This window comes from Adiantum capillus-veneris, chromosome 3, assembly GCF_014529385.1.
Source record: "Adiantum capillus-veneris isolate H3 chromosome 3, ASM1452938v2, whole genome shotgun sequence".
NCBI lineage: Eukaryota > Viridiplantae > Streptophyta > Polypodiopsida > Polypodiales > Pteridaceae > Adiantum > Adiantum capillus-veneris.
Window position 1 is genome coordinate 156,235,146 of NC_140933.1, and position 144,179 is coordinate 156,379,324.

The following is a 144,179-nucleotide window of genomic DNA, read 5'->3' on the forward strand; positions in this document are numbered from 1 at the left end:
TACAAAGGAGGGGGTGAGCCCAAGAAGTAGGAAATGAGAGAGAAACTCACACACACGCGCACACACAAGCTTCCTTTGTACACAAGGGGAAAGAGGGACACATGTCAGGTCCCTAGCCCAGATGCCCACAAGGTGTACTCAAATCCTATTGGATGGCCTTGGAGGTGGACCAATGAGAATTAGGCTAGAGTAAGTCTAGTTTAATTATTTTAAAAGCACTTAAATAAAAGAACCAATAGGAATTAAGCTCTCTAGAAGACTATTGGACAGTCTTCCAAGGGGTCCAATGAGCATTCAGCAGCCCAATGGCTTGCCTGATTCCTATTGGCCAGGGCACAAAGGGGTCCAATGAGAGTTTAGTTGCATTAATTATTGCAAAAGCTCTCACAAAAGGGAAAGGGGTACACATGTCAAAAGGCTATCACTTATGCTACTTAATTTCCATTGGCTAGGCCTGGGGAGGTCCAATAGGGCTGTAGCATGAGCAATTAGGAAGGGGGTCGTCCAAGGGAGAGAGGGGGCTGATTTTCTCAAGGCATTATTCACTTACACACTCACAAAGTCTATGTGTGAAGCAAGAAGACTCTTTCTCTCCTTCTCAAGCTTTAATGGAAAGCTTACCACCTACTCCAAGCTTGTGAGAAGGGAGGCCTACACCATTGTGATGCAAATCCAACCAAGAGCCAAGCTTCAATGCATGCTCATCTCCTCTACCATGCTAATTACTAAGCTAAGCTATGCTAATATGAGTGATTATGTGAGGAGATGTATATCTTTCTCGTATGACTACTCCTTCTTCCTCTCAATATACTCTCATACCCCGCTAGCTCTCACCATCTTCGAAGGTGTGTGAGGTCTTGGGTCTGAGATCGTGAGGGAATTGATGTTGTGTTTGATAAGTGTTTTGCTTAGTGCATGAAGTTTCCATCTTCATTGCACTAGCTAGTATTGAAGGAACACAAAGAATTGTATTGTAAAAAGAATTGTATTGTAAAATGTCTCTCTTGATAGGAAAAACCTAATACAAAGCCTTTTGAAGGGGGGACCGGCTCCATGCAAATCCGGTCCTCAAATGTTGTAATTGCTTAATTTCTCTCTCTTTTGAAGTATTGTTCATGCTATCTAACTAGGTGTTATACTTTTTGTTGCTCTCTCCAACCAAGCATTGTTTCTTATTCTCATTAGAAATCTATTCTAATGAAATGCCCACTATGTTCATGCTATTTTCCGCTACACACAAGTTACTAGACCATTAAATGTTACAGATAATGTGCAAAATATAAACTCATGTCTTATGTTCTATCAAATATTTTGAAATGTTTTGGGTTATTTACATGTTCTGTTGGATCTGGATGATTTTCTTAAAAGCTACTTATTTTTAATGCATTTAACACGATTAAACATAGCATTTCAATGTAAAAATGATTATCAACCTGAATGAATATGATCTTGCACAATTTTTTGAATTCTTTAAGTCAGGGTATGGTTTGTTTGCACTAGTGTGAGAGTTCAACATGCAAAATATACTCATGTCTTATGGTTTCCAAACAATATGTTGAAACGTTTAAAGTTTTTAACCTGTATTGTTTGATCTATATGGTTTTCTTAAGAAGTACTTGTTTTTCTTTGCATCTTACATGAGTAAAAAACATAGCTTGTTAAAGTGAAAATGGTTTTCAATCTATTTCAATATAATCGTGCACATTCTTCAAGTCACGGTTATGGTCTGTCACTACTAGTGTGAGAGTGCCAGTGCACCCATGAAACTGTATTTGATATGTTTTTCTTTTGTCTAGTGCAAAAATGATGCCAGATCAAAAGAAAATTATTATGCGTGCCATTCAAAAAGAATGTATTTTGGCAATATCATCATGTGCAAATGGTTGTACACAGCATATAAGCAAAAGTGCCGTCTTCATTAAAGACCTCACTATCGCTATATGGGAAAACACAGAGCGCAGTCTGCAAGGTGAAGGCCAATATGAGTTACTGATTCTTACAGGGATCCGATAATTTGACCCCCACCACAAGGTCAGGACAGTGTTAATAGGCAATATGAAAGTCTACTACAGAGACTTAAAAGAAGATATCCCTCCCACTTGCGATATGGCAAAAATAGAGATGTGGGACAAATTATGGGAGGAGCAAAAAGTCAAGATGAAGCGGGTGAAAGCTCAAGATCAAGCTTCCTTACCCAAGAGATTGAAGATGGCACAAAATGTGCAAGCGGCTGTGGGTGGTCGACCATATGCCAGCGGCACCGGCACAATCATGCGCACGGCATTGAATGCCAAGTGCACTCATCTAATCGGCATTCCCCACGAGGTCCTGGTGTAAGGTGTAAGGGTTGGAGTAGGATCTTTTGTTGTATGCACATTATATGCCATCAAAGGAATATCTTTCTTTCTAGGGCACATTACATGTGTAGGAAAATGCTAAAAGGGAGGGAGTGAGGCAAAATTTGATAGCTTTCAGACAAAGAAAGGCATGCAAACACTTCACCCCTCCATTGTAAGATGCATTGGCTTTACCACTGAGGCTCCGTGGATCCCAATCTTTCCATACTACAATAAGAGCCTTGGGGGACGTGATGTGTCGCTTGTTATTCACGCACGGAGTGTTCACACGCTACATGCACAGGCTACGACATGGCTGGATGTCTCTGCCACCAAAAAATCAGCACTTAGGAGAGATAGAGACTACATAGATCAAAGTAGTGATTGAGCATATGCCAGCAATCTTACATGCTCTAATTGATGGCATTGCAGCTGCTCACTCAGCTGGTATAGTGCACAGAGACTTGCACCCTTTCAACATAATGTTAGACTTTACTCATGCGAAAACACCCCACATCAACATCATTGATTGGGACATGATGCTTAGAACGCCAGCCAAATGCGTAGCAAATAATTGTTTGCATTCGACCGCTCAAGCGAACTTTGCAGTTTTGGAGGCACAATTAGAAGGGGAAGGAGAGATTGCAAATCAACCGTGGATTGCTCCAAAAATATATGATCCACGGTGCGCAGATGAATACACAAAAGCAAGCGACATTTATGCATTAGGTTTTCTATTTGACATGTTGATAGACTTTTGGAGTGTGGCTAGGAAGGTCTATTTGCTAGAAGAAGTATTTTACCACCCTGATCAAGATGCCATGAGGGCTATTCAGATAAAAGAGGATTGTTGGATGAAGTTAAGAGAGCGGGAAGCTAGAAGAAACGCATCAGATGTTTTGATCTTTTTCAAAGAGCATCTAAAAGCAGATCCTAATCCTATCGCTTGTTGAACTTGCACCGTCTTTTTACCCGGTTTGAACATTTTGTACTTCATACTTTGTCTTGCTGTCTAGGAATTTTATTTGCATTGAAGTCTATTATCTTTGGGGTGGTTCACCTCATTGACTCATTTGAAGTATATTAAAATCTATATGTCTTTAGTCGATTGTCTTGTGGTTCAATTGGATCAATTGTGATTTTGTTTTCTGCATCAATTACAGAATATTTGATTGAACTAAGATATGACATGTTGTGGTATCTTTGAGACTGCTGAATCATGAGAATAATTTTTTGTCAAAGATATTGAATATTTGTATATTTATCCATTGCAGTTCTAAGATACTATGGCTAATGAAGAACAAGCTTGTGGTACCCAAGTGATGCCAGATGTTCAACAACAAGTGGTTGTTAATGCGTTTTAGCGCATGAAATCTCTAGTGCACGGTATGTTGGCACAACAAGCGACGTGCACTGCTCAACAACTATCAAAATGGGCAAATCCAAACCATTTGCATGAAAAGATATCAATAAAAAAGTGACCAAGGTTATAATTAAAACAATATGGCCATGTGAAGACGTGGAGATAAAGAAAGGACGGTGAAAAGTATCGAAGTGCCTTCAAGAAGTGATCAAAGATAAGGTTAAGATGATCTACTTGAAAGTTTCTGGCCATCCATTGCACAATGCAGATTGTGCGTTATATTTTGTAAAAATGTTGTATGTACATTGGAAAGTCTATCAAGGGGTCCAATGAGAATTGATCAAACCATGTGGAAGCTTAATCCCTATTGGCCAATTGACCTAGAGAGCCAATAAGAATTAAGCTTCAATTAATTAATAAATCAAGCTCTCTCTCAAAGGGGGAAAGAAGGACGCTTGTCTAAATGCTACACCCCTTGCTTGTTATGAACTAGGACTTTCATTGGCTAGCCCCAAGCTTGTGCCAATGGGCTTGAGCTAGAGTAAGGAATCTAGGTCGATCTCTCTCTCTCTCTCTCTCTCTCTCTCTCTCTCCAAGAGCCCTCACAACACACACTCAATATGTGTTAAGCAAAAAATCATCTCCTTCTCCAATGTTGAGAAGTAGAGATCCTACACCAACATCTATTGGCTATGTAATGCAAATCCAAGCAAGAGTCAATCTTCAAAACATGCTCATCATCTTTTCAATCTCCATTACTATGCTAAGATATGCATTAAGAGTGATGATATGTGAGGAGAGTACTTCTTTCCTGTATGCTACATCTTCTTCCTCTTCACTTCCCTCACTCCTTGCCAGCTCTCTCCACCTTTGAAGGTGTTTGAGATGTTGGGATTGAGGCCGGGGACAAGTTCTTATCTATTGCAAGTAAGTTAATTGTTGTTTTGGGCATAATATTTGTGCATGAAGCTTTCTATCCTCATGGCATCTATTTCTCTCCCTTTTACAAGTATTGTTCATGCCAAGCTAACTAGGTGTAATGTTTGTATTTCTATCTTCGATCAAACACTCCCTCTCTATCTTCATTAGGAATTCTCTTAATGAAATGCTCACTACATTCACTTTAATTCCACTACAATCAATGTTATTAGCTTAATTCTGTTAGGGTAAAATATTTGCAATATCAATCAGGAGACTTTGTTAAATCACGAGATTTCTTAGTAGCACCATTCCAAAACACAGATTTAATTTTGGGTATGCCTTGGAGACATCATTCTAATCCAAATATGACTATGATAAGCATACACTCATTGTCACACATGTTGGTAAGCCTTAGCTTGCACTCATAGTGAGAACACTCCCAAAAAGCCAAGCATGCACCATTTAAGTGCATAGTCAGACTTTTACTATGAAACCTATAAAGCCTCATTGGTCTATCCAACATAGCTTTACATGCGGTATCACATGACCCTGCAATCTTTTTTGCCTCCCAATGCTCTCATTTACCCAACTACACTAAGGTGCCTTGTCATGACCGCATGCTTACCTGCACTCCTTTGTCGTGTTTAAGGACACCACGTGGCCACCCTCGCCTATCTGCTGTCAAACGCTCCATGCCCTACTCCAAGAATACATGAGGGGCCTCTTTCCCAATGCCCCAATGCTTTGTGCCACATTGAAGGGCGTGGGAGTGAAGCTAAATTGTTGCTATGGTGCTGATTACAAATAAGGGGTTAGGCTCAAGCATGTATTGCTGTATACGGTCTCCTTTCTCAGGGAAGAACGCACTTTTGTAATTGGGGTCAATGTGAGTGGTACAATGCTTAGAGTGTGAGCTTGCGAGTTTTTCCCATGCTATGATACATTGTTGTCATCAAAAAAGCATGATTCACTCTAGGGTTGAGTGATGCATTGTGTAACAAGTGGTATTTTGTCCATTTCAGGCTCAATATTTTACTTCTACGAGTCTTTTGTACTTTGTTACTTTTCTCCCATGCAATTTATAGGAAGCCAATGTGGCGAGCTTTGCGCATCTTTATCATGTACTCCACAACTATCTCCAAGTCAAGAACCTTGATGGGAAGTGATATCTAATGACACAAGTGGTTGGTAGCATGGTTTTAACTTTTTGTTTGACTACCTTCTATTTGGTTTGTTCAGTCTACCCACCATTCAAGAAGAAGGCAAGCCCTCCATGTCAGAGCTGGAGATGGTTACTCTAATTGCCTTGAATGGTAGAATCTATACGTGAGGTGCCAATGTGCCCTCCCTCCTCATTGTACCCTATAACTGATGTTGTAGACGCCATAAGAGAGGCTATCAAGGGACATGGTATGTCGTCATAGGAATGAGTAGGTGTTGTGTGATGCACGAGGCTTGGAGAATGAGATGCAGATGGTAGCTCTATTCTCTAATAATAAAGAGAATCTAGGCAATGAAAGATCAATGCGATAGGTTGACTCATGACATTGTTGAGCCCCTTAGAGATATTGTATATCTTGAATGTGAGTCACGGCCATGTTATAGCTCAAAGGGAATGCCCGTTGCCACCATATGAGTCGCTACCTTGCCGGGGGGGGGGGCACACCTACCTACTAGTGAGAGGAGACAATAGACACTCACATTGAGGACACGAAGCCTTGATGAATACGAGAGAGAGAGAGAGAGAGAGAGAGAGAGAGAGAGAGAGAGAGAGACAGAGAGAGGCTATTGTAGGCAGATGGGATTCTTGATGCCTGCTTGATCAATCCACCAACCATTGAGTTAGCAATGCTAATAGGGTGAAGGGCTCTGTTGATGCTCCCCGCTCCCAACTCTCATCTACCCTTGTATGGACTCTATCTCGTCTTAATGTTGTAAGACATCTTGTTTCACCCTTGCTACTATTTCATCGGGCTTGTTGTTGTCTTATGTCTCCTCCCATTTAACTTGTACATTCTGATAAAGGTGATGAGCAATAGACTTTATGGTGCTAGCAACTTTATTGGCACTAAACAACTCACTTGATGGTTCCCTTCACGCACTGCATGGTCCATCTACCTCCTCTCAATATGCATTATGAAACATGCTCTCAACCAACTATCGCCTCTTCATCAGTCTGGCGTTGCACATGCAAGACTGATGTACATGTACACAACTCTTCCTCAGTTTTGTGTGTGCCATACATGCACATGGACGTTTATCACATGTCAATTGAAACCCCGTCATGCACTCACACAGCCTAAGGCCTTGCCTTGGAGAGAGATGGGAATCACTCTTTATCCCCCCCCCACCCCCCACAATGAGCTCTTGGCACTAGCCATTGCTTATGATGATTACTGCTGCTTCAGAGGTTGTGCCTTCTACACTAGGTTCCCACAACAATCCCAACCAGCTATGCCAACTTCTCATCATCATAGCTCTCTTTTGCTTGTAGTCTAGTTAGCAATGTTGTCATTGTGTTTGTCTTATTCAATCTAAATAGTCCATTCCCTCTACACACTACCAAGTGCCAATGCTAATTCTCTCGGCCACCAAGAATCCTCATGATGCCACCTCAATTAGTTTAATCACCGCTGTCAAAAAGTAGGCGGTCTTGCCAGGAAGGCATCGGGCCTCTTGCTGTGAGAGTTTGTGAGGAAGCTCAAGCGTTATGAGAAAGAGCTAAGATGTAGATAACATAGCTTCTAGAGCTAAAGAAGAAATGTAACCAAAGAAGCCGCTCACTTTTCCTTACAAACACACACGTGATGGAGAGAACTCATGAAAGATAGTCAGAACAAAACAAAAATGAAAACATCGAGATTACGATCATATCGTATCATGGGTAGGATAAAAGGGTTAATGGCTGAGTTAATGATATTTAATCTTTGTTGTCCAAATAAGCTGCGGATTGCTGTTTGGAACTGTAGCTTTGTGCTTACAATAATGTATATGTTTTGTCTAGCGATTGGAATTAGTTGTGAGTACAAATCATCTTGATTCATAATAAAATAACCACATTCACATCAAAAGAGAAGTCATAGTCAATAATAGGTAGTATGATGGGATCTCGTGAGAGAAGTATTTCGTTGAGCCTTTCAGGACCAAATAGAAACACTATGCGTTGCTGAAAGTGAATCTTTCAACTAATCCAAATGTTGACCCTAATAGATTGCACTGAATGGAATTGAAAGAAATTACCTCTATGTGGATTATGGTTATTCATCAATGATATAGCTAGTATGTTCAAAGATAATGGTGTGAAATAAGTGAAAGGAGAAGAAGAAGAGAGTTTCTCTCCCAAGCCCTATTGTTGCCCTTAGGCAATAAGGATACTGCGGGGAGAGAAGTACCTGTAGCAAGGAGATTCTAGAGTTTTTGGAAGAGAATGAGAACCTTAAGAGAGAGAGATTCTTGTGGAATATGAAGATATGGTTACTAACCTTGTGCTCATAATTGTTTCCCGCAAGAAGGTTGTAGTCATTACATTGACAAGGTTGCTGCTTGAATACCTTCCAATGAAACAATTAGGACACAACAAGAGAGATCAAAGGGGAAGTAAGATAGAATTAGAGATAGATCTAAGTGTGGTGGTGGTATTAAAGATAAATAATGAGAGATAGAGAAGGAGTTAAAGACAAGTATTGGACTAGATATGCAAATGAAAGAAAAACTAACAACATATATCTTACATGAGAGCAATCGCCACCACCTTAATGGAGAGATAAGATGAGGCAAGACTTCAGCCTTTCTTCAAGAGAAAGTGTGGCACTAAGATGAGTGTGACACTATGGAATTGAGCTATTCTCACTCACTCATAACTTGCCCCAATGAAGAGAAGGTTGCCCTTTTTATAGGTGAGGGAGCCATGTTTTACATAATCACTTGATTAGGCTAAAGAGTTAGCCCAAATCAAATTTTCTTTGTATTTTTTTAAAATGGGCAATATTAGGACTCAAAATATCATGAAATTCAGCATTTTTGGTCGTTGAGGCTCCATGTGGGTGCATGATGTATGTGGGCCCCACCTAGGCATCTTCTGTGTGGCTCCAGCAGGGGGTCCCAACTTGTGTGTCTTGTCCTTCAAGGCATCTTTGAGGTGTCACATTCACATGCTTGTGTCTTTTATCCTCCAAATATCTTATTTTATGGAAAAAGACCAAGATTACCTCTTTTCACTTTATTCACCTGTTTACCATCTCTTCTTGCAGTGTAGTTGAGAGAGGGTTTTTCACGGGTTTCCCTGTAACTTTTGACCTGTAACTCGGATTGACATGCTTCAAAAGGAAAAATTGGCCTACTAAAAGAGCTTGACTTGGTTTTGACCTTTTCTCCACGCCCTTAGGTGGGGATTTTCAAATTGGGATGGTCCAAGAAGCTTTGGATCTTCCTTTTCATAAAGTCTTCTAGTAGGCCCTTCCCTCTTGTATGTATCCAAGAAGGTATGCATTATTGAAGGGTTATATTATTAAATAAATGTGAAAAGAAGAAAATAATTTATATATGGTAGGGTATAGCTGAGATATTAGAAGAAATATACAAATGCTTTTCCCCCAGACAAAAAGAGGCACAATCATTGATACTTCTCTTGCAGTACTTTCTAATAGTAATGTACATTTATATTACTTCAAAGGTAATACTAAGGTATGGTCGAAAGCTTTTATTTATGCATATGAGTATTATATGAAGTATACTTATGCATCAAAAAGTCACAAGATAAATCGTTTAATGCCCATTCCCACTATATACGTGCCACAGCACGACATCCACCCCCTCTAAACCTGCACATCCTCCGGTATGTGCCACGTTGTCTCTTTGTAAGATCAGACCTCTTGTACATCTTCCTTGCTTTCTTCTTCACTGGATGATTCCAGAGCTTCATGTTCACTTTGATCTTCACCTGTGTTTTGCTCTTCTTCCTCATCAACATCTTCTAGATCATTGTCTCCTCTTCTCTTAAACATTTTGATCCTTTTTCCTGCAATGGGAATCTTTACTTCTGTACCATCTTGTTCAGACAAGCTGTAAGTAGCATTTTCATGCACATGCTTTACAACATACGGTCCAAACCATCTTTTTGAGAACTTACGCATGACTGTGTGCTAGTTATCAAGGCTACTATCATACACTAAAACCCAGTCACCTTTGTCAATTGCTTTGCTCCTGAGTCAATGTCGCTTATCAAAGTAGTCCTTGTTTTTCAACTTTGCATTTTTGAGTCGTTCTTTTGCAGCTTCAAGTCTCTAGGTCTTCTCTATAGTTGCCTTATACGCAGTGCAAGGAGATCTTCCCTGCTAAGCCCCTCTTGCCAAGGTAGTACATTCCATGTGGGAATTGTATCTTCAATCGGCATCAGTGGCTTTTGACCATACATTAGCTCCGCAGTCATGTAGCCAGTTACTGAGCTATGTGTTGTACGATCAGCCCATAAAGCATATGGTAACAGTTTTGGCCACTCACCAACTCTTCCTTCACAAGCCTTGGCCAAAGCTTTGATGATAGGAGGATGCCCTCTTTCACTCTTTCCATTGCCTTCAGGGTTGTAAGCTGTGGTAAGAGAAAGCTTGATTCCTAATCTGGTAAAGAACTCCCTTGCTTCCTCAACATCCAGCTCACCTCTATCTGCAGTGATCTTTCCCACACAACCATAACGGCAAATCACCTCATCAAGAAGGAATTTGCACACAGCTTCTGTGGTTTTATATCTTAATGCTCTTCCTTCAACCTGATTAGTTAGGTCCTCTCGTGCAAGAACCAAGTATCTCATCTGCCAGAGTCCTAAAGGCATTGTGACTAGATCCACAACCCATTTATAGTGCATGGCTAGTGGATATGTAGGGTGCAATCCATCACGATGTCGGACATTTGAATACATTTGACAAGTTACACATGACTCTACAAATTGAGATACATCTTTATACATACCCTTCCACCAGTATTTTTCTTTCAACTTGGAGAAGGTTGCCCACACACCCCTGTGTCCAGCCCATAGACTCTCATGAAACTCTTACATGAGCTTTACTTGAGTCTCTTTTTTACATATAACCCGTTGTGGTGTAGCACCCTTTTGTTTAGGATGCTTCCACAAGTAACCATCCCTCAAAAAGTACCCATATGCTTTCCTGCGTATCCTCCTGAATTCTTGTTCAGACCAATCATCCTGTTTTGCTAGAGTACTCAAATAGCTTCCAATAAGAAGCCAATCACCTTCATAAAGATCTTTCAAGAACAATTCAAGCGTATTAGTCATGCAGACATAGTTACCTTTGACATGAGAGATAGAATAGAAATTTGTGCTTACATCGTCTCCCTCGTCAATCATTTGTGACTCATCTTCATACCTTACCCTTGATAGCATATCTGCCACTGTATTGTGTTTACCTGCAATGTGCTTAAACTCGGGATTTAAGGACTTAATGTAGGCAATCCACCGCAACATAGCAATGTCTGGTGTTGAGCAGCTTGTAATCATCCCAAGAAGTGGTAGACAATCTGTTTCTACAACCACACATGCACCAAAAAGGTACTCTTTTCCATTTTTCAAGGCTGTAACCATACCCCATAGCTCTCTCTTTATTTGTGGATAGTTTCTTTGGAGAGCATTTAGTACCTTTGCTCCAAATCTTACCACATACCTGCGTCCTTCTTCGTCATCTTGCCCTATTGCCCATCCAATCCCTGTGGGACTGGTGTCTACTGTCACAATTACTGGCCTTTGACACTCATAGTCTACCTTTCTCAAAGTCGTTGCTGACTGGAGCAACTCCTTTAGCTTTTTCATGGATTTTACATGTGCTTCTGTCCATTTAAACTTTTGATTCTTTCTAAGCAGCTGATAAAGAGGATCAGCTACATGTGCATAATGTGGAATCCAAATAACATAGAAGACCCAGAAACCTTCTAACCTCAATGATGCTAGTGCATGTTTCTTTCAATCTTTGGATGGCATCTACCTTTGTTGGACAAGGTTTCCTACCATATGGCCCGCACATGTGCCCCACAATGAGCACATCATTGACACCAAACATAGAGCTTTTCCATGACAATGTAAGATTCACTTCTTCCAACCTAGACAAAATTTTATCACAATCATTTATGTGATTTACCACAAATCTGCGACATCCCTTGAGATCCAAGGCTTCATCTTTGTCACTTTGTTCACATCCTTTGATAGGCAAATCATCAATGAAAGGCATTGTGATTTGAGGAATAAAGTCGCATAAGACCTTATTCATCCCATTCATCATATGTGCAACCGAGTTGGTTGCTCCCTGTGGCAAGGTACACATCCTTACCAAACCCAAAGGTGTCCTCATGGTTGTCACGTCTGTGCTTTCGATTGCAAGCTAAAATTGATCATACCCTGAGTAAAGATCCCCCATTGAGTAGATTGCCCTCCCTGCAAACGCCTCTGCAAACTCATCCACAATTGGACCTGTACCTACATTTTTAATTGTCACCTTGTTCACTGGTTGCATATCTTGAATGAAGCGTAGAGAACCATTCTTCTTTGGAACTGTGAACCACCTGTTCGAGTATGGAGCACAAGAAGGCTCTAAGATTCCCATTTTGATTTTCTCATTCAGTAGCTCTACTAACTTTGGTAAATGAGCCTTTGGAACCGGAATAGGCCGCAGATTCCAAGGCACATGAGGTATTGTGAAAATTACCATTGGAGCTACAATAGAAGGATCAACACATCCTATCTCATGTGGCTCAAATGAAAAAGCCTTACCATGCTTTGAAAGCATTTCTTTGAAGCACTTTGTCTCCTCCTATGTTAGAAACTCCTCGCAACCAATCTGCAACTCTTGAAAAGACTCCTTTGTGAAGGTATGCCCAATCTTTTTAGGATTCCTCAAACTTGGTTGTAAAGAAGCCTGCTCAATCTTTTCCCTGTTGTTGGGTGGTAAGGGTGAAGCTACTGGTTTCACCTTCTTTGCTACACTCTTGTATTTAGTTTCAACATGGACTTCTGGGCCAACTCTTTGGCTTTCTTTAAAGGCTTCTATTACTTGATACATTTCCATAGAGCAAACTTCCACAACTTCATTTTCAAGATGCAAATTAGACCCCATTATAGCATCAAGCTCACCCATAGTATCTACAAAAGAAACTTGTTCACACAAACCCAAAACATTTTCAGTAGGCTCTAGCAACCCACTCTTTTTCATGCCTATTTGTACATTATACACATATTGCCTCTCACATCTCTTCAAATCTTAGAGTTTTGTAAAACATACTGATCCATTCCTTGTTACCAAGGAGCCCGTTGAAAAAGTTTCATCTATTTTTGGATCTGGCGAGACCCTTTTTCTTTCTGTACCACTACAATCTCGCTTTACAATGGTACTTGGCCAAAACCCATCATTTCTCTATGATCATGAAACTCTTTGCTCACCTTTGGTAGAGGATGTTCTCTGAGGTTGTCACAATTTCTTTCATGGTTTACACAAACTGTGAGAAATTGGACAGCTCGTTTACCATCTTTGCTACGTATCCTAGCATATGCTGAACCATCATCCATTACCTTTGTTCCCATTTGAACTCCCACAATGCAGGGTTGTCCAAGGATGAGATGATATGAAGATGTATCCTGTACAAAGAAGTTTTGGTCAATCTTTACATCACCTATTGTTACCTTCACACCTGGACATGCTGCATACAATTCACCGGATGAATTGTTTGCCACTTTTACCATCCAGCCATGATCTGTGTCCATCGGCCATTTGCACTTATTGTAGAGACTCTTTGACATTATGTTTATTTCTGAACCATGGTCAATCAATGCAACAAATGGCTCTTCAAGATCACCTACCTTGACCAAAGTTTCTGTAGTAGCCCTTGCCCAATGACTTCGTGAATAGTAACTCCTAGGAATATCTTCAACTTCTTCATCATCATTTGAGAAATGCACTTGCTTCACTCTCCCACTAGATTGGTAGCATCCTACCACAGCTCCATCATCCTCCTTATTTTGCAGCTGCATCCCTTGTGTCTTCGAGGTTTCCCCTTCAACCTGTGGACGAGAAACTTCAGCAAGGGTTTGCCTCTTCCTCTTGATGATGTCAATGATCTCCTCATGGAATTCACGCTTTGCAATGCCAAGAACTTCTCCCAGAGTAAACTCAATCTTGCTATTCAAGATCCTTTCCTCCAAGACTTTCTTTAAATCTGTAGCAACCTCAATATCAGATTGTAGTTTATAAGTTGGGCCTTTTGTCTTACCTTTTGTTGGCTCTTTCTTCTTTCCTGTTGTAGACTCCTCCATGAGTACTTCAGGTGGAGACGCTCCTTGTGTTGAGGGTGTTTGGGAAGGCATTGAGTCGCTTCTTCCCCCACTTCTGGAAGCTCTTTTTGATGGTCCTTCATCAGCATTCTCACGTCTACGCTTCTCTTCTACAATCGCCTCATTTTGTTGGCATTTTGTAATGTAGGCATGCACTGACAATGAGTCCACTGGATTATTCCATCCTGTTTCTAGATGTATGCAATCACCTGCTTCATGTAGAATCTCTTTTGTAAGCTTTCCCTTTTTAGCTAATTGCATGACATTTGGCCAAATTTGATCATGATGGTCACTCGCCTCTTCATCATTAAGGTGCTCAATTTTTACTCCATAAGTAGCTGCCTCAACTGAAGAGCTGGCACGGTTAGTTGCCATATCTTCAACTAAGGTTTGCATTCCCCCCTTTCCAAAGTTAGTTCTCAAGGGTAGACCTGTCTCTCTTAAGTGGATTTTACCATCCTTAAAAAAGACAACATCTTTTGACAAAGCATCACTAAAATCATCACAATCCCTTCTTACATGGTCTGTACTATCACACCAAATACATCTATTAACAAACCCTTCTTACATGGTCTGTACTATCACACCAAATACATCTATTAACAAACCCTTCTTTGGACTGTTGTCTTTGCCTAGGAAGTGGCCCTGATGGTTGGCCTTTTTCTTCAAGCTTTGCAAGCTTCACCTTCAAGTCACGCATTCCCTTCACAAGCTCATCTAGCATGGACTCATCAAACTTAGGAGCGATAAAAGTAGGCTTTACCATTTTGTCAGAAGTTGATGTGGCTTGTAGTGTTTACTACCATCTTGTCCCTTCTTCTTTGTCGTTTGGCAAGCAGTGAGACAGCACCTTCAACCTCATTCCAGTCGGTCTTTAGTCCTTGCTCAGCATCTTTATCTTTAAGAAGAAGCTCCAAATTTTCTTGAAACTCTTTACCTGCAGCTTGTAAGAAAAGATATGTCTTCTCTACATCTAGTGTATCCCTTTCTGTCCTTGTGAGTTGTGCATAGCGCCGCTCAAATTCCCTAAGTAGTTCTGTTATTGATAGTCCTTGCTTTGGCTTGACTACCCATTCTAAGAATGTCCTTTTGGTCACTCTCTCCGAGTCCTCCATGAAATATTCCTCCTTTAAAGCTACTTTGAGTTCTTCGCAATTTCTCCCATGCCCGTCTTTAATTGCCCTAACATGCTCCCTAATTTCTGGAGCAACAACTAGCTCAAAGATTTGAATCATCTCACCTTCTGACACGCGATGCAGCTCCATCTCCTTCACATACTCGCGTAAGTACTTGGTTACATCTTTGCCATTGAATTGATCCATTCTGTTGACGACCGCTTGTATAGCCTTCGTTGCTCAAATCTCCCTTCTTTCAGTGGCATGTTATTGTTGCATGAACATTGCAAATGCTTGAAACATTTGCATTGATGATGGGTCAAAATGCATACCCTGTTGCTCAACATGATCACCCATGGTTACCCACAAATTCTCACCCTGGCAGTTTCGCGTCGGGTTCACCAAAAATATGTCAAAAAGTAGGCGGTCTTGCCAGGAAGGCATCGGGCCTCTTGCTGTGAGAGTTTGTGAGGAAGCTCAAGGGTTATGAGAAAGAGCTAAGATGTAGATAACATAGCTTCTAGAGCTAAAGAAGAAATGTAACCAAAGAAGCCGCTCACTTTTCCTTACAAACACACACGTGATGGAGAGAACTCATGAAAGATAGTCAGAACAAAACAAAAATGAAAACATCGAGATTACGATCATATCGTATCATGGGTAGGATAAAAGGGTTAATGGATGAGTTAATGATATTTAATCTTTGTTGTCCAAATAAGCTGCGGATTGCTGTTTGGAACTGTAGCTTTGTGCTTACAATAATGTATATGTTTTGTCTAGCGATTGGAATTAGTTGTGAGTACAAATCCTCTTAATTCATAATAAAATAACCACATTCACATCAAAAGAGAAGTCATAGTCAATAATAGGTAGTATGATGGGATCTCGTGAGAGAAGTATTTCGTTGAGCCTTTCAAGACCAAATAGAAACACTATGCGTTGCTGAAAGTGAATCTTTCAACTAATCCAAATGTTGACCCTAATAGATTGCACTGAATGGAATTGAAAGAAATTACCTCTATGTGGATTATGGTTATTCATCAATGATATAGCTAGTATGTTCAAAGATAATGGTGTGAAAGAAGTGAAAGGAGAAGAAGAAGAGAGTTTCTCTCCCAAGCCCTATTGTTGCCCTTAGGCAATAAGGATACTGCGGGGAGAGAAGTACCTGTAGCAAGGAGATTCTAGAGTTTTTGGAAGAGAATGAGAACCTTAAGAGAGAGAGATTCTTGTGGAATATGAAGATATGGTTACTAACCTTGTGCTCATAATTGTTTCCCGCAAGAAGGTTGTAGTCATTACATTGACAAGGTTGCTGCTTGAATACCTTCCAATGAAACAATTAGGACACAACAAGAGAGATCAAAGGGGAAGTAAGATAGAATTAGAGATAGATCTAAGTGTGGTGGTGGTATTAAAGATAAATAATGAGAGATAGAGAAGGAGTTAAAGACAAGTATTGGACTAGATATGCAAATGAAAGAAAAACTAACAACATATATCTTACATGAGAGCAATCGCCACCACCTTAATGGAGAGATAAGATGAGGCAAGACTTCAGCCTTTCTTCAAGAGAAAGTGTGGCACTAAGATGAGTGTGACACTATGGAATTGAGCTATTCTCACTCATTCATAACTTGCCCCAATGAAGAGAAGGTTGCCCTTTTTATAGGTGAGGGAGCCATGTTTTACATAATCACTTGATTATGCTAAAGAGTTAGCCCAAATCAAATTTTCTTTGGATTTTCTTAAAATGGGCAATATTAGGACTCAAAATATCATGAAATTCAGCATTTTTTGTCGTTGAGGCTCCATGTGGGTGCATGATGTATGTGGGCCCCACCTAGGCATCTTCTATGTGGCTCCAGCAGGGGGTCCCAACTTGTGTGTCTTGTCCTTCAAGGCATCTTTGAGGTGTCACATTCACATGCTTGTGTCTTTTATCCTCCAAATATCTTATTTTATGGAAAAAGACCAAGATTACCTCTTTTCACTTTATTCACCTGTTTACCATCTCTTCTTGCAGTGTAGTTGAGAGAGGGTTTTTCACGGGTTTCCCTGTAACTTTTGACCTGTAACTCGGATTGACATGCTTCAAAAGGAAAAATTGGCCTACTAAAAGAGCTTGACTTGGTTTTGACCTTTTCTCCACGCCCTTAGGTGGGGATTTTCAAATTGGGATGGTCCAAGAAGCTTTGGATCTTCCTTTACATAAAGTCTTCTAGTAGGACCTTCCCTCTTGTATGTATCCAAGAAGGTATGCATTATTGAAGGGTTATATTATTAAATAAATGTAAAAAGAAGAAAATAATTTATATATGGTAGGGTATAGCTGAGATATTAGAAGAAATATACAAATGCTTTTCCCCCAGACAAAAAGAGGCACAATCATTGATACTTCTCTTGCAGTACTTTCTAATAGTAATGTACATTTATATTACTTCAAAGGTAATACTAAGGTATGGTAGAAAGCTTTTATTTATGCATATGAGTATTATATGAAGTATACTTATGCATCAAAAAGTCACAAGATAAATCGTTTAATGCCCGTTCCCACTATATAGGTGCCACAGCATGACACCGCGCTTCCAACTTAGTTGTAGCATTGGGGCCTGCGCACACTACACTAATTAGTTTTTGCAATGATTCGTGCATGTTGCCTCCAAGACCATGCAAGGAAACTCTTTTCTTGATCTGGTTGATGAAAAATTTGCATGCAAGAGAAGATATAGCAAAGGGTAACAACAAAGAACAACTCTGATATAGGCAAATCAAACATCCAATCTACTACAATGAACTGGGTTGGAGAGGACAACCGTGTGAACCACAAAGAGTGGTGATGGCGGGTGTTGTCAAGGGAATATGGTGTCAGAGGCAAAAATTGGCAATGGTCAGTAGGAGACAACTCTCTCTCTCTCTCTCTCTCTCTCTCTCTCTCTCTCTCTCTCTCTCTCTCTCTCTCTCTCTCTCTCTCTCTCTCTCTCTCTCTCTCTCTCTCCAACTTGAGTCTCGTCTTTCCATTAGACTGTGTGATGCCGTTCACCTCCCTGCAAGGGTGTCCATAAAAAAGATCCCCATTTTTCCTACCTGCAACCACATGGCTCTGCCTCAAAGAGCCTTGCAATGATAGAGTAGAAAGATAGATAAATAGATTGTGACTATAGACAATGGGCATTGTACATTGCAATAGAGACAAAGGTAAAAATGAAGCAAGATACTGCTGAATTGGAGCTCGTTTTTCTATCCATCACATTGAAGCTTGTAAGTTGTAAGTGTTGCCTATGTCTTGAGCATTGTGTTGCCACCGCTCCAAGATGCAACTTTGCGCAACTTGAGAATATGATGAAGGGCTCCTATATTTCCCTGGTGAATTCTTGCTCCCAATCAATGAATTCAATGCATCAAAGTCATTGTATTTTTGCTATTTTGTTGGTGGTTCGAGCATCAATTGATGCACAAATCGATCGACAAATGGCACTCTCCTCTGTCAACTCCCCATTTCCCATTGGTGGCAAAGGCATCCTGCTCCTCCAACTAAGCTTGAATCAACCTTCAAATGCAAACAGAGAGAGGGAGAGAGAGGGAGAGAGAGAGAGAGAGCCCACTTTTGCTATAGAATGTATTGGCTATCATGCAATCAAAACACTAACATCCAAAAGCATTACTTCTCAGGTTTTATCATGAGAGAGAGAGATAGTTCCCTTTGGACTCTGCTTCTCTTCCTTGTCTGACTGAGAGCAAGAGTTCCTAGCTCTTAACAGCTTGAAAATCAGCTTAAAGGCTTCTCCTTGTTCGTTGGAATAGGAGAAAGGTCGGTACTGCAATTTGTATGCAGACCAAGCGTGTGTCGAGAGGTCCGAAGGAGGACATTGCACACACACAAACATTTCCTCCCTCAATTAATAGCATGGCTAACATGCTGCGTACACATTTGCTATCCTACGCGACTCGAGAGCACGACACACACACACACACACACACACACAGAGATTGCTAGGAGGATGGTGTACAACAAGATTATGGCATGTACAAATGGTGAGAGGAGGATGGCATACAACAGGATTGCGACACTCTTACTTGGATAGGCAGAGTCAAGGGTGGGGAAGGTTTGTAAACTCATGTGCAATTTGAGGGATCTGTGAGAGAGAGAGAGAGAGAGAGAGAGAGAGCAATTTCTAGGTGGCTGAAGCATCGCAGGTCTTAGAAATTGAATTTGAAATTGGCAAACTCGAGAGCGTGACTACTCATGAGACATTGTGAAAGTGGGGCATGGAAGCGTCGAGGAAGGGTTTTGGCAACGAAGAAGCGTCGAGGAAGAAAGCATCCAGTAGGAGGTGGACACGATTATCATAAGAGGGAGATTTTCCCACGTGGCATGCCCACTCCCCAGAATCCTTTCTTATTATATAAATTTTTAATCTCTTGGAGTTTCTTACTTTTCAAGGTGCCCTTTTTGGCCAAGAAAGCCACACGGGAGTGGTAGAGAAAACATGTGATTCCTCTTTGCACCTCTCACCATCCAATGGTCACCGTCACTTTAACTTTGATTGTTGACATTTCAAGTCATCTATACTAAAATATAATGGGGGAGGGGATTCCGGCTCCCCCCCCTGACACATGGCGTTCTTAGATGCCTCCGGCGGGCGGACGGGCCGGGCGAGAGAGAGAGAGAGAGAGAGAGAGAGAGAGAGAGAGAGAGAGAGAGAGAGAGAGCATTTATGCAGTCCGACAAGGGAGACTGGGAGAAGAAGAGAGAGAGGGACCCGACTCAGAACACAAAAATAAGAGAGAGAGGGAGGAGTTCTTCGGATTTGACCTTCATACGTGTCCTTGGGAGAGGACGGTTAGAAAGAGACGGGCTGCGGGGATTTAATATCTTTGAAGAGGAGCGATTAACTACAGGGCAGCCATCACCTGCAAGTCTCGCTCTCGTTCTCTCTCTCTCCCGCTCTTCCGAGTCCCCTTTTCCTTTTCCTAGGTCTTCCTTCTCCGCTTCACTTGCTTTGTGCGCACCTGCTGAAGTTGCATCGGATCTTCCATGGCCGCAGGGTGAGAGGCTGGATGACATCAAGCGCTACATTGTGAGGCAGGCCAGCTCCTACAGTGCGCAGCAACGGCAAGTGACTCATGCTGATGCTCCTTATCCTATTGTTGCAGGTCAATATCGTCCCCGTTGCCTACACAGCCTTCAAGCCACAGCCATGACGAAGATCCTTTTCAAGGCTGGCAATAGCCGCTGCTTTACTCAGGTGCTTGGAGCTTGCCATTGCCACAGCCCACACAGACGTACCTATGAGTAGCAACATCTCTCTATCTCTCTCTCTCTCTCTCTCTCTCTCTCTCTCTCTCTCTCTCTCTCTCTCTCTCTCTCTCTCTCTCTCTCTCTCTCTCTCTCAAAAAACGCAGCCGTTTTTTGACCTAGTAGACAGCAGTCCACTCTTTTGATCATAACTTCTTCATCCGAACTCCGATTTGGGTGATCTATAGCCTCAATCGAAGAGCACAAAGTCCTCTACGCATTGATGTAAAGACAGAAATTTTCAGAGTTATGGAAGGCGTTTCTGTAGCAGCATTTCCAAAGTGAACAGGTTCAACAAAATTGATTCTCATCTCCTATTTTACATACAATGTCTTCCGGCACTCGCAAGGGTTCTTCTTCTTCAACAAGGTCCACAACCATTGTGGAAAATGATCCAAAATCTCCTAAGTGTGGAGATAGCAACACAACCACCCAACCAACGACATCGGAAACCATGATCATGACGTACTTGGTATCATTGCAAGAGACCGTAAACAAACAAGCCGAAGACTTACGAGCACTTGCAATGGAAAATGGCACACTAAGGGTACTTGTGGTTGAGAATGATAATCTCAAGAGGACACTTGAGATGCAAACAACACGTTTGATGCAACTTGAAGAGGAAGTCAAGGAATGTAAACGCTCTCTTGTGGACTTGAATGCTTTGAAGGAGCGGATGAGCAAAGTAGAGCATGACCATGTATTGAAAGAGGAGAAATTTGACACTATGAGCCGGGATGTATGCGACATGAAAAATGTATGCACAAACAAGTATTGGGCTGATGTATGTGGTAGCAATGTGGTTTCTAATTCCTCACTCATGCAAGCTATGGTTCAAACAAAGAATGTTGAGAATGTGGATGTGGAGGAGTTGAAGGAACGGGAGCGACGTTCCAAGAACATTGTTATTCATGGAATTCCCGAAGAGAAGTTAGAGACACCTCCTTCTCTTGCCATTGTTATTGAAGATTTCTTCAAAACCCACTTTGGCATGTCCGGAGTTATGGTCTATGGAGCACATAGAGTGGGGAAGCAAGGAGCTCCTCGCTCGGGAGAACGGCCAATTGTATGCACCATGCCGGATGAGACCAAGCGAAAGATTATCCTTGATAATAGTTGGATCTATTTGAGGGATACAAAATGTTTTGTATGTGAAGATCGCACTATTAAGCAACAAAATATGCGTCGCAAGGCATATGAGGAAAAGAATAATAAAAACAAGGAGATCTCTCATGAAGAAAATGTACCCAAGGAGGAGGCAAGTCTCTCAAGAAAATAGGGATGCGTGACCTATGAGACCGAGTTACAATTGAAAATATGCTTTTGGAATTGTAGTGGATACCCATGGAATGCGGGGGTTGACATTGATGAACTAATAAGCAAAGCCGATGTTGTACTTCTTGTTGAAACTTGGGAGCATGATACACAAAGGATTAACGGCTTGGAGGATTACAATATACATTCATTGATGTGGTCAAAGAATCTCAAGCAACGAAGAGGACAAGGAGGGTTAGCATGTATGGTTAAGAAAGGATTGGAAGATTTTGTATCAATTGTGAAAGATGACAAGTACAAACGTTATGTATGGCTGAAAATTATGACACCAAAAAGAGCACCCATTTTTGTAGCCGGTTGCTACATTCCTCATCATGATTCTCCCTTTTATGCTTGCATGGATAGAGATCAACCATTTTCTGATTTGGAAGAGGACATTGCTTATTTCAAAGGTGAAGGTGATGTTATTGTATTTGGGGATATGAATGATCGCACAAAAACATTGCAACATGATACTCAACAATTTGATATGCCATACATTTCAAGGGAGTTGGAGGAAGTTCACTTGTATGATCGTACTTCAATGGATGAGAAAGAGCCGGATCACTATGGAAAGTTACTTTTACACATGTGTAATAGCACGGGTATGCTCATTGCCAATGGTGTATCTTTGTGGAGTGGAACCAATGGATTTACATGTAGGAGACATAATGGGGATAGTGTGATTGACTATATGCTACTCTCTGAAGCCATCATGTATCGCATAAAGAGTTTTATGTTTGGTCAATGGACCCCGGAATCCGACCATCGCACCTTATGTATTGACCTTTCATGTGGAGAAGCAACTAAGCATGATAATCTCAGCCAAAGGAAAGAGAAGTTATCACTATGTATGGATTTCAAACGGGCACCAATGTACATTGAAATGGTTGAGCAAAAATTATGGATGACAAAGCTTCAATGTGATGCACCATTGGAAACTAAATGGTAAGCTTTCAAGAAATCTATTTGTTCTTGTGCGGAAGAATGCTTTGCCATAAAGCATCTCCATGGTATCAACAAAGATAGATCACGCAAAAGGTGGTTTGATAAAGAATGTCAAGATGCTCGAAAGTCCTTGATAAAGCTTGATGCAACTATGGACAAAGACAACTATCAAAGTCATTTGCATACATACAAGGCATTGATTCAAAAGAAGAGAAGAAGATGGGAAGTAAAGCAACAAGAATTTCAAGTCCAAGAAAAAGCACATGCATGTGGAAGATTTTGGAGAAACTTGAGAGGCAAGCGGGTTGAGAATTTTGGTAACTTGAGTCTAGTGGATATGTACACACATTGTAGGCAATTATATGAGCAAGCAAATACTGAAAAAATGCCATTTTATGGTTCACTCCCATGTATGCCGTCTTTTTTTACTATTGAGGATGTATGCGGTGGGCTTGAAAAGTTGGCCACTCGCAAAGCCGGAGATCTTCAAGGTATCAAGTCGGAGATGATCAAATGGACGGGAGATTTTACCCATGAGTGGATGTGTGATATGTTCAACCTTGCACTTCAACATGGTATGCCTTATGATTGGAGTACTAATTGGGTTAAGCCTTTGCATAAAGGAGGGGATGTAAAGAATGTAAGCAACTACCGGACTATAATGATTGGGTCTCTTATGGCAAAGTTGTTTGGGTGCATAATGGAGATGAAATTGAGTGATTGGGCTGAAGAGAATGACAAGCGTGCAAAGGGACAAGCGGGTTTTCGTCGATGCCATAGCACCATTGATCATCTTGTCACTCTTCGTGTTCTCATGGAGGAAAGTCGGTTGAAAGGCAAGCGATTGTATTGTTGTTTTGTGGACTTTAAGAAAGCCTTTGATATGATTCCACGTAACAATTTGTGGAGAAGGATGGAAGAACTCCAAGTGCCAAGTGAGTTTATGCTTGCGGTTTCTCGAATCTATGAGCATCGATCAATTGGAACAAATGGTACTTGAATTTATGCAAGAAGAAGGCATTGAAGAGGTCACTATTTGCAATGCGGTAATCATGCTTTTGTTGTATGCGGATGATGTAGTGCTTCTAGCACACACTTTAGAAGATGCACAAAAGCTTATGGTTGTCCTTGAGAACTTTTGCTTGCATAGTGGGCTGATTGTAAATGAATCCAAAACAAAGGTTATGCTTGTGAAAACCAACCATAAGGAGAAGCCATGCATTGTGTACAACAACGAGACACTTGAAGTTGTTGAGAGCTTTAAGTACCTTGGCCTTGAGGTTCCATCCAATCACAAGTGGCATGAATGTGCTATGCGTCGTTTGGAAGCGGGAAAGAGAGCATATTATGCATTTGAGAACATGTGTAATGTGGGAAACATCAAGTGTTGGGTTCTCAAGAAGTATCTTTTTGATGCATTGGTGACACCGGTTCTTCTTTATGGAGTTGAAGTGTGGGGCGGGATCATCTCAAAGTCTACTTGGAAAGAGTTTGAGAATGTCCAAAAGCGTTTTCTTACAAACTTTCTCCAAGTTAAGTCACAAACACCATATATGCTCCTACTTCTTGAGTCGGGATCTCTTCCAATTGAGGTTATGGGCATGGAAAGGGTTGTGGAGTAGATGACAAAGATGCGTCAAAACCCCTCACATCGACTTCCTACAATTGCATGGGAAGCAAGCAAAAAAGTTCAAAAGACGCATAAAAGCAAGATCTTGAGCACGAGATGGATGCAAGACATAAAGAAGTGGTTTGGGAGATGGGATGTATTACACTTGCTACATGATGCTTCAATTGACTCTCAAGTGAATGAAGCTTTTCTACAACGCCAATGTATTACGGCTTGGGAGAAATCCGGTGGGTCACGCTTCATACATTACACCACCTATATTGCCCCCAACTACAAAACCATGTTCTTCGCTGAGAGAGGAAACCGTGCTCACACTTACATGCTTGAGCCTATTCCCTTGTCCGCGATACGCACTATCGCAGCAATTCGGCTTAGCTCCCATTTCCTTCGATGCGAGATAGGGCGTTGGGGCAATGGAGAAGAGTCAAATCGATTGTGCACATTATGCTCACTGCAAGTTCGAGAGTCTGAGTACCACACACTACTAGAGTGCTCAGCTTTTGATCACATCCGAACTTGCTTCTCTCACATTTTCAGCCATAACTTAGACCTACACACTTTCCTCTCCCAGCCAAAGTGTGGGCTCTCCATTGCGACTCTCATCACTACAATTTTGGAGCATCGAGAGTCACTCATCAGCCATACACATACTACATCACATGTAACTTTGGTCCCATAGGTCATATTTGACCTCCGAGGACGATAATAAAATCTATCTATCTATCTATCTATCTCTCTCTCTCTCTCTCTCTCTCTCACACACACACACACACACACACACAACAGCTGTAGCACTTGCTGAAGAAGCCTGCCTCCGACATGGCGACTTTGAGTACCAAGAGTGTTGTTGCGTGGGCATGAGTGCACATTGACTCATGCCCACGCAACAACACTCTTGGTGCTCAAAGTCGCCATGTCGGAGGCAGGCTTCTTCAGCAAGTGCTACAGCTGCTGTTGTGTGTGTTTGCGCACTGAGAGAGAGAGAGAGAGAGAGAGAGAGAGAGAGAGAGAGAGAGAGAGAGAGAGCGCAGAGTACTCTCCTGTTGTGGCGAAGAGGCGACAAACCACGCTGATGGGAGCAACAACAGGTAGTGCATATTATGGTGTGTTGAGAGAGAGAGAGAGAGAGAGAGAGAGAAGAGAGAGAGAGGCATGCGATAGGCACCTCAGGTGCTTTGCCAAATGCGTCAGTCACGTGCATCTTCCACTTGAGAGAGAGAGAGAGCTGCCTACGACTTCTCCTACATCACCTCACTTAAGAGAGAGGCGAGCAGAGACAACCATCAGCTATACTAGCATCGTTGAAAATCCATCGAGCATGCTCGCCAGACATGAGGTCATCACATGCATTCTCTCTCTCTCTCTCTCTCTCTCTCTCTCTCTCTCTCTCTCTCTCTCTCTCTCTCTCTCTCTCTCTCTCTCTCTCTCTCTCTCTCTCTCTCTCTCTCTCTCTCTCTCTCTCTCTCTCTCTCTCTCACTCACACACACACACACACATACACACATCGTGACCCAGACACGGGTCGTAACCTCTTTGCTCTTGCAGGTGTGGACTGCAGCTCGGCAATTCATGTGACTAGCGGAGAGAGAGAGAGAGAGATGTGGCATTTTCCTGACGTACGTGACGTTTTCCTTGCGACAGTCCCATCAATTTTTTGTCTTCATCGTTGGCGACCGCAATAGCTAAGCAGTGCCACTGTCACGCAGGACTCAGGAGTCCATCAAAGGTTGTCTCGGTAAAGAGGATCAGTCGCATCCTTTGGAAATTGGACATCTTCTTTATAACGATGTTACCATAGGAAATACCAACTTATTATGAGACTGAGGAATCGAGGATGACCAGCTGCATGAACAGCCTTTGACCTACAAGACTGAGAGGAGTTGTCTTGAGCGAGTTGTAACTTGCTAAGTTGCTACGACTCACGAGTACGTCATGATGTTACCCATCAATACCATGATGTAGAGCATGAGCAGTGCAACCAGGATGGTCACTGGTGGTGAATGTCTACTACAACTCGCATTTGGCAAGGCATGCGTGAGTCGAGGAGATGAGATTCCGTGAATGGCTGTTGAAATAGGATTCGGTGGCGACGCCAGGGTTAGAAAAAAATAGTCTCTCAAAGAATTAAGGGCAAACATGAAATTTCTCGGTCAAAGCTTTTGCCAGTAATTCCACTAATACTTTAGTAAATTTCCCAGTTCTCTTTAGAGTGGGGATTTTACAATTTCAGTTGCAAAAATACATTCAATTTGGACCCCTTTTTTTTCAACACTAATCTACACCAAACACAATTGTTGAGTGGGTAGGGGTGGGGTGATCATAAGCGGGTAGCAGCGTTCCAAAAAAATGATTTTTCTAAAGATACAAAATTTCTTTTCTTGAATTTACCAAGAGGAAATTTCAAAAAATTAGGTTTGTTTTTTGGGTTTTTACATATTCTCTTTATTTTGGGGTGGAATTTTCCCTTGCCCTCAACCGTCATTTTTGGAATTAAAAATGGCACAATATTAAGTTGAGACACATTTTTCCGTAACATTGAAGGGCATTGATGGTTTGATGAGCTCCATCAAAAGTGGACGTCGCAAGAAGACATAGAGATACACTTTACCAAGATTTTCTCACTTTAAAATCACATATCACATATGAGACTGAATTCACACCTATATTCAGGCTTTCCACATGGCAAAAGAAGACCCGTTGCAAAGGACTTGGCTGGTAAATGAGGAAGCGAATGCTCTCCACGTGGCAAACGAAGACTCACTCCAAAACGACTTAGCCGGTAATGAGCGAGAACAAGCGTCACTGACATGGTGACTACTGAGCACACCTAGCAGAGGAACGAAAATGAATCGTGTAGAGTAGTTGTGCCGTGCGGGGAGAGGGGGATGGAGAGATATGAGAAGCCGGCTACCTTCACAAGATGGCAGAGTCAATCCCAAGCAGGCGGGCTCAAACATGCAGGATCCAAGTGCCAACTTCTCGCAAGCATTGAAGGAATGTTGAAACAATAGAGAGAGAGAGAGGGGGGGGGGGGGGGGGGGGGGGGGGGGGGGGTCCTTCATTGGAAAATGAGGGTTGAAAATGAAATTTGTGGATGCACCACTGTCTAGCTTGGACAACAGATAGCAGTTGGCAGAAGTAATACAACAAACAGTCGTGCAGTACAGTGGAAGTTCTGCAACTGCTCCATTGCGCAACCTATTATTGGCCACATCTTCACCCACCTATGGCCCCACCTACTAGCATCCACATCCACGCCGCCCCGAATATGCACAACGATGCCAGCCAATCCATGAGCCACATTTTCCCCAGCTACTCCTTGACCTCCTTCCATTGTAGAGATCACTCTCTCTTTCTCTCCCTAACACTGCATCGAGATTTAGCCTGCATTGTACACACACGGGCTTGCTCTTTGTACCTTCCCTACTATCATATTCAGTGGGGCAGGAGCACAGTGTACCTTCGATCAAAAGTGTGCATAAGTGATAGAGTGGGTTGTAGTATAAAGAGATTAGTATAATTCAAGCAATTGCCCAGCTGTGCAGAAAGCCTGAATGTGCACGAAAGCAAGCAACAGGGAAAAAGACAGCTAGAGACGAGATGTGTGTGTGTGTGTGTGTGTGAGATAGAGAGAGAGAGAGAGAGAGAGAGAGAGAGATGTGGCATGTGAGCTAGCACTTCTCTCTTAGAGATTGCAAATTGCCTTTAGAGAAGACAACAGATATCCGTGAAAAGGGACTGAGACAAGGAATCGCTCATTTTTCACGGTGCTCACTTGGGGTTTGGGTAGTCATTATATGCAGCGTGAAGTTCGTTTGCGCCTTGCCGGGCGGGGGTGTAGATAGAGAGAGAGAGAGAGAGAGAGAGAGAGAGAGAGAGAGAGAGAGAGAGAGAGAGAGAGAGAGAGAGAGAGAGAGAGAGAGAGGTGGGGTCGGGGGGGTGGGGGGAGCGTGTGTGTAGACAAACAATAGAAGTTGGACAGAGTCCACAAACCTGAAAGGCATACAAGAGAGGGATAGAGAGAGAAATGAAGGGAAGGAGGGATACATAGACAACTAGGGGAATGGAGATTGATAGGGATAGAGAGAGAGAGAGAGAGAGAGAGAGAGAGAGAGAGAGAGAGAGAGAGAGAGAGAGATGAAATGATATATTTAACGTCTTCAAAAGGCCAAAATGACATATGAGACCAAACCATACAAACTATTGAATCCGATACCATGTCTGGGTACATAAAATGAAGTAAAATAAAATGAAAGTAGAACAAATACTAGGGTAGTTGTTAAAATGACCTATGGGATCAAACCATTACAAAGTGATGAAATGGAGATATAGATAGAGAGAGGGGGTGAGAAATTGACAAATGAGAGAAAAAAGGTAATCCAAGGGAAATACAAATAAGAGAGAGAGAGAGAGAGAGAGAGAGAGAGAGAGGTAGCGATACAAAGAGAAGTAGAGAGAGAAGACACAAAAATGGAGAGATAGAGGGATAGATATGGTGAGATAGGGAGAGATGAAGAGATACAAGGATAGAGAGAAATAGAGAGGTAGGGAATAGAGAGAGAGAGAGAGAGAGAGAGAGAGAGAGAGAGAGAGAGAGATGAAATGAAATGATATGATATATTAATGTCTACAGGGTATGAGCGAAGGGTTTGAGCGTAAGAGGGGCTATGCTGCCGCCAAAGGCAGCACCGTTTTACTAGTTTAAAATAAAATTCACACTATATAATTTTAAAAGTTGATTGGTTGTTGGCATTTCAAGTCATTTAAACAAGGTGAAAATTCACTTAAGGCTACTAAGAAGAATTTCATAATAGAAGGCTTTTTTGTGGTAACAATCACAATCAACGTGAGGGTTCTTGTTATCATATACATGTGGTAGTGACGTGTGTGAACACACTAGGACCGTCCGGGCATTTTTTCCCTCTTTAGGAGGTTTTTTCCCCCGAGCATTGTATATACGCCCATCACTCTAGAACTATCTATCTTTCCATTGCACACTAAGTAACACACTCTCTATTGTCTGCCTTGAGCTTCCTTCGTCTTCTCCGAGCTGTGTGTGTTTCTCTGCAACCCTAATTCCAACAATTGGTATCAGAGCAAGTTACGTCCTCCCGGGCTTAGTCACCAGCTGCTCCAGCACACATCTGCTCACTTTCTCCCATTACAATGAGGTTTGGCGAGCGTTCGCAGGTCGACAAATATTTTGGGAGTGCTCGTAGAGCTTAGTCTACTCAGATTTTTTATTTGGGCTCATTTCGGCCACTGTTTTTACTACAGGCAAGTCTGCACAGGCAATTTCGTCATTTTGTGCAGAATTTCTGTCAGTGTCGTTTTCTGCATAACAAGTGCCTTACAGTCTTCTACGGTTTGTGCTATATAGCACGTGTTGTTCCCGCTCCGTTTCTTCTATTTTTGGACAGTTTACACATCAGGTGTAGCATTTACCATGGCTGACAACAACAACACAGATGTGTTACAAAGGCATTGTCTCGTGAGAAGCTTGAAGCTTTCCGCAAAGCTTTGGGCTTACTCCCCTCTTTGGATAGATCATGTCCTCAGGGCATGGCACTTCCCTTTACTCATGTGCCAGCTCTCGTTCACCGCATCACTCCAGGGGGGGATTTGTTACCATATACATGTGGTAGTGATGTGTGTGAACACACTAGGACCGCCGGGACATTTTTTCTTTCTTTAGGAGGTTTTTTCCCCCGAGCATTGTATATACGCCCATCACTCTAGGGCTATCTATCTTTCCATTGCACACTAAGTAACACACTCTCTATTGTGTGCCTTGAGCTTCCTTCGTCTTCTCCAAGGTGTGTGTGTTTCTCTGCAACCCTAATTCTAACAGTTCTCTGTAAGGGATGAGAGTGAAACAGGGTCCCTAGGGGAGCTTTGGGTGGACAGCTCTTGCGCCACTCTAATGAAGCTTCAGACCCTCCTTTTGTGGACTAAAGGTGCCTCGAGGGACTTCTTCCTTGTGCAGTGAATCATTTTCTCTCGCCGACGGGTGGGAGATGAAGGTCACATTAGAAGGGGATGGGGGGGGAGTAGGGAAAGCTAAAAAAGTTCGAGGGCTTCCGTCTCCTTTGTTGCACGTTCGTTTCCATTGGTATGCAATGTTAAATGCTATCTGAGACACACACGCACACACGTATATATATGAGAAAGACCCTACAAATGTGTTAGCAATCATGTGCATCTCTCTCTCTCTCTCTCTCTCTCTCTCTCTCTCTCTCTCTCTCTCTCTCCATTAACATGTCAGATGTGTTTGCCCAATTTATTACAGCGAAAATTGTTGCCTTCTTGAGGCCATCGTTGAAGCCTTCACCTTGTTTTCTACACTACCTTGAGGGCCACTTGTTCTTTAATCACTTGGAGTCTCTTGCTTTTCAAGATACCCTCTTTTTCTACCCTAGGATTATCTTGAGTTTTGCATGGGCTTCACTGTCAATCCCATTGCGGCACCCTTTTTGCCTGCCTCAAAGGGGGAAGGCCTTAGTGATGGTTTCCCTTTTTCTTAGTGAAAAAGAAAAGTTATTTTAAAATTAAATTTTGCATTTTTTTTAAATCATTTAATTTTTTATTGGTGCATGAAAGTAGTGGTCATGTACATCATTTTTTGGAATGGATAGGAATCCTTGAGAAAAGTGAGAATCAAGATCTTGAAGGTATACCTACATCAAAAGATGCACCTTCCACGACCATTAACGGTTCCCTACTTAGCAAGGCAACAGGTCTTGTGTTCACCTCACCACTCGTAGGATCGTCCCCTTGTGTTCCCTGGTGCCAAAACCAACAACACCTGCAACTTCGGCACCATCCAAGCCACCCAACCTTGCTTGTGTTTCTTGGTTTGCTGAGCCCGGGCTAGGATGAAAATGATGGGAACGATGGAGCTGAAATGCATGACAATGTACATGGAAAACTGGGGTGTGATGATGCATGATTGGAACCAGGCCCTGATGAAGGACAGTAGCTGGTGGGTGTGCCATATGGGAGAGAGCGGAGAAGGGGATGGTGAGGCTTCATGCTTGATGCAACTCTAATGGCTGGGCAGGAGCACCTAAAGGGCCAGACTCAATATAGCCCATAATATTGTGGGCAAGGAAGATTGACGTCGTGGCTATGACAGAGATGGTGGCGGCCAATGGGGTGCATGGCAATGTGAACTACCTTCTACATGTGGCCAACAAGGTGGAACGGATTCGGGTGGAGGAAAATATTGAGGGGCTACGGCATGTGCGAGGTTGGCCTAGTCCAATATAGCACAGTACGGGGTTAAGGTGCCTTAAGGGCATTTGTGGAGCTCAAATGATCGTGCAGAACAGGTGTTCAAAATATGGAGTAGACGGGTCGATATTGGAATGAAGAGCATTGGCAAGTTGTGATCTGCATGGGCTACATAAAAAATAGCGAGGCATTCACAACAACCGGTCGACATGGCAGGCTTGTGGTCTAAGGGTGCTACGCAGGAGATGGGAGTCGTTAGTTCCTGTGGCTAAATGCGCAAACATTTGGTAGGCCAAATGTGGGGCATGGTCGAATTGCAATAGGGAGGGCAAGCTCTAATATGGCCATGGGTGGTGTAAGATAGTAGCTGGAGGCAGCACCGGAGGCAGGATCATGGCATGCCATACAAAAGGTTGGACAACAGATCTAGCGGTTGGCTGCATGTATCATTTCATGCTCGATTGTCAGCACCCTTCAACAGGCTGCTCCGTCCGACGTTCTACTCGAAGCCAAGCCAACTCCCGAGCTCCACAGCCCCATCTCTATGTGTCTGTAGTTCATCTTTGTTATCCCTGCGCCTTCCCTATCCCATAGCTCATGTGAACACCTACAGCTGGAGAGCCCTCTTCGTCCTTGTCCCACTGCTACTCCGCTTGGATCGCCCCTAGCTCCTGTTCCATCATCTGCGTCATATTCCCTACCAATTGTCCCAGCCAAATCTACCCACCGCCATCACCATCCACCTTGTGTTGTCCATCACCATGCACGATGCCACGCGAGCTGTGGGGGGGAGCGCGCGCGCGCGCGAGAGAGAGAGAGAGAGAGAGAGAGAGAGAGAGAGAGAGAGAGAGAGAGAGAGAGAGAGAGAGAGAGAGAGAGAAGTAAAAGAAATTTTGCGCGCTTTTGTGTGTGAGAGAGGGATTCAAACAAAGAGAAATAAGAAAAGGAAAGGAGGAGAGAGAGGGACACAAAGACTTAAGGAAGAGAGAGAAGAGACAACAAGTAGAATGTGGGAATGGTAGCGAGAGGGGGGGAGTAGGAATAAAGGAATATTCAATGGTAAAAGGGTCAGGTTTGCAAAATTTGGAAACGATTCCAAAGAGTCCAAATATTTAATATAAGAAAATTTATCAAAATACCTCTCTAATTTTTGGAAATTTCTAAAATACCCCTCAATTTTTTTAAATTCCTGAAATATCCCCAATATTTTGTCATAAATTCCCTCCAATTTCAAAAATTCCCAAAATATCTCCAATATTTTGTCAAATTTTCCAAAATTCCCAAAATACCTCTAGTTGTGAGAATAAATTTATCCAAAGATAATTTTTTCTGTTGCTTTTCACAAGAAGATTGATTATCTGTCAATACAAGACGCTAAAACTAGAATTTGAGTTGGTAATGTAGGCTTTGGAGATGAATTGCTTCATTACTTTTAGACATAATTGCCTTTTTTTGCGAGGTAATTTGTGACAAATTACATGCTAAGCACTCAAAAACGGATCTCAATTGTCAAAAAGAGTAAAGATTAGAAATTCTTGAACAATCCAAACCAAAAATAGATATAAGGGTATTTTGAGAATTTCAACAAATTAGAGGGGTATTTTGGTAATTTTCCGTTTACTTTATTCCAACTTTTGGCACAACGGTGGTCTTTCCATGCTCTCTTGTCAAGAGGGCAGGCCTCGTGATTTTACCACTTGTTTTTCTTCCCTAGGATTGTCATGTGTTCTTCGTGCCACGGCTACTGAATACCTCGTGGTGTTAGTGTACAAGGTGGTCTTATCGAATAGCACAAAGAATTACCCTTAGAATATGCTATAAAGAATAAACGATTATGTTCCATGTCCACAACGGCTTTTCCTAAAGAAGGCATATACTTTAGGATCAATCACGATTATGTTCCATGTCCACAACGGCTTTTCCTAAAGAAGGCATATACTTTAGGATATTTCATAACTCTACACCTCACTTTAACTCTCTTTGAGGTGTCCTTTTTCGAAATTATTTTCGTTTGTCACAAACTCTTCATGTGCGTCGTCATCCGGACTTTGAATTTGATCGGTGAAGTGTTTGCTAGATATTTCAACAACATTAAATTGTAAGATTTTGAATTGACATTCTTTAAGCTTGGTGGCACCCCAGGAAACTAGCACGAAACTGCAAGAAAGCGGCTTCAACTTTGGAAATGGTAGGAGAAGTTCACGTACTTCAAGAAGTCTTCTCTCTAGTGGTCCCCCTTGCTATCCAAACTTGGAAGGGGTTCCCTGAACCCATTTTGGAGGGAAGTTGCTCGTCAGGTTAGCAACAAAGGAATCTCTAAATTACTTCACCTTTGGGATGACAAAAACCTTTGTTGGAAGGATGTGGAGCTCTTAGCGCTGCAACATAAGTTGGGTTTGTACGAAAGAACTGTGATCTGGAAGTGCTGTCAGCATGACCCTCACCCGTCTTTGAGTCTGGGATAGATTGGAAAGCTTGACATTGGCCGAAGGATAAAGTGTTCACGCTCCCCAAGACCCAAGATATCTATAGTGAGTTGGTATACAAAGCAGACTTGTTTGCCCCACTTATCAAAATATGGAAGAAAAATTGGTCGAAAGAACGCTGGCAAAGAAGCGCTTAGGCCATATGGGAGACCAAATGGCCTAATTACATGATGTGTTTTGTCTAGAAGGTGATGTGGGAGCCATGCCTACTGGGATTAAGGTTCGTGCTAGACGGATTGGCACTCACACTTGCTCTACATGTAGAGTGCCTTTAAAGGACCCGCTGCATTGGTCTAGCAAGTGCCTAGTCTCGCGCGGGGACTAGCCACTGAAGTGTGCAAATGGGTAAGGAAGACATGGAAGATTGTCTTACTCAAATCACCATATATTGCTACCTTAACCAAGTCTCGAAGTCTAGTGGCTCGTTTTGATGATGTTGTGCGTCTCAACGCCGAGCTCATCCATGTTGTAGGAGCTAAAAGAGGGATAGCAGATAGAGATAAAAAGTGGCACCATGCACTAAGCTGCCTTGGCTTCTCGTAGTGGGGACGGTTACGGAGCGAGTTCAACGAAGCGAGCTTTGGAGCGATTTTTTTTTTCATCCCACCACCACTACCTCCCATTGCCGCCCCCTAGCACCCATCACCACCCACCACCTTAGCCCACCACTAGTGGTTAGTGGTGCTAACTTACTACCACCATGTGCCGCCCCTACTCCTACCACCATCGCCCATTGCCGCCCCTCCCTCCAGTGGAGTAGCCAAGGACTCTCTCTCTCTCTCTCTCTCTCTCTCTCTCTCTCTCTCTCTCTCTCTCTTTTCTATGACAAAAAATTCTCCTCTCTTTCTCTCTGTCTCTCTAAAAAAACCCAAAAAATTAGCGATTTTGCTAGTGCCTTCGGCTTTTTTTTAAAAATCAGACCCTCTCACCGCTCCCCTCTCTCTTCCTCTCATGATCCCTCCAACCCATTCCCTCTCTTTGCCCCCTGTTATCTCGTTCTCTCTCTCTCTCTCTCTCTCTCTCTCTCTCTCTCTCCAGCCCGCCTCTTTCCTCTCTATGGTCCCCCACCTCTTGCTATGCATCCGCCCCTCCCTCTTCCCTAGCTCCGATCCTCCCCCCCCCCCCCCCCCTCTCTCTCTCTCTCTCTCTCTCTCTCTCTCTCTCTCTCTCTCTCTCCAGCCCACCTCTTTCCTCTCTCTGGCCCCCACCTCTTGCTCTGCGTCCACCCCTCCCTCTTCCCTAGCTCCGATCCTCCCCCTTTCTCTCTCTCTCTCTCTCTCTCTCTCTCTCTCTCTCTCCTCTCTCTCTCTCTCTCTCTCTCTCGCACACACACACAGAGACACTAGGACGAGACGGAAGGGCATGGTGGCAAGGGCAGAGAGAGAGAGAGAGAGAGAGAGAGAGAGGGAAGATAGGGGGGAGAGAGGGGTGGAGCTCACTCCAGGAAGGGAGGGAAGGCAAGCACGAAATGGAGAGAGAGAGAGAGAGAGAGAGAGAGAGAGAGAGAGAGAGAGAGAGAGAGAGGTGGGGGGAGACAACGAGAGAGAGGGGTGGAGGGCAAGAGAGTGACAAGAAAAGAGAGAGGAAGAAGGGAGTAGGAGAGAGGAGGACTTTAGGGAAGGGATGGTGGTTTCTAGAGGAGGAGCCGGAGGAAGGGAAGATGGTTAGAGGAGTAGATGGAGAGAGGAGGAAGCGCATGGGTTGCGAGAGGAGGAAGGGAGGGCGGCCCTCAAAAGAAAAAAAAGCTCGCTCCAAAGCTCGCCCGAAGACCTTACTCTCTCGTAGCACCCATGTCTTGGTTCCAAGTATGGGTGGGTTCGTGGGTATTATGGAATTGTGGACACCTCAAGGCACATGTTGTGCTTGAGGGCAATTGTATTCTTTTCGAGTTAATATAATTTTCTCTCCACTCACAATTGTGAGTATGGCAGCAAAAAAAAGATCTTGTATTGACACAGGACGCAAAAAAACAAAACGATTTTGTAGTGACAAGAACACAGAAGAGAGGAATCAAGCAATTAAAGCCATTTGTTCTGCTATCAACCACTCCACAAAATGTAACTACTTAAGAAACTTCCGCTTGCAAGGGGCTCTGTAGCTCTAAACCATATGTCATGAGCCCTTAAGGCACACCACATGCACGAGCATAATTGTACATTTCTTTATGGGTTTGTACAACACCTCCACTCACAATTGTGAGTATGACCAAAAATAAATAAAATCTACTGTTGTGAGCATAGTTTTTTTTTTAAAAACGAAGATGTTGTATTGAATATAAATGGTTTAGTAGTGGTTCAAGACCAGCTTGTCAACCGGTTCATCGACCCCCATCATCGTCGAAGATCGGCCGATCCGTTGGCCCCCATCGCTGCCTTCAACGGTGGATTGTGGATATAAGAAAATACAACCCCCCCCCCCCCCCAAATGAGCGCACAAAGGCACACCCACCCACATAGAGGCGAAAAGGCCAACAAATAGTGAGGTTAAAGTTTGTGCAAATGTAAAAAGGGAGAGTTTTTATATGGGCTTTGAAAGGAAAAAGTGGAGTCACCCTTAAGATGATGCGTCGATGCTAGCTTTGCTAGTTGACCATTCAAACTCTGTGGCCTGGGTCAAGGGTTTGATTGCAGTTGGGTGACGCCCAAAGATGCCCTCTTGTATTTTCTCGAGCAAGAATGTTCGGTCCACTACCAAAAAAAAAGATGACATGTGGATGCCTTGCGGTCTCATCATTTTCCCAAGCTCCATAAAGTAGTGAAGATAGGGAAATGCACCTCCCCCCCTCTCCCAACACACATAAACTCACACACATCCACATAGAGGCAAAAAAGTCAACAAATAGTTGTTGAGCTTAAAGCAGAAGCCTATAGCTTCTCGCAGAAGACTATAGCTTCTCGCACAGACATGGTGCACAGAAGAGAGCAAACGAGAGAGACAAGAAGATAAGCGCACTTCTCTCACATACATGGTGAAGAGAAGAGAGTAGACGAGAGAGATAGAGAGATAAGAAGATAAGCGCACATATGGAGCAAAATGAAAGAGAGCTTATATCACTTTTTCTTAGCCTGTAAATAGGCTTACCTTCTGTTCACACACAATGATGGCCGCCCAAGTTGGGCTGACACAACAATCGCCCCCTTCAGCCAAATTTGGCATAATCTTGTGCCCCCTTGAACAAATGTCTTCACTCTCATGACACATTGATTTTTTGGTATACTCTAAATCGTGAGTCTTAGGTTTTCTCACAATTTGGTGCTACTATCGAGCTACCATTATGCGGGGTTTTTGGTTTACACCCAAACCTCGGGTTTAGGTCTACCCATTAACCTCATGAGAGTTGATCACAAAACAAGGTCGGGCTTTTATAATTCATGAGGAAGGTCTTATCGCCAGCACCATCACCGTGGCAGTGTCTAATCCCTTTACAAAAAAAAATTCATAATCAATGGAGGTTTTGTCATTAAAAAAACCATTTAGCATTTCATTGTACACATCATCATTGCGAGAAGCGCGTTGTGTGAACATCTTCCAAAGACGAAATAAGGCAATTTGAAATTTCTTTAATAAAGAGAAAAATTTCACTAAAATAAACAAAGAAAAAATTTGATGTGCAGGTCATGAATCGTCAGTGATGACGCCATTATGTGTGCGTGCGCACGCGGTGTTGTCTGCCACTCCTTGCTCTAGTATGGCTTAATTTGCCAGTCCCTAGACAATTGCACCACCTCTTCTTGGCCGCAGGCCTCAGCTCCCCCTTCGTCAATGTGGGTAGATCGAGTTCTTTAGTGCTCCCTCTACGTTTCATCTGCAATGTCAGCAACATCCCACCGCCCTTCAAGCTACCAGGTTACTCAACAATGAAGACCAAGTGCTTGCACCTCCTCTAGCAGGTCCATGACATGACTTGCAGTCTATTTGATTGCTGATTCCATGGCACCAATGGCCCCCCCCCCCCCCCCCCCCCCCCCCCCCCCCCCCCCCCCTCTCTCTCTCTCTCTCTCTCTCTCCTTCCCCCCCCCCCCCCCCCCCCCACCCAGTGCATGAAGGCCGAATTCAACGCAAAACTGAACTTTGTCTTTGTCAACAGGTACAACCATACTTCTGGCATAGCTTTCTCACTCCAAGCATGGCGTGGGCCTCGAGGGGTTCACCTCTCAGACATGTAAGTTACCACGTGAGCTCAAATGAATGGGTTCTTTAGTTGCCAAAATTTTAAAATTTTAACAGGATTACATTAAGAGAAGGGATTTTTAAATTGATTTTGGAGAAAAAACGGTAAGTTTTCAAGGAAAAAGGGGTCATTTTACTACCTTAAGCATATCTATAAAGGGGTTTTTAAAATACCCTTTGAACGCACATTATATGAATAGTTTCTTAAAGGTGCACCCTCCGAGGAGTGGGCTAAGGATTCCACGAAGGGGACAGAAGCAGAGGAAAGAGGAGCGTACATGGCTTGTAGAAGACGAGGTGAGAGGGGAGAGAGAAAGAGAGAGACGAGCTTTGGGCATGCATGTACTTTGATTGAAGGTAGCTCTACAGGCTTGCACCCTTGGCTCTCTATCCTCCAGATTCCTACAATTGAGCTCGAAGCGAAAGCCTATAGCTTCTTTCACAGACATAGTGCAGAGAAGAGAGCAGACGAGAGAGATAAGAAGATAAGCGCGTGGATGGAGCAAAATGAAAGAGAGCGTATATTACTTTTTCTTAGACTTTAAATAGGCTTACCTCTTGTTCACACACAACGATGGCTGCCCAAGTTGGGCTGACCCAACAATAGTGAGGGTAAAATTCGCGTAGATGTAGAATTTTTTTAATGGCTTTCAAAACAAGGATTTCACTGACGTGATCACAATTGTGTGATTACGTTAATAACACCAATAATTACACAAGAAAAAGACGTGATCACGTTAATTGTTAACGTTATCTCGATGATGACCTGCAAAAAGCAATAGAGCCGGTTAGCCCGCCGGGTTTTAAATTTTTTCCTCCGGGCATGCCGATCTTTTCTATTTTCTCAATGGGCCTGCCTAGATAATAAAAAATCCCCTTCTAACCATGGCACTTTGACTAGGAAAATCCATGGGAAGTGTATCCGACCGTCGAGTACAGTCATCTCCTTGTGAATTGACCTAAGGTTACAGAGTCACGTGTCCTTTTTTTGGGCCGAACGTGATTCTTAATTCGGTAACCACTTCTAAAAATATTTAAATCCTTCATCGAACATAAAGGTACAAAACCAAAACAATTGAGAATTTGGAGAGTCATGCTCATTGCGATGAAGCCATTGGTTTATAAAAGGGCTGAAGTTGGTTTTAGAAGATGAACATATGTAAATGACGAGTCGATAGTCAAGGGCCGGATGCCCTGTACTAGTGTACTCAGAATATAACGATCCTTAAAGTCTTGCATTTTTCACCATGATAAATTTGAGTTGATATACATTGTCACTGCACAATATAAGAGCTATAATCCTTAATTGGTTGAAAATAGATTTTATATATTGAATTGGATAGTGTATAAGAGGGTTACAATCCTTGATTGGGTACAAGTGGTCCTCAATTGTGTGATTGTATTAAAGATTTTATTGCATTGTTTTATGCATCGGTTTATATAGGGAGTACATTATGTATTATGAAAGATTGTTAGTGCATGGCATGACCAATCATAGATATTATTGCTTTCGTGTGTCTTTTGTAAATAATTATCATCGTTTCAGTGTAGAAGTTAATTATTCTATGTAGCATTTGAAAATAGATGTGTCTTATTGTTTGCAAATCAAAGTGGATGTATAAATAATCATCATATTTATAATTGCATCGACAAATTCATAGCATTTTTGTACATGAAGGGCTTACCCCCTTCTTTGTAGGAGTTGTGTTGACTTTTGACTCAAGCACCTCAAGAATCTAAAGTTGGTCAAAGTCTTACCTAATGGTGCTAGGCCTAAGGACTTTTAACACTACGACCTCTCTCCACTTGGACCCTTATTGAGATAAGCTTACCTCTCCTCTTGGTCCTTTGATAAGCCACTTGTTTTTATTGTCATCTTCGTGATTGCGCTTATAGGAACTCTGCTTTTGTAACTTCTCAAGATTTTGCTGAAGGCGATTACGTGCAATGCGCTCCTTTTCAAGCTCTTCAAAAAGAACATCAATCTTTTGATCCATAACAAGAGAATCTTGGGTGGTCATAGTTGGTTGACTCAAACAAAACAAAAGTAAAAACATATATGTAAATATAAAATATATATGCGAGTTAAATTGCAAAAAGAAAAAAGAACATAAAAATGCAAATAATTTGACATCTTGTATGTTGAACGAACCAAAAAAATTTCAAGAAGATCTCCAATGAATATGCAAAGCCTTTGAACAATCCAAAACGGTGGATGGAAGCAGTTGGGAGCGTCTTCTTGTTTTGTTGATGGTTGACACTTCAATTGATTTTGAAGCTGATTTTCAACACTTTGTGGTTGTCCCTTGATAGTGTAAGAGATGCATGAATTGCCTTTGTTGTTTTTCTTCAAATTCTTGCATTGTTTTCTTCGAAGTAGAATGATCGTAGTTGTCATTGAAACCATTGAGATGACAAAGCTTGTTATTCTTGCATCTTTAGCAAAGACAGAGCCTTCCAAAAGAGATCTTCTTGAGAGTCTTCATATCAAAATTTATTTGTTTTTGCCATAATAAGCACTCTTCTTTGCTTCTACACATTGTTTGGTGTATTTTCAAAGCTCGGATACCATTGTTGTCTTTCTAATATCTTCCCAACACTTTCAACACAACTTCGATTCATCAAATCAAAGTAAATGGAGCAAAACAATCGATTGAATAATCACAACACACGAAGAGAACAACAGAAACAAAAATCAAAACATAAGACACCATACTGAGTACCACCCATTCCCTCAATCAATATGATTGATTATTTTCCTTCCTCCTCTTTATTCATCTCATGAAGCATGAATTACAATAGTATAAAGATAAGGAAGATAAGAGAGCATGATGCAATCAAGGGAGTACATGCCATGATTAACATAGCAAATTAGTATAAAAGAGGACAAAAGTGTATCTTATGTAGCTTTGCTCAGATGGAGATGCTGATGGCTTCATTGGCTTTGAAAGGGGGGTGAAACTCCACGTCAGCACTAGGTCACCACCTGGTCAGGGTGCTTTCGGAGCAGTCATCTCCCCCATGAAGAGTTAAGAAGTTGATTCCTACTGAAAAAGTGCAGTGCGCACAAAGACGTGATTTTGGAATTCTCTTTCTCTTTTCATGCATGCACCCCTGCTTTTCACTTAAACTCTGAGAATAGTAGGTAAAGGAGGGTTCTGATTACATTGCTTCTTTTGAATGGTTTTTGAGAAAACATAAGCAAAATTGATAAAATGTCAAAAAATAGTAATAGTGATGATAACACTTTTAGAGTAATCTTGAGGAGCAAGAGGTGAGGCAATAGGCGTCACATGCTAGATGGAGAAGGGCGGCTAGATGAGGTCTTTTGATACTATCCATTTATCCTAGTGTCGACGTTTGGTAAACACATCCATTAATTGCCTTTTGTTTGGTGTTGTGTGTAAAACCTTACAAGATGTGATCTGAAAGGATGATGAGAGGAGTTAGGGATTGTAGGGAATGAGTGCAAGGGAATTAATTTTGCACTTAGATTTACATCCTTGCAAAATTTTGATTGTAGATCTTGCGGGATATGATGCCCATAATGCCCCCCTTAGCTTATTGAGTGTTGTGCAATGAGGACCCTCTTCTTGTCAGACGTATCTAAGAGGGCTCCCCCATAGACCTGCTAGAGGCACCTTTGAATGGTCCTCAAAGACTTTCCTTCTAGACCCGTAGCTTGCGAGTAGCAAGAGAAAAAGGAGGGGACTTCTTTGCCATGACCACCTGCATCTTCGTTCACCCACACCCACCCTCTCTCCCCAAAAAAACTGATGTTGTGCCTTTTTATAGGAGATTTCCTGTTTGAAGCAACCCAACATAGGTGTGCCTCTATATAGGTTCCCTACCTCATAACGGGCCCTCCACAATGGAGGGGCTAAGAGAAAGCACTCTAAGAGGGCTCCACCATAGACGTTTAGTGGGCATTGCAGCTGCGTAGCCCATCATTTGCTCTCGGATATCTAGGAGAATATGCACACTGAAGACATCTGATTATTTCGTACTGTTGATTGTTGCTAAACCACCTATAGCCAAAGACAAGCAACCGGTTCCTGTTGTTGATGGCTGCGGAACCACCTATAACGTGTGGTAAAGGGATTTTGTTAAAGTGGGAGGCACCCCTACTGAAAAATTGGTAGTACAAGTGTGACTTACTTCCATTCTTCACATTTAGAGGATTTGGAAGAAGAAAAGGGAGAGGGGGGGGGGGGACTCTTAGCTTGCGCACATGCCAGCCGCGTCGGCAGTGGCTTCCGATGGAAAAGCATAGTGAGCCCACCAGAGGCCCACCACCACCACGCCCCTGCACTAATGTAAACGCTTCTTCACCGCCGGCAATCGGCACGACACCAGGTCCGCCTTCACGTTCAACTCCGATGGTAGCCGCTTGAGTGGCAGGAGCACTATTGATTGGCCTGGGAGCTCTGCACGCTGCTGACAGAGTCTCTCTCTTCAGTTCTCTCACTAAAACGACAGGCATCACGAAGCATGTGCGCGTTCCCCCGGCCGATTGGCACTCGAACACCTCACCGTACCTCTCTTCGTTGAGTAGGCATGTGCACACTCTATCTGAAAAGTGGCATCTATCGGCTGTTGGACCTTCTGTTCCCTATATAATAAGACGTAGTGTCAGCAAAATGTAGGGTTGAGAATACGCGCATACAGGCGTCAACTGTGGTCGAACCCATGTTAATGAGACGCGTGGATTAAATGAGGACACTCGTGGGAGTCTTATTAGGTAACGCCTGCCCAGCTCCTACAACCACGCAAGCGTTAAAGTGCAGCACTCACACGCGGGCCGCGGCGAGAGGCGGAACCCCGCCACACACAAAAGAGCCTCCCCACCGCTCAGCCTTCCTTTTCTAGCGGCCTTGCATCAGCAGCTGCGTACACACACACACACACACACACACACACAGAGAGAGAGAGAGAGAGAGAGAGAGAGAGAGAGAGAGAGCGCCAACCATGGATGGTCCTTCCTCCTACGGTCGACAACCCTCCCGCAGGCAATCGCTGCAGAAAATGCCCTCCATGGATGAGCACATGCGTAAGCTCGTACCCCGCAAAGTTACCGATGACGACCATCTTATTGAATATGACGCTCTTCTTTTGGACCGCTTCATGGACATCTTACAAGACTTGCATGGAGATGAAATGCGGGAGAAGGTTAGTATGGAATCTTGCAGCATGGAGATCTCATGGCACACAGCCTAGAGAGCCACGCTGAGTAGTGTGGCTTATTGTGTGCATGCGTGGTTGCCTCCAATTTTGCAGATCAGCCAGCTTACAATCGTTTCTTTTTTGCCCAAATTTTATCACATATAGCAGTTATAGTAATGTCTGTGATACGTGTATGGTGACTTAGTATGCAGAGATTGACCTAGTTACCACATAAAGTTTCCACTGGCTGCCCATAATTCAGAATAGCTTTGAATTTGCACTTTGTTCCAAATTTATTCAACGGATTTGTTTCAATTTATCTCGTTGTGAATTCAGGTACAATTATGCTATGAGCTTGCAAGCGAATGTGAAAATGCAGAGTCAACTGACAAAGACAAGAAACTTGAGGAGCTTGCTGAAGTTTTGAAAAATATGGATCCAGGAGATTCAATAGTAGTAGCAAGCTCCTTCTCGCACATGCTTAATCTGACAAACCTTGCAGAGGAGGTACAAATTGCATTCCGTCGAAGAGTGAAGCTTAAGAAGAGAGAGTTTGGGGATGAAAATAGTGCGATAACTGAGTCTGATCTAGAAGAGACATTCAGGAGGTTGGTGACTGATTTAAAAAAGAGTCCAATGGAGGTTTATGAGGCTTTGAAATCTCAAACTGTTGATCTTGTCCTTACTGCTCATCCAACACAGTCAATACGGCGGTCTTTGCTTCAAAAACATGGCCGGTAAGGTTACCTAAGCTTCACTAGCAGCAACATGAATATTCTGCTTTGATGTTTGTCCTCGTTTAGATGAACCAAGATGTGTGCTGTGATTGGAGTTCAAATGTGATATGTTTTACTGGCTGAAGTTTCCAGCCAATTTGTGTGCCAGAGTGGTACCATCACTCTGTCTCATGGGTGAAGAAAGCTTTGAAATATTATAGAAGGTTTCACTCTCAGGTTCCTGATGTTTTGAACTTGGAATGGATACAGTTGTGGAGATACCTTTATATTTAAAAACGTACAGAGAGTTCTATAAATTACAAGTCACAGTTCGCCAGCTATCAAACAGGAATTCATTCCAATCATGTTTATATTTGGGGACCTTGCATGGTACAAGGGTGTGACTAGAGAACTGACTATATGCATACAATGTGAAGTGTTTTACTGAATTCAACCGTTTCAACTGTTTACTTGCCATCGATGTGGTGTGCATGTAGCCACTGAAAGAGCTTCGTTTGTAGATCTCTGAGGGTATGACATTTTACAGAAATTGGAAAGCATGCAATGGTGGTGCTAAGCGTCAAAGTTGACGATGCAAAAGCGTAGAGACCAAGGGTGGAGAGAGAGAGAGAGAGAGAGAGAGAGAGAGAGAGAGAGAGAGAGAGAGAGAGAGAGAGAGAGAGAGAGAGAGAGAGAGAGAATGAAATGATATGAAATGTTATTAACGTCTTCAAAAGGCCAAAATGACCTATGAGACCAAAAAGTTACAACGCAGTGGATTTGATACAATGTCTGAGTACCAAAAATAAAAGAGGAATTGAAAAAAGGGTACTATAGAATCCTAAACTGCTAGATGCGAACTAAGTAGCTACCTGGAACTGTGTAGGATATGAGTAGGGGGTGAAAGTAGTTAATGAGGGCACAATGGGTGTATCCTCAAAGAGAGAAGAAGAAGAGAGAGAGAGAGAGAGAGAGAGAGAGAGAGAGAGAGAGAGAGAGAGAGAGAGAGAGAGAGAGAGAGAGAGAGAGAGAGAGAGTACTGAACTAACCAACCTTGGCAATGGGTACTGTACAATGGGGCGCTACGTGATGGGGGACTACGTGTGCTTATATAGCTACCTCAGTAAATTGCCCTACCCAGACTTTGACAAATAAGTAAAATAAATACCTACAACCAAAATAAATAATGGGATCACATTGGGCTATTCACTTGAGAGGCTCCAAAATCACTTGAGATGTTGCAAACTTTAACACCCTCTCTTTAGCTCATAGTGGACATAAATGGTGAGACCAAGTCGATGACGAAGCTACCATGGACACCCCAGCAGCAGTTGTCGTGTTGGATACACCTTGGATTTGTTGGTATCAACGTGTCACTTGAGAAGAATGCCATCTTGAGCACCAATTGTCTTTTTGAAAGTTGAATTGTAGACCACACTATGTCCAAGAATCCCCATTCGTGAATTGTGAACACATCACGTCCAAACACTCCTAGATAATGAAGTTTGAAACACATCTTTTCCATAATCTGGCTATAACCGGCCTATACAACGTAGAGGGCGGTACTATTTCAATTACCTGTTAACTTTACACAGAGCACTGAGAAGGGAAGAGAACACAGTTGCGTCCAGCGACTAGAATGTCACTGCGCACACGAGACCGACACCCTGTAGGCCCCAAAGACTGGCGCCCCTTTCGGTATTTCTTTATTCAAATTAAAGTAGACGATCCGACCACTTCGCACAAGCTTTCACAAAGCTGTCCAAACCTGGCGAGGGCTGAAAATGCAGGTTTTCGACCTGATTTTGGCAGCATAACGGCGCAAAAACCCCTGTTGGTCAAAAACACTTGTCTAGGACGGATTCCCTCGCATTTGGAAGCTTTCTGGCGAGCTGTCACAGAATTTCAGCAAGCTATAACTCCCTGTTTTTCACTGCCGGGTGCCCAAAAGCCTGTACACGCATCCCAAGGCTCTCACGAGACTCCCCCCATGCTCCCTTGCAGTTTAGGTGCGAAACCCTAAACCTGCAGAAAAACACAGCAGGCTGTAATTCCCTGTTTCGGATCGATTTTAGCGGAGCGAACACGCCTACGCGTGTCCCAAGGGCTCCCGCACGCAATGGGACAGTTCCCCTGTGAATTGGACGAGTTTTCATGCGAGAAAACTCTCCAAACTCGCAATCTTTCGTGATGGAACTATGCGTACGTGTGGGGGATTAGCAATTAGCTAATCCGGTTCCTGTTCAGAAGGCTCTTGCCTTGGCAAACGCGCATAAACCCCCAGAACTGTACATAGGTCAAATGAGAAGCCCACTAGTGGGGCATAACATACTGTACGTAGGGGAGAAAGAGAGCAGTATGTAGCGTGCGGGGCATCACTCCCGTCACCATACTGTGCATAGAGGGCAAGGTAAGCATTTCATAGCTTCTGTACCTGCTACAATCCACGTGAGGCTGAAAATGGCGCCCCCTTTGTTGATATGCAGCTCGTTTTTGCCTCCAAGAGTGGCAGAATCGCTCACAGGCTGACACGTCGCCCAGTTTCCGAGTTTGGGCTTTCCCTGCTAAAAATATCTCAACTGGTGTGTCAGTTGACTTGGCAGTAGAGCAATAAGATGTTCCCCTTGTCATTCTAGAGCTAATGACGCGAACACATTTTCCGGTCAAAAATAGCAGTTCCCTAAGTTTTAGGAGATGCTTCCATGGCGTCCCTATCGGTCTCCTGACCATCATTGAAGACTACCATTTGACCACCGTCTACAATGTGGGTTAATTTACTGGCCCCTTTCAACTTATAAAGTTGCAGTGACTTGACGAGTGGCCCAGATTCCGGTTTGGCGCACACGAGCTTCCATACTCATCAGAATTCAGTGCTAACTGGCCCGGGCAGTCCCTGTCTGACCGACCTAGATCCTCGATGTGAGAAACCCATTTGGCTGCAGCCGTTTCACACTGGCCATGCAATGTCCACTTGCACCTTTTCAAGGGTTTTGGGACAAACAAGTAAAAATAAAATAAATATATCTAATACTTATTTACGGAAGGCAACAGGAAAAATACACCTCCTGGTGACACACCCCACCCTTGAAATACTGCAAGCGACCTCGCTTGCATGCCAATAATACATGCAGATATCTCCTGATATCACATATATTCTATGATGGGAATCCAAGATATACATGCTTCCGGAAATGTAGCGTTGGATGATTAAACAATCCCACCAACCTGGCTACGACACATATATCAAGCATAGAAGTCTTCTAGTGTACTCTTGAGCACAAACTTCTATAGCTAAATTCTGTATGGAAAGAGTAGATACAATTGCTTAACTACTCTCTTGAGCATCATGAACCATGCTCTTGCCTTGCTCCAAAAAGGTTGCATCAAGTCACTGTGGGTTCCATTTGAAAGGCTTCTAGATACAATTGCAATAGCTGAGGTGAATCAAGCGATTCAGACTCTTCCATCCATTTGGCATCTAATGATGGATAGTTCTTGAACTTTACCAAATAGCGTCTTGCAACTTTTCCTCTAACCTTTCTTTCTTTTTGTGCCAATATCTGTTCAGGAACAAGGATTTCATCCAATTCTTCCACTTCGGGTTGTTCCTCATCAAGTATATTCTCTGGCACATCACCAACAAAGGGCCTTAGAAGGCTGACATGAAAAGCATTATGTATTTTCCAGCCTTCTGGTAGCTTTAACCTGTAAGCTACATCGCTAATCTTTTCTGAAATCTGAAAAGGACCATAATATCGCATACTGAGCTTAGGAAACAAGCGTTCCTTGCCTTTCCTTTTCCTTAACCTGGCCTTTTCAAAGCGCAAAAGTACCCAATCACCAAGTGAAAATACAAGTTCACGACGGTGACGATCAGCAGCTTTCTTTTGCTTAGCCTGAGTCTTCTCAAGAGCAATCTTTATCTTCCTGTATGTTTCATCCATATCTTGCACATACTTGTCTGCCTCAAATATCTTGTCCTTAGTCTGCAAAATGGGTGGGACTTTCTTTCCTCCTTCCACTATCTCAAATGGTGCCTTACCTATTGATGTATGCACAGTGTTATTGTAAGCATATTCATCCAATGGGAGATGGTGTTCCCAAGTTGCCTTGTGCTCTGAGACATAACATTTGAGCAGGTCCAAGACAGTAGAATTTGCCTCTTCTGACTGTCCATCAGTTTGCGGATGAAACGAAGAAGAGAACTTGAGCGTAGTGCCCATGTTCTCAAACAATGCCTTCCAGAAAAGACTCGTCAAACGTGGATCCCTGTCATTGACAATTGACTGAGGCATCCCATGATATTTAAAGATATTGCTCATGAATATCTTGACCATGTGTTCTGGCTTTATCTTCTTCCTAACAAGAATGAAATGGGCCTGCTTACTGAACCTACAAATGATAGTCCAAATCCCATCATTTCTTGTTTGCGTCCTTGGAAGATCAAAGATAAAGTCCATTGCTATACTTTCCCATGGCCTATCAGGGATCGGCAATGGCTGCAACAATCCCGGTTGCTTTTGTCTGTCAAATTTGACTTTTTGGCTTACTAAGCATGATCTTACAAATGTGTCAACATCTTGACGCAAAGCTGGCCAATAGAAGAATGCCTCAACCCCTTTCACTGTCGCATCAATTCTAGGATGCCCAGCATAAGGTGGAGCATGACTTTCCATCAAAATCTTTGGCCGTAACTGTTTAGTAACGCATAACTTTCCATGCATCATGAGAAAGTCATTCTTAAGCATATAGTGCTCATGATGTTGCCCATCAACAAGCTGGTCATAGATCCTTGCAAAATCTGAATCTTCAGCATATTGTGTCTTCATTTCGTCTAGTTCACAATGGTACGGAATTGATACTGTTGAAATTTGGGGCTTTCGTGACAACGCATCAGCCACCATGTTCTTTTTCCCTTGCACATGCACAATCTGAAAATGGAACATTGACAAGATGTTTGCCCATCGCATGTGCTTCTCAAACAACTTCGTCTGTGTAAGAAAATATCGCAAGGTTTGATGATCCGTTTGGACAACAAAATCAGCCCCTAGCAAATAGTGTTTCCAACTAGTGAGAGCATGAATTACTGCAAGCAATTCTTTCTCATAGACTTGCAAGTTCCTTTCAGTCTTCAAAAGAATTCTGCTCTCGTATGCGACTATTCGACCATTCTGCATTAGAACTGCACCAAGACTATGGCCACACGCATCACATTGAACCACAAAAGGTTTAGAAAGATCTGGCAAAATAATTACCGGATCTGAAGTCAGCTTCTCTTTCAAGTGTTTGAACGCTAAAATTTCCTTGGCTGTCCACTTGAAAGTAACTCCTTTTCCTTGCAGTGCATGGAGTGGAGAAGCAATCTCAGCAAAATTTCGGATGAACCTCCTGTAATAGGAACATAAGCCTAGAAAGCTTCGAATGTCATGTACGGACTTCAAGTCTGGCCATGACCTAATTGCTTCCACTTTAGCGGGAACCATGCGTACCCCATCCTTTGAAACAATGTGCCCAAGGAAGTGAATCTCTTGCAAAAAGAACTCACTTTTCTTCGCATTAATGAGTAGCCTATTCTTGCGTAGCTCATTGAAAAGTGCAGTCAAGTGATCCCTATGCTCCTCTTCAGACTTTGAGTAGACAATCATGTCATCAAAGAAGGTACCCACGAAGTTTCTTTGTGGTCTAAAAATTCTGTCCATCATTCTATTAAATGTGGCAGGAGCATTTGTGAGACCAAATGGCATGACAAGAAACTCATAGAGACCAAATGTTGTCCTGAACGCAGTCTTATGGACATCTTTTGGTCTAATGCGTATCTGATGATACCCGCTCTTTAGGTCTATTCTTGTAAACAATGACGCTCCCTCAAGCCGATCAAGAATGTCATCTATCCTCGGTATGGGGAACCTGTTCTTGATGGTATTCTTATTCAAGGCGCGATAGTCAATGCACATGCGCCATGAACCATCCTTCTTCTGCACTAAGAGTACATGCGAACAAAAAGGGGATGAACTGGGCTGAATCAGCCCCTTCTCTAAAAGCTCGTTGACCTGACCCATAATCTCTTTCTGCTGGGCTGCACTAACCCTATATGATGGTCTATTCGGTGGACTAGAACCTGGCACAAGATCTATAGTATGATCCTTAGGTCTCTCAGGAGGTAACTCCCCTGGCAAAGAGTCCGAAAAACAATCACTGAAACCACTCAAAAAAGTTGACTTGTCTTTATCTAAGGTAGACAAATTAGATACAACTTGAGGTACTTCTTTTGCAAAGATCAAGTACGCAGAAAGATGATTCTTTATTACAGATGAAATAGCAGAAGCAGAAACAACTGGAACAGACTCACCTTTAAGCTTTACATCAAGGACATGAGTCTTTCCTCTATGTACAAGGGTAATCTTTTTGTTGTAAGTATCCACCATAGCATGCAACCTGTAACACCATGGGATACCCAATAACACATCACAGCCCTCAAGCGGCATAATATGAAATTCTTCCGCATCCACATAGCTCTGAATGTGCAGGACGAAGCTTTCCTAGAATGGGAGTAACAGGCTCTGAATGTCCTGGGCATGCCAAACCTGCTTCCCCTGTCATACCCATCTCCTCTGCACGAATGCCCAACTTTGATGCCAATTCTGGTGATATGAAATTTGCACGGGCTCCTGGATCAAAGAAAACCAGCACTGTCTGGTCTCTAACTTTGCCCCAAGCTCTGCACAGCTCCGTGGCATCTGTGTTTGGCTGATCTCCAACCAAATCTGGAACAAGTCCTGCACTCGGCTTTGGCTTCTTCCCTTTATGGTCTGACTTGTCATCCTTATCCTGTGACTTCTTCTGTGGGCACTCATTTGCAAAGTGTCCTTCCTGTTCACAAATGTAGCATTTCTTGGCCTCCCTAAGAGCTTTCCTTTCTTGAAAAGTTTTACCAGAAAAATGCCTTTTTTGTCCTTGTCCTCGTTCTGAAGAAGATTTAGACTGCTTCTTGGACGTATCAGCTTCTTGAGTGGAGGGCTTCTTTGCAGGAGACTCAGAAGGCTTTGCTGCAACATTGACCTTGGCTGAAAGCTGTTTGCCCTGGGCCCCTTTCTTGTGGCTATTAAATCCATCGGAATCTCCCTTCGACAGATTGTTGGCCACTCTTGCGTTCTCTATCAACTGAAACATATTCATGACAGTAGTCTTTGTGTAGTAGTCCCTGATTTTCTTGGGCAATCCGCAATAGTACTTCTCAATCTGTTCTGACAATGGCACAAACCTGTAAGAGGTGACTGGCAACAGTGCGGCCCAAAACCGTTTATTGTACTCTTCCAGATCCGCACACTGTTTAGCATTCAACTCGTGCCATTCTGTCATTACATCCACTTCAAAAGTGTTTGTCAACTATGCAGGCGCAAAAAGTTGTTTGAATTGGACCCACGTTGTTGGGGCTTTACCCTGGTTCAACAATGCGGTCCACCATTGGAGCGCATTTCCTTTCAAGAAAGTGGCAGCCTTGCGTATCTTTGAAGATTCCGTGAAGTTTCCTCCAGCATAAGCTGCATCGAACTGCTGCATAAAGGTCAAAGCCTTCAATTGGTCCTCAGTTCCTCTGAAAGTTTCAAACTTCACTCCCTGCCCACCTTCCTTGTAATCCTTAGGCTGACTCAAAGGATCCACATTATCATAAACAGGTGCCTGTAACAGTGGTGCTCCATGAGTATTCATTCCAGCACTCGCATCAACTGTTTTCCCTGTCATATCTGCATTTTGTACGTATGGCTGCGAAAAACCAGCCATACCAAATTGTGTTCCAGGCACTCGAAACTGGCCATAGGCACCCTGAAAACCTGGTTGGACACCCATGTTCGCGTACATAGGGTTACCCATGCTTGTTTGGATTGTCCCGAACACATTCCCTGGCATATAGCTTGTGGAAGGTCCAGCCATAGCTTGAAACACTGAACCACCTCCCAAATAACGAGGATAAGTATTAGGTAATGGAAGGGTCTGACGCATAGCTTGTTCATTGCTCCCTTGACCATTCACAAACGGTTCCTGTCCAGCTAAAGCAAGTTGCTTTGGATCATTGGACACCGCTAGTTGCTCAACCACATGGGCTTTCCCTCGAGCATCATGAGTCCTCTGCGCATTGGAAATCTCCTTTTCTTGCAATGGCTCAGTCATGCCCTGTGTAGGAGCTTGAAAACCCTGTGTCGGAGCCTGTAAGAATTCCTGCATCCTTGTGTTGTTAGCCAACTACTGAAACATGTCCATGCAACAACGCAGTTGAGTTCTAAACAACCTGTCCTCTTCTTGAAGAGTTGAAGGAATTTTCTCTGTGCCATGTGAGGAAGATCCCTCTTCAGGTACTTGGTCTCTCTTCTCTACCATATCGACAAGCTCTGTGTTGCTTTCACCCACAACAATCCACGCTGCACTTTTTGAAGAAAAAGTGACGATCCCGTTGATGGAACCGTATAACCGGCCTATACAACGTAGAGGGCGGTACTATTTCAATTACCTGTTAACTTTACACAGAGCACTGAGAAGGGAAGAGAACAGAGTTGTGTCCAGCGACTAGAATGTCACTGCGCACACGAGACCGACACCCTGTAGGCCCCAAAGATTGGCGCCCCTTTCGGTATTTCTTTATTCAAATTAAGGTAGATGATCCGACCACTTAGCACAAGCTTTCACAAAGCTGTCCAAACCTGGCGAGGGCTGAAAACGCAGGTTTTTGACCGGATTCGACAGCATAACGGCGCAAAAACCCCTGTAGGTCAAAAACACCTGTCTAGGACGGATTCCCTCGATATCTGGAAGCTTTCTGGTGAGCTGTCACAGAAAATCAGCGGGCTGTAATTCTCTGTTTTTCACTGCCGGGAGCCCAAAAGCTTGTACACGCATCCCAAGGCTCTCATGAGGCTCCCCCGATGTTCCCTTGTAGTTTAGGTGCGAAACCCTAAACCTGCAGAAAAACACAGCATGCTGTAATTCCCTGTTTCGGATCGTTTTTAGCGGAGAGAACACGCCTACGCGTGTCCCAAGGGCTCCCGCACGCAATGGGACAGTTCCCCTGTGAATTGGACGAGATTTCACGCGAGAAAACTCTCCAAACTCGCAATCTTTCGTGATGGAACTGTGCGTACCTGTGGGGGATTAGCAATTAGCTAATCCGGTTCCTGTTCAGAAGGCTCTTGCCTTGGCAAACGCGCATAAACCCCCAGAGCTGTACATAGGTCAAATGAGAAGCCCACTAGTGGGGCATAACATACTGTACGTAGGGGAGAAAGAGAGCAGTATGTAGCGTGCGGGGCATCACTCCCGTCACCATACTGTGCATAGAGGGCAAGGTAAGCATTCCATAGCTTCTGTACCTGCTACAATCCACCTGAGGTTGAAAATGGCGCCCCCTTTGTTGATATGCAGCTCGTTTGCCTCCCAGAGTGGCAGAATCGCTCACAGGCTGACACGTCGCCCAGTTTCCGAGTTTGGGCTTTCCCTGCTAAAAATATCTCAACTGGTGCGTCAGTTGACTTGGCAGCAGAGCAATAAAATGTTCCCTTGTCATTCTAGAGCTAATGACGCGAACACATTTTCCGGTCAAAAATAGCAGTTCCCTAAATTTTAGGAGATGCTTCCATGGCGTCCCTATCGGTCTCCCGACCATCATTGAAGACTACCATTTGACCAACATCTACAATGTGGGTTAATTTACTGGCCCCTTTCAACTTATAAAGTTGCAGTGACTTGACTAGTGGCCCAAATTCCAGTTTGGCGCACACGAGCTTCCATACTCATCAGAATTCAGTGCTAACTGGCCCGGGCAGTCCCTGTTTGACCGACCTAGATCCCCGATGTGAGAAACCCATTTGGCTGCAGTCGTTTCACACTGGCCATGCAATGTCCACTTGCACCTTTTCAAGGGTTTTGGGACAAACAAGTAAAAATAAAATAAATATATCTAATACTTATTTACGGAAGGCAACAGGAAAAATACACCTCCTGGTGACACTGGCCAACAACAATGGATTGGTGTTGCACTCATCCGGAGTGTTTTAGATACGTCTGATTGGTTTGTTGCTAGATGCATGTGCCTTGAACTTTGACCCACGGGTTCAAACTCTGATAACTTGAACTTTAACACACAAGGGTCCAAATTATTTTTAGGGAGCGTTGCTTGCGCCCCTCTTCCACTCACAAGCCTCTCTTTGGCTGAAGCTTGTGGTGGCAATGGTATTCGATTGACTAGAAGGGGGGGAGCCTTGCCAGTGTAGTCACCACCACACCAGCAATCTCTTTATCGTCCTTCCCTGAGTCACTATCACTGCTTTCCTCGTCATGCTTGCCTTTGCCTTTGTCCTTTATAGAGCCTCTGTCTTTGCCTTTGGATCTCTAATCTCTAGACAAATGACCACGCTTTCCACAGTTGTAACAACGGCTATTGGTCTTCTTTCTGGAATCCGAAGCAGCAAGTGCTTCCACATCTTTCTCAGAAATCTGAATTTTGCTTTGAGTTATAAACACGGCCTCCTCCTCAATGAGAATAGAGTTGATATCATCAAATTCCAGCTTTTCCGTTGTGATTTGTAGCCGAAGTGTCCTAGACACCGTTTCGTACGCCTCAAACAATTTCGTGAGTACCAAAGCAGCTAGTTGAGTACTGGTTAGTGCACTTTTCATAGCCGATAGTTGATCAGGAATAACCTTAGCCTTCATAAGAAATGGTTGCATGGCTTTCTGGGTGGAAATTTGATGGCAAATAATTGTCCAAGAAGGGTGATTGCTTGCATCGTAGAATCCCGATCAAACATTCTGACGAGGTTGAACCACATATCGTTGGCTATAACCGGCCTGTACGCCGTAGAGGGCGGAACTAATTCAATTACTTTTTAACTTTACACAAAGCACTCGGAAGAAAAGAGAACACAGATGCGTCCAACGACTAGAATGTCACTGCGCACACGAGACTGACACCCTGTAGGCCCCAAAGACCGGCGCCCCTTTAGGTATTTCTTTATTCAATCGAAAATAGACGATCCAGTCATTTAGACAAAGTCTCACAAAGCTGTCCAAAGCTGGCGAGGGCTGAACTTGCAGGTTTTTAACCCAATTTTGGTAGCCTAACTACGCCAAATCCCCTTTAGGTCAAAAGTACCTATCTAGGACGGATTCCCTCGCAAAACTAGAAGCTTTCGGGTGAGCTGTAACAGAATTTCTGCGCACTGTAATTCTCTGTTTTTCCAATGTTGGGTGCCCAAAACCTTGTACACGCATCCCAAGACTTTCTCGAGGCTCCCCTGGTGTTCCCTTGCAATTCAAGTGCGAAATCCTAAACCTGCAGAAAAATACAGGGGTTGTAATTCTCTGTTTTGGATTGTTCTCCCGCACGCAATGGAATAGTTCCCCTATAATTTGGACGAGTTCTCACGTGAGAAAACTCTCCAAATTCGCAATCTTTTGCGATGGAACTGTGTGTACCTGTGGTGGATTAGCAATTAGCTAATCCATTTTCTGTTCAGAAGGCTCTTGCAAACGCGCATAAAACCCTCAGAACTGTACATAATCATCTGAGTAGCCCAACTAGGGGGGCATTACCATATGTGCAAAGGGGAGAGAGAGATGCACGAGAGAAAATCATCGCGCTACATGAGACAAAGGAGAAGGCGAGCTTTCCATTAAAGCTGTGAACGTGCACCCACTACTCACACACTCTGTAGGTCACTTAATGTTCAAAAATAAGCCTCCACTCTCAAAAAGGGCGCCCCCTCTTGGGATGAGTCTCTGGAAGTGTGTGTTGACTTGCAGGTTGCTCTCCTACTGCCATGTGTCTAGTTTGGCTCTTTTGAGTTAATTCCCTAGTTCCCACCAACTTCTAAAGTTGTTAGTGACTTTGCCCAGTGGCCCAAATTCCATTTGGCGCACACAAGCTTCCATACTCATTAGAATTCAGTGCTATTTGGCCCGACTATAAGATTTACACCACTCCGTTGCTTCACAGAGGTCTACGGAATACTTGTACGGCTTGTATGTCTCTGGGCTGGCCACGCATGTATAGGTTGCACTCTTGTCCGGCAGCCCCCTTGGGGCCACTCATATATATGGGGCCAGGGGGCTACCCACTTCACATAGACCGACATTGTATTGACATGTCTTTCATGCTCTGGTAGTCAAGGGGGATCGCCCCCTCTTCCCCACACCAACGTTTTGTGTCCACTGTCTCTCTCTCTCTCTCTCTCTCCTCTCTCACGCTTCTGCACACGCGCACACTCAGATGGTATCAGAGCTCAACTCTTCATGTTCCAGGCGCTTCACCTGCAACAAGTTCTCCTCTCATGGCGATCACCCTCCATGCAGCAAGGGCTGGCCTCTACAGGCCTTTTCATCGCGAAAACCCCCTCCATCTGCTTTTTTTTTGCGTGGGGCTGTCCAACAAGAAAACACCAGAAGCACAGGAAGACATTAGCGTTTTTTTTCCTGCCTGCGCAGGACAATTCAGAAGCAATTTCAGCTGATGGCACAACAAAACCTCGGAGCAGGAGAACTTCAGCGTTTTTCAGCAGGAAAAACAGCAGCGTTTTCAACTCCAGAGGGGGGAGGGGAAACTTCAGCGTTTTTGCATTGGAGGAAGTGGGCTTTGTTCGGAGCGGATTCGGCACGCAAAACAGCATTTACAGCTGTGTTTTCAGAAGCTAGGCCCCGCCTACCAAGGATCATGACTACACTCAACCGGCTTAGCATCCGGTGCTTTGCTAGCCCGCATCCTCTCCCTACACTTAAGTTTTCAGCAATTATACCCTGCTGTTTTCTCTGTTTTCAGCCTATCAGAGGCTGTGACTTTGATTCCCCACCTTGCCTACACCCTCTGCACCGCTCCGGACCTTGCCGGGAGCGTAGGAGCACGTTGAAATTCGCTGGACAGCAGCGTTTTCATCACCTCGCAGTTGTGTTCTTGGGTGGACAGCAGCCTCTTGGCTTGTGTTTATCACAGAGGATGAGGCTACCTCTTGCCAGGATGCCATCCGATGGTGGTCCATGCGGTTTCTTAGTGACTGTTGTAGTACACAGTATCTTTTACGTCGGCTTGATCGTCTATGGGCGTACGATCCTTGGGAGATCTAGCCATCATTCGGTGGTTGCACACTCTAGAGGGGGTGGTGACTTGTGGTTTGCTGTGGACACAGCTATGCACTCATAAAAGGAGTTCACACGAGATATGGCCATGCTCATGGCATATGGGATTCCGACATTCCCAGAGAAGACACCACCATCTTGGGTGGACAAACACTTACCACTTGACCTCGACACGTCAGATCACTTCCTTACACAGGAGCATCTACATGGACTTAGGAAGAGGATCTTGGATCTCTTCTTGGATAGGTTCATTTGCTTGGATCTACAGACTGGAGTGTGACTTTCAGTTCTTTAGACTCTCTTGGAGAGTTTACCCGCAAGATGCGGGAGATCAAGCATCATTACGCGACTACATCCGGAGTCACCTGGAGCTTGGCTTGGATGGTAGTGCAATTGCTCTTCTACACTCTTGATCATTTGGATTGCTACCTTTAGAGTTGCTTACACTCACCCTCGGTAACCTTACAACAGACTTATCCCTCGACCTGGGCAGTAGGCCACTTCCAGCTCATTAACATTGAGAGCCACACCGAGTCGCGGTTTGGTGGCGTTGTTGGTGCGGAATTTGTTTTGGATGACACCGGAGGAGTGGAGGCAGGATATACAGGCAAGATGGTGCAGAGAGATTGGTCTGGCCTTTCCTCTTCTCAGAGATTATTCACAGCGCAGACTGTTGAGTTTGACTTCCCTACTTCTACAAGATGATCACGTGTTAGGTGCAGTGGAATGAATGTTGTATTTTCTCAAGATTAGTGATCTTTATTGCTCAAGGTTCCTTTTAGTTCTTAGGGAAAGAGAGAGCTTTCCGTCTTGTAGAGTGCTGTGGTCACGAACAAAGTGAGTGGATATTGTGCGTGCAAGTGAATGAGACTGAGAGAAGGTACGACACCCGAGAGGTTGTAAAACCCTCCTCGGAAGGCCCCACTCTCGTCGGCGAGAGTGGTCTATTCTTTGATCGCACAAAGGTGTACAATGCGTATGCAATGGACTATGCAACTTGGTCTATGCCGATGACGACGACGGTGATGATGACGATGACTTGATGGCTGAAATCTGTGATCTTCTAGTCGTTGAATTTCAGGACTGTTTCGGTGGCTGAAAATGACTGTTTTGGCTGTGTTTTCTTGGGCTAAAAAATGAGGTTTCTTAGGGCTGAAAACTGATGGTCTTTACGGACTGAATTTGCTACACTTTAGGTGAATAATGCCGGTCTTAATTTGCTGCTGAAATCCAAAAACGCAAGGGGCTGAAATTGGTCCTTGTGTCGCCGGGGTTCTGCAAATGCAAAAACGCTAGGCTGATCTGCTGTGTCGTGATGACGTTGGGGCTGATCTGCTGTGCACAAATCGCCAAGGCTGATCTGATGCAAAAACACTAGGTCTTTTGTGGAGAAAACGCCACAGTAGTCGCGGGGGTTGGTCTTGCTGAGAAGTTGCTTGTTGAGCAAGGTGCTCCTGCTGCCTCTTCTGTTGTGGAGTGCTAACTTGGGTTTGCTTATATACAAACTTAGCAAAATTGCCCTACCTACTTTTGTAGGAAAGTCACTTAAAAATAATAAGTGAAAAATCCCAATAAATAGGAAAATAGGCTAAATGCACTGGAAAATTCCCCTAACTGATGCTAATGGATTCTGATGGGAATTCCGATGATCATGCTGTGTGCAACCGGAGGATATGCATCTATTGCTAAGTGACTGGGCATGAACGGTCTACAAATAGACTCACAAAAGTGCCAGATCACTGCTAATCTAACTTGATCGGACTGATTGAACCCTGCTGTGGTGTAGCTTGTCCACGGACACATAGGGTTGGGATGTGTCACGTGACATCCCCTCCTTTTCAAAGTGAGGTATTGGTACCGAACTGTATGGCGTCGAGGGAGATCGCCAATAGCATCCGGAATCCTGGAAGGGACTCTTCGTCGGCCCACTCTGATGTGTGGGTCGTGCGGTACTTGAACTTCATAAAGGTCTGCAACGCTTGCTTCTTTTGGCCGCACCAAAAGCAACACAAAGTCTTCTGTGGCTCTGTCCTTGCTTCAACTTCGTCGAGTATCCTGCTTCTTTCGTCTTCAAGAATCTCCATGGCTGAAAATTCTTGAAACTATCTCCAACACAAAACTATGAACATACCCATTCCATGTAAAGTGAAGGAAAAAAATCTTGTCTTCTCTAAAGACTGTGTATGCAGTGTAGATGAACATAGAGACGGAGTGACAACCCGGTCATCAAACACATGCAAACGACGAGATCGAATCTTTTCTGTTTGATCAAAATCAATCAACTGTGGCAAATCGCAATGGAAATGCCCATTCTTGGTGCTCATACAATCATGTGCTTGTTCGGAAACTGTGTCATGCCAAGGAAGAGACATGGAATGCGACTCCCTTACATACAGACTTTTCAACTTTTCATGAACAATCCGCATACATTCGTGCTCATCCATGAGAGAAACGTGCTCAACATGCAATATGTCATGCCTAGGAAAAGGGATCACATAACGATGCTGACTAAAATACAGGAAACCTTCACGAATGAAACACTCGAACAATGCGTGCGTATCAATCATGCGAACACATAATACTTCCTGTGAGGGTTCTTTGGACCAAGGCTCGAGAGCCAAGATCTCTTCTTCTTGAATGATCGAATCGTCCTGTGGGGGTTCTTTGGACCTCGACTCGAAAGCCAAGATCGCTTCTTCGTGATTGATCGAATCTACAACGAGGTTAGCTTCGCTAGCAAAAGCATCAACTAACACATCATGCTTGTGAATAATCACATCTTCTTCATGCAGCTCATCATGCTTGTGAGAAATCACATCTTGATCATGCAAATCATCATGCCTGTCTTTGTCATCCAAATCATTATGCAAATCATTGGCATCCAAATCATCATGCAAATCATTGTCATTCAAATCATCATGCTTAGCAATATTATTCAAATCATCATCATGCTTCAAACAATCATGCAAATCTTGTGTATCCTGCTTTGGAGAAAGAGAGACTGAGAGAATCTCCTTATCCCGAATCCGTTCAATCTTGTCTTGCATATTAGCAATGAGAGATGGAGAAGGAGAAGTATCCACTCCATGAAAGACAGTAGGAGAATCACTTTTGGCATTGAGAGTTAAAGTGCTAACCTCCCAATCGACGAGAGGGTTGATTTCACGAAACCATTTCATGCCTAAAATCATATCACATCCTGAGAGAGGAGAAACAACAAATCTTCTAGTGAAGGCAGTCTGTTGAATTGCAAACAACACATCAAGGCACTCCTTCGTGATGAGAGCGTCCATACCAGGACGAAAGCCAGAGACCTCGATAGGAGATCTCGGACTAACTTCGAGGCGGGCTCTCTCAACAAGAGAGGGGCTGATCATATCATACATACTACCTGGGTCAAACAATATGACAAAACGGTGCCCTGACGTACGACAATAACATTTGATGAGAGAATCATCAATAGGAGGGTCCTGAGAAACTGTGGGCACCATCGTGTTATCATACATTGCATTGACAGATGTAGTGGGTGCTGTGGGTTCTTTAGATTCATTCGATTCAAGCTTAGGACATGTTTTTTTTATGTGACCCTTAATGTGACAATGAAAACAATGACCTTCCTTAGAATACGTGCTTTGTTCTTCCGAAGTGATGTAACCTCCTACAATTCCTTGTGCTACCTTTTCATATGGAGTAAGCTTAGGTTTAGCAATTGTGTTAGCCTTACCCTTAGATTCATTGGAAGAATTCTTTGATGAGATACTGTTGGTAGAGTGGTTAGAAGAATTATCATTCTTACCATTCTTACCGTTCTGAGGAGTCTGCGAGGTACTTGTGGAAGTCTTGTTCTCCTTAGGCTTTCCCTTGTTGTGCTTCATCTCCTGTGCGAGAGCAATCGCTACCGCCTTGTTGAGATCGATTGGATCGAATACCTCGACATCGTACTTGATATACTCGTCCAATCCAAAGAGAAAAGCCTCTTTGCGTTCATCATCCGACATGCGTAATTGGGTACCTAGCTGCAAAACACAATTAGAAAAAGACATAACCATTTTGCTTGAGAGCGCGCCAATCGTCTTTCAACCGTGCGAGGTACTGAGGTGGCATATACCGCGTCTTGAGCTTGTCTTGGAAATCAGCCCAACTAAAAGAGAGCGGCGTGAAATCGTCGGCTGCCTCCAGGTGCGCGGCTAGCTGTGCCTCTTGCCATGCGTGGTACCAATTAATGGCATCACCGGCAAGGTACATAGCTGCCGTCAAAACTTTGCTGTTGCTTGTCTTCTTAGTTGTCGCAAAATAAGCATTAAATTGATGCAACCAAGAATGAATCACTGTAGCATCGATCTTACCGTCATACTTACTGAAAATCAACTTTTCTGTAACTGGATGGTTGGAATCCGCGTCGTGGCTTGCGCCACTTGATGAACTTCCACGATCTTTGGGTGGTTCGGTCTTCGAGGCTAGGACTTGGGCAATAAATTCTTGATTGCGAAGCTCCCTTTGAGCTTCACGCTCGGCCTCCATAGCCAGTCTATGCGCAGCACGATCGGCCTCCAATGCGGCGTTTCTTGCTGTAGCTTCCTTAATTCTTTTCTTGCGTCGCGCTCGCGTTCCAAAGCAAGGCGCTTGTCGTCATGTCGATCCATCATGGCCATCATTTGCTTCATCATTGCCTCCATAAGGTTTGGCGTAGATGGCGAAGGGGGAGGGTTGGAAAAACCTCCTGGTGGGGAGAATCCTTCGTTGCCTCTCTCATGCTCATCACCTGAAGGCAAAGTATCCATGCCGCTTCGGGTGACGACCATGCACTATGATCTTGGGGTCTTAAGCTCGCGAGGAACTTGGGTTCTTGAGGGTCTTGAGGTCCTTGATTCGTGAGAATCTTGGGGTCTTGAGGTTCTTGAGGTTCTTGAGTCTTGAGGGTCTTGGGGTTCTTGAGGTTTTCTTTCGCTTGCAAATCGCGTTGGTGAAGGATCTTCTCTTCACCCGAGTCCTTCTCTTTTCTGCGGGCGCACCCCTTGGCGGCCTTGCGCTCACACCAAGGTTGCTTTTTCCCACCTCACGTCGATTGGCCGGTCGCTAAGTGCACGGTCTGCTCTCAATGAGTGAAAAGAGCCACAAGGGGAGGCTGGACAAGCCCTTCTTTCTTGGGATTCCTGTCACTCTTCAACAAAACACGATTAGGAATCGCCACGCCCAAGTAAACTTAGGTTTGTGCGATCGCAACAAGCAAATAAAAATTCTTGTGGTTCTTGTGGTTCTTCCCTTGAGTAATGCAGAACACTTCCAAAGCTCTGATACCAATGTTAGGTGCAGCGGAATGAATGTTGTATTTTCTCAAGATTAGTGATCTTTATTGCTCAAGGTTCCTTTTAGTTCTTAGGGAAAGAGAGAGCTTTCCGTCGTGTAGAGTGCTATGGTCACGAACAAAGTGAGTGGATATTGTGCGTGCAAGTGAATGAGATTGAGAGAAGGAGAGAGAAGAGATATGACACCCGAGAGGTTGTAAAACCCTCCTCCGAAGGCCCCACTCTCGTCGGCGAGAGTGGTCTATTCTTTGATCGCACAAAGGTGTACAATGTGTATGCAATGGACTATGCAACTTGGTCTATGCCGATGACGACGACGGTGATGACGACGATGACTTGATGGCTGAAATCTGTGATCTTCTAGTCGTTGAATTTCGGGACTGTTTCGGTGGCTGAAAATGACTGTTTTGGCTGCGTTTTCTTGGGCTAAAAAATGAGGTTTCTTAGGGCTGAAAACTGATGGTCTTTACGGACTGAATCTGCTACACTTTAGGTGAATAATGCCGGTCTTAATTTGCTGCTGAAATCCAAAAACGCCAGGGGCTGAAATTGGTCCTTTTGTCGCCGGGGTTCTGCAAATGCAAAAACGCTAGGCTGATCTGCTGTGTCGTGATGACGCTGGGGCTGATCTGCTGTGCACAAATCGCCAAGGCTGATTTGATGCAAAAACGCTAGGTCTTTTGTGGAGAAACGCCAGAGTAGTCGCGGGGGTTGGTCTTGCTGAGAAGTTGCTTGTTGAGCAAGGTGCTCCTGCTGCCTCTTCTGCTGTGGAGTGCTAACTTGGGTTTGCTTATATACAAACTTAGCAAAATTGCCCTACCTACTTTTGTAGGAAAGTCACTGTCACAAGGCGGGCACCACGTGCCAATAGAAAAGAACAGACTGAACAGACTTTTAGCACTTCAATAACAACTGAACTGAAAGAGAGACGACACGCGACACAGAGTGGCGGAATTCCACCCCAGAGAGTATTGGCCCCAAACCTTGGCGCCCCTTTCGGTATTTCTTTATATTGCATCATCAAAGTACAAGCCGGTACTCCAGAATCTGCACCTTCTCCAGGAAGCATGCTAGAGAATGAGCCCTAGCCTCATATTTAAAGGCCCTTGGCCTAAAAAGCAGTTTACATGAAAAGCTTTCAAAATCAAAAGCTTCTGGTCCAAAAAGCAATTTACATGAAAAGTTTTCAAACTCTGGCCAAAAAGCAATGCCAAAAGTTGCCAACGTAAATCACGGAAATCCGTATAGCCTGCCACGTCATCATGCTTGTGCAATTTTTGGAAATCAGCCATGCTGTTGCAATTTTAGGGTTAGGGTTTCCAGAATTAGGGTTTGCAGGTTTTAGGGTTAGGGTTTTCAAAATTAGGGTTTGCAATTTTAGGGTTAGGGTTTTCAGAATTAGGGTTTCAGCAGTTAGGGTTTTTTTTGGAATTAGGGTTTCAGCAGTTAGGGTTTTTAGAATTAGGGTTTCAGCAATTAGGGTTTCTAGCAGAAATTAGGTTAGGGTTTTCTGCACTCGGGCAATCACGTCATCACTTTGTGACACTTCTTCTGCTGCTTGTTCTTCTTAGGGTTTAGGCCCCTCGGCCGGCATGTGTAAGTTGGCTCCATTCTTTAGGCTTTGACATGTCAGCAGTTTGTTACAGTCACTTAAAAATAATAAGTGAAAATCGCAATAAATAAGAAAATAGGCTAAATGCATTGGAAAATTCCCCTAATTGATGCTAATGGATTGTGATGGGGATTCCGATGATCATGCTGTGTGCAGCCGGAGGATATGCATCTATTGCTAAGTGACTGGGCATGCACGGTCTACGAATAGACGCACAAAAGTGCTAGATCACTGCTAATCTAACTTGATTGGACTGACTGAACCCTGCTGTGGTGTAGCTTGTCCACGGACACATAGGGTTGGGATGTGTCACGTGACATCGCGGTGCAGGCAGCTTGGTTTGACCACACCTCTTCTCAGAGGCCCTTCACAACGCAAACTGTTGAGTTTGACTTTCCCCTCATCTTGGATTACCCGACCTACTGATAGGACACCATCCGGTGGTGGTCCATGCGGTCTATGGGTCACTGTTTTGCAGCTTACGGTAGCTTCTACAATGTAGACTGCTTAGTTTGGCTTTCCTTGTTTCGGAGGACGTGTACGGCGCAAATTGCTACATCTGGCCTTCCTGGAGTTTTTCACAGCTTAGCCACTTGGCCACACTAGGTTACAGGCTCATGCATTGAGAGGCTTCCGGTCATTCTCATGACGGGTCCTGGGCTTCCCCATTTTCTCAAGACGGTTTGACTACAGACACCATAGATCCTATTGGGCAGGACACTTGCAGGCCTATTGGCACTTCTTTCACGACAAGGAGTTGTTTTTTACACTCAGATTGGGACCTTCAAGTAGTATCTTCACCCTGTATCGGCGGAGTACAACAATTTGCTACACTGCTCGCGACGGCACGTTACCATGGAGATCTCTCAGAGGTTGGGACACCCCAGACTGCTGCTACACTCATGGAGTATCTTTCAATGGACATCGCAACAAACATCTTCCTCCTTTGCCTCACATCTTCGACCTCATGTGGTTTATCAAGTGCTGAGAGGGGGTGTTAGATTTACACCACTCTGCTACTTCACAGAGGTCTACGGCATACTTGTACGGCTTGTACGTCTTCAGGCTGGCCATCCATGTATAGGTTGCACTTTTGTTCGACCGCCTAGGTTTGGGGCGGCCGCACCCTTGGGCACTCATATATATGGGGCCAGGGGGGTGTACTCACTTCACATAGACTGACATTGTATTGACAGGTCTTTCATGCTTTGGAAGTCAAGGGGGCCGATCGTCCCTTCTTAGCCACAGCGGCGTTTTCTCTCTCTCTTTCTCTCTCTCTCTCTCTCTCTCTCTCTCTCTCTCTCTCTCTCTCTCTCTCTCTCTCTCTCTCTCCCCCCTTTCCTCTCTCACGCTTCTGCACATGCGCACTTACATCGACCAGTCCCTGACCGACCGACTTGGACTCCCGATGTGAGAAACCTGTTCGGCCGCAACCGTTTCACACTGGCCATGCAATGTCGACTTGCATCTTTTCAAGGGTTCCAAGGCAAATTGTAACAAACTTGGGCACCCCAACTCTAGAATCTGTCGCGACAAGAGAGAGATTCACTTAAAATACTTCACAACTTTAAAATCACAATTCAATTTGGTCGACACAGCCCGGCGTAGTTCCATGCCCAGAGAGATTGGCCCCAAAGACTGGCCCCTATTGGTATTTCTTTTATATTATTCTTTGAGCAAAGTACAACTCTGAAGGGTCCTCTGCTCTCAGACTCTGCGTCCAGATGCCCTGAGAAGTGAGGCCCTTAGGGCTCTTTTATTCTTACAAGGGATGCCAAAAGCAGAGCCCCAAAATCAATTAAACTCAAAAGAAAAAGTTCCAAAAGCTTTAGGCTCAAAAGTATTCAACTCCTTAAAGCATGTGGCCTAAAAACTGCCCCAAAAAGCAACCGGCGCAAAATACGGAATTTCGTAGAGTTGTCAGCACAAAAAGCGGGCATATCCGTACAGAACTGCCACGTCACCATGTCAACGGAAATTTCGGGTATCCGTACTGTTGCCTCGTCAGCGTCCGTACAGTCATCACGCGTGTGTCCGGACATAACTGCCTTGTCATCAATTTGTGACATACCTCTTTAAAGAATTGTAATCGCCCTCGATTACGCCTGCAAAACAGACAGAAGCCATGAACTATCTTAGTAGACACTGACTGTTAGTACCTACCTCACTAGACACACACATCTAGGACATGTACAAAGACAATAGTCACATCACTGCACATGACATCACATCACATGACAATTAATCACATAAATATTCATTCCAAATCTCAGACAATGACTGCCAGCAACGTATTTAGTAAGCACATCTAGATCCATTCTAGACCTCATTGATGTCGGGTTAACTAATCCCATATTGCGAACATGTCTATAGAGATTTTTCGACTCAAGCACTGTTGTGTGCAAGTAGTCATTCGCTTCAAGCACTGTCATGTGGGAGAATCGTTTGCCTCAAGCATTGTTGTGTGTGAGAATCTGTCCCCTCAAGCATTGTCGTGTGCGGAATCATTTCCGGGGATCCCAGTTTATCACTAAGTTCATACTGAACAGAGTGGTCCAGTCATTCATTCCATTGAATAGTCGTGATTAATGATTTGTTATCAGGTTCATTCAAGAGCTGTCACTGCTCCATCTCATTCTTAATTGTTCTCTTTTTCCAGAATTCGTTTTATTCAAAATTTAAAATCATCTTCCCAAAAGTCTTGTTTCATAAATTCATAAAGCAAAATAATGCTAATTCAAAAATCTATTCTGGAACGAGTATCGCCTCGTCTTGTTGTTCTTCAATCTGCTAGTCATTGCCCTTTTGGGGCACCGTGTAGCGATATGTCCTTGTTCTCCACATTCAAAACATGTTCCTGCTTTGAAGCATTTATCTCTTTGGTCTTCTGTGAGACAAGGTTGTTTCTACTATGACTTGTTGAAGGTTCATCTGATGGGTAAGTCAATTTACCCGAATGTATAGCAAATCCTCGCTTTGCGTGTCCCATCAAGTGTTGTATAGACTCGGACGTCCTTTCGAGATAGTAGTCTCGAATTTCTTTGGGAAGCCCACAACAAAATCGTTCAATCTGCTCCTTAAAGTTGATCTTCTTAAAGGATGAAACAGGTAGAAAAATTTCGCAGAATCTTTCACAGTAAGAATCCAAAGATTTTGTCTTGACCATCCGAACATGGTTCTAATCAATAATCACGTCTCGTTCGTATTCTTGTGTGAGCCATGAAGAAATAAAGAGTTTCTTAAATTTCAACCACTTTGTCGGTGCTTGTTTCCTTAACAACAAAGTGGACCACCATGTCCGTGCATTGCCTTTCAGAAAGGATGCCGCCCGTCTGATCTTGAGTACTCTGTATAGCGGCCTCCAGAAAATGCTATATCAAACTGTTGGACAAAGGCGAATGCCTTGGGAGCATCTCGAAACCCTGAAAAGTGCTTAAACTTTACTGCCTGTCCTCCCTCTTTGAATTCTTTGGGCTTTTTGCCCTTGTCGTCGAGGAAATCATATTGATTGCCTCTGTAAAAATGCTTTCTTTTTGCATAAAACATGTGATCTTTCCGTCGTTTCTTGCCCTTCTTGTCCTCATCAGTCAAAAGAAGATGAGGTGTCCGAGCTCTTAGAAGATGAGGACGAACTGGGCAATCCTTCGAAGCGTACACGTTTCTTATGCTTTCTGGCGTTTTCAAAAGTGGATTTTTGACCCAAATAACCGGGGAAATTAGTTCCCTTGTTATGTTGCTTTTCCGACGGCTGCTTCATGTCCAGAAGCTGATTGATTTGGCCTTGGACCGCATCATGGAGTTCTTTTTCAGTAAACATTCTTGGAGTAGGAGGCTTCTTGATTGCCGGTTTGGTTGGTGGCTCGGTGGTTTTTTGCCACTGAGTATGCACTTCTGCGATGTGGATTGCTGAGACAAAAATTTTGCAAATTTTGGATCCTTTGCAATTTTAATCATGTGCTTCTTTGCCTCGTCAACTAGTTGTCGACGTTCCATCTCTTTAATCTTGAACGGAGTAGGCCGAGGTGGGCCGTACTCTTCCTCTATTTGCTCGTGAGAATCTTCTTCATGATCTCCTCCCGCATTCGCAGATGCAGAAAAAGTCGACTGTTTGTTGGAATCCATAAGTGCTGCGAGAAAAGGATCAGATTTCCCAGTAGAAGAGAAATCGGCCGCGCTCTGATACCACTGTAACAAACCTGGGCACCCCAAGTCTAGAATCTGTCGCGACACGAGAGAGATTCACTTAAAATACTTCACAACTTTAAAATTAGAGTTCAATTCGGTCGACACGGCTCGGCGTAGTTCCGTGCCCAGAGAGATTGGCCCCAAAGACTGGCGTCCCTTTCGATATTTCTTTTATATTATTCTTTGAGCAAAGCACAACTTTCGAAGGGTCCTCTGCTCTCAGACTCTGCGTCCAGATGCCCTGAGAAGTGAGTTCCTTTCCATCTCTCTTTTATTCTTACAAGGGATGCCAAAAGCATAGCCCCAAATCAGTTAAACTCAAAAGCAAAAGTTACAAAAGCTTTAGGCTCAAAAGTATTCAACTCCTAAAAGGATGTGGCCTAAAAACTGCCCCAAAAAGCAACCAAGCAAAATACAGAATTCTGTATAGCTGTCAGTGCAAAAAGCAGGCCTGGCCGTATAGTACTGCCACGTCAGCATGACAACGGAAATTCCGGGGATTTGTACTGCTGCCACGTCAGCATCTGTACAGCCAACACGCGTGTGTGTGCTCTGGCAGAACTGCCACATCATCAATTTGTGACACAAACAAGTAAAAAGAAAATAAATAAAATATGTAGTATATATTTAAAGAAGGCAAGAGGAAAAGTACACCTCTTGGTGACACACCCCACCATTGAAATACTGCAAGTGACCTCGCTTGCATGCCAATAATACATGCGGATATCTCCTGATATCACATAGATTTTATGATGGGAATCCAAGATATACATGCTTCCGGAAATGTAGCGTTGGACGATTTTTCAATCCCACCAACCTGGCTAGCACACATATATCAAGCATAGAAGTCTTCTGGTGTATTCTCAAGCACAAACTTCTCTAGCCAAATTCTGTATGGAAAGAGTAGAGTACAATTGCTTAACTACTCTCTTGAGCATCATGAACCATGCTCTCACCTGGCTCCAAAGGGGTATGTCAAGTCACTGTGGGTTCCATCTGAAAGGCTTCAGGATATAGTTGCAATAGTTGAGGTGAATCAACTCATTTTAGACTCTTCCATCCATTTAGCGTCCAAAGATGGATAGTTCTTGAAAGTCACCAGATAGCCTCTTGCAACCTTTCCTCTAACCTTTCTTTCCTTGTGTGCCAATATGTGTTCAGGAACAAGAATCTCATCCAATTCTTCCACTTCGGGTTGTTCCTCATTAAGCATATTCTTTGGCACATCACCAGCAAAGGGCCTTAGAAGGCTAACATAAAAAGCATTATGTATTTTCCAGCCTTCTGGTAGCTTCAACGTGTAAGCTACATCGATGATCTTTTCTAAAATCTGAAAAGGACCATAATATTGCATAGTGAGCTTTGGAAACAAATGTTCCTTGCCTTTCCTTTTCCTTAACCTTGCCTTTTCAAAGCGCAAAAGTACCCAATCACCAAGTGAAAATACAAGTTCACGATGGTAATGATCAGCAACGTTCTTTTGCTTAGCCCGAGTCTTCTCGAGAGCAATCTTTATCTTCTTGTATGTTTCATCCATATCTTGCACATACTTGTATGCCTCAAATATCTTGTCCTTGGTTTGCAAAATGGGTGGGACTTTCTTCCCTCCTTACACTATCTCAAATGGTGCCTTGCCTGTTGACGTATGCACATTGTTATTGTAAGCATATTCAACTGTAACAGACTTGGACACTCCAAGTCAAGAATCAATCACCAAATAACCACTTCAAAACAATTCATAGATCACAATAGATTTGCACTGGCCCCGTGGAGTTCCATGCCTAGAGATATTGGCCCCAAAGACTGGCGCCCCTCACGGTATTTCTTTATGTATTAAATCAATGTCAAAGTAAAAGGAGCGGTTAGAGTTTCACTCTCAGACTCTGCGTCTAGATGCTCTGCAGAGTGAGCCCTAAACCGTTTACTTAAAGGTTACAAGGGATGCCCAAAAGCAGAGCCCCAAAAGCTTTCAGTTCAAAAGCAAAATTCTCTCTCTCTCTCAAGAGAGCCAAAAATAAATCAAATCAGCTCTCTCTCTCTCTCTCTCTCTCTCTCTCTCTCTCTCTCTCCAATTCAACTTGTGTAGCCAAAAGCTCAAGAAAATTGTGTCGCTTGCTACTTTTGCCCAACTCCGCAAATTCCGGCACAAAATTTCGGAAATACCGTATTGCTGCCATGTGGCATATTAGCCGCCAGTTTAGGGCTTCCAGCCACTTCAGGGTTTGAGCCAACAGTTAGGGTTAGGGTTTCCAAAAATTAAGTTTTTTGCAAATCAGGGTTTTTGGCAGAAATTAGGGTTTGCAGGGAAATTTCTGGCAAAAATTAGGGTTTTTGCTGTTGGTAGCCACGTCATCACTTTGTGACATACCCCCGTCTTGAAAGCATTATAATTGACCGTGATTACGCCTGCAAAACCGACAGAAGCCATAAACCGTCTTAGCAGACATTGATTGTTAGTACTTGCATACTAGGAACACACATCTAGCACATGTACCAAATCGACAGTCACATCACAAGACATCACTAGACATCACAGAACATCACATGACAATCAACAATCATTCGGATCTTAGAGCATGATTTATCGGCAATGTAGCTAGCAATCGCAACTAGGTCCAATCGGGACCTCATCGATGTCCGATTGACTAACCCCTATTGCAACCATGTCTATTTGAGATCAATCAGACCAAAATGCTGCAGTCATTTCGTCCATCAGTTCCTGCACTTAAAAGAAGTCAAGAACAAATCAGTATCATAATCAGGAATTCCATTTCATTGGAGTCATACAGCAGAATACTGTCAGCTTTCAGAATCCCTGAAGCTCAAAGAGACATCAGCGACTCTAGTATCTAAATCAAGGCATCTGTTGACAAAGGAGTGGAGTGACTCCCCTCTTGTGCATCCCACTGCACCAGATCTCCGACCAAGCTGAATTCTGGGTTTTGTTTGGAATAGACTATGCTAAACCAAAAGCATCGAGGTAAAGCTTCACACAATCTGAGGAGTATCTGCTAGGTCCTCCTCCTCCATCCACTTCGCATCCAATGCAGGATAGTTCTTGAACTTAACCAAGAACCGCCTTCGGACTTTACCTTTAGTCTTCGTATCCTTATGTGCCAAAATCTGTTCAGGAACAAGGATCTCCTCGTTTTCTTCCACTTCGGGTTGCTCATCAGGCTCCCCATCATCAGGCACATCACTCTTAAAAGGTTTCAAGAGACTCACATGAAATGCATTGTGAATCCTCCAAGTATCTGGCAGTTTCAATTGGAAGGAGACATCATTTATGTTTTCAGTGATCTGGAAAGGTTCGTAGTATCGCATACTAAGCTTTGGAAAAAGCCTCTCCTTTCCCTTTCTCTTTCTTAGGCGTGCCTTCTCAAAATGTAAGAGCACCCAATCATCCTCCTTCAATTTCAAGGTCGCGATGATGGCGATCCGCTGCCTTTTTTGTCGTTCTTGAGACTTCTGTAAAGTCTCACGAACCTTGGCAAAAGCCGTATCCAAATCTCGTGTATATTCATCTGCTTCAAAGATTTTATCTTTCGTGCTAAGGAAGTGTGGAACCTTCGCAGCACCTTCAACAATCTCAAATGGCGCCTTCCCTGTCGAAGAGTGTATCGTGTTATTGTAGGCAAATTCCACCAAAGGTAGGTACTTTTCCCATTGAGTCTTCTGATCTGAGATATAAGACTTCAATAAATCTAGAACCACTGAATTTGCAATCTCAGATTGCCCATCAGTCTGCGGGTGGAACGATGACGAGAACTGCTACCGCGTGCCAATGTTCTCCCAAATTGCCTTCCAAAACAAACTCGTAAATCTAGGGTCTCTGTCAGAGACAATCGTCTCAGGCATGCCATGTAATCTGAAAATCTGGGCCACAAATAGTCTCGCTAAGTGATCCGGCTTGACTGTTTTCTTCATTGGAATGAAATGAGCCTGTTTGCTAGTTTGTCAATAGCAGTCCAGATACCATCGTGACCACTCTGTGTTCTCGGGAGATCAAAAATGAAATCCATTGCAATACTTTCTTAGGGGTGGGTGGGTATGGGTAAAGGCTGTAACAATCCCTGTGCCTTATGCCCGTCAAACTTGACCTTCTGGCATACTAAGCAACTGCGCACAAACTCTTCCACATCCGTTTTGAGTCTCGGCCTAAAGAAGTATCTGTCTACCCCCTTCATGGTGGTAGCAATGCCGCGGTGACCCGTAAAAGGTGGATAGTGGCATTCAGTCATAACCTTTTCCCTCAACGATTGTAACGCACAACATGGTTTTTCTCATCAAGTAGCCTTCCCGAATGGAGTTTCCTGCTACTGTCTCCCCATCACTTATCCGTGTGAAAATATCCGCAAAATTTGTCTCTGTGGCATACTGATCGATCTATCCTCGAAGCTCCTATTGTGTATCGCGGAAATAGCCAGACAACGGCTTCCGAGACAAAGCATCTGCCACCACATTCTTCTGTCCTTGCACATGGACAATCTAGAAGTGAAACCGTGACAAGATGTTCGCCCACCGCATCTGCTTTTCCGAAAGCTGCTTCTGTGACAAGTAGCGCATACTCTGATGGTCTGTAAAGACAATAAAATCCGCTCCGAGTAGGTAATGCCGCCACTGAGTAAGAGCATGGATAACCGCCAAAAGCTCTTTCTCATAAATCTGTGCTGTCATCTTTGGCCTAGAGAACAATCGGCTCTCGTAAGCAATGACATGGCCTTCTTGCATTAAGACCGCACCTAGACTACGACCACAAGCATCACAATATACTTCAAATGACCTCTGCAAGTCCGGCAAAGTCAAAACCGGTCCCGTAGTCAATTTCTCTTTCAATGTCTGAAAGGCAATCACCTCTGTGGATCCCCACGAGAAAGGGACTCCTTTCTGTGTCAAGATATGCAAAGGGGAAGCAACCTCTGCAACTTTCGTATGAACCGCCTGTAGTACGAACACAGACCCAAGAAGCTTCTAACTTCATGGACATTCTTCAAATCGGGCCAATCACGTATAGTCTCTATCTTGGCCGGATCCATTTGCACTCTTGCTGCTGAGACAATGTGTCCCAAAAAGTGTATCTCTGGTAGGAAAAATTCACTTTTCTTTGCATTAATCACTAACTTCTGATCTCGTAATGCCTGAAAGACCTGAAGCAGACGATCTCTGTGTTCTGCCTCATTCTTGGAGAAACAATGATGTCGTCAAAGAAAGTGCCACCAAATAGCCCGTACTCTCGAAAAATCCTGTCCATCATCCGGTTAAATGTCGCAGGAGCATTGGTTAAGCCAAAAGGCATCACCAAAAACTCAAATAATCCAAAAGTAGTCCGAAAGGCTGTCTTGTAGACGTCTCCCGGCACGATTCGGATCTGATGATATCCACTCTTCAGGTCAATCCTGCTAAAGCACGAGGATCCCTGTAACCTGTCGAGTATATCATCGAGCCTAGGAATCGGAAATCTGTTCTTGATGGTGAGAGCTCTATAATCGATGCACATTCTCCAAGATCCGTCTTTCTTCAAAACCAACAACGCTGGAGAGCAATACGGTGAAGTACTAGGCTGGACAAGACCCTTTTCCAAGAGGTCTTTCACTTGGTTCATAATCTCTTCATTCTGTGCTCGGCTTACACGATAAGGTGGCCGGTTCGGTGGTGTGCTTCCAAGTATCAGATCAATGGTATGATCTTCAGGACGAGTAGGTGGTAACTCGCCTGGTAGGCCCTCTGAGAAGCAATCGGCGTGAGAGTGGAGAAAATCTTGGCGTTCTTTATCAAGTTTAGACATATTTGTCCTATCCTTATCGCTTAATTCTTTCATAAAGATCGAGTAAACAATCAGACTGGATTTCATTAATTTTGAAATGGCCGAAGCCGATACAATAGGGACAGACTCGCCCTTCAGTTTAATATCAAGTACAATTGTTCTGCCCTTTTCTGTAGTCAAAGTCGCTTTCCTCGCCCGATAATCGACGACGGCGTTGTTCTTGTGGTACCAGGGAATCCCTAAGAGAACAACCTTCAAAGGCATTATGAAGAAGTCCTCATGCACTTCTTGAAAAGAAGTCTCGCTCATATACTTTGCAAATTTTGGGTCCTTCGCAAAATGGAACATCATCTTCGTTGCATCGCCGATCAACTGACGACGCTCCATCTCTCGCCGCTCCGCCTGAGTAGGCTGAGGTGGGCCATACTCTGTGCCGGAATCTTCGTTGTGATCCTTGGAATCTTCGTTGTGATCCCTGGCCGCATCTCCAGATGCAGAGGGAGTTGATTGATCCTTGCGTGAAGCCATAGGTGACGCGGAAAAAAAATTTGGGGATTGAATTTCCCGTAGAAGAGAATCGGCCGTGCTTTGATACCACTGTAACAGACTTGGACACTCCAAGTCAAGAATCGATCACCGCAGCACCAAATAACCACTTCAAAACAATTCACAGATCACAATAGATTTGCACTGGCCCGGCGAAGTTCCGTGCCTAGAGATATTGGCCCCAAAGACTGGCGCCGCTTTCGGTATTTCTTTATGTAATAAATCAATGTCAAAGTAAAAAGAGCTGTTAGGGTTTCACTCTCATACTCTGCGTCCAGATGCTCTGCAGAGTGAGCCCTAAACCGTTTACTTAAAGGTTACAAGGGATACCCAGAAGCAGGCCCCCAAAAGCTTTCAGTTCAAAAGCAAAATTCTCTCTCTCTCAAGAGAGCCAAAAATAAAGAAAATCAGCTCTCTCTCTCTCTCTCTCTCCAATTCAACTTGCGTAGCCAAAAGCTCAAGAAAATTGCGTCGCTTGCTGCTTTTTCCCAGCTCCGCAAATTCTGGCGCAATTTTCGAAAATACCGTACTGCTGCCACGTGGCATATCAGCTGCCAGATTAGGGTTTCCAGCCACTTTAGGGTTTCAGCCAGCAGTTAGGTTAGGGTTTCTGCAAATTAGGGGTTCTGGCAGAAATTAGGGTTTGCAGGAAATTAGGGTTTCTGGTAGAAATTAGGGTTTCTGCTGTCGGTAGGCACGTCTTCACTTTGTGACATCAACCAATGGGAGATGGTGTTCGCAAGTTGCCTTGTGCTCTTACACATAACATTTGAGCAGATCTAGGTGTCACAAACTGATAATGGAGAATTGTCGAGAGGCCAAAGGAGACGCCTAATAAGTTGTCCCAACATATGGACAACTATCTAGGGGCCAAAGCGACATTAGGCATTAAAAAAGAAACGTAAGAATTGCTGACGTGGCTGGCTGTACGGATGCCCGCGATTTGCGTTGTTGACGTGGCTTGCTGTACAGAATTCTGCGCATTTTACTGACGACAACTTTTAACACCATATGCTTTTGGAACTCAAGCTTTCCATGTAAACTGCTTTTCCAAGGCCAAGGGCCTTAAATAAGACCCTAGGCTCTCTCTCTGGCTCATGCAGAGCTGACCAGCCGGTGGGCAGAGGAGAGCCAAGGCAATTGTACTTGCTCAATTGTTAATACAAAAAGAAATACCGAAAGGGGCTCCAATCTTTGGGGGCCAATCTCTTTGGGCACGGAACTACGTCGGGCCGTGTCGACTTAATTGAACTGTGATTGAATTCTGTGAAGAAAAAGTGACTATCTCGTCGATAGAACCATATAACCGGCTTGTACACCGTAGTGGGCGGTACTAATTCAATTACCTGTTAACTTTACACAGAGCATTGGGAAGAAAAGAGAACACAGATGCGTCCGGCGACTAGAATGTCACTGCGCACACGAGATTGACACTCTGTAGGCCCTAGTGACTATCTCGTCGATAGAACCATATAACCGGCCTGTACACCGTAGAGGGTGGTACTAATTCAATTACCTGTTAACTTTACACAGAGCATTGGGAAGAAAAGAGAACACAAATGCGTCCAACGACTAGAATGTCACTACGCACGCGAGATTGACACTCTGTAGGCCCCAGAGACTAGCGTCCCTTTCGGTATTTCTTTATTCAATTGAAAATAGTTGATCCAATCACTTAGATTAAAGTCTCATAAAGCTGTCCAAACCTGGCGAGGGCTGAAATTGCAGGTTTTAAACCCAATTTCGGCAGCATAATGACGCCAAATCCCTTGTAGGTCAAAAGTACCCGTCTAGGACGGATTCCCTCGCAATTTAGAACCTTTCTGGCGAGCTGTACCAGAATTTCAGCGTGCTGTAATTCTTTGTTTTTCCACGGTTGGGTGCCCAAAACCCTATACACGCATCCCAAGGATTTGCTGAGGCGCCCCGGGTGTTTCCTTGTAGTTTAGGTGTGAAACCCTAGACCTACAGAAAAACACGGCAGGCTGTAATTCTCTGCTTTGTATCGTTTTTAGCATGACTGTCCAAATTCGCAATCTTTCGTGATGGAACTGTGCGTACTTGTGGGGGATTAGCAATTAGCTAATCCGGTTCCTATTTAGAAGGCTCTCCCCTTTGCACATATGGTAATGCCCCACTAGTTGGGCTACTCAGATGATTATGCATAGTTCTGAGGGTTTTATGCGCGTCCCAAGGATTTCCCGAGGCGCCCCTGGTGTTTCCTTGCAGTTTAGGTGTGAAACCCTAGACCTGTAGCAAAACACGGCAGGCTGTAATTCTCTACTTTGTATCGTTTTTAGCATGACTGTCCAAATTCGCAATCTTTCGTGATGGAACTGTGCGTACCTGTGGGGGATTAGCAATTAGCTAATCCGGTTCCTGTTTAGAAGGCTCTTGCCTTGGCAAACGCGCATAAAACCCTCAGAACTGTACATAATCATCTGAGTAGCCCAACTAGTGGGGCATTACCATATGTGCAAAGGGGGGAGAGAGATGCACGAGAGAAAGTCATCGCGCTACATGAGACAAAGGAGAAGGCAAGCTGTGAACCTCACCCACTATTCACACACACTTTGTAGGTCACTTAATGTTCAAAAATCAGCCTCCACTCTCAAAAAGGGCGCCCCCCTCTTGGGATGAGAGTCTCTGGAAGTGTGTGTTGACTTGCAGGTTGCTCTCCTACTGCCATGTGTCCAATTTGGCTCTTTTGAGTTAATTCCCTAGTTCCCACCAACTTATAAAGTTGTAAGTGACTTGTCGAGTGGCCCAAATTCCATTTGGCGCACATAGGCTTCCATACTCATCAGAACTCAATGCTAATTGGCTTGACGAGTCCGAAACTAACTGAAACCGGCCCGTGGGGCGGTAGGCGTTGGTTTTCACCTGAAATTCTTTACTTTGGACACACACACAGAGCACTTTGCAAAAAGAATCTGCGACGGGAATTAACACTTGAATACACACACGGCTTGGAAGCTAGAATGCCCCGAGCAGACGCCGACAACCTGTAGGCCCCAAAATTGGTGCCCCTTTCGGTATTTCTTTATTCTTTAACAGAGGGAATAAAACTTGTGATCTCCTACGAGCTGCCCCGCATAATCCAGGCTGACACCTGTTCTGGCCCGATTTCGGCAGCATAACTGTACTAGGACGCTTCACAGTCAGTATCCCCACGCAATAGATGACTTTCCCGACGCATACGAACACTTTGCAAAACCTGGCGAGAAATCCTGCAGCACGCTGAATTCTCTGTTTTCTGCCCTGAAAAGGCGCCATATCACCTCTATAGCGGTCCCCTCGCGTCTCTGAACCTCCTAGGGGTATTAGGGACCGTTTAGGACCAAAACCCTAATCCTGCAAAAATACACAGCAGGCTGTAATTCCCTGTTTTGGGCTTCGTTTCGCGTGCCGGTCGCATCTGTAGCAAGTCCTCGAGCTGCCGCACCTATAGGGCTACTTGCCCTTCGAATTGGACGAGATTTCTCACGTGAAACATCTCGGAATTCACCTGTACCTGTGGGGGATTAGCCACTAGCTAACCCGGTACCTGTGCAAGAGGCTCTTGCCTCGGCAATCGCGCATGAACCCACACAACTGTACATCAGGCAAATGAAAAGCCCTCTTGTGGGGCATCACATAACTGCACGTAAGGGAGAGAGAGAGCAGTGTGTAGCGTGTACAGAGCACTCCTGGCACCACACTGTAGAGAGAGCATCACTCCTGGCACCACACTGTACATAGAGGGAAAGGAAGCACTCCATAGCTCTTAACCTTGCAGGAAAACTCAAAATGAGCCTCCGAGCTATAAATTCAGCGCTACCTCTTCTTTGCATTAGGCAAGTGCACAGAAATGTGCCACTTGGCGCATTTACAAGCATTTTCCCTTTTCGGGTTTGCCGCCTAAAAATCTCCCGACTGGTTGCTTAGTTGACTTCGCGGCAGAGTTGTAAAATGTTCCCCTAGTCATACCGGAGGTAATGACGCGAACACATTTCACGGCCCAAATAGCAGTTCCCTAAATTTTAGGAAATGATTCCGTTGGGCTCCCATTGGTCATCTGACCATCTATCCTCATTGGGACCGCATCCAAAAGTGCAATGTGGCCCAACTGTCGGATACTTTCTATTGGTAGTCTCACCTTGACTTTGTGGCTTTATTGAGTTCACTTCCTAGTATCCACCAACTTGCTAAGTGCGACGGGGGGACCTACATGATCTTGCTCTGAGCCTAGACACCCTCTTACTATACGAATTCCAGTGCCGACCACTACCCATCTGCGGGTGAAACTACCGTTCACATTGGCCATACAATGTCCGACCGTTTGCTACTTCAAAAAGAGGGTCTCAAAAATAAAACAAAACCCATTGGAAAGAAACCAACAACTAAAGTTAGCAGTTGCCACGTCCTCGTGACATAGTTAATAGCTGCCACGGCCCCGTGACACTAACCGACCTAGACTCCCGATGTGAGAAACCTATTTGGCCGCAACCATTTCACACTGGCCATGCAATGTCCACTTGCACCTTTTCAAGGGTTTTAGGGAAAACAAGTAAAAAGAAAATAAATAAAAATATGTAGTATATATTTAAAGAAGGCAACAAGAAAAATACCATGTTGGTGACATTGGCAATCTTCCAAGTTTCTTTGGCTGGAGAAATTTCCTTTGTAAGAGATTCCGCAAGGGCGGACATTGCCTTTGCATTACTTGCATCCCGATCGACACACGATTTTTGATACTTGTCATCATGAAGGCGGGTGTACTTGTTACTGGGGTTTCTCTTAGGGCCGGGGCTCCGAGCCATTGACTATGTCCCATAAACCTTTCCGCATGAAACATAGTCGCATAATCAAGTTCCAACGGGCGTAGTTATCACCGTTCAATTTGTCGCTGGCGCTCGAGCAAGGGGGGGGCCACGATGAAGTTGCAAGATTTGGAAATTTGGTTCCTTCTCGTACTCCAAAGAGTGCTCGCAAAATCCAAGCAACTCACCAAATTCTACAAGGGGGTGATTTTCGGAGTCTGCACACGAAGTCGACAAGACGATCGCTGGAGGGTTCACTCGCTGCCCAGAGAGCTCAAAAGAAACTCTCTCTCCCAAGTGACCGAAACGGTCCGCTCTCAACCAAGTTGCTGCCCCAAGGCGTCCACCACTCTTCTGTGGACAACATTTTAAAACTCTAAGCCAAAAAAAGGGAAAGACTTCGATGTTGCTCTGCCTAAGGGGAGGCGGGGAGGTTTGTTGTTGTCAAGGCCTGCAGAAAGGTGCAGGCGTTTCGAAACGAAGGCGCTGGGAAAGGGTGGTGCCTGGTTGCTCTAGACGCCGTCAGACGCTCGTTAAAGAAGCGTTTTAAAACGTTGTCGACTGCAAGAGTAGGTCCCACAACACAACAACAGCAGCGGCAGGAAATGCCCACGATTCTGGTAGCATTTCAAAACGTTAGGGCAACGGGAAAAACTTCGATAGGCTCCGGAAGGCAGCGTCCTAAGAAGCTGGCTGCAAAGAGAGAGAGAGAGAGAGAGAGAGAGAGAGAGAGAGAGAGAGAGAGAGAGAGAGAGAGAGACTACCGAACCAACCAACCTTGGCATTGAATTGGTGATAATACAATGGGGGCTAGGTGTGCTTATATATCTACCTCAGTAAATTGCCCTACCCAGACTTCGACAAACAAGTAAATTAAATATTTAAAGCCAAAATAAATAATGGGATCACATTGTCCTATTCACTTGAGATGCTCCAAATGTATGCCACACCAATTATCAATGAATTTGAAAGGCATGTAATTTGGGAATGTATACAATGAGATAGTCTTCCTTTGAATGCTGGTGGGATAGTTAATTTGTCAACTACCATTTGGGTGAGAGGTTGATCTATCTGGCCAGGCAAGTCCAGTAACTGTTTACTGGGACCATTGTCTTCTTGTTTCACATTCCCTGTCAAGTTGTCAATTTGTCTCCAAATTTCAACAATTTTTTATGTTCTCCGGGTATTTTTGATTAATCTGATACCTAATCTTCAGCTGAAAGATAGAAAATGAGCTGTGAACAGTCTCAGTAGGGCTGTCAATGGACAGCTAAAGTTTTAACATAAGAGAAACACTGTTCAAGTAGAGAATAGAATGATCAACTTGAGGTTTCCTACACATACAGAGGATGAAAAGATGTTAATTCCTCATGGGAAGTTTCAATGTGTTATTTTAATACTGTTAGTGCCCTTATTTTTATGATCAGGCCAAACTAAATGTGCTGGAATCAGGACTTTTAGGGACCTCAATGGTTTTTATTGTGCCCTTGAAAACCACATAACAATAATTGTTTTCCCTTTGTTTCAGCATTCGAAATTGTTTATCTCAGCTTTATCAAAAGGACATCACACCAGATGAAAAACAGGAGCTTGATGAGGCTCTTCAGAGGGAGGTAATACACCTTTTCCTTTTAAGTGTTATTTGAGAGGTGAGTGAATTGCCTGCACTTGAAATATGTTCGACATTCTGAAAGTGGTGCTCTGTTGAGGGTTGTAATATGTATCATGTTGTGGTCGCTTGATAATAATGAATGTCTGATATAACTTTTGGGGGGGAGAAAGGGTGGCTTTATCACTCGATAACTTTAGTGTGAAAGGGGGGGATTTTACCTGATGACCCTACTGACCTAATTGGTATCAGAAGGCTGACTGGATTTGGATTTATGTTCTAAGGTGTGTGTACAGTTTGACTGTACACTTGAAAACCAATCTACATCTTCATGATGTGTTCTTTTGAAGGTCTGAAATTACTATATGCTAGGCATTCAGTAGTTGAAGGTCTTGGCGATGGTTATGTTGGAGTCACATGATTACTGCACAAAAATAACATTTGATGAGATAGCACTGATGTAATTTGTTGCATTTTCCAATCTACATTTTTTCTTATGCATGTTGGCTCAAACATGCATTTTTACAATTTTTTTGATTACTTATCAAATTTCAGATACATGCGGCATTTCGGACTGATGAAATTAGAAGAACCCCACCTGCTCCCCAAGATGAAATGCGAGCTGGAATGAGCTACTTTCATGAAACAATCTGGAATGGGCTTCCAAAGTTTCTTCGCCGAGTCGATACTGCACTCAAATCCATTGGCGTCAATGAAACTTTGCCTTACAGTGTGCCACTAATACAGTTCTCATCATGGATGGGAGGAGATCGAGATGGTATTACTCTGATGTGGTCAAATACTTGCATTTGTCTGGTTTCTGGAGTAGTTTTAATGTCTCTTCCTTTGGTCCTGGTTTTCAGGAAACCCGAGGGTTACTCCAGAGGTGACACATGATGTGTGTTTATTGGCAAGGCTTATGGCTGCTAACCTACACCTCTCAAAGATTGAAGACTTAATGTTTGAGGTTTGAATGAAAGTTCCATTTTATACGTCTCTATAATGCACGGTCCACATATATACTCTCTTTTAGATTAAGAAGCTGTGGTTTATGACTTATGCAGTTGTCAATGTGGCGCTGTAGTAGTGAACTTCGTGCACGAGTCAATGAACTTGTGGCTGCAGAAAATAAAGGAGCCAAGTATTATATGGGTACTTCCAACATTATCTTTTTTCTATTATACAGGTTGATGAGATGATGTATATAAAGTTTGTGAAAATGCACGTAAAGCTGTGTATGTCACTGCAGATGTTTAGTTTTGCAGGCGCAATGGAAAGAGAATTCACAAGATTCAGCTTTAGGAAGTTGCAAATTCTTTGCGGTCCCTTTTCCTTTATTTGGCAGAGGGAGATAGGTAGAGAGAGATGTGCCGAGAGGTGAATGTGAGCTGGGGAGAGAGAGACGATCACACCACGATGGGGTTCCAATCAACCCTCTCAAGGGCCCCCTAGCCTACTGCTGGAGTGGTATTTGCTTATGTATTGCATAATGGGAATTGTTACCTCTATGCACCAACTCCGTGATCACAATGATGTCTTAACTCAAATGGGTCGATTTGGCCTCGTAAACTCTTTAAAATCGGGGCTGAACTGAGAAGAGCATCGTTCTCCCAATGTGGGCTGAATACAGATCGATATTCAAGGTTGAATCACTGATTTGGCCTTCAGATACAGGCTACCTGCTGTTGGTGAATAACGCAGGTAAATCAGCCAGGTGGCGCTTCTGCTGCCCAAACCACTGGAGTGGTGACCTGGATTCGGCCGCCTTTGGGTAGATAACCTGCCTGGGCAGCTAACCTTTTGAACGGAGAGAGGGCAGCCAACTGGAAGCTTCTTGGAGTCTGATTCAGATGTGATTGTGAATCGTGACAAATTGCCAAAGGAGTTTCAGGCTGCCTGCTGTTGGAGGGCAGCCAATCGTCAACAATAGGGCGATCAGCCTGGCTGATTTGGGGCGATTAGAGAAGAGGCAGATGAGGAACGTGAATGGTGAAGAGGATCAACATGACGAGTCTTTGCCTTGGAGATAACGCTAGATTCTTGTGTTACTTTTTTGTGAGACCAACAAGAAATGATTCATACACTCCTATGACTGCGTGTGCGTTTTTTAATTCTGGTGAAACCCAAGTATGTATAAATAACAAGTATCTACAAGCATAGGCAGCCAGAGCAGGTGGAGCTACACAAGTAGAACTAGCATAGCTCCATTTTCTTGCGTCCCTTGCTTTTGTGCTTTTGTGAGTGCTCTAGCCTCTCTTATAATCCGTAAATTCAGACTTTCCTGACGTTATGGAGGTACATCCATAGCGGATGGATCTTTGCAGTAAAATTAGCAGTCGCAGAATGCTTCAAACTATCAAGATAAATATAGCCCAAATGAGAATAGTCAGATAGAGAATAAAGTAGCTGAAGTTGTCCTGAGGAAAAAGAGTGAAGGCGAAACGGGGACACTATTCCCGAAACAGTCTGTTGAGCATGGAAAAACCAAGTCTGATAAATAGCCCAGAGCATCAAACCTGATCTCAGTGAGAAAGTAATTGTGCTCTTATGGAGTTGGGGTCAGGCAACCAAAAACCTGAAATAGAAAAGCTGACCACAGTGCTGGGATAGGAAACAGTATTATAGCCGTTCTGTTATCTTTGTGACAGATTGTGTGTATGAAGCCATCATTATAAAAAAATTTGAGTTGCCAGCTGACATATGTGGATAGTAGCTATGAATTTCAAACGGGAAGTTCTGGAAACGGGTATCGAAGGTTTTGGGAGGTTTTGTTAAAAACTTCAAGATAATTTTTCTTTGCAAGAAAAGAGATCCTTCCATTAGTTAATGATAAGTTCCTGCAGGTTACAAACCACCTCTACAAGAGAGGGCTACAACAGAAAACATGGGGAGACTCTCCGAGTGAGAAAAAATATGTACAATGAGGGCTAGATCACGAGATGGGAGGAGAAAAAGCCACACTGGTGGCTGGTAGTGCCATCTAGACGCACCCTGAACCATGGTGAAGAAAGGCCCTCGGCGCCATTGTTGCAAGAAAGCCTCTCGTGCTCCCACATGTGGTCGGAGCTGCCCTAGAGTCTCTCAAACTGACCCCTCAGCTCCAGCCAAATGCCCTGTCTTTTCCGGTGGAACAGGCTGAGCCTCGAAGATGCGGAAGCAGCGGGCCCGCCGAATGAATTAGAGTGTCAGACCGTAGATGAGCTCCCATCACTGCACCACTCCTGAGGGTGATCTTTGTGGCAGGCTGGAGTGTAGGTCGAAGCCAACTCAAAATGGAGTGTTGGGCCCGTGAGAGTGGACCAAGCTGCAGCACCCCAAGTGCACTGTCGAGCTGCAGAGAGGGCTGGCATCAGCCGGAGAATCCGAAGCCAAACCTGCTGTACCATGGGACAATCCCACAAACAATGTTTCTTGACTCTCCACAGGATGGGCAGAAGCTGCACATGCTGCTGAAAAGCCGCTGTGTACCAACTAGCTCCCAATTGCAGCTGAGCAGTTTTACAAGGGATCACAAAACTAAGCCAGCCTAGACCTTAATTGAGCAAGAATAGTAAGCTCAATACCAAACCCAGTAGCTCAAACCATGTACGGCCAAGTTGAGCAGACTTTCAAGGGATCACAGTCCTCAGACATCAGAGTCCTTAATTGAGCAAGAATATTAAGCTCAATACCAAACCCAGAAGCTCAAACCATGTACGGCCAAGTTGAGCAAATTTTCAAGGGATCACACTACTTAGATGGCATAGACCATAATTGAGCAAGAATAGTAAGCCAGGTATCCAACCCAGAAGCACATCAATAGAAGAATACCTGCGGCGGCAGTTTATTTTAAACAAACAAATTACGAGGTCGCGGTTTTTTACCCACTAGTAGGTCAACCTCATCATGTAGGTTCCTTCCCCAAGTGTTAAGGACTTCACTCATCATATTTTAACCTTAGCCCTGTGGGCTACCAACCACTGAAACATCATAACTCTCCACGGCTTCCTGTTGTCCCACAACCGCTCCCAAAAACCTGTCAAGAACCTAGTTGTGAGGCCCTCCTCCCGCCAGTGAAGTGCTGCAGCCGAGTGAAGAAACTGACTTATAAGTTGTTCCAACTCATGGGACCCCGTTCGATGGGGCCCAGGGGACACAAAAACCCTAAAAATAAAGGAAGGACCAAAAATTGTGTGACATGCTGACGTGGCAATGCTATACGGATGTTTCTGCAATTTTCGTTGGTTGTTGACGTGACATTGTACGGAATCCCGCGATATGCTTTGCAACTTTCGAGACTGAATTTTTTCATGTAATTGCTTTTGAGAAGGCCCAGAGTCTATAAATATGTAACTAGGGCCTCTCTTCTCTCAGATTTTCCTAGGAGCTCTGAGCAGAGAGGGCCCTTGGAATTTGTACTTTGCTCAATTATTAATATAAAAATAAATACCAAAAGGGGCGCCAGACTTTGGGGCCAATACCTATGGGTATGGAACTACGTTGGGCCGTGTTGTCTCTATTAAATTGTGATAAGATTTTGTTGAGTGGATTTTAAGTATTTTCTTGTGTGTCGTGCCAAATTCCCGACTTGGGGAGTCCAAGTCTGTTATAGTGATATTAGAGCTCAGTCGATTTTCCTTCCAAAAAGAATTCGATCCCTTCTACCGCAACACACATCGATTTAGTCGACGAATCCCGCAAGGATCAGAACAACCCACCTGACAACTCAGGGTCGAGTGAGAACACGGAAGATTGAAATGGACGACGACCACCTTCTGTTGATTCAGAAGGAGAGTACGGGCCACCTCGGCTCATTGAGTATGAACGAATGGAGATGCAGCGTCAATAGACGGTTGATGCCTGTGCTTAGCATTTGCTCCGGTTCTAAAGATCCTCAATATGCGAAATTTTTGACTAGGCACCTGATTGATGAGATGCATTCTCAATGGCGTACGGCCATCGATTTGCCTTTGAAGTCAGCTTTGAAGAAAGCACGTGTTCCGCGGGTGTACATTGAAGATGAACTTGACGATGTAGTCTAAAGACGAGTCAACCGACTCTTGAAGACCAAGAAGCATTCAAAGAAACATAGTCGAGCAGCAGATTACCCTGCTACTTGGGTCACAAGGCTACTTTTGCAAATGCATGAAAGACAAAGAAGCGTGTATGCTTTGAGGGTGTGTCCAGTTCGTCCTCATCCTCTTCTGATAGTTCCAACAGCTCTTCCTCCTTTGATTCCAATGATGAGGACAGAAAGGACAAGAAACGAAGAAAGACCCAAAGACACAGAAAGAACAAGAAGAAGGCTAAGAAGAGCAAATCCCATGGAAGATCTCGGAAATATTCAGATAGCTCCGAGGAGGCTTCATCCTCTTCTGAGAGTTCAGACTCTGATGAACCGATGTTCTATTCTAAGAGAAAGCTCTTTCACAGAGCCAACCAATATGACTTTCTCGAGGACAAGAGCAAGAAAGCCAAAGATTTCAAGGCGGGTGGACAAGCACTGTCACAAACTGCTGACGTGTCAAAGCCCTGAAGAACGGAGCCAACTTGCAGATCCTGGTCGAGGGGCCTAAACCCTAAGAAGAACAAGTAACAAAAGAAGAAGTCCTACCAACTTATGGGGACCCTGTTTGATGGGGCCCCAAGTGACAAAGGATTCAAATAAAGCTGGACTCTCACACACACACACAAAAGACTTGCGCAAACTGATGACGTGGGAGATTTTCGAAAATTACGCTGACAATGCTAACGTGGCAAGCTGTACGGATTTCCGTGTTTTGCGCTGATTGTTGACGCGGCAGTTGTACGGAATTCCGTGATTTACGCTGGCAGCTTTTTGTCATTGCTTTTGGACCAGAAGCTTTTGAGTTTTGAAGGCTTTTCACTGTAACTGCTTTTGAGGCCAAGGGCCTTTAAATATGAGGTTAGGGCTCATTCTCTGGCATGCTACCGGCTTGTACTGTGTTGATGCAATATAAAGAAATACCGAAAGGGGTGCCAAGGTTTGGGGCCAATACTCTCTGGGGTGGAATTCCGCCACTCCGTGTAGCGTGTCGTCTCTCTCTTTCAGTTCAATTGTTATTGAAGTGCTAGAAGTCTGTTCAGTTTGTTCTTTTCTATTGGCACATGGTGCCCGTCTTGTGACAGTGGTATCAGAGCATCAGGCGTGTGCTTTTCTGAAAGCATACCGGTCCTACAAAAGAGCAGTCAGAGCAAACTAGAGACTACTGGAAGGAATTTTATTTGAAGAAGCTTCGTGCTCCGAACGAGGACTTATTAGCCACTCCCACCCTTACTTCATCGCGCGCATCGGGTGCGCTCTTGTCTTCACCGCTCATGTCTTACAGGGCATAAGCCATAAAGATCACTTGCAAGAGAAGGATCCAAGATTTGTTAAGAGCCGTTGTTTTTCTCAGAGGTAGTGCCATGCAGATGTTGATCTCTATAGCTACCAGCTGCACACTCCAAGGACTTAACAAGCTTTCAAGAAAAAAATTTGCCCGAAGTTGTATACCTTCCTTCGGAGTGCAACTTCTGGTAGAGTGGGGTATCCTGAAATGCTTGCCATGGAAACCCTAGCAGATTATGACTTGAAATTTCTCGACATCTCTCAGTAGATGTCTCTTCATGAGCAGATGACCTTGGAGGTTCAGTGCGATTGCTATCTTGGGACTATCATCACCGGCAAAAAAAATACTGTCTGTCCAAGAGCCGATGGACCATGCTATGCTCGGCTATGACCTTATGGAATGAACCTAACCCTAATCTTTGGTGTAGGTTTTAGGATGGAAAGTCAGTCGACTTTTCGAGCTCGACCAAAGTCGAGATTGCTTTTTAAGTTTCAAATCTGTTTGAGAACTTGTTTGGTGATTCTGTTGGAATTTGTTTTGAAATGAATGGTATCTGTTTGGAACCTGTTTTGGTGCCGATTTGAAATGTTTGACTCTGGTTTTAATACCGGTTTCATTGATTGGTGATTTTACTCCCGGGTGGAGAAGTGAGAAATACTGTTTTCGCATGGTTTGAACCTCGGAACGACGTAGGCCAATGCTTGGGGAGTGTTCCGTTGTAGGCTAGAAAACCTTCGAACAATGCAGGCCGATGCCTAGGGAGCGTTTGGTTGTATGCTTGTAAAATAATCGTTGTTGTGACTCCCGAACTGGACCTGGATGGTTATGCGGGAGGAGTATTAAGGAGTCTGAGCAGGGGTTACTCTCAACTCTTCCAAACTACGCAGGCTGCGGACTGGGGAGCGTTTGGTTGTAAAAGGCCTCTATATCTCCCGGCCCGGACCTTTTTAGGTTATGCGGGAGGAGAGATGAGGGAGTTGTTGAATATATCCCGGCTCGGACCTTCTTAGGTTATGAGGAGGAGTGTTCACTTTATGTTTCTATGTCTTGTAACATGCATATGTGAGCATTTGTGTTGCATTGTGATGTGCCAACCATTGAATATTCCTAATTGGATGAGATTGCCTGGGTATGTAATTTTAGTGCATCAAGACACCCGTGGAAGATCAGTGCGGTCTGGGTGTGATGGCTAATTTTACTAGGCTGGAATATCAAGAGTTTCGATCTGGACGAAAGGAGAAGCAATTCCTTGATCAAAAGAGCCGAAAGGAGAAGCTAACTCCTGAACAAAAAGAGCAAACTGATTGTCCCTCGGAAATTTTTGAGCTAACTTGAGTTGTTTTGTAGATATGCTGTAATTGCGGACGATTACTTTCTTTCAAGAAGGGGGGATGTCACAAACTGCTAACGTGTCAAAGCCTTGAAGAATGGAGCCAACTTGCAGATCTTGGTCGAGGGGCCTAAACCCTAAGAAGAACAAGTAACAGAAGAAGAAGTCCTACCAACTTAGGGAGACCCCGTTCGATGGGGCCCCAAGTGACATAAAGGATTCAAATAAAGCTGGACTCTCACACACACACACAAAAGACTTGCGCAAACTGATGACGTGGCAGATTTTAAAAACTTACGCTGACAGTGTTGACGTAGCAAGCTGTACGGATTTTCACGCTTTGTGTTGACTGTTGCTGTGGCAGTTTTACCAAATTCCGTGATTTACGCTGGCAGCTTTTTGGCGTTGCTTTTGGACCAGAAGCTTTTGAGTTTTGAAGGCTTTTCACTGTAACTGCTTTTCAGGCCAAGGACCTTTAAATATGAGGTTAGGGCTCATTCTCTGGCATGCTTCCCGGAGAAGGTGCAGAGTTTGGAGTACTGGCTTGTACTGTGTTGATGCAATACAAAGAAATACTGAAAGGGGCGCCAAGGTTTGGGGCCAATACTCTTTGGAGTGGAATTTCGCCACTCCGTGTCGCATGTCGTCTCTCCCTTTCAGTTCAGTTGTTATTGAAGTGCTAAAAGTTTGTTCAGTCTGTTCTTTTCTATCCCCGTCTTGTGACAAGCACTAAAGTTTGATACTTTTTCAGGCTTTCGAGATACCCACAAGGCCCTTGCTTTTATTCAACAATTCGACATAGCTTTCCAAGGGGGTGCTATTCAGAGCACTCCAAGGTCCGGAGAGAAGCATCCTATTTGAAAGGAAATTCATAGACTTGGTGGTCCACTCTTTTGTTACGAAAGGAAGCACCGACAAAGTGGCTACAATTTAAGCATCCTTTCACTTTCTCTTGGCTCACTTAGGAGTACCAACGTGATATGGTTACCGGTTGGAATCATCTTCGGATGATCAAGCAAGATACTTTGGATACTTATTGCCAGAGATTTTGAAATACTTTCCTATGGACCTCTTCTTTTAAAAAGATCACTTTTAAGGAACAGATTGAGCGATTTTGCTTTGGTCTACCCAAAGAGATATGAGATTACTGCTTATTGCAGAAGTGCGAGTCCATACAACAACTGATGGGACATGCTAAGCAAGGGTTTGTTGTCACAAACTGGTGGCGTGTCAAGCCACTGAAGAACGGAGTCACTGTGCAAATCACCGGCCGAGGGGTCTTAACCTTAAGAAGCAGAAGCAGTAGAAGAAGCCGACGTGGCAAATTGAACAGAACTCCAGATTTCGCGTTGGCTGGCTGGCTGACGTGGCAGATTGTACGGATTTCCCCGTTTCACGCTGACTGTTGGCGTGGTAGACTGTATAGATCCGTGATTTCCATTGATAGGTGTTGACGTGGCACTGTACGGATTTTCGTAATCTGCGTTGGCAGCTTTTGAACAAGATGCTTTTGTACCAGGTGCTTTTGAGTTTAAGGCTTTTCATGTAAACTGCTCTTGGGCCTAGGACCTTTAAATATGAGGCCATGGGCTCATTCCCTGGCATGCTTCTAGACGAAGGAGTAGAGGATGGAGTACCAACTTGTACTCAATTGTTGTAATATAAAGAAATACCGAAAGGGGTGCCAAGGTTTGGGGCCAATACTCTCTGGGGTGGAATTCCGCCACGTCGTGTCGCATGTGCTCTCTCTCTCTTTTTGTTTTAGTTGTTATTGAAGTGCTAAAAGTGTGTTCAATCTTTTCTTTTCTATTGGCACGTGGTGCCCGTCTTGTGACAGTGGTATCAGAGCTATATTGGAGTCAGAGATGTCATGTAAGTTGCTTTCGGTCACTCCATCTGTTAACAAATGTCACAAGTTTTTCAAAATGCTTGGACATCTGCCATCATGCTTTGCCACCAGAGGCCTGCTTGCAGGATTTTCTTGTAAGTAATCTTAGTAGAGAAGTGCCCACCTGCATCTTCATTATGAGCCTCTGTGCTAACCTGCATTCTTGCTTGCGTAGGAACACATCTTTAAAGTACCCCATCAATACCTAGACTGTTTAAAGATCCTCCAATGATGGTGAACTTCAAACTCTTTACTATTAGTGCCTTTTTGTTTACTTGGACCAATCCTATGGAAATCCTCCTAGCTGAAGAAAGTCGTACACATCTTGCCATTCTTGATCTGGTCCTTCTATTGCTACATTCTAAAAGAGTTCCAACATCTATTGGTTCCATCTCTCAATGATGTATTTGAGATACCCTCTGTGCTCCTTGAAAGAAAATCTGCACCACAATGTGTCTTTCTTGGCTTATGGATGATTCTAAACTCAAATTCCATCGTAAACATCATCCATCTGCTTAGCCTACCTTCAATGATCACTTTGTTGATAAAAAAGAGAAGTGCTTGATGATCCATTTAGAAGTGAAATAGCTTTCCCAACAAGTAATGTCTAAACTTTGTGGCACTAAAAACCATTCCCCGTGCTTCGCGCTCTGTAGTGGAGTACCCTTGTTCATTTGAAGTGAACCAATGTCACGTGTACGTGGACAAGCTACTTCACGGCAAGGGTTTAGTTCAATTCAGTCAGCCTAGACTAGGAAGTGTTCTGGCACTTTTGTGAGGCTGTTTGCAAACCGTGCATGCCCAGACACTTACAGTAGATGCATATCCTCTGGTTGCACACATCATGATCATCAGATTTCCATCAGAACCCATCGGGAGCATTTTTACAGTGCATAGACCTATTTTCCCTATTTTAGCCAATTTTCACTCATTATTTTTAAGTGACTTTTGTTGGGAAATTGGGTAGGCCAAAATGAGTTAGAATCTATATAAGAAAACCTAGCGCTAGCACTTTCTGGCAGAAGAGGCAGCAGATCACTGTGGACGTGCATCTTCTTAGCAGACCGGCAGTCAACCTAGCGTTTTCAGCCAACAAGAACCACCCAACGTTTTCAACTTTGCAGATGAGCCCAGCGTTTTGCATGTGCAGCAACTTGGCGACAACAGATCACAGATCAACCCTAGCGTTAGCAGAATCAACAGAAGCCTAGCATTTTTGCAGCAGGACTCAGATTCAGCCCTAGCGTTTTTGGATCAGCCTGACCACCTAGCGTTTGCAGAGTCATGGCGACAGAGCCACAAGTAGCATCAGCGTTTTCAGTTTTCAGCATCAAGACACCGCAGTAGAAGTCCCAAACCTCGCAGATCTCACCTTCCTGCAGCAGATCCTCGCAGCATGGTCAGATCAACGAGCGTTTGCAGTTTCAGCCCAGCAAACACAGATTTCAGCATCTGCGTTTTCAGCGCGTCGTCGTCGCATCGTCGCCATCGACTCAGAGTCAGAATTCAGCAGATAAAGATTTGCAGATTTCAGCCCTTGGCATTTTCAGATTTCAGCTCGTCTCGTCGCCGTCCTCATCGTTGTCGACATCGTCGGCAAGTCCAAGCATTGTAGAGATTTTGTGCAATCAATAGTAGACTGCTCTCGCCATAGAGAGTGGGGCCTTCGTGGGAGGGTTTGAGAACATTCTGGTGTCGTATTCTTCTCTCTCTCTCTCTCTCTCTCAGTCTCAGTACCTTCATACACAGTGTTTGCCACTTTGTTTGTGATCATTTGCACTCTCTCACTAAAGGAACGGAAGGCTCTCCCTTCTGTAAGTAAAAGGAACCTTGAGCACAGTTCTTCTCTCTCTCTCTCTCTCTCTCTCTCTCTCTCTCTCTCTCTCTCAGTCTTAGTACCTTCATTCACAGTGTTTGCCACTTTGTTTGTGATCATTTGCACTCTCTCACTAAAGGAACGGAAGGCTCTCCCTTCTGTAAGTAAAAGGAACCTTGAGCACAGTTCGGAGCACTCATCTTGAGCAAAGTTCAACATTCACTTCCGCTGCACCTTACAACCAACGACTGACAAAGTAGATTGGATAGTCCATTTTCCCATCAGACTCGGCTAGTATAGCCCCCATTGCCATTCCAAACGCATCCACATGCACATGGAAAATCACATCCCAGTCTGGTTAACAAAGGACTGGCTTCTTACTGATTGCCTCCTTCAAGCATTGGAAACTCTGTTCACATTCGTGGGTCTAAATGAATTTCTTTCCCTTCTAAGTTAGCTCATAAAAGGGAAGTGCCTTAACTACAAATTTATAGATAAATCTTCGATAGAAATTAACATATCCAAAAAAAGAACTTAGTTCAAATACATTTGTCAGAGCTCTGGCTTAGTGAACAGACTTAATCTTATCATTAGCCATCTCAATGCCATTCCCAAAAAAAAAGTATCCTAGAAGTTGGCCCCTTCATACCATGAATATCGATTTGAATAGGTTCAAGCAAACCCTCTTCTCTTTGTATCTCTCAAATACCATTTCCAAAAAGTGTAGACGCGTTTCCTCACTACAGAAGATAGTAAAATCATCCATAGATATTGCCAAGAACTTGTATAAAAATTCACTGAATATATCCATCATACACCTGTGAAAAGTGGATTGAGCATTACATAGTCCAACTGGCATTAGTAGGTGTCACAAACTGCTGACGTGTCAAAGCCTTGAAGAATGGTGCCAACTTATAGATGCCGGCGGAGGGGCCTAAACCCTAAGAAGAACAAGTTACGGAAGAAGAAAAAGTCCTACCAACTTATGGGGACCCCATCCGATGGGGCCCCAGCGACATAAAAGGATTAAAATGAAGCAGGACTCACACACTCACACGCAAAACTGATGACGTGGCATTTGTACGGACGCTCCGCGTTTTGCGTTGATTGATGACGTGGTAATAGTACGGAATCTTGCAAATCGTGCAAGCAGCTTATTGACATTGCTTTTGGACCAGAAGCTTTTGAGTTTTGAAGGCTTTTCATCTAAACTGCTTTTGGGGCCTAGGGCCTTTAAATATGTGCTAAGGGCTCATTCTCTGGCATGCTTCGCAGAGTCTGGAGTACTGGCTTGTACAGTGTTGATTCAATATAAAGAAATACTGAAAGGGGCGCCAAGGTTTGGGGCCAATACTCTCTGGGGTGGAATTCCGCCACTCCGTGTTGCGTGTCATCTCTCTCTCTCTCTCTCTCTCTCTCTCTCTCTCTCTCTCTCTCTCTCTCTCTCTCTCTCAATTCAAGTTGTTATTGAAGTGCCAAAAGTCTGTTCAGTCTGTTCTTTTCTATTGGCACGTGGTGCCCGTCTTGTGACACTAGGCACATGAATGCTCCCCATGTGCTTTTCTGAAAGCATACCTGTCCTACAAAAGAGCAGACAAAGCAAATCAGAGACTATTGGAATTTTATTTGAAGTATCTTCGTGTCCCGACCCCGGACTCATTAGCCACTCTCACCCTTCATCGCGCATCAAGCGCGCTCCCGTCTTCACCCCTCTTGTCTTAGAGGGCATAAGCCATAAAGATCACTTACAAGAGAAGGATCTAGATTTGTTTTGAGTCACTGTTGTTCTCAAAAGCAGTGCCATGTAGATGTTGATGTCTATAGCTACCAAGCCGCATACTCCAAGGACTTGGCAAGCTTTCAAGTGCCCAAAGTTATATGATGTTTGACATCTTTCTTCGGAGTGCAACTTTTGGTAGAGTGGGGTATCTTGAAATTCTAGCCACGGAAACCCTAGCAGAATCTGACTTGAAGTTTTTGGACATCTCTCACCAGGTCTCTCTCAAGCTGATAACCTTGGAGGTCCGGTGTGATTGCTATGTCTTGAAATTATCATCGCCGCCAGAGGAACACTGTCTGTCCAAGAGCTGACGGACCATACTGTGGTCGGCTATGACCTTATAGAAGGAACATAACCCTAATTTTTGGTGCAGGTTTCTGGATGGAAAGTCAGTCGACTTTTCGAGCTCGACTGATGTCGAGATTTCTTTTTAAGTTTTGAGTTCTGTTTGAGAACTTGTTTGAAATTTGTTTGAAATGGATGGTATCTGTTTTGAACCTGTCTTGGTGCCAATTTGATTTGTTTGACTCTGGTTTTGATACTGGTTTCATTGATTGGTGATTGTACTCCCGGGTGGAGAAGTGAGAAATACTGTTTTGGTATTGATTGAACCTCTCTTAGATGAGAATCATGATCATCGTAATGTATTTAGCAATCACATCCAGATCTCACCGATCTCTAGTGGATGTCGGGGCTGACTAAATTATATTACTATAATATCCACTTCACCCCTCTGGTGAACAAGACCGAAATGCTGTAGTCATTTCGTCTTTCAAACCTGCACTCAAATACAACACATATGAGAGAGCACATATCAAACTGATTCAAGAAATTTCCATTTCAAAGTACTTCTTTTCATAAACTCATACAACAGAATACTGTCAGCCCATCAGCACCCGTGAAATCTCAAAAGAAATCAGTGACTTTAATCCATCTGGAGCGGAGTAATTCCCCTCTTGTGCAATCCGCCTTGCACCATATTCAACCCGTTGATCATCATAACTCTCGGAATAGTCGAAGCTAAACCAAAAGCCTCAAGGTAAAGCTCTAAACTTCAAGTATCTGCTAGGTCGTCCTCCTCCATCCATTTCGCATCCAATACCGGATGGTTCTTAAACTTGACTAAATACTGGCGCATCAACTTACCTTTCACTTTCCTTTCTTTGTGAGCCAATATTTGTTCTAAAACGAGTCTCCTCTGTCTCGTCCACTTTAGGTTGCTCCACTGGCTCCCTGTTCTCTTGGCACCTCACCTTTGAAAGGTCTCAATAGACTCACATGAAATGCATTGTGAATCTTCCAAGTATCTAGTAACTTCAATCTGGAGGATACATTATTTATCTTTTCCTGAATCTGGAATGGAAAGGGCCATAGAATCATTGCATACTCAACTTTGGAAAAAGTCGATCCTTACCCTTCCGTTTCTGTAGGCGTGCCTTCTCAAACCGTAGAAGCACCCAACTTTCTTCCTTCAACTGCTAGTCACGTCTATGCTTGTCCGCTGCCTTCTTATGCCTTGCTTGAGACTTCTCAAGAGCCTCACGCACCTTTGCAAAAGCAGTTTCTAGATCTTGAACATATTAATCTACTTCACAAATCTTATCTCTGGTGCTTAGAATAGGTGGAACCTTTTTAGCACCCTCAATGATCTCAAATGGCGCCTTCCCTGTAGACGTAAGCACGGTGTTGTTGTAGGCAAATTCAACTGAGGGCAAATACTTCTCCCACTGAGCCTTTTGATCAAAGATGTAAGACTTGAACAAGTCTAGAATTACTGAGTTCGCTATCTCTGATTGCCCATCTGTTTGTGGGTGGAAAGAGGATGAGAATTGTATTCGAGTACCAATATTCTCCCAGATTGCTCTCCAAAACAAACTAGTTAACGGGGATCTCTATCTGAAACTATAGACTGAGGCATGCCATGTAGTCGAAATATCTATGTAACAAATAGTTTAGCCAAATGATCTAGCTTAACCTTCTTTTTTTCTTTTACCGGAACAAAATGAGCATGCTTGCTAAATCTGTCCATGACTGTCCAGGTGCCATTGTGCCCGCTCCGAGTCTTGGGAAGATAAAAAATGAAATCCATTGCTTTACTTTCTCAAGGTCCGCTAAGTATAGGTAAAGGTTGCAAAAGACCCGATGCCTTATGCCTATCGAACTTGACCTTCTGGCATATCAAACAACTACAAACAAACTCGTCCACGTCCTTTTTGAGCCTCGGCCAACAGACAAACTGTTCAACACCTTATTTTGCAACGCTTGTGTAACACACAAGTTTTTACGCATCAAATAGCCTTCCTTGAGAGAATAGCCCGCAACCACTTTCCCACTTTGTAGTTGGTCAAAGATGTTTGCAAAATTTGCATCTGTAGCATACTGATCTACCATATCCTCAAAGTTGTGGTCATGAACCGCCGAAATAGCCAAAACCAAAGGCTTACGAGATAGTGCATCTGCCACTATATTCTTCTGTCCTTGAACATGCACAATCTGAAAGTGAATTTGTGACAAAATGTTTGCCCACTGCATCTACTTGTTCGAAAGCTCTTTTTGAGACAAGAAATAGCGTAAACTCTGATGATCGGTGTACATTGGAAAATTGGCTCCGAGTAGAAATTGTCGCCATTGAGTAAGAGCATGGATAACTGCCAAAAGCTCCTTATATATTTGTGCAACTTGTTCTGATCTGGAAAAGATTCAGCTCTCATAAGCTACAACATGGCCCTCCTGCATCAAGACCGCTCCTAGACTGCGACCACAGGCATTACAGTATACCTCTAATGGCTTTTGCAAGTCTAGCAAAACCAACACTGGGCCAATCATCAACTTATCCTTGAGAGTCTTGAAGGTTGTAATCTCAGATGGTCCCTATGTGAAAGGAACCCCTTTTTGTGTTAAAGCATGTAGAGATCTCCACAAATTTTCGAATGAGCTGCTGATAATTGTCACGGGGATGGGCACCACGTGCCAACGGGAAAGAACAGATTGAACAACTTTAAGCACTTCAAATAACAACTAAACCGAAAGAGATAGATGACACACGAGACGGGGAGTGACGGAGTTCTTCCCCAAGAGAGCATTGGCCCCAAACGTTGGCGCCTTTCGATATTTCTTTATTATTGCTGATTCGCAAAGTACAACAGCCATGGAGCACCTCCTCTGGAATCTGCGTGCTGAAGACTGCCATCTTCGTGCTGAAGACTGCCAGAGAGGCCCCCCAAGGCTCATATTTAAAGGCCCAAAGCCTAAAAGCATCAAATATGAAAAGCTGACCCCAAAAAAACACTTTCCTAAAATTTCGGGATTTTCCTAAAAATCTGCCGCGAATTCTTGGATGTCCACACAAGTGCCACGACATCTTATTTTGAGGTTATAAACTTGTCTGACTTCTTTTCGGCTACTTTCGGACGCTTTAAACAAGTTTTCTTTGACTTGTAGGCCCCTCAGCTGCTGATTCGTGGGTTGGTCGGGGATTCCTTTTGTTTCTTCTTCTTCTTCTGCTAGGTTTTAGCCCCCTCGCCCAGGATCTATCCCATTGGTTGGAACTCTTCTTTAAAAATAGGCCACTCGGCAAGACTTTTTAAGTTGGTAAAACATCTTTTACTGCTTCTGCTTCTTTTGTTGCTTCTTCTTAGGGTTTAGGCCCCTCGGTCTGGATCTACAAGTTGCTACGTTCTTCAGTGGCTTGACACGTCAGCAATTTGTGACATTCCCCTTTCTTGAAAGAAATTAATCGTTCACGATTACAACATATCTGCAAAACAACTCAAGTTAGCTAAAAAATTACCTAGGGACATTCTCAAGGACAATCATTTTTCTCATTTTAGATTGGAGCTCTTGATATCCTGGGTCATTGGCTTCACAAAAAAATCTCATCCAATAAGGAGTATATCCTCATTTCAGATTGGAGCTCTTGATTTCCTGGGTCGTTGGCTTCCTAGAAGAATCTCATTCAACAAGGAATATATTCAGTGGTTTGCACATCACAATGCAACACAAATGCTACATATGCATGTTACATGACATAGAAACATAGAGTCGCCGATGAACACTCCCTCTGCAAAATAACGATCTTGGTCCGGGCCATGAGCTGTTCAACGACTCCCTCATCACTCCTCCCGCATAACCTAACAAGGTCCGGGCCGGGAGATATAGAGGCCTTTTACAACCAAATGCCCCCCAGACCGTAGCCTGCGTTGTTTGGAGGTTCAAGTATATAACCGAACGTTCCCAGACATCTCGTCTGCGTCGTTCCGAGGTTCAAACAATATCAAAAACTACTCCACTCGGGAGTAAATCGCCAATCATTGAAACCAGTAGTTAAACGAGAGTGAAACAATTCAAATCGGCACCAATACAGGTTTAAAACAAATACCATCCATTTCGAACAATTTCCAAACAAGATCACCAAACAGATTCAAACTTAAAAAGCAATCTCAACATCATTCGGGCTCGAAAAGTGAACTTACTTTCCATCCTGAGACCTGCACCAAGAAATTAGGGTTAGGTTCCTTCCATAAGGTCGTAGCCGAACACAACATGATCCATCAACTCTTGGACAGACAATGTTTCTCTGGCAACGATGGTAGTCCCAAGACATAGCAATCACACCGGACCTCCAAGGTTATTCTCTCAAGAAGAGACACCTACTAAGAGATGTCGAGAAATTTCAAGTTGTAATCTGCTAAGGTTTCCATGGCAAGCATTTTAGGATACCCTACTTTGCCAGAAGTTGCACTCCGAAGGAAGATATTTGAAGGCATGTAACTTCGGGCAAGATTTTTCAAGGCGAGAAAAGCAACTTTGAAGAATGAAAAGGCTAGAGAGATAGTACTTGATGTAAAATTGACGGGCGAGTCAGTCCCACTTGTATCAGCTTCGGTCATTTCCAGATAAATGAAATCCAGTTTGTTTGTTTACTCGATCTTCTTACATAAGATAGATGACAAGTAAATGTCAAATTTGTCCAACCTTGAGAAGGAAAGACAAGAATTTTTTGCAAGCTCAGGCTCACTGTTTCTCCAAAGGCTTACCATGAGAGTTACCACACTATTGACTTGCATTCGAGCAATACGCCACTGGACCGGCCAACTTACAGGGTAAGCAAAGCCCAAAATGAAGAAATTATAAACCAAGTGAAAGAACTATTAGAAAAAGGTTTTATTCAACCCAGTACATCACTTACTGTTCGCGAGTGTTGTTGGTTTTAAAGAAAGATGGATCTTGGAGAATGTGCATTTGACTTCAGGGCTCTCAATAAAATCACAATCAAGGACAGGTTTCCAATATCCAGGATCGATGATATACTGGACATATTACAAGGTTCTACTTGTTTCACTAGAATCGACCTTAACAGTGGCTTTCATCACATCATGATCGCTCCTCGGGACGTCCTTTGGATTGTACGAGTATTATACGAGTATTTGGTGATGCCTTTTGGTCTCACAAATGCTCTTGCTACGTTCAACATGATGATGGATAGGATTTTTCGAGAGTACATGTCATTTGTGGGCACCTTTTTCAACGATATCATCGTTCTCTCCAAGAATGAGGCAGAGCATCGACACCACCTGTTACAAGTTTTCCAGGCACTGAAGCAACATCGATTAGAGGTGAATGGGAAGAAGAGTAAGTTTTTCATCCACTTTTTGGGACACACAGTCTCTGCGGAGGGTGTCAAAATGGACCCGGCAAAGGTTGAGACCATTAGAGATTGGCCAAATTTGACAAATGTCCATGAGTGTCGAAGCTTTTTGAGTTTGTGGTATTATTATTGTCACAAATTGCTGACATGTCAAGCCACTGAAGAACGGAGCCAACGTGCAGATCCCGGCCGAGGGGCTTAAACCCTAAGAAGAAGCAGCAACAAAAGATGTTTTACCAACTTATAGAGTCTTGCCTGTGGCCTATTTCTAAAGAAGAGTTCCCACCAAGTTCCGACCAATGGAATCCCTGACCAACTCACTAATTAGCAGTCCAGGGGCCTAAAAGTCAAAGAAAACTTGTTTACAGCGTTCGAAAGTGGCCGAAACGAAGTCAGACAAGTTTATAACCTCAAAATAAGATGACGTGGCACTTGTACGGAACCCCAGAATTCGCGGCAGATTTTTAGAAAAATCCCAAAATTTCAATAGAATCCTCGTTTGAATGGTCAAAATACTTACGAGATCTTTTATGGTATCGACTCTTCTTTGCCTTCTTCTTGCCTTTGCCGTGTCTCTGAATCTTTCTCCTCTTCTTGTTCTATCTTCCCTGGTCATTGGACTTGACGAGGTAGAAGAACTATCGGAGCTCTCTAAAGGATGAGGACGAACTCGTAACATCCTCGAATCTCACTCGCTTCTTTGCCTTCTTGGCATTCTCAAAAGTAGATCTCCGACCCAAGTAGCCTAGATAGTCTGTTGTTCGGCTCTGTTTTCTTGGCGTCTTCTTGGTCTTCATGAGTCTATTGACTCGCCGTTGTACTGCTTCTTCGAATTCATCCTTTGAGTACACCTTCGAATTCATCCTTTGAGTACACCTTCTGAGCGGGAGTCCTGGGTGTAGTCAGCTTGCCGACTTCAGAGGTGATCGGATGGCAGAACATCATCTGGAATGCATCTTGTCTAGCGGGTGCTTGGCCAAAAATTCGCATACTAGGGATTCCTGGAGTACTGAAGCATCTGTTCGGCACAAGCGTCACCCTGTTGCTATTGCTGCATCTCCATCCTTTCGTACTCAATAGGTCAAGACGGTCGGTACTCTTTCGAATCTTTCGGAGTTGGACGATGTCCGTTGGAATCTTCATTAGTTTTTTTCGGAGCCAGAGTGGTCGGGGACCACTGTTTCCTCCTAGCGGGGTTCTTCCACTGAATCCATGTGTGCTGCGAGTAAAGGGATCGGATCCTTCCTAGAAGAAGAATCGACTGAGCTCTAATACCACTGTAACAAACTTGGACACTCCAAGTCGGGAAGCTACCACAACACACGAGAGCAAATTGGAAGAACTGAACAAAACTGAGAGAGAGACGACACGGCACGGCGTAGTTCTGTGCCAAGAGAGATTGGCCTCAAAGATTGGCGCCCCATTATTAATGCTTCTCAAAGTACAATGTCCGAGGGTCCTCGTCTTAGCAATGCTCCCAAGCCTATCTACCTGAAATTGAGGCCTTGGCACTATATTTATAGGCCCTTGGCCTTCCAAAAATAGTACATATGAAAAGCTTCAAATCTAAAAGCATTTGGGTTCCAAAAGCTAGCACTAGGTTTGCCAATGTAATTCGCAAAAATCCGTATAGGTACCACGCGAGTAGCGCAATTTGCCGGTCCGTACAACTGCCATGTCATCAGCCCTTTATTTAGCCTTTAGTCCCTTGGGCCCCATTGAATAGCACCTCATAAGTTGGCACAACTTATAAATTTGGATGTCCTTCCATTGTTAGCTTTCGGATCGGTTTGGTACAACTTCTTCTGCATCTCTGACCCCTCTCTATCCAAAGTCTGTCCTTTAGGTCATGCCACATCATCACTTGTGACAGCCAACACATCTACTCGACGACTTACTCGTTAAGGATGGCACAGTACTCATAAGAAGGAAGGTGCTACAAATGCGGCCTTCACTGCCATATTGCTTGGGACTACCCGAAAAACTCCAATAACAAAAGATCATCCACGTATGAACGCACAAAAAACAAGAAATCTCGATCCTCAGTTGGATTGATTTCTAATTGATAGGTGTTCCTATCGTCGATCGAATGGGAAAAGTTAAAGATCAAGATGCCTTTATCCTCTTCGATTCAGGCTCCATGCAAAATTTTGTCTCCCCAAAATTAGCTGCAAGATTAGGTATTGAGGATTATGCCAAGGAGACACAAATTGAAGCACAAATGGCTAATGGAACCTACCCATCATCTTCACCATTGATGGGATCACTTCGACTACAAGTTCACATATTTACAGATCCAATTGACTTCTACATTATGGATTTGGGAGGATGTGATGTTCTACTGGGCATGCTTTGGTTCTACAAGTATCATGCCTGTTTTGACGCAAGAGCGAACCATCCAATTGAAGCACAAGAACGAAGAGTTGGTGTTGAACTTCGGTAATCAAGCTACTCAAAGAGCGACAACAAACTACAAGTAGGATATAGACATTGGCCAAGAAGATGATCTTGGGGGTGTGATTGATTGACACCTCAAGCAGGATCCAATGACCTTTTATAGGCATTGGCTAAGAAACTAGCCATAAGATCGATTTTCAAATGCACCCGAGATGTCTGCAACTAGCTTTTATGAGTGCACGGCCATCATGACACAAGAATGCACGGCTGAATGATCAATTGTGAGATTTTATGTTGCATGAATGTTAGAAGTGTTTAACATTTTTGTACCTTGCAATCGAGGACGATTGCTTTGATTTTATAAGGCGGTATGTGACAGGTTTTAGGGTTAGGATTTCTCTGTTGAGGTCTTAGTCAAATGCATTCGTTTGACTTGCCTCAAACTCACTCTCCCTAGAAAGGGTCCAAGCCAAAATCCCTTGTTCCGTGAACAATTCTCTCCATGTGGTGTTTGCATTTGAGATCCTTTGCATGACCTTTGGACATCTAAGTGACCTTTGGGTCTGGGACTAACTTGGAGTTTTGCAGGAACCGGCCAAGGGGGCCTAAAACCTAGAAGAGGAATAAAAAGTTAAAGGTTTACCAACTTACACGTTCTCTCCGAGTGGCCTAAAATATTATAAAGGTCCTATATCAGAGTAAAGAAGACTTTGCCCACTGATGACGTGGCCCAATATACGGACGTCCGTGTTTCACGCTGTTGCTGACACAGGGCAGATTGTACGGATTTTTCGTGATTTACGTTGACAAGCTGATGTGGCACGTTGTACGGATTTTTGCTTTTTACGTTGGGCAGCGTGAGCTTTTTGAGACCAGTTGCTTAGGATTCAAGTGCTTTTAGGATTATTGATTTTGGGCTCTGCTTTTGGCAACCCTTGTAAAGTTTATAATCGTCCCCTTGGCAGTCTTTGAGGCATTTAGACGCAGAGCTTGAAGAGCTGGACCCATCGGTAATTGTACCTTCTTGAAGCAATAATAAAGATATACCGAAAGGGGCACCACTCTTTGGGGCCAATACGTCTTGGCTCGGAACTCTACCGGGTCGTGTTGTCACCCTCCAATTATTCAAGTGTTAAAAGTATTGCAAAGTGTTAAGTTTGTTGTTATCTCTGTGTTTCTGTCCGGTTCGTTGTCGGAAGTGATTACACAAATACTCCAACTTTACCTTAAGGCTTTTGGTTTGCTCCGTCTATACCAGAAGTGCATGTCAAATCAGTGTATTGAATCTGGTGCGGTGCGTGCTACACGTGAGGGGAGCCACTCCACTGCTTTGTCACAAATTGTCCACAACTCCACCACTTTTGGAAACTCCTCTTTGGAAAACATAGACTCTTTGCCGCTTTTGAATGAGCGTTGACTTTCATTGTTGAAGTAGGGTGAATAACCTTTTGCCATCTCTTGTAAACTTCTTCCAACGGTTGATCCTGGATGTGTTTCGCATAAGAAGATCCTTTGAATACTAGAGAAGCCGTCTAGTGCAAGATTCAATTTGCATTTGTCGCCGCAAATCAACCAAACTCGGATCTAGAGTCTCGTCAAGTTGAGTATCAGCTTGCCTTTCCTCCTCTAAATTGTGGGTGACTTCAAGAATCGCATCATTTTGCAGTGTCACCCAGCTACTTCCACGTTCCTAATCAGATTCACTGCTAGAATCCATGGCCCGTTGTCAGACCGGATTTTCTGTAGAAGAAGAATCGACTGAAGCTTTGATACAGGTGTAATTGGCAAGCCATTGGCCAACGGTATTTGCTCAGCAGACACTTGATGAGGACTACAAGTAGATAACACGTCTAACTTGAAACAATATGTAGTCGAGAGACGAGTGGCGGAGTTCCACTCCTAGATGCACTGGCCCCAAAGTCTGGCACCCCTTTCCATACTTCTTATTGATTGAGAAGTCATAGAGTAAAATTGTCGGGAAGTCACTCAGCAATTGTGCAACCATGAAGTGATCTGCTAGAAGTGATTCCTTGGGCGCCAATTTATAGGCACTAGGCCCAAAAGCAATTGGTACAAAAAGGTGGCGCTCTCAAAAGCAAAATTGGCTAGAAACATGGTGCCAATTAATAAACGGTTTTGCATGCCAGAGAAGAGGTTTGGTCTTGTGACAAGAGAGGGCACCACGTGCGAATGGAAAGAACAGAGAGGAATAGACTTTTAGCCCTTCAAAACAATTGAATAAAGAGAGTGAGAGAATACACAGAAGACATGGAATAGCGAAGTTCCACTCCAAGAGAAAACTTTAGCCCCCCTTCTGGTATTTCTTTTCTAGTGCTTCACAAAGGTACAATTGTCGGGGGATTCTTCCTCTTCTTTCATGCAAGCGAGAATGCTAGAGTGAGCCCCCAAGGTTCATATTCAAAGGCCCTCGGCCCAAAAGCATCATACATGAAAAGCTAGGGCTCCAAAAGCTTCCTAACCCAAAAGTTGGCGCCCTTAGTTACTTCTGTAAATTGCGGGCTGGTTTCGTACACCTTTTCTCATGAGCAGGTTCCACGTTTTGCAGACAACTACCACATCATTACCTTTTTAGGGTTTTGCCTAATTTTTCAAATAGAATAGATGACAACCACAAAGCAAAGATTTTGGTCTGGAAAGAAAGGCCAGTTCCAAGCATACCAGGTTCAGAAATGTTTTCTCAAGGTCCTTGGTGGAAGCAACAGGTTTCTTGGCCGGATGATAAACGTGACAAAAGAATCAGTCATCAAACTAACATAGACGACATTTCTTGCTCAGATGCTTAGCTAGTTGGTTCCTTGGTTCTTTCTTTAGAATGTTCCTAAACCCGTATAAAGAAGATTGGAAACTAGAGAGAGGTGTCAAGTTTGTCGGAGAGAGAGAGAGAGAGAGAGAGAGAGAGAGAGAGAGAGAGAGAGAGAGAGAGAGAGAGAGAGAGAGAGAGAGAGAGAGAGAGAGAGAGAGAGAGAGAGAGAGATGAAATGACCTATGAGACCCAAAAAGTTACATGTCGGGAGAATTTGATAAAGTGTCTGGAAGAAACTAAGAGAGATTGAAACCGAAAGCAAAAAAGCTAAAATAGAAGTGCAGGGCACTATGAGGGGGTGACTAACAGCTCTTTAGCAAAAACAAATATACAATCTCATGAAGGATCAGGAGGGAGAGAGAGACACCATGATGGAGTCCCCGCCAACCCTCTCGAGTCTCAAGGGCCCCCCACCCCATTACTAGAGTCATGAGTGGTATTCATTTATGTATTACATAAACAGTGTACAACAGATCGTACCTTGATGCTCATGCAATGATAGTACCTTCATTGACAATTCAATCAGTGGATGATTTGGCACCTGCTCTTAACTCTCGCAAGCATTGCTCATCGATTTCTCCAAGAACATTTAGCTTGTTGACCTCCAAGATATGAAAGATAGGAGGGTTTCAGAAGGGAGGTTTGTGACATAGTTACCGGGGAACGCCCCCTAGCCCCCGTTCCGGCGTTCCGCGGGGCAGTTCCCTTCCCGAACGTTCTGGAACGTCCCGGAATGTCTGACATTCCGGGTGGCCAATGCAAACCGGAACGGCCGTTCCGGAACGCTCCGAAACGCCCCCGGACCGTTCCGGAATGCCCTTGGAACGGCCAACGGCTACAAACAAATTTGGCAAAAATTGAAAAAATTGAAGTAAATGTTTGGGCTTCTTTTGAAAGTGTGCAAGGCCTCAAGGACTCATAAAATGCACCCCCCTTCCCCTCTCTCTTAACAAGCTAATCCTCAAGGCTCAAGCTCTCTCCCTCTCACTGTCAAGATCTCTCCCTCTCAAGACTCACTCTCTCAAGGCTCAAGGCTTCAAGCCTTCAAGCTCTCTTCCTCTCCCTCCCACTCTCTCAAATCTCTCCCTCTCTCTCTCTCTCTCTCTCTCTCTCTCTCTCTCTCTCTCCATCTAGTCATAGCAAGGTTGAATGGTCTTCAAAACGAGTTTTTTGTGAGTATTAGAGTCAAAGCACTCTAATACTCCCTGTATTTAAACACAAGGAGCTAAAAATTGCACTATTTGGGTGTTTTTTATACCTCCCGTTCCGCGACGTTCCCGTTCCGGACCCCTAGCCGTTTCCCCGTTCCGCAGGGATCCCGTTGCCGTTCCCGTTCCCGTTCCCGTTCCGCGTTCCGGGTAACTATGGTTTGTGATGTCATGCGCGCACGTCACTTGCGCTACGTGGACATGCTTCTGCAACAATCTAGCATGAGTCATTAGCTTAGGACCTAGCCTGGCATTTTGTGAGCCTCTAGCAGGTGGTCATAGTTGCATACCCTTTCTTGCACAGTACAGCATTTCAGCACATAGGCAATTTACCGCGTGTGAACCGCCTCTAGCATGTCATTTAAGTTATTAAAATGACCCTTCATATTCCTTGCTCGTGGGGTCTCACTGATGCCTGCTCGACCCAGCCCTTAGCCCCTATATAAGGCAGCCTTTGGGTGCTTAGAAGCAACAAAAGACACAGGGGATGGCAGTAGCACTAAGCAGTACCCGCATGACCCAGGAGTTCCCCCACGTTTTCTCATCATGAACCAACGTTTGTGATCGGTGTTATCAGCCCTTGATCATCAGCGTTTTCAGGCCATGATCGCCATGGATTTCAGCCCCTAGCCTCGTCATGGTTGCAGACCCTAGCCATCGGCATTCAGCCATAGCGTCGTCGCCGTTGTCGACACAGTACCCCAGCATCTAGTACCCCTTGTGTTCGGCTTGGCTCCTGCGTAGCTCAGCATAAGGACTCTCAGTACCCCTCGGTACCTCGTCCTCGTTGTCGTCGTCATTGTCGTCGACATAGAACCCCTCAGTACCTCGTCGTCGTCGTCGTTGTCGACATAGAACCCTTCAGTACCTCAATACTCCTTAGTACCCATCGGTACCTCAATACCCATCTGTACCGCAGTACGCCTCAGTACCCATCAGTACCTCAATATCCCGCATTACCCCTTAGTACTTGCAATACCTCAGTACCCTTCAGTATCTCAGTAGTACCCAGCATCAGTAGCATCAATACCCATTAGCATCAGCATCTTGGCATTTAGTCATCGTATTAGCATTGTGCAAGAATAAAGAAAGTACTTGCTCTTGCAACAGAGCAAGGGGGCTCTTGAGGGTTTGGGACCCGACATTCTTTGTCGTCTCTTTTTTCTCTCTCTTGTGTCTCTCTCATTCATTTAATTCAGTTCAGTTCTTTCAAGTGAAGTAAAGTAACCCTTGTGTTTGTGCGGAGTACTAGATCCAAGCAAAATTCTAAAACACTTCTGCTGCACCTAACATGTGATGACAAAGGTCTGGCCCCTGATGTAAACTGTTAATATCTGTCATTTGTGATAAATATTTTTCCGTCTTGTCTCAGTAAAATTAATTGCATTGATTTTCATTTTAGAGTTTTGGAAGCCTATTCCTCCCAATGAACCCTTCAGGGTGATTCTTGGAGACATTCGTGACAAGCTGTACCAGACTAGGGAACGCGTACGACAACTTCTAGCTACTGGAAAATCTGACATAGCTGAAAATGACACTTATGTGTCCAAAGAACAGGTTCTTTTACTGCTTTGTAAGGATAAATTATATACCTTGAATCAATTGCTAAGTTTTATCATTGCTCATCTGATTCCTTTTACGCTGCTCAGATTTTGGAGCCTATAGAGCTTTGCTACCGCTCACTTTGTGAAACTGGTGACAAACCCATTGCGGATGGAAGTTTACTGGACGTTTTGCGTCAAGTTTCTTGTTTTGGTCTTAGTTTGGTGAAGTTAGACATTCGGCAGGAGTCAGAGAGGCATTCTGATGTCATGGATGCCATAACTCAGCACTTGGAATTGGGTTCATACAAGGACTGGTCGGAGGAGCAAAAGCAAACTTGGCTTCTTTCACAATTACAAGGAAAACGTCCCCTCTTTGGCCAGGATCTTTCAGTAACTGACGAGGTTGCTGAAGTTTTGAATACCTTCAGAGTTGTAGCAGAGCTCCCGCACGATTGTTTTGGTGCTTACGTCATCTCTATGGCCACAGCTCCATCAGATGTACTGGTTGTGGAGCTTTTACAGCGTGAATGTCATATAGCAAAGCCCTTGCGAGTTGTTCCTCTTTTTGAGAAGCTGGATGACCTGATAAATGCACCAGCTTCTTTAGCCCGCTTGTTTTCCATTGACTGGTATCGCGGTAAAATAAATGGACGGCAGGAAGTCATGCTTGGATATTCAGATTCTGGAAAAGATGCAGGAAGGCTATCAGCTGCATGGCAGGTGTTCAAAACACAAGAAGACTGTGTGAAGGTAGCACAAAAGTTTGGAGTCAAACTTACTCTATTCCATGGGCGTGGTGGCTCTGTGGGCAGGGGTGGCGGCCCAACTCATCTTGCAATCTTATCACAACCTCCTGATACCATTCATGGATCATTGCGGGTTACCATTCAAGGAGAAGTCATAGAACAATCCTTTGGGGAGGAGCATTTGTGTTTTCGTACTTTGCAGCGTTTCACTGCTGCAACCTTAGAACATGGAATGCAACCTCCTAAGGCTGCGAAGCCGGAATGGAGAGCATTAATGGATGAAATCACCCCAATTGCAACAGATGAATATCGCGGAGTTGTGTTTCACGAGCCTCAGTTTGTAAAATACTTTCGGGCGGTATGGCCACCACCTTCATTTGCATACAAACTCTGCATAATATTTTTAATTTTCAATACCTTCTGATCCTTGAATTTCAGGTCACCCCTGAGTTAGAGTATGGACGCATGAATATTGGTAGCAGACCATCAAAGAGGAAACCTAGTGGAGGTATAGAGTCTCTGCGTGCTATCCCATGGATATTTGCTTGGACCCAGACAAGGTTCCATCTACCGGTTTGGCTAGGAATTGGCTCAGCGCTTAAGTATGCCCTCAACAAAGACAGGCGAAATTTGCTTGTATTGCAGGAGATGTACAATGGGTGGCCGTTCTTCAGAGCCACCATTGACTTGATAGAGATGGTCTTTGCAAAGGGGGACCCCAGAATTGCTGCTCTGTATGACCAATTTTTACTATCGGAAGACTTGCAACAATTTGGTGATGCCTTGCGGTCAAAATACGAGGAGACTAGAAACCTTCTTTTGCTAGTAAGTCGCAACGCTGCTGGATAGAAAATTGTTGTTGTCTTGTACTACAAGTATCAAATTTGTTTTGTATTGTTAATAATGCAGGTGGCTGGGCATAGTGAGGTTTTGCAAGGAAATCCAACACTGAAACAGCGCCTGAAGCTCCGGGAACCGTACATCACAGTTCTAAATGTTCAGCAAGTACATACACTAAGGAAGATGCGGGATGAAGGCTACAGCAGTATTCAAAGTCCTGTTAGCAGTAACAAACCAGCAGCTGAGCTCGTAAGCTTGAATCCGACTTCAGAGTATGCACCCGGTCTGGAAGATACATTGATCCTGACCATGAAGGGCATAGCTGCTGGTATGCAAAATACTGGTTAGGCATTGACAAGGCCGGAAGGGCCCTTTATGGTGCTGCGTTTACCAGTTTATTAACTCACTGCTCTTTCCAAGGTAGCACTCCAAGGCTTGTGGAAAATGCTTGGAAAGTGAGATTTGCATTGTTTTGTCTTTCAGGCATTGTTCTCCTCCTGTACTTGGCATTGCCTCCATCATAAATAAGGAAGGGGCGAGCCACTTTGCCTCTCGCAACAGATTCTAATCTCAAGTCTTTTGTATACTACTGGGCTACTGTTTCGTCCATTAAAGTTTTTGTAATCCTTATAGCTCTTTTGAAAAGAGCTTTCATTTTGGAAGATTTCTACTTTCATTTTGGAAGATTTGCAAATGTAAATAGCGTGTAGGTCTTCTTACTTCATGGTTTTGAGGAACTGCTTTGAAGCTGGTTAGCACAGGGTATATACCTCTTACTTATAAATGTGTAGGTTATGACGTTTTGGAGATTCTGCTGCCATCTTTTGTTTTTGTTGGGAGTGCAGCAGAAAGGAGAAACATAGATATATCAATGTGTGCAAAATTATGAGACAAGCACCAAATTACAATGTCCTCTCATCAGCGTAGCAGATGTTGGTTTGAAGCTTCTAGCTAGATTGTCAATTGTTCTCTGGGAGAATTGTTACTGCCTTCACCAACCCCCTATCATCACTTTCCCTCGAAGACTATTGAGATGGTAGCAGATGCTAGTTTGAGGATTTCATGTAGATTGTGGATTGCTTTCTCTTTGGGAGTTGTTACCACCTTCGCTTCTTCTGTTACCGCTGAATTGACTATTGGTATCAGGGCCCTTTTCCAAGCTGTACACGCGCGCTAATGGCCTGTCTAACAGAGGATTTTCTTTTGGCGGTCTCATAGGTACGCTTCTTAGGTCCTTTTGGCACATTAGTGCATTGCTTCCTTTACATGATGTTGTTGCCGCCAGTGTGGAGACAATACCTCATATTTCCGTTTTGAAAGTCTTTCGGATATTTGGCCAATTGAACCCACCATTTATGTAGTATTTGTGTAAGTCTTGACAAGTGTGTTTATGGTATGGCAAGAAACTTTTTTTAGGGCATATAGTGTCCAAAAATAGGATATTAACGGATTTAGAAAAAATCCAGGTTATCATAGAATTGGTTAGACCTACGATAGTTTGAGAAGTGTTGGATAGTTTGAGAAGTTTTGGCATTCATGTGACATTGTGGGTATTAGAGAAGATTGGTGTACATGTATGCTATAGTAACAAAGCTTTTTATGCTTGATTACTAACTTCAATTGGATTGATAGATGCGAGGAGTCACTTCGAAAAGTTAAAAGACAATACCAAAGACACTTGACGCCTAATTGGTATAAGATTTTCATGGGTATGTTGATGCTTTTAAGTTTTCCATTGGTTGTGTTTTAGCTCAGCGTAATGAGTTGACCATGGATTTTCCATTCTGTTATGCGAATCTCCATTTGTCCAACAATTCCTTATCCCAAACATTGGGAAGAGCTAACATCGATGTCACACAGATGGAGTACCTTGTTGACATCAATTTTGTTAGATCTTGAGCTTGGAGAAAAGGTGATATTGGAGACACCTTGGATTAGGACATATATGTTAAGTATGGAGCATGATTTGACCTTGTAATTTTTATTCTTAAAAACACACATTTGTAAGGTCTCCATTATTATGAGGAGAAACCATTGTGCATGAGAAAATTCACTCAGTGGAAAACCAAAAATCATATTCTCCAAAATATCTTGGTCGGACGGAGATTGGAAAGTGATTGGAAAACAATTGATCGATGGTCGGTACGGTTGGTCGATGGTTGAAAGCCTATGATTGGTGGCTCAAATTCAATGATCGGTGGAATGCGTGGGTGAGTTGCAGGTGGACTTGTCTACACATGGGCACATCAAACACATGGACGGTTGCCTCTTATGCGAGAGGGTGGCTCCTTTTGGTGTGTAAAACTAGGCCTCTTCTACACATGAAAAGAGAGGAAGTGTATGAAGTGGTGAAAGAGAGTGAAGCAAGGTAGTGACAAAATTAGGCGGGAGGACCATTAAAAGTTTTTAATCCCTTTGTAACTTACTTCAAGTTTGAAGTGCAAAGCCATTAAGTGATTGCTTATTTGTGGACGTAGCCCGCAGTTAGGTGAGTCACATTTATTGTGTGCTCTCTCTCTCTTTCTCTCTCTCTCTCTCTCTCTCTCTCTCTCTCTCTCTCTCTATATATATATATATATATATATATATATATATATATATATATATATATCGTTTGTGTGAATAATCTCTCTCCATCAAGTATACCACTCTAATTTCTATTTAGCTACTCATTGTTCTTAACAATTGATATCAAAGCGAGGTTTACTAGTAGCTGTAATATCTAAAGGATAGGATTTTTTAAATTGAGTGGGAGTGATGGGAGAGGAAGCTAAGTTTAAGATTGAGAAGTTCAGTAGCGGTAAGAACTACCAACATTAGAAGATGCAAGTTCTACCAAAAGGATCTCCATTTTTCATTGGGCGATCTTGTAAAGAAGCTCGTAACAATGGCCGATGAAACTTGGAATATCAAAAGGCATTAGGAACAATCCAGCTTTGCTTGGTGTCAACGATGGCATTCAAAGTTTCAAAGATGAAGACCACAGAGGAATTGTTAAAGTCCCTTGAAGGCCTATACAAGAAACCATCCGCATCAAATGAGTACAAATACTCTCCAACGGACAATAGAGGTAAGTATTGCAGCCAAGCTTTTGAAAGCTTTATGCTAGCAATGGCTTTCAAATGAAAAAGACAACCCAAGGACACCTCACCAAAATGGAGTTTCAAAGAGGATAAACATGACAATCATGGAGCGAGAAAGAAGCATGAAGCTACATGTAGTCTGTCACGAGCTTTGGACAAAAGTAGTAAGTAGACTTGTATACTTGATAAATCGGTCACCCTCAACAGCACTGGATGGAGGAATCTTAGAAAAGGTGTGGACAGGTAAACCGATGAACTCTGCATTTCTAAAAATGTTGGGATGTAAGTCCTTCATGCACATAGACAAAAGTCTAAGGTCTAAGCTAGATACAAAGTCCAAGGAATGTTTCTTCAGTAGCTATGAAAAAGCAAACTTCGGGTATCTCCTATGGGATCTTGAAGACGGTAAAATATTTAGGAGTAGGGATGTTAATTGCAATGAATATGATATGTACAAAGATTACTTGGAAAGAAAACAAACAAAGAATGCAGGTGATGAGTACATGGAACTTGAGGACATTGAAGACTCAAGGAGTGCAAGAGGTGACAATTGCAACGACGTCAATAAGATGAGGAACCTCAACCTATATCCCGAAGATCTACGAGAGTAAGTAGACCTCCAAAGAGGTTCATTCCTTACTTTAACCATCTCTTGGTCTAAGATTCTAGAGAGCCAGAGTCATATGAAGAAACCATGCAACATGAATCCAAAGAGGAGTGGATGAAGAGCATGTAAGCAGAGATGGGACTCATTGCATCGAAATTAAACATGCAATTGGTTGATTTACTTAAAGGTAAATGGGTACCACAAAACAAATCGATGTACGAGTTAGAGGAGGAGCAAAGCGAGAGAAAGAGATACAATTTTAGGTTGTGTTAAAGGAGTTCTCTCAAACGAAAGGTATTGGCTTTAATGAAATATTTTCTCTTGTTGTTAAAATGAAATTCATTACACTTGTGTTAAGTCTTGTGGCTTCTCAAGATTTAAACCTTGAGCAAATGGATGTAAACAAGGAATTCCCTCATGGAGACTTGGAGGAGGAGATTTACATGCTTCAACCAAAGGGGTATAAAGAAAAGGGTAAGGAGAAAATGGTATGCATGTTAAGAACTTGTATGGTCTAAAGCAAGCATCAAAACAATGGTACTTGAAATTCGACCAATGGATGCTAGATCATAGATTCAAATGATGCAACTCACATCACTGTGTGTCTCAAAAAGGATTTGGGAGATGGAAAATTTATCATCCTAATGTTGTTGCAAGTGCTAACATGCAGGACATAAGAGATCTAAAAGAAGAGTTGTCTAAATCTTTTTCAACAAAAGATTTAGGTGTTGCAGAATGGCTACTTGGTATGAAAATATCAAGGGACAAGATGAAGAAGACACTAACACTATCTCAAGAGAATTACTTAAAAAAGATACTATAAAAATTTGCAATGCAAAATACAAAACCAGTTTCTATACCTTTGACTAGTCACTTTAAACTAACCGAGGATATGTGTCCAAAGATATAAGAGGAGATAGTTTATATATCTAAAGTTCCAAATGCCGTAGTAGTAGGGATTCTCTAATGTATGCTATGGTCTGGACAAGCCCAGATATTGCACATGCAGTGGGAGTTGTGAGTAGATTCATGGAGAATCCACGCAAAGAAGATTGGCAAGCTGTGAGATGGATACTTAGGTATCTAAAAGGAAAAACTACAAATGCTCTACGTTTTGGAGGCTAATGTGTCATTTTCACTTTTTACAAATCATGTGTATTTTCCTACGCGTGTAGACATATATTGCATCATTAAGTATGATTTTGAAGTTCAAATTTCTACTCTAATTTGTCAAAGTCTGTCCGCCACAAAAGAGGGTCTAACTTGGTTTTTTGGACTTAACTTCGTAAATTCCAGGATCAATGTCTAGCTGATGACTAATCCTAAAATAGAGAAGAGTGAAAAGCTAGAGAGACTCACCTATTTCCATTTGGATGAGGATACAATCATGCAGGAAACAATATGTTGATTATACAAACACTACCTTAGAGAGCATACACCCACAATGTTCCAAGGGAAGTTTAGAGATACCCAAGGCACCTTGGGGGAATTTTCAATCATGCCCAAGGAGTTGGAAGCCCAACCAAAGCAAAAAGAAGTCCAAAATATTTTCAAGAAGGTTAGATTGAATGGAAATTTAAGCTACCACCTTGCAGTGTAGATATGAAAAGAGCTCCCTCTAAGAAGATGACATCCCAACCTTGACTGACTTAAACTCCAAGTAATTAGCAATCAAGATCATGGAAGGCCTTGAAGTTGATATGAACATGGGAATCCAAGAAGGCATGGAACCTAACTCGGGGGAGTCACCATATGTAAAACCTATGTATTGTATGCGTTCAAGGACTATTTATATAACCCCTTAGCTGTGAATTTATCACCAAAAAAAGGGACCCTCTTTCTCTTCAATCTGATTGATATGCATTTTCTTTATTGTAGTGAACTCCCAAGGGAGCCAACCACCACAAAAACATTAAGTGTCATTCTCTACATAAGAGACCATTCTTGTAGTTATTACAAAGGCACTACAACTCTTTAAGATTTGGTTTTTACAACATCAACGGGATTTAAGATTCAAGTGGTTTAAAACAAATCTTGAAAGGATCTTTAAGCTTTATCCAAAGCTTCAAAATTCAGAGGGAAATTTTCTTCTCTCTCTCTCTCTCTCTCTCTCTCTCTCTCTCTCTCTCTCTTCCCACAAGTGATTAAAACTGCATCCAAGCACAATACCATTGGATTGTATGCTTTCACATCTATCATTTTTGGGGATGATATCATCGTTGTGCTCTTGTATGAAGTTTAGAAATTGGCCTTGGAGAGTCTCCAAGTTCAAATACCCAAAAGGGAGATTCACCTTCAAAAGTTGAGGAGTATTAGAAACATTAGTCTATCGTGCATTAGTTTTATTTAGCTTTGCATTTCAATTCGATAAGTCTCATGAGAAATCTAGGGTAGTAGCAATGCCATCAAGAATATTTCAAAGTACTAAAGTCAAAAGGCAAAGATAAAGTAGAAAGGTGGACAATTGGTGGCTACAAAGTTGAAGTTTCTTTCTATTTTTTGCAGTGGAGTCACATTGGGATGAGGTTGGATTAGCTTGGTCCTCGACTTGTCGACATTTTTTAAGGGAAGGCATTTTTGTAGGCACTTGGATTAGAGACTTGCGGTAACTCTTGGATTGGAGAAGTTTTCTTATTGGCTCCCATATTGGAGTGATATCTATTTGTTTGTCTCTTGAATTGGGGATACTTGCTTTTAGATTGGAGTGTGTGTGTCAGAGTTGTTAGTTGACTTAGTCTAAACCTCAAGGGGAAGGTTGTTGGGGTTTGTGGTCTTTAGCCTATATCTTGCTAGTATGTATCATCCCTAGTCTATTGGATACCTAGGTGGCACGAATCATGTGGTAGCATGTGAAAAAGGGACCTTAAGTGTAGAGGTACCCATGAGGGGCATTTCTAGATGGTGTACTCACTTAGACTTAGTAGAAGGATGCATAAAAGGACCTAAAAGAGTACTCACAAGTTCTATAGTGGATTTGAGCTAATTTGTTACCTCTAATGATTTAATGTATGAGTCCAAATGAGATACCTACTCTAGCTCTATTTAAAGAGACTCTTTGTACTCATTTTTAGTCTATCTAGTTATCATTTTTTGTCTACACTCTACTCTAATCTCCATTGTGTGATTAAGATTAATATTAGTATGTCAATACCATGAATGGTTCTCTCTTTTATATTCCTTTATCTCTACACTAATAACCTACCACCTACACCCAAACAAAATCTATGGCTCAAGCCTAAACAGGAGGTGCAAAGAAAATCATCAAGATCCAACAACAGATTAGGGAAAAAGCTTGAGGTTGAGTATACATCTTTTGAAGAAGAGACCTCAGAGCAAAACAAGGTTAAAATCTCAAGTGATGATGAAGATAAGGAGTTGATTTCTCTTAGATCCAAAACAGCTGGGAAGTTTGAGCTCACAAATGGTGATGTTGCTACATTAAGCAAGAGAAAGGCAGAAGAGTCTGAGACAGTTGCTCAAAAGAAGGCAAGAATAGATTAAGAACATGCAAATTCTACCAAAGCCTCTATGAATTGAGAAGGTAAGAAAGAGTGGAAGGGGAAAGACAAACCATAGAGAAAATCTGTAGAGATGAGGAAGAAGTCTTGAGAAATATTACTAAGCGGAGAAGATTTGAAGCAACAAAAAAAGCTAAATACAAAGCCAAAGTTGCAACAAAGCATGGGTGACCTTTGTAGAAGTGGAAAGAGAATAGGCCAAGAGAGAAGAAGAAGGAAAGAAAAGGGCAAAAGATAAGAAGCAGAACCATCAAGTACACACTCCCTCTCCACCTCTATTAGAAGAGATTCCTACTACTCCACCTACTCAAACAGAAGAACAAAGGGAAGAATAAGGGGAGAGAGAACCATCAAAAAAAGAGAAAAGAAGGCAACTGCTACTTATGAAGACCCATTACAAAAATTAGCAATGCTAAAGAGAGAAGAGACCACGTACGATAGAGAATGTGCTCTCCAAGGGGACTTGGATGAGCAGTGGAAGCCTAGGAATCCATGAACAAAGAACGAATGTATGGTACAATCTGTTAATCTATAGGAAGAGCTAGAAAACATCTACCAAGAAGAAGTAATGGAGAGAATCTCTAAGGCAACCAAAGCAAAGCAGGATCCAAAAAAGGCACCTAACATACTACAAAATCTACATACCCAACTTGAGATAGAAGTTTTACCAAAGTAATGGGAAGAAGGGCCTGCTAATCAAAAAACTGCCAAAGATACTTAAGTCCAAATAGCATGCCAATCCTTCAACGGAATCCAAAGTTAAAGCCTAAAGACACCACATGTGAAGCAAGAGAAATGGGCAAAGATATTACCGCATAGTTGAGCACCATGGAAAACATGAAAAATATAGAGGAATATTCTCAATAGATGCTCCTATTGATGGAGAAATTCAAGGGTGCTACCTCTTCCAAAGAGCACACTATACAGAAACTTAAAAATCAAGTGCAATGCTAAGAGGAACATGAAAAGTTGTTTGATGACTATCAGGGAATATACACCACGACTCTAGAGTGTAAGATGGCCAAAATCCATAGCATCCAAGAAAAAGTGATGGTCCATATGTCCTATAGCAACAATTTGCAAGTTTTGCTAGATCACCAAGAAGAAGAAACCAAGGAAATTGAATGTTTAGAACCTATGACCGATACTTGCAATGAGAAAAATGAAGAACTTTTTGAAGTAAAGCCAGATATGAAAAGGATTATCCAACAATCACTAAGGCCAAATGTATTGGCAAGGATTATCTAGCAATCATTAAGGCTAAAGGTATATTTGAATGTATCTAAGACATAACTATGGGTGTTGAAGAAAGATTATAGATCTAGGACTAGCATCTGTTTTGGAATTAGGGTTGCAGAGAAACGCACACAGCTTGGAGAAGACGAAGGAAGCTCAAGGCACACAATAGAGAGTGTGTTACTTAGTGTGCAATGGAAAGATAGATAGCCCTAGAGTGATGGGCGTATATACAATGCACGAGGGAAAAAACCTCCTAAAAGAGGGAAAAAATGCCCCGGCGGTCCTAGTGTGTTCACACACATCACTACCACATGTATATGGTAACAAATCCCCCCGGAGTGATGCGGTGAATGAGAGCTGGCACATGAGTAAAGGGAAGTGCCATGCCCTGAGGACATGATCAGTCCACAAAGGGGAGTAAGCCCAAAGCTTTGCGGAAAGCTCCGAGCTTCTCACGAGACAATGCCTTTGTGAGAAGATCTGCAAGGTTGTCCTGTGTTGGCACATAAGCCAAGCTAATCTCTCCTGCTGAGAGCCTCTCCCCCCTGACATAGTGGTAATGCACCTCAATGTGCTTTGTGCGAGCATGGAAAACTGGGTTCCTCGCAACTGCCAATGCGCTCTGACTGTCAATGTAGATAGTGTTGGCAGTGTCCTATCCAACACCCTAATCAGCCATAAGGCGTCTGAGCCATACACACGTAACCGTAGATGTGAAGACTGCCCTGTACTCAGCCTCACAACTGGAAGTGGCCACAGTAGGTTGCTTCTTGCTCAACCATGATATACATGAACTGCTAAGCATGAAACAAAAACCACTTGTGGACACTCGCGTGTCAAAACAACCATCCCAATCTGAGTCCGAAAAAGCATGTAAGTTTGGAGGCAATGATACCCCCTTGGGATAAAACAAGCCAAGATATAAAGTGCCACTAAGGTAGCGGAAAATCTTCTTGACAGCCTGCCAATGCTTAGACCCTGGGCTATGCATAAATCTGTTGACCTGTGAGACTGCAAACTGAATATCCGGCCTCGTGTTGCATAATAAATGAGGCAGCCAATAGCAATTTGGTAAAGAGTGACATCATTAGGATCGCCAGCATCATGTAGACTCAACTTCAAACATGTTTCCATGGGACTGGCAATAGGTTTGCAATCCTCAAGTCCAAACTTACATAGCAATGTCTCTATCTAACTTTTCTGACACAAGGCAATACCACCAACACACTTCTTAAATTGTATACCCAAGTAATGATGCAACAGACCCAAATCTTTCATCTTGAAAGTAGCATTCAACTCAGCCTTAAATTCAGCAATACGTCTCTCATTTGGTCCAGTGATCAGCAAATCATCGACATAAAGAACCACAATGAGAAGTACATCACCCTCACACTTTACATACAATGTGCTTCCTATTGGACTGTTACGAAAGCCTCGTTTGACCAAATGAGTGTCAGCTTTCTCATACCAAGCACGAGGAGATTGCTTCAACCCATACAAAGCCTTCTTACATATGCACACTTTGTCCTCTTGTCCTTTTATGAAAAAACCGCGAGGCTGCGTTACTTAAAATTCCTCAAATATGTCACCATTTTAGAAAGCAGTAACAATGTCTGATTGATGTACATCCCGACCAAAATCTGTTGCCAATGCACATAGAAAACGCACAGTAGTCATACGACAAGTGGGATCAAAAGTCTCTTCATAATCTATGCCTTTTTGTTGTGCATAACCCTTTGCAACAAGTCGAGCCTTATGGCGACCGATCTCACCATCCGGCTTGAGTTTCAACTTGTAAAACCCACTTCGTACCAATGGCCTTTTTGCCACGAGGCAAATCACATAAAGTCCACGTGTCATTTTCTATAAGTGCATCATATTCTGATTGCATGCAAGCCATCGAATTTTCTGAATTCTTTGCTTCATCGAAAGACAAAGGCTCCTCAACATCATGTAAGCTAGACACAGCCAAAGCATAACAATCTGATGCATAAGATGCATGGCGAGAGCCTCAACGAGTACGACTAGACAAAGGTGCATCCAATTTACTGTCATGGAAAGTGTGTACCAGCCATTTTGGCATACCTCTAGCATGCTCATTTTCAGCCCTTCCTCATCAAGTACATCATGTATATCTGCATCGGTAATAATAGGCTGATCTGTAACATTTTCAAAAACCCCCATAGGCTATACATTTGCCTCATTGGAACTTACATTCATATTTCCACCACTGAAAAGAGGCAACAAAGTGTCATAAATGTCCTGTGAGCTTACAATACTGTCTCTAGTACATGACAGCAAGGACTGAACATAATCTTCCACAAACACTACATCCCGTGAAACCAGAATACGTTTTGTTTGCGGATGATACAACCTGTAACCTTTGCTTTGAGCACTATAACCAACAAAAATACATTTAACAGCCTTATCATCCAATTTTCTGCGTTGTGTTTGTGGCACCAAAGCATATGCCAAATAGCCAAAAACACGCATGTGCTCAATAGAAGGCTTTCTATCATGCCATGCTTCATATGGAGTAATAGACTGCAAAGCTTTCGGAGGACACTTATTTAGTACATAAGTGGCACACATGATGGCCTCAAGCCCAAAAGAATGCGGCAAAGCTTGACTTTTGACCATACATCGTGCCTTTGCGTAAGTGACCTGTTTTTCCTCTCAGCAACACCATTTTGATGAGGTGTAGAAGGCACTGTACATTGGTGTTTTATCCCACGACTAGCCAGAAATGCATTGAATTCATGAGACATATACTCCCCCCCTCTATCGGAATGGAGGGTGCCCATACAACATTTCAAGACATTTTCAGCCATAGCCAGAAATTGTTTGAAGCACATAAAAACTTCGGACTTCGCTTTAAGCAAAAATGCCCATGCATGCCTGGAGTAATCATCAATGAAAGTCACAAAGTAAAGGTAATTGCCCAAGGACGGAGTTTGCATAGGCCCGCAAACATCACTATGCACAAGCTGCAACCTGAATGTGGCCCGAACTGAACCATCCTTTGGAAACTTAGAACGCTGCATCTTACCCAAAATACAGCCTTCACAAACATGTTTGACAGGTGCTTCAAGAGGCGGCAAAGAAGCAACCATATTAGATTTCTGCAAACGCAGCAAACTGGCAAAATTCAGATGACCAAAACGTGCATGCCAAAGTTTTGCATCTGAAATAGCCCTTGAATCTGCAACAGCATTTGCAAAAGAAATTCCACACTTGTCATACAAAGTGAGCTTATACAGCCCACGACACAAAAGGCCAAATGCAACAATTTCATCACCAAAGCTGAGATCATGAATTGTACATCTGTCATCCACAAATTTGACTACAAGTCAAAGTCTAACAAGTGCAGATACAGACAAGAGATTCTTCTTGATCCCAGGTACATAAAGTGCATCAACAAGTGTGAAGAAACTACCATTTGCAGCAGTAAGCACAATCTTTTTAACTCCCTGAACCGGATAAGAGGCATTATTGGCACAAGTGACTAAATTCCCATGAGGGACAGACTCAAGAGAGGTGAATAATTCACGAGGTGAGGTAATGTGCTTTGTAGCACCACTGTCGAAATACCACACATGTGAATCTGCAGCAACTAACAAGCATGCATCATGGACAGCAGGATTGTAAGTGCACTCTGTGCTAAAAGCCCATTCTACATCAACATCAGCAACACAGTCTCCTTTCACAGAAGACTCAACAATGGCTGCATTTGTAGTGGAACCAGCATTTGCAGTGGAACCACCCTCTTTCTTCTTAGCCTCTTTGGCCTTCAACTTAGGACACTGCTTGATCAAGTGATCATTAGCTTTACAATAATGGCAACGCATCTTCTTTTTGCCCTTATCACCAGAATTTCCAGACAAATTGTTGCTAGCAGAAGCATTAGGAACATAAGTTTTGCCACTCGCAGCAGAATCATAAGAAGTGGCTGCATTGTTGTTACCGCCCTTTCTTTGAGAAGCAATAAAAGCCTGTTCAACTGCACGCTGCCTAATCCTGTTTTTTCTGGAAAGTGACTCTTGCAATAGCAATGTGCATAATGCATCAAACTTGACAACTTTAGGATTTCCTTGGGTCATCAGTCTCCAAGTACTAGCAAATGTCTGGTAGAATATGGTAAGGCATCAAGAACAGTCTGCACAAGGGAACTCTCGGAAATGACTTCACCTGCAGAAATAAGTTGCTCATTGATATCCTTGACACCAACAAGAAAAGTGTCCATATCATCTTCCCCATGCATAATCTTCGACTCTAGCTCTTTATGAAGCAAAGCAATTTTAGCCTCATTGCGGCTTGCATAAAGACCTGCTAGAATATCCCAAGCCTGTTTTGCAAATTTTGCTAAACGGATGTGAGGAACAATGGTGTGCTTCATAGACAATGCAATCAACGCATGAGCCTCTGCATCCTTTACATCCCAACGGGCTTGTTCTGTCGTAGGCAAAACAACTCTAATAGGAGAAATCCTTGCAGCAAGACCTGCAAACATCCTCAACATCGCCTACATCCTCAGAACACGCCAAACCTCACTGTAATCAGAGAAAGTGAGCAGGCATGTGTGGGAGCAGCTGGCGACTAAGCCCGTGAGGACGTAACCTGCTCTGATACCAGCTGTTGGAATTAGGGTTGAAGAGAAAAAGCACACAGCATGGAGAAGACGAAGGAAGCTCAAGGCACACAATAGAGAGTGAGTTACTAGTGTGCAATGGAAAGATAGATAGCCATAGAGTGATGGGCATATATACAATGCACGGGGGAAAAAACCTCCTAAAGAGGGAAAAAATGGCCCGGGGGTCCTAGTGTGTTCACACACATCACTACCACATGTATATGGTAACAACATCTCTAACAAGTAACAAGTACAATCTAGGACTAGTAGAGATGCCACGTATGTACAATGGAGCAACGGAATAAGGAACTAGAAATATAATTGAAGCTAGAATACAGGCAGAGAAGAGACCTAGCCCTGGAACACATGATCAAAGATGAAGCCATGTAGTCAGAGATAGATGCATTGAAGGCAAGGCTTCAAAAGGCAAAAGAAGATGCAAAGGACAAGGGTCTAGCACTAGAAGGAGATATGTCAAAAGAGCCTATGAAGGACAAAGAAGGTCTACAGTTCTTATAATATTATGATCCGGGGGAGATGATGGCCAAGAAGACCCATAATTACTCTTCGCACATGGAGAGGCTTAACCTCAGCAATAGTTCCAAACCTCATCATAGAAGCAGAAAAAGAGCTTCAAGAAGCTACCCTAAAAGAAGAGGATGAATTCTGGAGGGAGACCATGAAATGGGAGCAGAGAATGCTCCATTGAGTGAATGTGGTCTAGTTAACTCCCAAGCACGTCAGTGATGACTCGCACCAATAGTCTCTTTTCTATCCACTTGAACTCCTTATGATCAAGGAGAGGATGATCAAAGAGATCCAAGAGCAGAAAGAAAAAGCTTAAGACCCAAGCAAAGACATAGAGCCAAAATGGAAGATCATTTGGATGAAGAAGCACCGAGAGTTTCGAAATATTCCTTGTGAATGCACTGTAGGAGCTACGAGTAGACCCACTTTATTGCCCATCTTCAGGGTCAGAAGCTGGCAATCATTCCAGAGGGTTAAAGAAAAGAGGCCAACTTCCCTCAAATGAAAAGTCTAAGAGGACAGAGTTGCTACTGGAAATTTTATGGTGAAAAATCTAACAGGCATCATCAAATCCTTCCGGAGCATCTCAACATTTCATGTGCCATGCTAATAAAGATAGCCAGGATGATGCTAACTTGCTTGGAAACTTTCCAGATAGCAGAATAGACAAGTGCCTAAGGATGTCATCTTAGAGGGGAGTAAAGGCTTATGTTATGATCTCTTGGGCCAACCCACTTATGAGATCCTTAATGGATTTTATTCCCGCATGATGTTCTTGCCCTTGTCATGCATGTAGACTTTTGAAGAGACCTTCTACACATGTTTATTTACACTAAAGACATGAGTATTTGGCCTAATTCTAAAGAACGTCAAAGCCAAGTTTGTGAGCTATTCCATTGTAGAGCTAAGAAATAGTGTCTCCATGCAGTTATGTCAGAGAAAGATAATGTGTTGCAGATGAAGTACCAAGGAATTTGGAGCAATTGTAGAGAAGAGACAAAAAGATCAAGCATTGACACACTACCTAGCACCTTGACCATTGTGTCAAGGGATGAAACGGCCCAAGAGAGGGCGAGAATGTTAGCTTTTGAGCTCATAGATGCTACCAACAACTGAAGATTATGTGGCCATACCTTGTAAATTTTTCCCATTCTTATATGATGTTAGTCGCTTGAGTTTATTATCTAGACTTGAATTTTTTTATTATTCCGATGTAATTATGAGCATGTCATTGAGTCAAGGCTACAAGCTTCTAGCTTGTATTTGTCAAGTTTGATGGCACTTATTTTATTAAGTCTTGAGCCATTTTGGGCCAAGGACCAAATCCCAGAACTTAGGCCAAGTACAAAGGTCATTTGTGTAGCCTAAGTTATTAATGAAATAAGTCTGATCGTTTCTCCCTCATACAGTACTGCATTTTGATTATGAGCATCGCTATGAATAATCAGGTGAAGGCTCTTCACATTGATATAAGTCTCTAGCATTGTTTCTCAAGTTGGTTTGGGACTCCCTACAAGTTGTTTGGTGTCATATCTCACAATTTAGGCATTTGTTTGATGAATCACCAATTGCATCAGGCAATGACAATCATTCCTAAGCTGCATAATACCTTAAATGCCAATTTTTTGCCTGCTAAATTTAGGAGTAAAGTTTAGTATCATTTTTGTAACCGCATGTTGTTTGGTGCTTTTGAGACCATAGGATTGGTTGACCTAGCCCTCTATATCATCCCTACAAGTTTGGTTAAATTTTGGTATCATGTGGTTGGAGAAAAAATTGAGATTGACTCATGGTCATAGTCTAGCCTTTCATGACTTTGGGATATTTGAGAGTGGGTATGTAATTGTAGCTTGCATTGATATTGTTTCCAAGGACCTGACAAGTTCTTATTTCCTCCATGCCCTAGCAAGGTCTACTACATCCCTTGTATTGATGTTCATTAGAGCAGAGTGTGGAAACCTATTTAGCATGTGTGTGTGTGTGTGTATGTGGGGGGGGACTTTCAATTACAAGATTCATGTGGTCAAAATAAAATAATAATAACCAATAGAGAGATAAGATAGGAGATGTCCAATAATGCTAGTGAGTACAAAGGGTAAAAACAAGCAATATGCAGCACACGATAAGCTCCATAATGGTACCTTAATCCATCATGATAAATAAACTAGCTAGCTCCTTATCCATGCTTGCAAGCTAAATGGGACACTTGTTATAGATGCCAACTCTATGCAAACACAATGCCTGAGAAACCTAAGTTACACCACCTTAGTGTTTAAATCCATGTAAAGTTGGTTACTATAGTAGGGGCTAACAATGAAGTCTTCAAAGTGCCATGTCTCTTTATGGAACACCATGACTCCCATATAGAACTGAAGGTGCTCCGTGCTATGTGTAGGGAGTTGGTTAATAGATCTGCATGGGAGGGAGAGTGGGGTGGTAGCAAGTAGGATAGTCCACCATGCAAGAAGAGGATACTTTATTCTCTTAGCCATGCATAGTATGATGTGGGCAAGTGGTTTCTTGGAAGTGGTGTGAGCTTGTACCATTAGTTGGAGAATAATCCTCATCTTTGAAAACATGCATCGGCTAAGTATCTCCATGAAGCGAAAAATATGCCATAATGATGTCAATGTAAACTTCAGCTTTAAGGGGATGTTCCCATGAGAAGTGTGGTGTGTATGACCCTCCTTCCAAACCCACACTAGGCATGGAGATTTTAAAGATTCCACTAATGGGGACACTAGGTCCCCCATCGGGGACCTAGTGCTCACCATTGTGACAATTCTTGACTTCTTTCACCATACCATAGAGACTCTGTCTCTCATAGGCTTTGAGATATGTGTTGACAATGCACCATTGTCTTATTCTTTAAAAAAAAAAAATCTTCGGATTGCCTATATGAAGGCCTTTATGTCTTGGCTAGCTTGTAGAGCAGAGTGATTGCCAAAGAGGATGCATTTGAGTTGTGAAAGGTGACTTTGTGAGCCCATCCTGAAGGTCATTTGTTGTTGCAATGAATAAACTTAAGCACTTTAGCTAGGACTACCACTCCTTAATCACCACGTGTTCTTGGTTTCTTAGTGTCTTATATCACAAGTTTCATGCTAAGGAAAGGTGTATTGATCCCTATTTGTTCTTTGCATGCAGTGGCACCATCATCAATAGTGAGACAAGAGGGTAGATAGGATGATCTTTGAGGAAGAAGTGAGGTATGTGCATGCACGGGAGCGTGCATGTTGTGATGTGAAGGAGAAGAGAAAGAAGGAGACTAGGATGTGGGTGGAGCAGTGTGATGGTGAGAGAGCTCCTTATTGCTTTGTGTATAAAGAATGAGGATAAAGGGAGTGGGTGGCCACCATCTCCAACCCTGAGTAAGAGACACACCAGCTTTACTCCAACAACCTTCCACTAAAGGAGAGTGGGCTGATAAGTGGGCCTACTATCTAACTACTAGTATATTATCTCCCTATCATCTTGTATATACTATCTAACTACTAGTATATACAAGATGATAGGGAGAGATCATGTCTCAACCTACGCCCATTGGCTCTCTCAAAATACATGTATGCAACATTATCGACTCTAGGGATAGCCAACCGTGTGTATGGTTGATAGAAATTGCATGCATATCCTGCAAGTATCCCATAATGACCTACATATCTCCACCATGCATCATGCTAATGTTAGTCATTGCATGACTAAAAATCCCAACTATAAAAGCTCCCATTGTAGTTGCTATGTTAGGTCTCGACATTAGAAGTTTGTAAATGAGACTCCCAAAGTCTAACGATAATTGGGTGATCTCGTCTAACCTATCCATGGCATCCATCTTGATGCTATCTGCATCATTCGGACAAGTCACGCATTGATGTATCAACTCGAACTTCGTGGTATTTGTCACCCCCTACCATCCATAGGGACCGGATCCACATGTCCTGGCATAAGCATGTCAACCTCTAGCATGAGCATATTAAAGAACTCCATATCAACCATCTATGTCAATTGCACATCATAACTCAACTTGTTGTAAGTCACTAGAGTAGTGCTGCTCTACCTCTATATCCACAGACATGTCCTATAAAGCATCCTAGATCTCATCCACAAAAGAGACACGTGTCGTGTCTTGTGCTCTACATGTCTGCAACATTATTGAGATACTACCCTCTCATACATGAGAAACATGCAATGGGTATACCATGCCACTCTTGGAAGCTCTCACAATCACTAGCAAACCCCAAGGCATTCAAAATTTTTTATCTCTAAGCAGTACATGGCATCCACTTTCTCTCAATTGCCTTACTAAGATCAAAACCTATCTCATCTCAAGGACATAACGCACATGACAAAGCGTATATGATGCACCATTGGGCAATGAGAAAAAAACATCTCCTACACCACAATTTCATACAATGAACCATCAACAAGCTGCATGCAACCAACTCTTCAACTAGAGAAGCTCTTGTGTCTTGGTCTCTACATGTCTGCAACATAATTGACACACTACCCTCTCATACATGAGAGACATGCAATGGGTAGACCATGCCACTCTTGGCACCTCTCACAATCACTAGCAAACCCCAAGGCATTAAAAAAAAATTCTCTCTAAGCAGTGCATGACATCCAATTCTCTCAATTGCCTCACTAAGATCAAGACCTATCTCATCTCAAGGACATAACGCACATGACAAAGAGTATAAGATGCACCATTGGGAAATGAAAAAAAAAACATCTCCTACACCACAATTTCATCAATGAACCATCAGCAAGCTGCATGCAATCAATTCTTCAACTAGAGAAGCTATTAAACCATTCATGACATGGTCTGACATGGAAAGTAGCATCATGATCTAGTAGCCAATGTGAAGAAAGTGTGCCATCCATAGACATGAAATATGCTAGAGATAAACTAGAGGCAAATGTGTCATTAACAACACTAGCATACTCAACCATCATAACCAACAGGCTACATCTTGTATATGTCTTTGGTGTTGCCTCATATCTCTGAAACAAGGACGTCCTTGACCACAATGTCGACATAATGAGACCTTCGTCTGTCATGAGTCATTACTGTAGAGTCACAATCATCATACATATCAAATATATATATATATATATATATACATACATATATATATATATATATACACATATATATATATATATGTATGTATGTATATATCTATGTGTGTGTGTGTGTGTATATATCAATTTCTCTTCTTTTTAAAACCCAAGGCACTAGCGATATCGCTAATGCCTTGGGGATTTTTTAACATTAAACCCCCTCCCCTCTCTCCCTCTCATGATCCCCATGGCCCGTTCCCCCCCCCCCCCCCCGTCTCTCTCTCTCTCTCTCTCTCTCTCTCTCTCTCTCTCTCTCTCTCTCTCTCTCTCTCTCTCTCTCTCTCTCTCACACACACACACACACACACACACACATTAGACCAGCTTCAAAAAGTGTGATGCACCTACTTCCCCTCTCTCCCTCTAAACAAAAACTCCCTCCCAACATGATTGTTGATTGTACTTCAAAGACAATGAGGTAAATCAAGATGAGATTAAGACGGATGCGATGATCATAAGGCCAAAAACATGACTGATACAAAAACTTTTCCAAGAAATGCTACATCCTGCAAGCACCAAGTAACCTGCAAAACATCATGGAGTCAGCGCACTAAACAAACAAGTAAATAATCAAAAAAGCTATTAAAATAAGAATCTTATGTTATTATTGACCATCAGAATATCATTAACCTCTCTTGTCATTTTGTAGCAGGTTTTCTTGTTGTGTTATGCTCTGCAAAGCATGGTTTCTAAAAAAAGTTGCTCTGACATGCAAAGCTCTTTCTCGTGATTCTAAGTTGTAAGGCTCACCATGCAGAGGCTCGCCATCATTTGGATGGGGATCAAGCTGGTCATTCAATTCGACTCCCCTCGTAAGTTGCAGAAAGTTGTGCAAAAGGCAGCAAGCACTTATAATTGTTGGTGATAGTACCAAATCAACATTCAACTCATGAAGTGTGCGCCATCTATTCTTCAAGATACCAACAATGATAGGCAGCAAGCACCTATCATTGTTGGAGCTAGTGCCAAATCAACATTCAAATCACGAAGTGTGCGCCATCTATTCTTCAAGATACCAAATGCATTCTCCACTTTCACTCTTCCTTTTAAAGATGCCTATCAAAGTTCTACTTTTGAATTAAGTGATGGCCACCTTTTGATCAAAAGGGTTTGACTAGAAAAGTTGTGGCTTTGTATTGAGGGTCATGAGATAGCGGTTGTGATCGGGGGGGGGGGGGGGGGGGGGGGGGGGGGGGGTTGGTTCACTATATGTAAAACCTATATATTGTGTGCAAGCAAGGACTATTTCTAAAACCCCTTAGACGTGAAATTTTCACCAATAAAAGGGACCCTTTTCCTATTCAATATGTTAAAAAAATTTCAAGATTATTTTTTCAACATCCTTTTATATGTGAAAATGTGAAAAAATATAGAATAAAAGAATCCCTATTGTTGAACCCACGTGATAGGCATTTTTTTAATGCTGCAAACGGCTAGGGGAGACGAGTGACTTTCCATTGAAAGCGGTAGGAGCATGTTGGGCAAGCAATTTGCTAAAGTCCAAAGAAGTGATGGGACACCATGGAATCTCCACCATCGAGGGTGCTCTACCTAGTGCATGTGTGCACCCTAGAAGTAATCTACCACAAGGCCAAAATTTTGGCTTGATAAGGCCTTAAAAGCAGAGTGCCAAAGGCATACATTCTCTTGCAAGCGACACATGTCTTCCAATTTTGAGTAGCTCTAGGTGGTTGGGCACATGTGGACACCCAATTTAGGCTATCTAAAGTTTAACGGCTTTACTGTATCCAATGCAGGTCGTAACTCCACAAGCGCACTATGAGCCAGTTCACATGAGTCTCAAGTTGCGAACATGTGCATAACTAGTTGCGAAGATTTCCTCTTTCCGTGGGGATAGCTTCAAAATTTGTTGCGCACTTTTTGGGCGCTGGTTGTGAGCCTGCTCCTACCATGGACAGTGGAGCAGCATTGCAACCACAGAAGACAAGAAGGCTTTCAACTTGCTCGTTGGCCATTTTTGTTGGCGTTTATTATCAATTGGAGTTTTTTCACCTTTATAGAGTTTCAAATTTACCCTCACTTGCCATTTCTCTGTTGCGCACCTCTTCACATGTGAACATATGTAGCCATGGTCGCGGGTTGCCAACATGTTGGAAACCTATCCCACACGTGAATTAGCTCTATGTACATGGGAAGGTCTTGAAATGCAAATGTGCATCCCTACTGCAGCAGAGGTTCATCCAGGGTGGGGGGTGATGGTGCATTAAAGCTACATAGGAGGAAACCGTAGGGCAAAGGCTATACCTATAGTTGAGGGACGATGTGCCTAAAGACGCAAGGAGGTGACCCCGCATAGATTTGATTTGGATAAGTCTTCTATTTAGGCACATTGCACTCATCAAATGCTTCCATGTTAGTGGTGATTGGTTCCTCGCATGATGTTTGCTCATTTGGGTTGTTGGCATCAACTTCAAGTTTTTAATGGGTTGAACACACACTATCTCTCTCTATCATTGTCTGGTGCTCATCTTCTCTCTGTATGTTTTTCCCTCTTACTCCCTCTTGCCACCATGACTTATTTCTAGAAATGATATTATTGCTCTATCTCTCGTAATTAAAAATAAATCTTTCTTAGAATTACATTGGAATAGTAAGAGAGAGGGGAATTGTGGGACTTTCTACCTAACCCTCGGCTGGGGTAAAGTGAAGAAGTACATGGTGTATGTGATTTGATTGGGGCAGTTGAATGAGTACCTTCATGTATATCCAATTGACCCTGCTTGGGGTATATGTGTTGGAAAGTTTTGAGGTGTTGAAATCATCTCTATTCCAAGTTGGAATAGAGTCTCTATTGGATGGCATGTTTACAAATAAAGTGTGGTTCCCCCTCTTTCTTTGCTACCTACCATGGTTGACATGACCTTTTCCTCTTACTATCTCTTCCTCTCTTATTAATGCTCTAACTCTTTGCTCTCAAAAATTGGTTAATATAAATTGTATTAAAATGGTGAGAGAGAGAGAGAGAGAGAGAGAGAGAGAGAGAGAGGAGAGCATTTGCGTTACTGTTATTTTTTGTTGTTTTTCATATTTGGACAGAGACTAAATTGAGGATGTAGATGGTGTATGTGACTTTATGTGAGCATTGAATGTGTACCCACCCCAATACAGTCCACAGTCGCTCATGTTCTTCAAAAAATACCAAACCTGGAACCATCTCTAAAATTTGTAACTATGTTCTGTGGAAAAGTAATTGTACTTTTAGAAATGTACTTTCAAAATGTCAAACTTGTAATCCCTTCCACATGGAATGAATTTTGTACTACTTTATTAAGAAAAAGTGATCTATGTTGACTTTTTATTGTTGTACTTCTAGACTCTAGAGAGGGAAGGAGGGGGAGGGGGAGGCATAGTACATTCACCTTTTTTTCTGTGATTTAGGTATTGAGAATTATCTATTGTGTATTTAAATAGCTCAATGCATTACTATCGATTTTAATGTGTGACTATCAATCTTTACAAATTGCAAGAAATCTCTCTCTCTCTCTCTCTCTCTCTCTCTCTCTCTCTCTCTCTCTAGTAGACAGCCGTTTTTTGACCTAGTAGACAACAATTCACTCTTTTGACCATAACTTGCTCATCTGAACTCTGATTTAGGTTATCTATAGCCTCAATCGAAGAGCACGAAGCCCTCTACGCATTGATGTAAAGACATAATTTTTCTGTGTAATAGAAGGCTTTTCTATAACAACATCTCAGAACTAAAAAATTTGTCAAAACTTTTCGTTCTTGTTGCCAACTTGAAGGCAATGTCAGATAAAACTCGCAAGGGTGGAAAAGCCACACTCGCCATGGAGAATGATGTAAAATCTCCAAGGAATTTGGATGCTAATCCAACCACATCATCTACAACAATGGAAGCAATGATCATGGCTTACTTGATCTCGTTACAAGAAACCGTCAACAAGCAAGGTGAAGAGTTGTGCGCACTTGCAATGGAGAATGGCACTTTAAGAGTTCTCGTTGTGGAGAATGAGCACCTCAAGAAGGTTCTTGAAATGCAAACAACACGCTTGATGCATCTTGAGAATGAGGTTCAAGAATGTAAACGCTCTCTTGTTGACATGAATGTATTGAAAGAGCGCTTGAGCAAAGTTGAGAGTGATCATGTATTGAAAGAGGAAACGATAGATACAATACGACATGATGTATGTGAGATGAGAAATGCATCCAAATCATGGGCTGATATATGTAAGGATAATGTGGTTTTTACATCTCCTATCACGCAAGCCGTTGTCCAAGCAAAGAATGTAGAGAATGTGGACACTCAAGAATTGCAAGAACGACAAAAACGCTCAAAGAACATCGTCATTCGTGGAATCAAGGAGGAAAGCATGGAAACACCCCAATCTCTTGCGGTTTCTATTGAAGAGTTTTTTGCTACACACTTTGGCATGTCAGGAATCATGGCTTATGGTCCACATCGAGTTGGAAAACAAGGAGTCCGTCGCTCGGGAGAAAGACCTATTGTATGTACCATGGCTGATGAGGTAAAGAGAAAGATCATCCTTGACAATGGTTGGATCTACCTCAAAGGAACGGGTTGTAGTGTATATGAGGATCGCACTCTTATGCAACAAAATGTACGTCGCAAAGCATATGAGGAAAGAAGCAAGAAGGTTACGGTATCATCTCAAGAAGAAAAGCCACTTGAGGAGGATGCAAGTCCACCCAACAAATAGGGACACATGATCTATGAGACCAACTTATGCTTGCGAATAAGCTTTTGGAATTGTAACGGGTATCCATGGAATGCGGAAATTGGCATTGATGAGCTTACCAATGACTCCGATGTGATACTTCTTGTCGAAACATGGGGGCATGATGCGCAACGAATTCTTGGATTTGACAAATATGATGTGCATTTTTTGATGTGGACCAAAAATGCAAAGCAACGAAGAGGCCAAGGAGACATAGCATGTATGACCAAAAAGGGTTTGAAAGATGTTTCCATTGTCAAAGAAGATAAGTATAAACGCTACTTATGGCTGAAAATCAGCCCACCAAATGGTCAAGTCATGTTTGTGGCTGGTTGCTACATTCCTCACTATGACTCCAACTTTTATGCTCGCTTGAATATGGATAGAGATCAGCCCTTTGTTGAACTAGAGGAAAACATTTCTCATTACAAGGATCAAGGTGAAGTCATTGTTTTTGGAGACATGAATGCTTGCACAAATATGTTACAACACGATACACAACAAGTCGACATGCCGCATGTCTCAAGAAGAATGGATGACTCATACATGTATAATCGAATTTCTAATGATGCAAAAGAACTGGATCACTATGGAAAGTCACTTCTACATATGTGCAATAGTACCGGAATGCTCATTGCAAATGGTGTATCTCTATGGCAAGGCACCAATGACTTTACATGTAGAAAGCACAATGGTGATAACGTGATTGACTATATGTTGTTCTCGGAAGCCACTCTAGAATGCATACAAAGCTTTACACTTGGTGAATGGAATCCGGAATCGGATCATAGGATGTTATGTATTGACCTCAAGTGTGGTAAACGGCCCGAGCATGTAGCCTCCAATCATGATTTGAATCATTTGTACCTACGTCTAGACTTCAAACGAGCACTTATGTATGCTGATATGGTGGACCAAATGTTAAGCATGATAGAGCATCAAGAGAGCCCAACATTAGAATGCAAGTGGAAAGTTTTCAAAGAAGTAATTTGCTCTTGTGCGAAGGAATGCTTTTCGGTGAAACACATGTCTTGCAAAAGGTCTAAGAAGGGTAGCACCAAGAAGAAATGGTTTGACATGGAATGTAGTCAAGCCCGAAAACACTTGCTAAGATTGGATGCAATCAAAGACAAGGAAGTTTACTTGGAATGTTCACACACATACAAAGCACTTGTTCAAAAGAAGAGGAGAAGGTGGGAAGTCAAAAAACAACTTCTTTTAGCGCAAGAAAAAGCACATGCATGTGGCAAGTTTTGGCAAAATCTAAAAGGCAAGCGTTGAGAACTTTGGTGACTTCACTCTTGAGGATATGTATGTGCATTGCAAGAACCTCTATGAGCAACCCAATGTTGATAAGATGGAGTGTTGTAGCTCCCTTCCGTTTATGCCTCCCTTCTTTACCATTGAAGATGTATGTCGCGCGCTTGAGAAACTTGCTACTCGCAAGGCAGGTGACCTTCAAGGTGTCAAGGTTGAAATGATTAAATGGACAAGCAAGAAAACACGATATTGGATATGCGGTATGTTTAACCTTGCACTTCAGTATGGCATTCCTCATGATTGGAGTGCAAATTGGATCAAACCTTTGCACAAAGGAGGAGATGTAAACAATGTGAACAACTATCGCACTATAATGGTTGGTTCTTTGATGGCAAAGTTATTTGGATGTATCATGGAGATGAAGATAAGTGAATGGGCTAAAACGAATGGCAAACGTGCGCTTGACCAAGCAAGATTTCGAAAGCATCATAGCACTATTGATCACCTTGTTACTCTTCGAGTGACAAGGATGTATCATGGAGATGAAGATAAGTGAATGGGCTGAAAAGAATGGAAAATGTGCGCTTGGCCAAGCAGGCTTTCGAAAGCATAATAGCACTATTGATCACCTTGTCACTCTTCGAGTTCTTATGAAAGTGTCTTGATTGAAAGGAAAAAAGGTGTATTGCTGCTTTGTGGATTTCAAGAAAGCTTTTGACATGGTACCACGAGGAACTCTTTGGAGACGTATGCAAAGCCTTCAAGTGCCGAGAGAATTTATGCATGCAGTCTTTCGCATCTACCAAAAAGTGATATGTCAATTACGTATGGGAGATGGAATTTTAGAATTTTTTGCAAGCACCATTGGTGTCAAACAAGGATGCCCACTTTCCCCAACCCTCTTTGGGCTACTCATTGATGAATTGGAATGCATGGTTCTTGATTTTATGCATCAAGAAGGCATAGAAGAGGTTAAGATCGGAAATGCGGTGATCATGCTTTTGCTTTATGCCGATGATGTAGTCCTCTTGGCACATACCTTAGAAGATGCACAAAAGCTTATGAGTGTCTTGGAACGCTTTTGCCTACATAGCGGGCTGATCGTGAATGGATCCAAAACCAAGGTTATGCTTATAAAGACCCTCAATGACGAAAATCCATGCATTGTATACAACAATGAGCAACTTGAAGTGGTAGATCACTTCAAGTACCTTGGCCTTGAGGTTCCATCCAATCATAAATGGAAGGATTGTGCAATGCGTCGCTTGGAAGCCAGAAAGAGGGCTTATTATGCATTTGAGAACATGTGCAATGCTGGAGAGATCAAGTGTTGGGCTCTTAGAAAGTACCTCTTTGACACATTGGTGACACCAGTGCTTCTTTATGGAGTGGAGGTGTGGGGTGGAAGCATCGGGAAGTCTACTTGGAAAGAGTTTGAGAATGTCCAAAAGCGTTTTCTCACCAACTTTCTCCAAGTCAAGACACAAACACCCTACATGCTCTTACTTCTTGAGTCCGGATCACTTCCCATTGAGGTCTTGGGCATGCAAAGGATTGTGGAGTACATGCGTAAGACACAACGTAGCCCTTTGCATCGACTTCCTAGAATCGCATATGAAGCAAGTCAAAAGGTTCAAAAGACATGCAAGAGCAAAAGACTAAGTTCGGAGTGGATACTTGACATCAAGAAATGGTTTGGAAGATGGGATGTATGTCACTTGGTCAAGGATGCGTCGATCGACTCCCAAGTTAATGAGGCCTTCTTACAACGCCAATGTATCACGGCTTGGGAGAAATCCGGAGGTTCTCGCTTCAGCCATTACACCACACACGTTGCCCCAAACTACAAATCTCTCTTCTTCTCTGAACGAGGTAACCCAACCCACCCCTACATCCTTGGGCCCATCCCATTGAGTGCGATCCGCACCATTGCCTCCATTCGTCTTAGCTCTCATTCTCTACGCTGCGAGACAGGACGTTGGGGCACTGGCGAGGAGTGTCATCGACTTTGCACCTTATGCCCTCGTCAAGTGCGAGAGAGTGAGTACCACACACTAATTGAGTGCTCATCTTTTGACCACATTAGGTCCTCTTTTCCCCATATATTCAGCCATGAGCTCTCCCTACATACCTTCCTCTCCCAACCACGATGTGGACTCTCTATTGCGACGCTCATTTCTGCCATTTTTGAGCATCGAGAGTCACTTATGACCTTCACTCACACCACTTGACATGTTCATTTGGTCCCACAGGTCATATTTGACCTCCAAGGACGATAATAGAACTCTCTCTCTCTCTCTCTCTCTCTCTCTCTCTCTCTCTCTCTCTCTCTCTCTCTCTCTCTCTCTCTCTCTCTCTCTCTCTCTCTGAGGCTCGTTCTTCCTCTATGCCAATATCTTACAATGGTGACATTGACAAAATGAGAGTGAACAAGAAAATCATGTGTGATGAAGAATCAAGCGGCATTTGTTTTATATATTTTCAGCACGGTAATGTGTATTAAACGCAAAAGACAAAAAATCTATTAGTAGCGAGTTCTCTTACCTAGTCTTTGTTTGTGCTCTAATTTTTGCAAAAGAGCTTTGCGAGGTGACAGATCACAATACTTCCACCTCTAAGTTGCCGAACAAAGAGGCTTTGATTAGCTCTTCACCCAAATCTCCAATCCTTCCCATCACTCGAACACCTAACCATATTGTTTCTTTTGTGCTTGGTGTGGCACCAAAACCTTGCAAATGCATTTCCCAATCTAATGTTGCTCAAGCTCTTTCTAAAGTGAGCGAGAAATTGCTCTCAAATACTAAGTCCGTAATATTTTCTTGCTTAATCAAATTGATTGTTTATGCTGCAAGCGATGTCCATGCTATAGAACAATCTACTTGTCCAAATATGTACGAAGGAGGTGATAATTCATCCTCCCTTGTGCCTTTTTCACCTCCCAAAGTCCCTTTGCTATATATTTTAGACGTCAATGAAAGTAGCCCTATATTTTCCATAGAAGGTTATATTTTAAGTCGATATGGTACTTTCAAATGAAGCACAAATGTAGCAAAAAACATTAGGTATTTGAAAGTCGACTCTATATGCCATTAGTGACTAATTTATTCCCTAGTTTGTTGATAAGCTCACCATTGGCACCTATGTCCACATTGAGGGAGTGATCATGAGAAAAAGAACCAAAGTAGATGGATGCACTTCATCTTTTGTGCTACACTGTAACTCATCCTTTGTCAAAGCCAAGGCAGAGTTGTCCATATAACCCTTAGCTTCTTTCCTGAGAGCAAGATTCAACAATTTTCAGATGAGGCTCATAGTTTGCATGCAAAGGGTGCCCGCATACACCTTGGTACAGTAGCTTTTAACATATAAAAAGCCACACCAACAGCTCTATGATCGGTGTTTCACAAGGCGAGCTTGTTGTAGCGGATGGCCCTTGTATTGAGCATGGTGCCATAGTAAGTTCCAATTATACATTGTTATCTAGAATTGTTTGCTCATTTCCTTCTATCTATGGTGTGTTTTTTGTAACGGGTGCAGCTCAGCTTCATCACCACTTGAGAGAATAATTTTACGCTATCACCCACACACTTGAGGCAGATGGGCATGGCATATTTGTCACACAAATTATTGGTGCCTTCAACGGACACAACAACACTCTCTCAATATTAGACATCACAATCCTCAATGCTATGTGAAGTATTTGCCTTCAATTGCGCCTAAAGGTAGCACACCAAGCTCAAATTCAAGAGGTTGGATATGGTTTTAGAGGTAAATATGTAATTTTGCATTGTGAAGGTTATTGGTTAAGAGGTAAATGTTTAATTGTGCACTGTGAAGGTTATTTCTTCATCTAGTGTTCTTACTTTTATCATTGTGTGTGTTCAAGTTAGCAGCATTTTACGGTTCGCTAACGTGATCTCGATCTTAGTTGAGCACTTTTGTAACAAGTGCAAGTCTACCAAAGTCTATCGCCAAAATGGTTCAAAGTTTTGCTCCATTTGCTCAAGTGAAACTACTGTGTTTCTTGTGCCTAAACTTGAAAGTTGAAGCAAAGATCTTAGTACGAGAGTCTCCCCCAAATATTGTTTCACTAGTAGATGATGTAGTTGACAAGGTTTTAAACCTAGAGAAACCTTTTGTTGACTTATATGCTAGTGATGCATCTAAAAGCCATGAGCTCTTTGCCACATTTTCTGCACTTGTAAATTCATTATTAGTGACTCAGGTCTCATAACATCCTTTGTCAAAAGATCCAAGTAGAATTGTATCTCAAACCTTTTAACACCTTCTTTTGCAAATAATCCAATAAACTTTCTCTCTCTCTCTCTCTCTCTCTCTCTCTCTCTCTCTCTCTCTCTCTCTCTCTCTCTCTCTCTCTCTCTCTCTCTCTCTCTCTCTCTCTCTCTCTCTCTCTCTCTCTCTCTCTCTCTCTCTCTCATCTCTCAGTCAAGTGTCTCTTTCTCTCTCCCCCCCTCTCTCTAACACATTTTAAATTTCACCATTAATTACAAAGACTAACAAAGTTTCAAAAACCTCTCTCTCTCTCTCTCTCTCTCTCTCTCTCTCTCTCTCTCTCTCTCTCTCACACACACACACACACACACACACACACACACACACACACATACACACACATATTTCCTTTAACAAACATAGTACTAGGACTAACAAATTAGACTTGCAAAAAGATCTCCCTCCCTCTCTCTCTCTCTCTCTCTCTCTCTCTCTCTCTCTCTCTCTCTCTCTCTCTCTCTCTGTCTGTGTGTGTGTGTGTGTGTGTGTGTGTGTGTGTGTGTGTGTGTGTGTGTGTGTGTGTGTGTGTGTGTGTGTGTGTGTGTGTGTGTGACTTCTCATGTTTGCAACATACCTATCAAGGTAGTTCATAAACCATGTCGAGTCAACTAGTAGATTCACATATATCTTCAAGAATTTGCAAATGAGCATCCAGATGTAGACTTCTTCAAAAACTATCCCCATGATAATATATTTCATGTTTTTTCTAGCATTGTTAAATCTCATTCATCCTTACAGACGATCAAGCTAACAGTAAATGAAAAAATAAAACTAAACTTTACTAGCCACAAAGTACCTACACTTGCCCTGTCAAGCTTCAAACTTGATGCATACATTTTTCCACGCTACTGCAACTGATCGATACCTATAATACATCCATTGGTCTCTCTCTCTCTCTCTCTCTCTCTCTCTCTCTCTCTCTCTCTCTCTCTCTCTCTCTCTCTATATATATATATATATATATAATATATATATATATATATAAATATATATATATATATATATATATATATATATATATAAAATATATATATATATATATATATATATATATATTTATTTATTTATATATTTATATATATATATAATCAAAATTTTCTCTTATGCGTGCAACTTAAAACATTCTAGTTGATATTCTTGGTGCACCCTTAACCTCTCTTAAAAGCAGAAGTTTTCATTTTGCATGCACTTCTTTCATACTACAACTTAAAATTGTCACATTATTGAAACCAATGGTTCTCTTTTTTATTATTTAGGAAAAAAGAGAATAAACTGAAACACAAATATCATTATTGGAATGCTCAAGATATAGAGGCCTTAACAATGCGCATACTTATCCAACCACATGTATTACCCATATCCCTAGAAAGAGAATTGCACCCAAAAACAATAGAGATACACAAGAAATCATTGCAATAACCACAAAAATACAAAGGCTTAGAAAACAATTATTGCCCATCTCCAACACTTTTCATTCTAATATGAGTCCATGCTCTTCTATTGTAAATAAATTTATTCATCAATATATGAAAGGTAGCAAATGATACTCCTACCCATCCATGCTCTAAATGTGGTTGATTAATGTTTTCTTCATAGCTAGCTATGGAAAATATAAAATCATCACTAGGGAGAGCTACAAACGATAGTGAAGCAGATAAGAGTTATCTTTGTAATGCTTGTGCATGCAACAAAAATAGACATGGAGCTTTATTGGCTCGGCTACATACCATTGGATTCAACTTACATATAGAAAAAGTTTATAAGTTAAACCATATTGAAGCTCGCCTTGTCAATATCAGAGTTCCTTTTGCAAAAATAAGAGAGCTTACATATGATGTCCATGTAGGATTGCGAGGGAGTATTGTCAACGTTTTAGCAAACCGCAAAAAATCCCAACAACTATTGCCACAATTTATTCATGATTCGGAATCATCCACTTTAGTTGGAATAACACATAAGCTTCAATTTAATCATTGTTATTTAATAGGATTTGTACCCCCTTCACTCACTATGAAAGCCACCAAAAGATTATTGGAGACCAGCATCTATTCAAAAGACAGAGTTACACTCAATAATAATTGGCTAAAACACTTTGACAACTTGCAATATTCCCTTCAAAATGAGAATGGCTTAAACAAGATACATAGCCAGGACAATATAGAAGATGAAATGCCAACCAACGTTATGGTTCATGGGATATAATCTTCTCAACAAGTAGTAGATTATAATGATAATTTTTTTTTAACGTCGCATCATGCATGGGAAATAACCCTTTAAGCCTTTTCAAATATGAGTATTGTGAAGAACTAAGTTTTTCAATAATTTTTACGGTGAGCCTCGTAAGTACCACACTCAAGATCTATGCAAATATCAACATGTTACACAATTGGAATTAATGCATCATGATAGAAGATTTTCATTAAACATAGAGAATATTAAACCTAGAGAATCTTTTTTTCAAAACAGTAAAAATTATGACACAAAAAATTTTAAGCTCCATTTGGGTATGCATGCGCAAAGCAAACCTTGATCAAAATAAATTGGTTGCAGCACACATAATGAATGATACAAAAATTAAGAAAGTACTATCATTTCCCATTGAATACCTCAATTTTGAAGCACTTAGCACATCCCCTTATTATAAACAAATCGTGAAGAAAGAAGCATTTGCTATGATATGTCATCTTGGCCCATCAAGTTTTTTCATTATGTTCTTATCTGTAGACAAACGATGGAAATCTTTACTTGATAGCCTCACTAAATTCAATGCCAAAAAACACAAGGCACTCAAACAAAAGCTTCATATAAAAGTGACTTGATTTGTAGCAATCCTGTAACAAGAGCCTGGTTCTACTTAAACAAATTTAATGCAATAAAAACATTAATTAAAACAAACGTATTTATACTTTGTAATGGAAATGGCCTATGAACTTTGAGAATAGCCGAATTAAGAGAATTAAGGTGAGCATTTTTGTGAGATCACTTTGAGAACATAGAGGGTGAACTTAATTGATGGTAGCAACATAAACATAGTACTTAATTAACTTGGCATGAACAATACTTTTGCAAGAGAGAGAGAGAGAGAGAGAGAGAGAGAGAGAGAGAGAGAGAGAGTATTAGAGAACATGACAATAGTTGAGGACCGGATTTACTTGGAGCCGGTCCCCCCTCCAAAAGGCGTTCGTATTATAGATTCTCCCATCAAGAGAGACTTTGTTACAATACAGTCGTTGTGTTCCTTGTGACCTGGTGATGCTATGAAGATGGAAAGCTTCATGCATCATGATCTTAACATAAACTTTGCAAAAAGCATTAACTATCCCAAGCCTCAGTCCCAAGGCCTCAAACACCTTCGAAGGTGGAGAGAGCTAGCGAGGAATGAGGGTAGAGAAGAGGAAGAAGAAACATTCCATAGGAAAAAGAAATAGTTCCTCACTTATCATCACTCTTCTTTCTTAGCATAGCATAATAGCATAGTAATGAAGATGAAGAAGATAGCAAGCTTAAGCATTGAAGCATGGCTCTTGGTTGGATTTGCATTCCATAGCCAAGAGTGTTGGTGTAAGCTCTCCACTTCTCCACAAGCTTGGAGAAGGAGATGGAGCTCTTACATTTTGCACTCCACACAATGAGAGAATGTGTGTGTGTGTGTGTGTGTGTGTGTGTGTGTGTGTGTGTGTGTGTGTGTGTGTGTGTGGGAGAGTATATCCCTGTCATAAAATCTAATATCTAACCAACCCAAATGATTTTCTCATATTAAATTGATCACTTAATGTGGGAGAATAAACGGGAACAAGTGTTAAGATATAGATATGTGCTTATAGATCTATCTCAACACGGGGCCAATGGTAAAGGGGCCCAAAAGGGAGATGGTCTATCAAAGATCAAGGCTAACCAATGGAGAATAAGACCTTAGGGTTAGCTTCATTGAAGACCTCCAATAAATGTGTGAAAAAGTCCTTTGACCTTAGGTAAGCTAGGGCTGAGCTTGAGGTGGGAACCCGGCCCAAGCTCGAGGTGCTTGTCCTGCTTGAGGTGCTTGTCGTGCTTGAGGTGTTTGTCATGCTTGAGGTGCTTGATTAAGATGCTTGAGGTGCTTGACTGGCTCCATGCTTGAGGTGCTTGACTTGCTGCATGATTAAGGTACTTGAGGTGCCTTGAGAAGCTTGCCTGAGATGCTTGTGGGAACACCTCCTAGTTCAAGTGCTTTGTCATGCTTGGTGAGTAAGGTGCTTGATCACCTAAAGTCAAAAGCATTCCTACAAGAGGGGGGGCGGGCCCTTTTCCTAGGGGCTAGAGAGAGAACACCCACTCACACACACAAGGGAAGCCCCAACTTGAAGAGGCAGCAAGGACACATGTCAGGCCCCTACCCATGTTACCTTCATGTGTTGCTTGAAGACTATTGGCTAAGCTTCAAAGGGGTCCAATGATAAATTACATGAATTATCTAATAGTTTTAGCATTTATCTAGCCCTCTCTCTCAAAAAGGAAAGGGGGACACTTGTCTCAAGGCTACCCCTACTGCTTGTAATGCCTCCTGCTCATGATTGGCTAGGCCTGGGAGGGTCCAATGAGCTTCAAGCATGAGCTACAAGGGGGGGTCGACCCAAGCTAGCTAGGGGCTTGCTTGAGGGGTATACTCACCCACACACACTCACAATCACTCTCATTGTGTGCTATGCAAAGTGCAAGAGCTCCCTCTCCAAGCAAGTAGAGGTTGAGAGCCTACACCAACACTCTTGGCTATGGAGTGCAAATCCAACCAAGAGCCATGCTTCAATGCTTGAGCTTGTCATCTCCTTCTTCTTCATTACTATGCTATTATGTATGCTAGCAACAAGAGTATGATAAGTGAGGAACTAGTTCTTTCTCCTATGAAATGTTTCTTCTTCCTCTTCCCTACCCTCATTCCCTGCTAGCTCTCTCCACCTTCGAAGGTGTTTGAGGTCTTGGGACTGAGGCTTGGGACAATTAAAGCTTTCTACAAGTTCATGTTATGCTATGATTGTGATGCATGAAGCTTTCCATCTTCATTGCATCACCTAGGTCACAAGGAACACAAAGAATGTATTGTAACAAGTTTCTCTTAATGGGAGAAATCATAATACAAATGCCTATTGGAGGGGGGACCGGCTCCACATAAATCCGGTCCTCAACTGTTGTCATGTTCTCTAAATTCTCTCTCTTGCAAAAGTATTGTTCATGCCAAGTTGACTAATTGCTATGATTATGTTACTATCTTCAATTATGTCTACCCGCTATGCTCACAAAGTTATTTCTCGAAAGTATTCTCATTAATTTCCGCTATTCTCAAGTTGAATAGGCTAATTCCATTACATTGGTATCAGAGCATTTGGTTTCTCTTTTCTTGCTTAAGAAGAGAGGTCCTTAAGTAGCCTATAAATGGTTGATGTTGTTAATTATAATAGGGTAAGTGGAACTGGGATCTAATATCGGTTTTGTTAAGCCCACTATGTGGGGGATGGTGCACACCTCGGGAGCTTTGGACTTAATAATGGAGTCTTTTTAGACTTGCCTACGGCTTTACCATTATTGAGCCACAAGAAGTCCGAAAGGAGCTAGCCCTTGGCAACTCTGCTATGTTAGATCTACTCCTGTACTCTCTATAATTAACCACTTTGAGCCATGGGTGTAGATACTTAAGAGCCAATTTTCAAAGGCTAAGAGGAGTGGCAACTAAGGTACATACATAAAATTTTGTTAACATGGCTGACAATAATCAAGAGAGTAGAATGAACATTGATAGCTTTGATTTTGCACATGAAGGTGCTAATGATGATGCTCCCATGTTTGTGAATTATCTTGTGACTAGGTTGCAACAAGCTATGGGCAACCCTACC

At 42.9% G+C, this 144,179-nt stretch overlaps 1 protein-coding gene across 1 annotated transcript; it reads left to right on the plus strand.

Moving 5' to 3' along the window:
- The first annotated feature begins 42,865 nt into the window (after nt 1-42,865).
- On the plus strand, nt 42,866-110,037 carry LOC147462018 (phosphoenolpyruvate carboxylase-like). Its single transcript, XM_086509485.1, has 10 exons — nt 42,866-43,313; nt 43,644-44,044; nt 80,886-80,970; nt 81,522-81,744; nt 81,830-81,933; nt 82,031-82,118; nt 107,591-107,745; nt 107,838-108,836; nt 108,917-109,303; nt 109,388-110,037. The coding sequence occupies exons 1-10, from the start codon at nt 43,113-43,115 to the stop codon at nt 109,664-109,666; spliced, it is 2,922 nt and encodes a 973-aa protein (XP_086365611.1). The 5' UTR covers nt 42,866-43,112; the 3' UTR covers nt 109,667-110,037.
- Nucleotides 110,038-144,179: the final 34,142 nt, after the last annotated feature.

What these genes read in the sequence shown, in the direction of transcription:
- LOC147462018 (XM_086509485.1), top strand. Translation starts at nt 43,113, where the DNA reads ATGGATGGTCCTTCCTCCTACGGTCGACAACCCTCCCGCAGGCAATCG. An exon ending in GAGATGAAATGCGGGAGAAG is followed by an intron (nt 43,314 to 43,643) that starts GTTAGTATGGAA and finishes TTGTGAATTCAG; the next exon opens with GTACAATTATGCTATGAGCT. An exon ending in TTGTAAAATACTTTCGGGCG is followed by an intron (nt 108,837 to 108,916) that starts GTATGGCCACCA and finishes CTTGAATTTCAG; the next exon opens with GTCACCCCTGAGTTAGAGTA.